At 42.5% G+C, this 122,579-nt stretch overlaps 4 protein-coding genes across 4 annotated transcripts; 1 reads left to right on the top strand and 3 right to left on the bottom strand.

Annotated features, from left to right (window-relative positions):
* Positions 1 to 6,195: 6,195 nt before the first annotated feature.
* Positions 6,196 to 31,367, top strand: prkg2 (protein kinase cGMP-dependent 2; the record flags this gene model as incomplete). The annotated part of the gene is made up of 18 exons (XM_084551396.1): positions 6,196 to 6,707; positions 9,952 to 10,118; positions 12,589 to 12,702; positions 14,796 to 14,901; positions 16,654 to 16,717; positions 21,345 to 21,422; positions 24,144 to 24,238; positions 24,513 to 24,581; positions 24,763 to 24,861; positions 25,595 to 25,745; positions 26,648 to 26,784; positions 27,497 to 27,586; positions 28,185 to 28,326; positions 28,534 to 28,697; positions 28,852 to 28,974; positions 30,059 to 30,121; positions 30,638 to 30,704; positions 31,152 to 31,367. The coding sequence occupies 18 exons, from the start codon at positions 6,196 to 6,198 to the stop codon at positions 31,245 to 31,247; spliced, it is 2,337 nt and encodes a 778-aa protein (XP_084407522.1). The 3' UTR covers positions 31,248 to 31,367.
* Positions 31,368 to 34,374: 3,007 nt separating this feature from the next.
* On the bottom strand, positions 34,375 to 42,184 carry bmp3 (bone morphogenetic protein 3). Its single transcript, XM_084552247.1, has 3 exons — positions 41,459 to 42,184; positions 39,329 to 40,257; positions 34,375 to 37,390 (listed from the first exon to the last, which is right to left on the bottom strand). Exons 1-3 carry the CDS (start codon positions 41,733 to 41,735, stop codon positions 37,199 to 37,201), a joined length of 1,398 nt encoding a protein of 465 aa, XP_084408373.1. The 5' UTR covers positions 41,736 to 42,184; the 3' UTR covers positions 34,375 to 37,198.
* Positions 42,185 to 44,936: 2,752 nt separating this feature from the next.
* Positions 44,937 to 106,833, bottom strand: cfap299 (cilia and flagella associated protein 299). Its single transcript, XM_084552288.1, has 6 exons — positions 106,514 to 106,833; positions 104,029 to 104,171; positions 92,643 to 92,733; positions 60,257 to 60,399; positions 49,337 to 49,466; positions 44,937 to 46,453 (listed from the first exon to the last, which is right to left on the bottom strand). The coding sequence occupies exons 1-6, from the start codon at positions 106,619 to 106,621 to the stop codon at positions 46,361 to 46,363; spliced, it is 708 nt and encodes a 235-aa protein (XP_084408414.1). The 5' UTR covers positions 106,622 to 106,833; the 3' UTR covers positions 44,937 to 46,360.
* Positions 106,834 to 111,385: 4,552 nt separating this feature from the next.
* fgf5 (fibroblast growth factor 5) lies at positions 111,386 to 120,911 on the bottom strand. The gene is made up of 3 exons (XM_084552138.1): positions 120,271 to 120,911; positions 117,422 to 117,525; positions 111,386 to 112,080 (listed from the first exon to the last, which is right to left on the bottom strand). Exons 1-3 carry the CDS (start codon positions 120,479 to 120,481, stop codon positions 111,706 to 111,708), a joined length of 690 nt encoding a protein of 229 aa, XP_084408264.1. The 5' UTR covers positions 120,482 to 120,911; the 3' UTR covers positions 111,386 to 111,705.
* Between the last annotated feature and the right edge of the window lie 1,668 nt (positions 120,912 to 122,579).

Raw genomic sequence — 122,579 nt, 5'->3', positions numbered from 1 at the left:
AATGTTGCTCTCAATATCACAAGAGGTAGGAAATAACTCTCAAAATAAAAGTATATGTACTTACTATTAAGTCAAGCTGCATGCTACAGGTCAGATTGTATAAAAGGATGAAACAATAACCTGTTGGAAAGGACACACTTGTGCTGGATATACATAAATGTAATATGTTGGATCGGGATAAGAAATTAATCATTTTGTAGAACGTCCCTGAAGATAAATCAGAGTTGCAATAACCTAATAAAACATGATGTGAGGGAAGCAGCCAGGAAACACAGAAGTAGCGTAGTCACAGTTTCAGCTGGTGTTAGAGGAAGAAAATTAAAAACAGATATTTGTCTCCACCTAGTGTCCAGATGAAGGTAATGCAACTACTGGCAATGAGCCCTCCTTCTGTTGATAACTCAACAGTAAAAAAAAAAAAAAAGAAAAAAAGTTAGGTAATAAAACGTTTAGTGTGATATGTACAGCTGTGAATGAATACTTTATGACAGTTAACAACTCATTCAAAATATCTATTAATACTGAGGTACCGCAGTATTTACTCAATAAAATAAGAAAGGCTTCCACCACATGATAGTAAAGATACAATATGACATCAAATATATTACATGTGGCATCTTAACATGGTATCTAAAGAAATACACGGGCCATGCAAATCACAGTAAACCAGTTTTTTAACCGAAAATAAAGTAAAGTGCTGTCCCTTCATAATTTCTGCATAAGAATGACTAAAACCATCAGCTGATTTTCACACAGGTCCTGTGAGTAGCGTTTATTTATTTGAGGAAAATTAGTCAATATTACCTATCTGTAAATTGCAAATGTAAGCGCATCTCTTGGATTACAAGTTAATTTCAAGGCCTTGGTCTTTTCACAAGTGTTCCCAGTTAATTTAATGAGACCCAGGTGTTTTTTTAAAAAAAATAAAAAAAACAGGGATTTGTCTCAGTCTGATCTTCACGTCACATGTTTGTAGAAGGATTTCAGAAAAAGAGTTAAGAGGACTGTTACTCTCCACAGGAGTGGTCCACCAACAAATATCATTCCAATAGCATGACGCATCATAGTCTGAGAGGTCACAAAGGAACCCAGGGTAACTTCTAAGCAGCTAAAGGCCTCTCACACATTGACTAATGTTAATGTTCATGAATCCACCATCAGGAGAACACTGAACAACCATGGTGTTCATGGCAGAGTGGTAAAGACAAAGACACTGTTCTCAAAAACAGAACATTTCTGTCCATCTGCAGTTTGATCAGCATCATGTGGACAAGCCAGAAGACTATTGGGACAATGTTTTGTAGACATTTGTTCCATTTTCTGTAACCGCTTGTCCTCTAGAGGGTTGCAGGGGGGACTGGAGCCTATCCCAGCTGTCACCAGGCGAGAGACGGGGTACACCCTGGACAGGTCGCCAGTCTATTGCAGGACTAACACAGAGAGACCGGGAAATTTGACCTACGACCAATTTAGAATCACCAATTAATCTAACGAGCATGTCTTTGGACGGTGGGAGGAAGCTGGAGTACCTGGAGAGAACCCACACAGACACAGGGAGAACATGCAAACTCCACACAGAAAGGCCCTAGTCGGCCCGATTTATTAGAACCAGGAACCCTCTTGCTGTGATGCTTCAGTGCTAACCACCACGCCACTGTGCTGCCCAAGGTAGAATTACCTGGTTTAAATAAGAGTTGTCATTTTTTGGAGAAAAAAAAAACAATGCAATCCATTACAGACTCATCCCATCCATTAAACCAAGGGGGTTGATGTCCTTGTTTGCTGCATGTGGGCTAGGGCGACTTGTCATCACTGATGGACCAATAAATTCTGAATTATACCAGTGAATTCTAAAAGAAAATGTCAGAACATCTGCATGTGAGCTGCATCACTAAGCAAGACGATGACGCCAAGAGCACATGTTGTTCTACACAAAAGAACGGATAAAGAAAAACAAAATGAAAGTTTGGGAACAGTCGAGTCAAAGTCCAGATCTTAATCCAGTAAAAATGTTGTGGAGGGACCTGAAGCAAGGAGTTCATGTGAGGAAACCCACCGACATCTCAGAATGAAGCGGTTCTCTACTAAGGAATGGATTAAATGCAGACGACTGATCAGCAGTTACCGGAAACGTTTAGCTGCCGATCCTCACAAATATGTTCAAATGATTAATTGTCTTGAATAAGTAAATGCACGGGTATAAATTAACAGTTTCATTTGTTTGATTAGGTTCTTGTTGTTTACTTTCGGGACTCGTGTGAACATCTGCTGATGTTTTGAGTCATTTTTATGCAGAAATTTTGAAAATTCTGAGGAGTGCAAAAACTTTTAAGCAGCGCAGTAAATTATTTCTCCTGACCTTCCTCTAATCTTAACTGTCTCTTGTGAATTACTTAACAGATGTATCCTTTCACTGGGTCTAAATCATGCATGGTAACATGGGTTACTGGAAGACATTTGTTCGTTTCAGTGGATATGGAGAACAAGTCCAGTTTTACCATAGGTTTTCAATAGTTATACTGATACTAAACAAACCTTAAAGGGGAGTTACAGTTTTTTACAACCTGGACCTTATTTCTGTCAAAAAAATATGATCGTTTACTCACCCATACAACTTTGGTGTCATTTGGAGTCGTTCGAAAGACATTTAGATCCAGCAGCGTATATCCATATAGTGGGAGTGACTGGGGCACCGAAACGCAGCTTCTAAATAAACCTACTAACCTCTGACCTGGATGATGTCATCTCTGAGCGCTAGTTTTTTGCAACATGGCTGAATATTTTTCCAGTTCTGAGGTTGTGGACGACGATTTTGTTTATGATGGACGTCCTTACCGTTTTGAGCCAGAGTATACGGATGAGGAGCTCGTTGAAAGGAGGATGCGGAGGCAGAGAGAGGAACAGCTGGCCAAAGAACAACAAACTGAATAGACAACAGGTAACTCCAGACTCAACGGGGAATAGCACTAGCATGTCATAACAAAATATTGGTGAAATGAACGAGTTTCGCGGCAGAAAATGTGTTATTTAGAGGCTGCGTTTCGGTGCCCCAGTCACTCCCATTATATAAGATAAGATAAGAGATAAGACGTGTTTATTAATCCTACGTATGGGAAGTCACAGTAGCATGGAGTTTAGCAAAAAAAAAAAAAAAAAAAAAAAAAAAAAAATATATATATATATATATATATATATATATATATATATACAGACAACAGTGACAACTTCAAATTTTGAAAAATATATACAAAAAACAAAAAGATTGATATACGCGGCGCTCTACTGGATCAAAATATCGTCCGATTGACACCAAAATTATATGGGTGAGTATACGATTGTATTTTATGTCAGAAATAAGGTCCGGGTTGTAAAAAACGGTAATTCCCCTTTAAACAAACAGACGAAACTGCAAACTACAAACAGAGAGGCCCCAGGTGGGCAGCTCCAAACATCCCTCCTGTGAGGCTACAGGGGTTAACAGCTGAGTCACTGTGCAGCGGAAATGCTCACTGGTACCAAGGTGAGGATGTGTTCTGCCAAAGTATCCCTGAGCAGCTTAATGAAGCCCCACCCAAGCACTTGGAGATTACAGAGCTGGCTGAATGAATTTATTGTGAACATTCAAATCTCATTCAGCATACTGTATGTCCTCACATAATTTGCCAGCCTCTCACATTCCTCTCAGGTTCAGTTTTGGGAGTCGGTGACCTGGATTGTTATTTTGCCGCAAATGAATCAGCTTTGGCCACCTGCCATTATTGTTCTGACCTCGTCAATGAAATCTGCCGCAGGCCAGGCTGCTCAGACCGGCACAGACAAACACGCTGGGAAAACCAATTAATCATGTCTGGATGTGTAGGACTGCAGCTCCGAGTCCAGACTTTAATTTGGCCAAAAGTAAAATGGACCACGTGCAGACCAAGAGGGGAAAGCGATCGGATTAAAAGTTGCACTGAGCAACTGAACCGTGCCGTACCATCTCTCTAGTGGGATTTTCTGAATCTTTTTACTTTATTTTGCCCTGATGTCACCTTTCTATTCAACGTTTTGCCCCATCGGCAGCAGAAAGATGTTTAAAAGATACAAGCTTAAAAGAATCTGCCTGTGCTAAACCACCTCTTGTATTTAATCTTGCGTCACCAAACTGTTTTCATATAAATGATATACATGGATCAGGCATAACATTATGACCACTGACGGGAGAAGAAGTGAATAACATTGACCATCTTGTGACAATTCAGTGTTCTGCTGGGAAACTTTTGGACCTGGCATTCATTGGTGTGGCTGTTACATAGACATGTAGCACCCACCTAGACCAGACCAGGCACCCCCACCCTATAGCAATGACACTCCTTGATGGCAGCAGCCATCCCCATGCAGCCTGAAACAGGCACACACACAAAAACGCTTTAGGAACAACTTAAAAAAACATGAACAACAGCACAAACTCACTAGATCCCAAACTGATCAAGTATCTGTGGGATGATCCACAGAGGCCCCTCCCCTCAAATTGCCCCCCACTGACAGCATTCTGTTGCCAGACACCACAGGACACCCTCAGAAGGCCAGAAGGCCCATGTCCATTCTCTGATGAGTCACAACTGTTTAATGTCATAATGTTATGCCTGATCGGTGTATAAAAATATAACTTTCGGGTGGCAGAACATGTTTGGTGACTCAGATCTGCAACACTAAAGATGAAAACTGGTAAAATGGGATAATATCAAGTATATAAGTATACATAAAACAAGTTTTAGGCCTCGCAACTTTCCGAGAGTTACTGAGACTTGGTTTTAGGGTGAAGGTCACTATTAGGTTACGGGTTGAATGAGAGTTATGTAGTTTGATGAGGCAGTTAGGGCAAGGCTAAGAGGCCAGGAAATGCATTATGTCAATGGAAAGTGGTTTCAGAAATAGAAACACGAGTTTGTGTGTGTGTGTGTGTGTGTGTGTGTGTGTGTGTGCGCGCATTTGTGGGAAGGAGGTCTAACTCGCGCACACATGCGCACTCCTTAAAGACAGCCTAATCCCAATGAAGGTTAAAAAGATATTCATTAACATTTTAATAATAGTTAAAAAAAAGTTAAATTATTCATTAGCAAAAACATTGGGGCTGACGTCACTCGCACCTGACCTGCCAATCATACGCGGTTGCCTCGCGCGCCACAACGCGCCACACGGACCGGGGGAGGAAGGAGAGAGAGCCAGAGAGAGAGAGGGAGACAGAAGGGGAGGAGAGAGGATGCGGCTCGCGTTTTAGGTGGACCGCTCCTCTGCTGATGCTCGAATGTGCAAACGGATTATTTTAAAATCGTCTTTTCTTTTGTTTTTTGTTTTTCTCTTCGCTGGCTCTGACAACTAATCAGGTAAGAGGCTGAGGACGTTTCCTCTGATCTGCACGGATTCATTGTTCACTGCCGCCTAAAGAGAAGAAGAATGACGAGGCATCGGAAGTTGCAGGTGCATGCTCCTCTTTAGGTGTTGGAAGTATTACCTCTTTAATTTAAAGTCAAAAATGACTCTTGCTCGTCAGTAGTTTATCTCCTCTGCAAGTATTGTGTGCCATCAAAACAAAAGGAAATAAAAACTAGGATTTTCTTTTTTTATGTAGCAGTTTTTTTCCCCCCAAATAGGTTGACAAATGATTTTGAATTTCAGGATAAAGTTCAGGAGAATAGGCTGATCTGACGCTGTCCCAGCTGGAATGTCATGAATGAAGACTACTGTATGTGTGAGTGGGCGACGGCCCCTCACAACAGAACCAGGATTGTTCTCCGACATTTTACCCCCCTCCATGTGGAAATAAACATGCCTTAGAAGTTTATTCTCACTTTGATTTCTTCTTGACGTCTCATTTCGAGCTCCCCGAGCAGCATTTTTCTCTCGCCGCTTCTTGTGTGAGCACATTGAGAGTGACTGTTCATGTAATGCAATACTTCCTGCCTTCTAAATAATAAATGGGCAGGACACACTCATTGACCATTATATACTGATTTGGTAGCACTCTCCTCTCTCTCTCTCTATCCATCTTTCTCCTCTCTCTTCTGTCTGTTTGAAATCCCCCTCACAGCTGACTCAAACAAACCTTTTTACTCTTTTTTTTTTTGAGCTAAATGTCACCGTACTGTCGGAGGAGCTTTGCAATCACTTCAGTAAACACAGACTCTGATTTCTCTCCTGTGTCCAGGTGATAAGATGGGGAACGGTTCAGTGAAATCAAAGCGCTACAAACACACCGACGGCTCCGCTTCCAATGGCCGGGCCCACAAAGATCACGTTTGCGGGTTCAAAAACTCGTCCCTGGATTCTCTCAGGGCCCGAGTGGAGGAGCTGGAGCGAGAGGGCAAGAGGAAGGATGAGGAGCTTTGCGCCAAGGAGCAGCAGATCAAAGGACTCCAGGAGCAGCTGGCCAAACAGACCAAAGTTCTCGCCGAGCTGAGCGACGAGCTGCAGAGCAAGTGCATCCAGCTCAACAAGCTGCAGGACGCGATGAGGAGCGGGGCCTCAGCGGGCCTGGCTTCCCGGCCCGCTTCTGTCAGGGCCGGCGGCAAGAGCAGCCCCAACCTCAGTGTTCGAATCAAAGAAACCCTGAACAGGAGGAAAGGTGCCAAAGCGGGGGTATCGGCCGAGCCAACATCCAGGACATACGACTCCAGCGGCCTGCCAAAGTTCTCCTTTGAGAAGGCTCGAGTGCCGAAAGACGCAAGGTGAGATGTTTGTCTTTTCGGGGAAAGTACAAAATATAAAATTTGTAGGTTCATGATACCCCGAGGCTCAGTCTGTCATGGCCCGGTGGATGAGATCTCAAAAGACGAAGGAGTGTGTGGTGAGTGGAAGGTGAGAAGGATAAGAACCAAAGGGTTTAGTGTTGATGACGTGCAGAATACCTGTTATGAAAACACTATTCAGTCCAAGATTTTACTGCCTGAACGGATCTACATCAGGTTTCCTTTTAGATTTAGATTGTTTTCTGGTTCAGAAGGGTCACCAAACCTACATGGATACATCTGCACGGGAGCTACTTCTTTCTCAATGGTTTCTCTAATGAAGGGAAACCTTAATGTCAAACAGTCATCATTTATACATTACTTTTCTTCCAACTTTGTCCAACTTCACTGACGAGGCCGGCAGATTCCAGCAGAACAAAGAAAGCTTGAAACCAGAAGAGTAGAAGAGTAGTTAAAGAAACACACCGACACCAGATGTTGATGAAGATGTGCAAGTGCAATCTTTGGGTGTCCACACATTTTTGGCCATGTGCAAGTTTTTTGGCTCCACCCCTTCCTATAAAATCATATAAAACTAAATTTCACATGTGTTAATTTATTGATTTATGCATATGTTACATTAAAGGAAACTCATCTCAGATGTTTTCTTGCAGGAATGTTAAGATACGAAGCCTCAAGAAATGACTTTAAGGCACTGATGGATTAATATCTGAATAATACCAGACAAAGCACATTTAAGTTAAAAAGAGTTCCTTAAGTTACTTGCTCACAGTAATAGGCGGTTTATGCGTCTGCGTCAATTTGACACCATAGCTACGCCGAAAGCCCGGACCCTACGCAGACCCTAACGCCGTAGCTGACAGAAATGTAACTACGCGTCATGGCGATGCAGACCACAAGAGCTGTGATTGATCCGCTTGGTAGTAGCGTGTTTCCTGCTTTAGTATTTCCGGCTGCTTCTCCATCTCTGCAATTTGCCAATAGATTGTTTTGGATAAATAAAGATGGAACACATAGAGGAAAGGTTAACTGAGGAGGTTCAAAAGGTACAAACATTTGAACGACTTGTCTTCGGAAAAAGTTTATTTCGGTCGGCGTCAATGGGACATTGACCGGGACGCAGTACCTTAAATGAGCCTTTAGCCACTGATGGTCACATTCGGAAATCACTAACCTGGTTTGAAAACCTGTGACACAATCTTTCTCTTGGATTAACAACCGCCAATGACAGTTTGTGAGGAATCGAAAGAGTACACATACATAATTATATTTGTGTTTGGTATGAAGTCTACCTTCAACACTCTTGCAGAGCAGTCCACACATGCTGCCCACGTCTCTTCAGTTGCTCTCCCCCGATCTGGCTTTTGTTCTTTTACAGATTAAATGAGAACAAACACAATAACTAAAATAAATAAATAACAGAGACGTGTTTTACATTTGCTTCTGAAAACTGCACAAACCCAACTTAAAGATTCCAAACGTGTGACCCCCCTAACCCCGTGACATGTGTGCACACTACTGGTTCAGTCAATCAAACAACTCAAAGGGTTATTTAATGAGGACGTCAAGCTTTGTTCGTTTTTTTTCCCAAACATGAAAGCCAAATTTGCCTTTTGTCATCTCAAGTGTTCTTCTGATTGTACAACTTCGGCACAGTGAATAAACGATAACACGCAGTCCTCATGTTTAAAACATGTGTTGCTAATAAGCCCAACATGGATTATATAATCACAACTAATGTAAATGAGGCAGTCTGGTACCCTCATGCACACTGCTGGCCCTTTGAAACATAACACTCATCTTCTGTGAATGGCGGTAGCGTGTTGCCCAGTAATGGCACAGCTCGGGAGGGAGAAGAAAACCATGTGGGCTGAAAAATAAAGGATCATCTGCTCTCGTTTTACGAAGCCCAAAGTGATAATTTATCGCCCTCGATAAGGTGGATAAACAGACCACCCACCACATCCACCGCGCTCTAATGATCTATAGTTGGCATTCGACTGTGGCTCTTAACCTTTTTTTGAGTTTACAGCTCCCCACGAAGGAAGTGATGTCTTCTTACGGCCTCTCGCTGCAGCTGTTAAAATGCACATCTGTGAACTTTGACAGCTCACGATGATTCTATGTCTTTTTTTGCCGTTTTGCTTGATTCACTGTCGGAACGGGGCCCCGAGGCTGCAGATAGTCGTCATTTTCACAGGAGACAAAATATGTATCATGCAGGCTAAAAATGTGGTGAATAATGTGGATGTGGGCGTTCTGGTGGCTTGGTAACGTAAGTGCACACAGTCAGTCAGTCAGTTGGTGGTACTGTCGAAGCACTTAAAAGTGTATACCATGGCAGAACAAAAGACCACTTAAAGGGGAACTACTGTTTTTTTTACAACCTGGACCTTATTTCTGGTTTAACATACGATTGTTTACTCACCCATATAACTTTTGTGTAATTTGTATTCCTTCGGGAGATATTTAGACCTGCGTATATCCATGTAGTGGGAGTGACTGGGGCACCGAAACGCAGCCTCTAAATAACGCATTATCTGCCGCAAAACTCGTTCATTTCACCAAATATTTTATTATCATACGCTAGTGCTATTCCCCGTTGAGTCCAGAGTTAGCTGTTATCATCATCCGGGGTCTGTAGATTGACCTACAGACCCTGGGCTGCGTTTCGGTGCCCCAGTCACTCCCACTATATAGATATACGCTGATTTAAATATCTCCTGATGGAATACAAGTGACACCAAAGTTATATGGGTGAGTAAACGATCGTATTTTATGCCAGAAATAAGGTCCAGGTTGTAAAAAACAGTAGTTCCCCTTTAAGGAAAACAATCAGAACAGCATTGGAGAAATACTACAGTGTAAGTATATTAAACATTTTACCCTCGTCAAAGGAAGGAAGGAAGATAAAATTGCTTTATCTGAATATCAATATACAAAGACAGTTGTCCATTAAATGTGGATCAATAAAAGTAGTTTTTTTTTTCTTGTGGTTCTCTGCTAATATTTTCTCTCTACTCTAAAAGAACTAAATCAAATATCTAAAGCATTTCCACATCATAAATCAAGTAGCGTGCCGTGTAATTTCTTTCCGTGATTCAGTAGACTAATTGTGCATTCTCATCCTCAGACAGAACAACACTCACTAGCGACGCCGTAAAAAAAAGAAAAAAAGAAAAGCCGTCTCGTTAACCTCTCCCTCTGTTCCTGTGTGTGACAGCGTAAAGAGGCTGCTGACAGACGCCCTGAACAAGAACCAGTACCTGAAGAGGCTGGAGCTGCAGCAGATCAAAGACATGGTGGAGTGCATGTACGAGCGCACCTACCAGCAGGGAGAGTACGTCATCAAGCAGGGGGAGCATGGGAACCATCTGTTTGTCCTGGCAGGTAGCTTCACTCCTGTTTGATCTTCGCCTCCCTAGTCAGGAATTCAATTTGGGGAAAAAAAAAACGTATGGAAAATGACTTTTTCTTTTTCACCGCCTGCAGCAGCTGAGATTACTTGAGATCATTCTTAATTCTTACACCTTCTAGCCGAACGTCGCACGACACATATTGTCCCACAAGAAGCAAAAGAGACATGCAAACCTATGTGTTATGAGGAAGCCGATATAAAACAAACAAACAGTTATTTACAGAACATCTAACATGAGTGCAGATGCAAACCTTGACTTGTAGTTTTCTCAGCCTTGTTTCAGTGAAATCTGTGTCTGTGCCTTTGAAACCTTTAGACTTAGACTTTAGACTTAAACTTTAGACTTTAAACTTAGACTTTAGACTTATACTTAGACTCACTTAGACTTAGACTTAGACTTTAGACCAGGGGTGTCAAACTGATCCGTGAAAGGGCCACTGTGGCTGCAGGTTTTCATTCCAACCATGCAGCACCCATGCAGTGGGGGTGGCTGGCAAGTTTTTGTTCCAATCAAGCAAGAGGACACCTGAATTGACTGTGTGAAGGCAGTTCAGTTGATTGATTGATCCAAGTCAGGTGTGCTGCTGCATGGTTGGAATGAAAATCTGCAGCCACAGTGGCCCTTTCACGGATCAGTTTGACATCTGTGCTTTAGACGTAGACTTGGATTTAGACTTTGACTTTAGACTTAGACTTTAGACTTAGACTTAGAGCAATTGCTTGGTCTCAGTTGCACATTAAAAAAGATAAATAAAATACTCTTGAAAACTGCTAGTAAAACAAATAATAAGTGTAAGACGGTTAAATAAAAATAAAAATAAAAGTAGAAGAAATATTAAATTGAATTAAATTAAATTAATACAACAGTAGCCCTGCGATAGGCTGGAGACCTGTCCAGAGTGTACCCCGCCTCTTGCCCGATGACAGCTGGGATAGGCTCCAGCACCCCCGCAACCCTTCACAGGACAAGCGGTTACAGAAAATGAATGAATAAATGAATAATGCAATAGTATCAGCAAAAATATATACACGATTTGCATATGTACAACTCTGCAAGAAATTGAAATAGAAGTAAATATACACTATTTAAACATAGGAAGTATAAATTAGGTGTAGGGTGGATCTATTTTCGGCTAATGTAGTTTACAGTGTCTATCTCTAAGATGCCTGTTTCATTCTCTTTAATGGAACTTGCTGAATGGCATTAAGCCTTTCAAACTGTGTCATAAGTGACATTGTCAGTCTGATGAATGTTAGCTCCGTCCACTGTCTTTACGAGAAACGTGCCAGTATGTGATTTTTATGGCGGTTACAGAGCGGATCCTCTGGCCTCAGTCCATCAAAGAACGTGCGCTTTACAAACTGCGTCACTTATACTTGGCTCTACTGTAAGTTAGCAGTAATTGAGGAAAGTTAATTAGCATCAGAATTTGGCAGAAACGTCACAGTCACCTGCTGTGGAGCAATTTGAGACGATTATTCGTGGTCTTATTGTGCTCTTTGACATTACTGGCTACTGCACAGCATCTCCCACCACAGGCCAATCAAATCAAAAGGCAAACAGCAGCTCTGCATCGAGCAAGCTTTCGACTGGCTCCACTCTGAAAGCTTTTAAACTAGTTTAAGAGGTTAACTAGCCTGTATTTGAAGAATGTGGATGTAAATTATTTTGTCTGGTGAATTGGATTCTTGGCAGCTATTAGTAGTATACATCCCAGCTTTTGGCAGGAGAGAAATTCAAAAATCTTGGTTAAACCTCTGTGAAACAAATGGAAAGAATAAAAGAGGGCGTCAGCTGCGATGTTCCTGTGAATCTATGACATGTTGTGCTGAATCCAACACAGCTTTCCCCATGATTAATGATTATTCACTAATGGAGCCCTTAAATACTCACACAGACGTCAGGGGCCACTGATTACAATCGCGCAAATAAAGTCTTTAGTCTGGAAATGTAATTTTAAAATCCATTTTTGAGTCACAGATGGAATAAAAGATAAAGGAAATGCATGCAATGTTTTGTGTTGTGCTAACAATAGACGGGTACAGATGGCAGGAGGGAGGAAAGGAAGATGGGAAAGCAACTTATCTTCATTGTCTTGTCTGATTTAAGAAGTTTGAAATGTATTGAAACTATTCTCATTTTCTTTTCTCATTTAGCTGTTATGGCCTCAGCCTGTAAATATTTTGTGCTACCTCCTGGAATTAATGTTGTTTCAGCCAACAGGAGAAATCATGAAAAGGAAGATGTAATGCTTTTACTCAACAGATGTTGATGATTACAACGAGCCATCTCGTTCTGTCTGAATGAATCAAATTAAATTTAAATGTCATTCAGTTCTTCTTGTGGCATGTGTCCATCTCTTGTGCTCTGTTTGTCTGTGACCTACATGTGGTTTAAAAAAAAAAAAAAACTGATTGATTGCCCTCATTTCATATCTACAGATGGGAAGCTGGACGTGTTTCAACATAACAAACTGCTCACATCGATAGCGGTGTGGACCACTTTTGGAGAATTAGCCATTCTGTACAACTGCACACGGACGGCATCCGTGCGAGGTAAACATTATTTTCATTTATACCGCAGAGACTAAACAGTTGAAATGTCATGTAAGACAGGTCTAATGCTGCCCCATATTTCTTCCCTTTACCAAACTGCTCCTTGCACATTCAAGTCAAGTGCAGTGCTGTCCCAAATGAATAATTTGCTAAGACTTTACACATGAGCTGCGCTTTGCACGGTGGCCGGTGGCATAGCTCTGAGGCAAAGTGCAGCAGAGGTTTACACTACCAGCATGTGTCGGGTACTGCAGCAGGAAAAAGGAACTTCAAATACCACAAACACCACAGTCGGTTCTATAATCGTGTTTTACACAAAAGAGGTCTTACTGGGGTTGAACAAGTTCAGATGTTTTAAAGTCCACTATTAAATGATGAAGTCAAGTCGATACTGACTGGTCTCTGATGACATCGCTAATAAAAACACAGCAGAAAGAAATGCTTTGCAACAGTGAAATCCATATTCTTGACCTGAATACATATGCTGAGAACAGACAGCTCATGTGCTACATACTGTGAGTTGCAGATAATGTATAGCCTGTATAAAAACAGGCAGCAACTCAGCACCATCAAAAGCAGCGTGATGGAAGATGGGATAGTTTGGCCAGTATTTCTCTGAAGTCTTCTCCGTGTACTGCAGCTAAAGGTCTAATAACTTTATCAAATAGTTGATGTGCAGCCTCCTTCTCTCTGTTACCACAGGACGTTTGGTGAAGTCGTTAACTGACTGCTGTCCAGAGGATCTGGACCGTTCCTCTACTAGCGCTAGCGTTAGCCTTTTCAGATGCATTGCAGTAGTACTTTAGTTGTATTTCAGGACTGACATGTCACGGTAGTATGGGCTTCATATTTAGTGAAGTATTCCCACACACTTGATGAACCGCTGCTAGTTTGCTGCAACGACCCACTGGACTCCTCACCTGTCTTCTTGGAGGCGTCCATATTGTTAGTGTCACATGATCAGTGACTAGTCGAAATGATGCTTAAAGCGTCATAATCTGCTCATAATTGTTTATGAGGGAAAATAAGACTTTTCAAAGCCACATGACTTGCACTTTCAGCTGTGGAAAGTCAACATTGCTTTACAGCAGATCCTGGAGGTTTGGTAGGAAACCAACGATTGAGAAGGATTTGGGTCCTGGAAACTTCGTTGTCAGTTGTAAGAACAGCTGTCACCCCTTTGGTTATGTGCTGAAAGGTCTAAAAAGAGTGTCACTGATCACATCTGGATCAGTTTCAATTGCCACACAATGTTTAGCTGCCTTTGCTAAATTGCACCTCCAGACAATTAACAGAATAATTTTGAAGGATTAGGTGAAGAATTCTATTGTCTTATGAACCTTCAACGCCCAAATCGTAATCTGACACTTCTCTGACCTTCACGTGAGCTTCACTTTTCAGAGCAGCAGCAGTGAGAGCAGGCCATTAGACTGAAGTAAACAAGCTTTTGCGTGGTTGTGTTGACAAAAGCTTAGCATGAAATCCACAGCTTTGCATTGTGATTGGTTTGTACCTCCTTGGCATTTAGGAAAGCGCATACCATGTTCTATGTGAGTGCTCTTTGTCTGCGTTTGTATATTTAACCAAGTAAATTGACCGGTGGTCCTTTAGGGGAGGGGCACTGAGCTGACCTCAATATTCAGGGTGAACTGGAAACACTGTGACAGTTTGACGAGTCTCTGAGTGGGTATTTCATGTTAACAGATGAAGCAGATAAAGGGAGAACTCCTTAGTTGCTACCGGTTTATGTCAAACCTTCACAGCTACTTCCTCCTTGGTGCCACCAGGGCAGTTTCCTTTGTCCCATTGTTATATTTCTATGAAAAGGGAAAAGGGGGGACTTTAACTAAACTAGAAAATGGGAACAGTAAGGGTTAGGAAGAAAAACAAAAAGAATGTCCATCATTTTATTGTCAATCACCATTAAAACCTTTCAGTCTACAAGTTTTTTCCTCTTTCTCAAGACACTTCGGTATTAAAAACAGCTGGCGACCTTTTTGAATGAACTAATCACGGGCACAGGTTAACACGCGTTTCATTGAAAGGTTAGAGTGTGTAGCTGTTTTGATGCATGTGGTATTTTGTTTTTGCAGCGGTGAACAAAGTGAGGACGTGGGCTCTGGACCGGGAAGTGTTCCAGAACATTATGAGGCGGACGGCCGAGACGCGACACGAGCAGTACCGCAACTTTCTACGAAGGTTAGCTCCAAGGCTTAGCCAATAAGCTAGCTTGTTACGGTTAAGATTAAACGGATGGTCACTTCGTGGGCCATGAATTAAACGGATAAAATTGTTGCACAGTCACAGTAGGAAATGGCAACCTGCTGGTGAACACTGGCAGTAGATGCTGGTTGGTAAAATATACTGATCAGCCACAACATTAAAACCCTTGACAGGAGAAGTAAATAACATTGACCATCCTGCGACAATTCAGTGTTCTGCTGGGAAACTTTTGGACCTGGCATTCATTGGTGTGGATGTAACTTAGACATGTAGCACCCACCTAGACCAGACCAGGCACCCCCACCCCATAGCAATGACACTCCATGATGGCTGCAGCCATCCCCAGCAGGATGCAGCCTGACACAGGCACAAAAACACTTTAGGAACAACTAAAAAAAAATATGAAGAACAGCACAAGGTGTTGACCTGGCCTCTAAATTCATCTGTAGGATGATCCACAGAGGCCCCTCCCCTCAACCCATAGGACCCAAAGGCCCCCCACTAACAACATTCTGTTACCAGACACCATAGGACACCCTCAGAAGGCCCATGTCCATTCTCTGATGAGTCACAACTATTTTGGAGGAGGGGCCTGCTACTTGGGTAGCAAGCGAGCAAGAGGGGGCCACAAGGAAGCGAACCTGTGACCCTTCGGTCCCAGGCTGCTTCTCTAACCATTACGCTCGCCACTATAGTTTGATGTTTGAGTACTGTCAGCCATAGAAACAAGATTTCAAGCTTTCACCCCTTTAAAGGTGCCTCAAGATACTTTGGACCACTAGGGGTCAGACAAACTCCCAAAAAAAATTATTATTGCTTGTGTGATCAGCCAGTCATATACTTACAGATCAAGCAGACACAAACTAACATGGCGTGTCATTCGAGTTTTGTTTATCTCTACTGGATGGACATAAGTAACCTGTCCTTTGTGTGGTCAAGTTTAGATGACCGACACCAACTCCTGAGAAGATTCATCATTAGATGTGGTGCTTTCTCCAGTAGCCATTTTTTTAATCAAGCTCTTTGCTATATCGTGCCTGTCTGAGATGTGAGCTAAGCTATTTTTATGCTATTTTGTGCCTACAGCATAGATCTGCACCCTATGTCGTAGCCTAATGCGCACCTCTACCCAGAAACGTTATTACATCGCCGTGACTGCAACAGCTGCGATTAGTCCAAAATGCATTTCCTTGTCCACGTCTCTCAGCGGCCGGACAAGCACAGACATTTCACGCTCCCTCAGCCTCCTTCACACCGTCCACTCAATCATCTTTTCTCTTTTATGCTTTGCAGTGAGTCCGGTCAATTAATTAGCTTCAACTTCAACAAAGAGCCACTCAGTTCCAGAGAAGCTCAATCTACCGTAGCCGACTAGTTGCCCTCAAGAGTTTTGGCTGCGTAATTAAATAACGATGCCGGCACGAGTGTAAATGGTTACTTCGTGGGCCACTTGCGTAGGCTACGATGCAAGCTCTGCGTAGATCTAACATAAAACATAAAAGCTAGCTAAAACAGACTTCTGCAGTTGGGTTACAGAGGCAGGTTTGACTATTTCTTGTCTCAAGTGCGTTAAAGGACTTATAGTATCTCATTTAAATGAACAGTGTTTCACTTTCTAAATCTGTTGTTTTTAGATTCTGTGACTCAGGAAGCCGAGTTCTGCTTGACAGATCGCTTTTATAACAACGTACAATGTAATGTCTGTGTTTTTTTCTTCTTCTCTGTCAGTGTTTCACTCTTGGCTAATCTACCAGAGGACAAGCTAAGCAAAATAGTGGACTGCCTCGAGGTGGTAAGTTTTTTTTTCACATTTGACTTTTCATTGTATTCCCGGAGTATTGCACAACCTTCTGGCAGCTGGTGGGAGCCCCGGTATTGCAGATAGCTGCTGTCAAAATATCATTACCATTTGGCCATATACCATTACTGCATGTCAGCACATTCGTTGTACCTCCAGTTGGCAAGACCTCACAAATTACCTTGTTGATGAACAGAACCGATATTATTCCTGTCATCGCTGGGTGCTGTATATTGTTACCATAATTATTTGACTAAGGCCCCAGAAAGTGTTTATTCAAGTGGGGGACGAGTGATTTCTTAAAGATGTGCGAGTGACAGGCTTTTGGTGCGAGACCACGCGAAAGAGTGTGTAGGAGCGAGCGCGTGCGTACTTGTGTATGCTGCGAAACACGCTGCAGACTGGCGCTCAGTCGATTCTTCCTCCATAAGCGTCATATTTCAACTGAGAAACAGAAAACGGAGCTGAGCTTGTCAGATCCGGGTAAAAAAAAAAATAAAAATGTCTTCCTCAGCATCTTTTCACAATGGAAAACTTCAAGGACGTTCCTAACTGTCATTAGTCGTCCTGCTCCCCCACTACAGGCGAGTTTTCCTTATTCAGTCTTTTCTGATGGAGCTTATTCTATTGCCTCTCGGGGGGGCGGGGGTTGGGGGGTGGGGGGCAGCTGTAACATAATAGCGGTGCAGATGTTCATTGAGAATCGGCCAGATAATATTGAAGCTTCTTGTCAAACAGTCAGGGAATGGAATTTGGTGTGTTTTGCATGTGTGTATGTGTGTGAAGGGGATCGGAATACATATTTCTGTTTTATTTTTTGGGGGCGGGTTCATTCACTCATGATTACTGGCATTCACGCAATATTTTGTGAAAGGGTGAAAGGCATCACACAAACTCGTAAACACGCAGAGAGAGATCTGCAGCCCGGAACCGGTGCTCTGAACTGAGAAGGTCAACTCAGCTAATTGAGGTATTTTGAAAGCTAGAATTGATTTTGAGCACGTTGAACTACTTCCCTGTCAGACTTAGCGTGTTCTGTGGAAACCTGGTTCAAGTAAACTTTAATTTACCTCTTGTCCTGCAAGCTGAAAAAGTTGGACCTCTATGTGATGCCTTCACTGACTCATGTGAGCGTTTTCTGGTTTCACATCTCTACACTTGAAATATGGTTCAGTTCATTTGATTCAGGCCATGCTGATGGTTAAAAGAAACCAAAGCTAACAGTGGGTTGAAGACGGGATGAGAAGCAGGAGTTTAAACAATTGGTCAAGCATAACATTATGACTACCTGCCTATTAATGTGTAGGTCTCCCATGTCCCTCCTGTAGGGGTTCAGTAGCAGTGGGATGTTATCTTGTCAGTTTTAGATGCTAGTCGACTAAATGGCTTCTACTCCGATCAGACACAACATTATGACCACCTTCTTAATATTGTGTAGGTCTCCCTTGTGCCTCCAAAACAGTTGTGACTCATCAGGGAATGGACATGGGCCTTCTGAGGGTGTCCTGTGGGGGCCTTTGGGTCCTATGGGTTGAGGGGAGGGGCCTCTGTGGATCATGCCACGGATACTTGATCAGTTTGGGATCTAGTGAATTTGGAGGCCAGGTCAACACCTTGTTCTGTTCCTCATGTTTTTTTTAGTTGTTCCTAAAGCGTTTTTGTGTGTGTACCTGTGTCAGTCTGCATCCTGCTGGGGATGGCGGCTGCCATCAAGGAGTGTCATTGCTATGGGGTGGGGGTGACTGGTCTGGTCTAGGTGGGTGCTACATGTATATAAGTAACATCCACGTGAATGAATGAATGCCAGGTCCAAAAGTTTTCCAGGAGAACACTGAATTGTCACAAGATGATCAATGTTATTCACTTCTTCTCCCGTCAGTGGTTTTTATGTTGTGGCTGATCGGTGTGTAGAGCTTGTTTAAGAGAATAATGCTGGTATTTGGCCACGCAATGGCCACAAATGCAATATGAACCATATTTATAATTGATATCTTGATATCTCATCGGCTTCTTGAAGGTGACATGGTGCTTTTAGAGACCTGCACAGGTAAGCCCGTCCACTCGGGGGCTGCTGAAGATTAGAAAGATCTCAAAAGTAGGTCCAGTCCCGTTTCAGCCTCTAGAAGCAGAGAGAGACGTGCAGTTTGAACATGTGCTGGGGCTGATCAATTGACAGTCAGCGAAAATAGGACAACTGCAGACAAGCCTAAAACACACACAGACACACACACACACCCACACTGACGGGAAAACCAAATTAGAGGAAGTCAGTGGTTTGGATAAGACAGACGGAGATGTACCATATGTGACTGCTGGGGGTCGCTGAGATATTTTGTGAAGAGACGTGCTTTTAAGGGTTTTAGTCAAGATTGTAAATATTAAGGATTCAAGCTTGATAGCCTGGTACAACAAACCTGAGACATCGCTCAAACGCCGTCCATCCCCTGCACAGCTACTGTATCATCCAGACAGTCCTTATAAACAAAACCTTGGCATCTTGTCTCCGCTGTCACGGACGGGTGTTAAACTAGGCTCTCCTGAAGCGTAAACGCGACGGAAACGAGCGCGGACGCTCAAGGAAAATGCCACTTGTGTCAAGAGTTTTGACAGTAAACACTGGGGAATGTTTACGCGTGGTTGCTCTGATTTGTTTGTTCACTTTCCAACAAAGTCTTGCCTGGTCAAACGGATTACACCCGCGGACAGTTGTCTCAGCTGCTGGAAGCTGGCATCCATCCCAGAGAACTTTTCATCCTGGTCACCTTCATTCGTTGCCGTTCTCCTACTTCTCTTAAAAGCGTTAAAACGGAAGGTGATCTGACAGCTCGCTGACTCAGCAGCCTGGTGTTAGTGCTGTGGTTGGGATGTTGTGTTAGGTCTGGTTTGGAGAATGAGGTGGATGAAGTGGGGGGGGGGGGGGGGGGGGGGGATCTGTCTCTGGAGGAGAGCTCAGTGGATTGAGAGAACACACTGTGCCTCAGTGTTTAATTCAAGAATGTTTCAAAGTGTCGTTCAGTTAAATGATAACAATGACTAAACACTGAAACAGTTTGATCTTATCTCTGCTCCAGATGTAGCGTCTGGGTGTGCAGATGTGCAAATGACAGGCCTTCTTACTAACACTGAGTACACATCGATCAGGCATAACATTATGACCACCTTCCTAATATTGTGTAGGTCTCCCTTGTGCCTCCAAAACAGTTGTGATTCATCAGAGAATGGACATGGGCCTTCTGAGGGTGTCCTGTGGTGTCTGGTAACAAAATGTTGTTAGTGGGGGGCGTTTGAGGGGAGGGTCCTCTGTGGATCATCCCACAGATACTTGATCAGTTTGGGATCTAGTGAATTTGGAGGCCAGGTCAACACCTTGTGCTGTTCTTCATGTTTTTTTTTTAGTTGTTCCTAAAGCGTTCTTGTGTGTGTGCCTGTGTCAGGCTGCATCCTGCTGGGGATGGCTGTATCCTGCTGGGGATGGCTGCTGCCATCAAGGAGTGTCATTGCTATGGGGTGGGGGTGCCTGGTCTGGTCTAGGTGGGTGCTACATGTCTAAGTAACATCCACACCAATGAATGCCAGGTCCAGAAGTTTCCCAGCAGAACACTGAATTGTCACAAGATGGTGAAGTTATTTACTTTTCCTGTCAGTGGTTATAATGTTATGCCTGATTGGTGTATATTGGCCATAGAGATGACCAGACCGGTCTAAATCAGCGTGCAAGGTATATTCATTGTGCTGGTAACCATAGCAACAGTGCAGATATGGTACCACTTAATGCTGACTGGTGAAACTAACTGCAAACCGACTTGATGACAAGAGTGAGAGCACACACCTGGGTGACCCGATTAAACTTTGCAGCTGTCTTCATTTCTGCCGTTTGAAACCCACTTATTAAACTGATTAACCGTGCTTTTGCAAGTAAGTGGAGACAAAAGTGATTTGTCGATGTGTTCCACAGAGTCAATCAAAAGACAATACTAACAATAAGATCACAAATTATCTTAGTGTCCGTGTGACGGCTGCTTTAGTCTTTACAATCTCTTTGGGGCGTCCCAGTAGCTGGTTGAGTGGGCGCCCAATTAACCGAGGCCATGGCACTCACTGCAGCGGTGTACGTTCGATTTCAGCCTGTGTCCTTTGCTGCGTGTTCCCTCCCCCGGTGCTTCCTTTCTGTCTGTACTAGCAACTATCAAAAAAAAAGCCTAAAAAGCCAAAAAATTTAAAATTTGTGTGTCAGCTGGACTTGACCGTTTACATTTGTTCTACATTTGTTGTTTCATGCCTTTATAATTTGAAAACTTGCATTAAACACCAGTATTGGCCACCATGGAAATCATCCGAATAGAGGGGCCTCATGACGGACATTAAAAACCTAATAATTAACGTTTACTGTTTAATCTATATTTAATCTTTCATTTATCCCACGGGTCCCTAAAATCCCCTCCTGACCCGACGGCACGCTGAGAGGCTCTGCATCATGACAGAGCGTCACTGATGGCTGAACTCGTGCCGCAGGGGACCGGCTATCGGGAATCAAACCGGCCGGGTCAATGGTTAAATCAATGTAATGCTTCAGTTCTGACTGTTGTTCTCCCCCATCCTCACACCCTCGCTTCCCCCCTAGGAGTACTATGACAAAGGAGAGTACGTCATCCGGGAGGGAGAGGAGGGCAGCACCTTTTACATCATCGCACAGGGGAAGGTAACACGTCTGACGTTTTGTAACAGGCAACACGAACGAGCTGCAAACACCCTCAATGATTCATGGTTATATTTCATATTTCCATTTTTTAACACATTAGTTATTTCTACATTATTTGACTAAACGATATTGTTGCTGTAAATGCAGTTTGGGAATATTGCTGTTACCAATACCAAGAAAAAAGAAGTATATTTTTAATAATTTTTGTACTTTTTCCTGTTAGTTTTTTTCATTTTCCGTTATCTGTTGTTAGTGTGTTTGACCAGGGGAGTCAAACATACGAAAGCCGGCCTGTCAGAGGGTTTAATCTGGCCTGAGGAGGAATTTACAAAGTGTGAAATTTACATAGAAGACATTAACTGCAATTTTATCTCCATGAAATCAGCACCTATTCCTAATTGCTCGCACTGTTTTAGTAAGAGTTGCGGACACAACACAACACTGAGATGCAGAGCCGAACGGCAGATGGCTAGTGTGTCTTAAAAAATTCACGTTGTTGAAAAAATTGTTCTGTAAAAGGATAGTTCATTAAATCATAATGAAAGCGTTTAAAGGAAGGCAACTGGACTTTCCAGGCTACTCGGATGAGACGTTTCACCACTCATCCGAGTAGCTTCTTCAGTTGTAGGGGACTGGATGGAAGTTTGAGGTTTAAGTAGGAAACTTCTACTGGAACTTGCCTTGTTTGAGTAAACAACCAGGTACTAACCTGTCGTTGAGGGGGGGAGGGGACTGTTTGTCATAGGCAAAGCGGACAGGGACAAACAGCCCCCCCCCCCCCCAACGACAGGTAAGTAACCGCTGAAGAAGCTACTCGGATGAGTGGTGAAACATCTTCTCAAAAAAACTCCACAAGTCCAGTTGCCTTCCTTTAAACACTTTTTTTGGACTATTCTGATGAAACTGGGCTGTATGTGGCCCCTGAACTAAAATGAGTCAACACCCCTGCTTTGGACCATCATGGGACATTCGAGGTCTTCACTGAAACCTGGATAGATGACATTTGTTTTGGGTTAGCAACCCTTAAATGGGGCATGATCTCAGTCATCTATTTAATGAACAGAACCAGCTGTAGTCAGGGAAGGAACTTTACTGCATGTGGGGAGTCGATCTTGTCAAACACAGTTGTTTACTGTTGTTTTTATCAGTTCACAAGCTGCTTTGCAGACATTTTCAGACTCCACTGCAGTGAGACTAATTAGGCCCAGAGATACAATCCGCCATCCTGTCTTCTGACAATTAAATAAATCTTCCAGTGCTACAGGGCAACTGATTACAGTGTTCTTCAGGATGCTGCCGAAGTCTTCGCAGTCAAAGCACCGGTCCCTCTGAGTTTTGTTTCCACAAATGTGAACAATACTGCTAATGTGTAAGCAAGTAAATCTCCAGCGCATCCGTAGGCCTTTGAGGAAAGAAATTTCAATCCTGTTATGTGTTGGACATGTCAGAATCGACAATAAAGCTGACTTTGACTTTGACTTGATCCCACAAAGAGATAAAGAGATAAATAATTAAATCAGTGACTATGTTTACATGCACGGTATCCTGTCAACCGGATTGAAATAATTGTGATCAGACCTTCTTAGTTAACTGTTTGCACGGATGCATGCAGCGTGTGCTCCATGAGGTGGAGCTTTGAATTTTAGTGAAATATAACTAAAGAAGAACAGAGACTTCTGAATTCAGTGCAAAAAACGAATTAATTTGATAGTTTCCTGTCCCGCCTGGAAACCATAAAATGCTTCTGTGTTTATATATCTTCGTATTGAACATATGATCAAACTGCATCTGATTATTATATTTATGTCCATGCACAAACACAGGAACTGATTCCTTGACTGAAATGCTTTGGATGATTTTACATCACGTTTTAGAAATTCCTATTAGACCCCAATGGATGCTGCGGTACACCTGAATCCTGCCCGAAAGATATTTTAAAATACAAGCAAGATAAATAATATTTTTTTTCAGTAACAGACCCGTTTCGGGCCAACAATATGTTGACCAAACTGTATGCAAGTCTGAGAGGTTATGACTCACTCACGTGTTTGTCAGGAAGCTGACACCGGGGAGCAAAGGCAGATGGAGAGGGGGGGCATAGCCATCCACAGGGGACTCTCAAAATGCCATTACGAGCCAATGCGAGAGAGCAGCTACCAAGCAAACCCAACCAGAGGAAGGGGGCTAATACAGGAAATGGCTCCCCCACCCCCCACCCCGTCCCTTGAACCCCTGACCAGGGTAGGAATAAACTCTGAGAGTGGCTGCCACCAGGAAAAACAAGGGAAGTGGAGGTCGCTGAGGTCAAACGGGACACTTAGCTAAAACACACTCCGGCCGTTAAGGCTCTGATGTCACTCGCTTCGGCGGGGCAGTTCCACAAGTGGCGATGTTTGACCTCAGCCAGGGTGGGCCGCTGCGTTTTATAGGATCACAAATTACGGAGAGGCTGCACAACAGCCAGCCAGGCTGCCGAGTGTTTTCAGGCTGCAGTTTAAAGACGTTACAAGCAGTAGTCTCTGATTAAAACCCTCTTATAAGTCATTCGTCTATTTTGACAAGCACAGTCAAGGAAACAGCAGTCCATCATGTTCCAATTACTAGAGTTTCTTAAAGTCTTTGCGTTGCATGTGAAAATATTCAGAGAATACGAGAAGCACCTGTAAAAGCTGAGCTGTAACGAGAAAGCAGTTTTAAAAATCCAAACACGGTGTCGTGCAGGTGAAGGTGACCCAGACCACCGACGCCCACAAGCTCCCGCAGATTATCAACACGCTGCAGAAGGGAGACTACTTTGGAGAAAAGGCACTCATAAGGTGAGAGCGCCAGAGATTAGTCTGCTAATGATAATAATTAAAATGTCAATTTAGCATCCGCACTGAAAACAATGAGAGGATTACCAAATAAATCTGGTGAATATACAGCCTCCACAATTTGCACAATGCAGATTTTAATAGAGTTTTATGCAGCAAACGTCTGTATTGCATTGTAAATAGAAAAAAAAATACTTTCTAATCCTAAAGTGATTATCAAAATACTTGTGTTAAGACATGTGCATGTAATCGCGTGCAATGAACGTCTCTGTTTCAGTGACGACGTCAGGTCAGCCAATATCATCGCCGATGAGAATGGGGTGGAGTGCCTTGTCATAGACAGAGAGTGAGTACTGTGACGTTTGAAGTGTTTCAGAGTTTTGTTTCTCTAAATTATTGTGCCGGAGGGAAAAAAAATAAAAAATCTCAGTTATGTAAACTTATCTCAGTGAAATCCGTCGAGGCTCTGAAGCCTCTGCCAACATTCCAGCGGTTCCCTTGTTGACGTGCGCCGGTTGTTTTTCCAGGACATTTGATCAGACGGTGGGCACCTTCAACGAGCTGCAGAAGTACCTGCAGGGTTACGTGGCAACACTCGATCGCGACGACAAGAAGAGGCATGCCAAGTAGGTGCAGTGTCGGATGCACAGTACATCGATCAGCCACAACATCAAAACCACTGACTTTAGGAGAAGTAAATAACATCGACCATCTTGTGACAATTCAGTGTTCTGCTGGGAAACTTTCAGACCTGGCATTCATTGGTGTGGATGCTACTTATACATGTAGCACCCACCTAGACCAGACCAGGCACCCCCACCCCATAGCAATGACACTCCTTGATAGCAGCAGCCGTCCCCAGCAGGATGCAGCCTGACACAGGCACACACACAAATACGCTTTAGGAACAACTAAAAAAAACATGAAGAACAGCACAAGGTGTTGACCTGGCCTCCAAATTCACTAGATCCCAAACTGATCCCTCCCCTCAACCCATTGGACCCAAAGATCCCCACTAGCAATATTCTGTTCCCAGACACCACAGGACACCCTTAGAAGGCCCGTGTCCATCCTCTGATGAGTCACAACTGTTTTGAAGGCACAAGGGAGGCCTACACAATATTAGGAAGGTGGTCATAATGTTATGCCTGATCGTTGTATGTAACAAAACCACTTTGAAAGTGTTGTTGGCAGAATAAAACAGACACAATCCTGATCTGACTGCCATGCATGAATCTTTAAATGTCTCATCCTCTGTGTCAGTGAACATCATTTTGATTTAAGCTTCAGCAACACACTCACATCTGTAATTCTGTCTTTCTCATCTGTTGGGTTCCTCCTGTCTGTGTTTCCGTCCAGGAAGTCGCTGTCGCGTCACCAGAGTCAGCCGCTGTCACCGGACGTCATCCAGCTGAGGGACATGGTGTCAATGTTCTCGTCATCCAGGCCCTTCGATCACCTGGAGGTCATCGCCACGCTCGGGGTCGGCGGGTTTGGACGAGTAGAGCTGGTGAGAATGAAACTGGTTGGAGAGCAAACTGTTATATAGACACCAGTAGCTCTGGACCATGAGCCTGGGACATCTAAATGGAATGCAGCCTTTACTTAAGGGCAGATTCATATTCAGATCTTTTTTTGAACGTCTCTTGCAATGCATTTCCGGGTAGTGTGTCCAAGTAGAGTTACCATCGCGCATGCGCAAATTGGACCGATAAAGATAACGCTTTCTTCGCGTCTTCCATCTTCATTGGTTGGTTTTGCTGCCTGTCACTACCGGATCAACTGCCCATTTGCCAAGCGCGACGGTAACGGTTCTTTTGGGGAGAATTTCACACTACTCACTGCGTTTAGATCTCATTTCTAAAGCAAAGTGCTTCTTGGCCACAGTCCAAACGTCAGTCAGCAGATCGTGGCTTTTTCTTCCAATCCTGAATCCATGAAACCACTGACCTGTAAGGATGGATGTGGCTCAGCTGGTTGAGTGAATTGTCCACGATCTACAGGGTTACATGGACAAGTGTCCTCACTTGCGACTGGTCAGCTTAAGGGTTCAGTTTCTTGCTTAAGGCTGGCCTCAAGCAGATGCGCCTACCTACATGGGTTCTGCTCAAGGTTTCCTCCTTTTATTGTCGCCTTAGTGCTTGCAAGTGGGGGTTTCAGGATCTGGGTTCTGCAAAGCGTGTTGAGACTATTTGTATTGTTTGATGATTGTATTCCATTAGCAGGGGTGCACAGTTGTGTGATGGTTAGCACTGATGCCTCACAGCAAGAAGGTTTTGTGTTTGAATCCGGCTTTGAGTAACAATACGTAGAAAAGCGCTGTATAAATACAATCCATTTACCATCCTTTACTTTGTCTTCAGTCAAAAAGCTCCATCTCGTGACATCCTCGCCTCTTATATCCATCTGCAGGTGAAGATGAAGGGCGAGGACATCACTTTTGCCCTGAAGGTCATCAAGAAGAAGCACGTCGTGGACAACAGGCAGGAGGAGCACATCCACTCAGAGAGGAAGATCCTCGCCGAGGCTCGCTCGCCTTTCGTCGTCAAGTCAGTCCTCCTGCTTCTCCTCCTCCACACCCGTTTTCATTTTCCTCACTAACACGACGAATCTCTGCTCCATTAGCGGTTGGAGGGAAACAGCGCAGCGCTTATTGGCTTGTGATGAGATCACAGTGGTGGCCTCGAGACGGTTACGTCTTCACAGCGGGGCAGAATGGCAGGGGGATATTGAGACATCCGCTAAGAAAATATAGTTATTTCTGATGAAATATGCAACAGGAGCTTTTTCTTTGTCTTTTGTGAGATTACGATGATCCAATTTCACAGTGTGCAATGGAACAGACTCAGATATTAAAGCCATTCTTCACTTTAAGAAATGCTCCTCCTGCTCATGCACCATGTGTACTCACCTTGTTTCTAATCTGTTTTCAAGACCGATGTAAGATGACACTGTGTATTGTGACAGTGTTGTGGAGCGGGTCACACAGGGGCCTTTGACAGTGGTATTGTATCTGTGCTTGGTCCTGGTTAATGGTCCTGGAAAATATTATCTGTTAATACAACCTTTCAAATTAAGATGTAATTTCTGCAGTCATTAGTCAGTAACAGCTGGAGTTGTTTTTATGGTGAATTAAAAGGTTTTATATTCATTCTCTCTCCGCTGCTTTTTGCAGTGTCTTATCGACGTACTGGGAAAATCAAAGATGACAAATGTTGAGTTAAATTAGATTTCAAGCAGATCTTTCTTCTTTTTCTCCAGACTGTATCGCACGTTCAAGGATAACAAATATGTGTACATGCTGCTGGAGGCCTGCCTGGGTGGAGAGATTTGGAGTCTGCTCAGAGACAGGTAAGAGAAAACCCCTCGCCACTGGCACTTTTGTTGATATCGATCAGCAACAACATTATGACTCATTGGTGTGGATGTTACTTAGACATGTAGCACCCACCTAGACCAGACCAGGCACCCCCATCCCATAGCAATGACACTCCTTGACACACAAAAACGGTTTAGGAACAGCTCAAAAAAACATGATGAACAGCACAAGGTGTTGACCTGGCCTCCAAATTCACTAGATCCCAAACTGGTTTAGTGTCTGCGGGATGATCCACAGAGGCCCCTCCCCTCAACCCATAGGACCCAAAGGCCTCCCACTAACAACATCCTGTTGCCAGACACCACAGGACACCCTCAGAAGGCCCATGTCCATTCTCTGATGAGTCACAGCTGTTTTGGAGTCACAAGGGAGACCTACACAATATTAGGAAGGTGGTCATAATGTTATGCCGGTGGCATATCTAATAAATTAAACAAATGTATGAGGTGGTTTCAGGTGCATTTGTGAGATTGAACAACTTGTTCTGCTCCTCTGCACCCTGACAGAATATCTGAACCTGCTCATCAGCTCATGAGCGAAAAGTTTCAGTTTGTCTTTTCTTGTCTTCAGGGGGAGTTTTGATGAGCCTACTGCCAAATTCTGCGTCGGCTGCGTCACAGAGGCTTTTGATTACCTCCACCGCAAAGGCGTCCTCTACAGAGACCTGAAGCCAGAGAATCTCATGCTGGATGCAGAGGGATACATCAAACTGGTGAGCACGCTGCCAGCTGCTGAACATATTCAGTCTTTCCTGAAAAGTTTTTATGGCAGACATACTCTGAATGCAAGATTCATACTTAAGCAGCTCAGTGTTAGTCAGTGCAAATACAGCCGTCAAAAAAGCTGCCTCCTCGAAGTTTGAGACGGTTTTAAAATTCAGGTTCCCCAGTGGATCAAGTGATAAACTCTGCCTGCCCAGGTTGACTTTGGTTTTGCCAAGAAGATCAGATGTGGCCAGAAGACTTGGACCTTCTGTGGCACACCAGAGTACGTGGCCCCAGAGATCATCCTCAACAAAGGTCACAACTTCAGCGTGGACTTCTGGTCTCTGGGCATCCTGGTATTTGAGCTTCTCACAGGCAGGTCAGTGCGTGTGTTCATCATGTGGGAGTTAAGTGTCTTTGTCATGCCTTAATTCTCCTGATCTGCGGTTTGTATGGTTTGCTCACTTGAATAGAGTGCACCCCCTCATGAAATATGAAATGAATTATCTGCCAGTTTATTCTTCCCCCCATAGCCCTCCATTCTCTGGAAGTGACCAGATGATGACCTACACTTTCATCTTGAAAGGCATTGAGAAGATGGACTTCCCCAAGAAGATCACCAAGAGACCAGAGGACCTCATACGCAAGCTATGCAGGTACAACTCGCTAGACTTATGTGCGGTTTATAATTCTGTGTCAATTTGACGCTGTAGTTGCGGCATCAAGCCCAGACCCCAACGCCGTAGCCTGCAATTGTAGCGCGCGCCTACCCAGAAATGTAACTACGCGTCACAGTAACGCAGACCACAAGAGCTGTGATTGGTCCGCTTGGTGTTAGCATATTTCCTCTTTAGTATTTCCGGCTGCTTCTCCATCTCCGCAATTTTCGAATTGATTGTCTTGGATCAGTAAAGACGGAACATATCGAGGAAAGGTTGATTGAGGAGGTTCGGGCGAAATTTCTGCGAAAGCTTCAGTCGCCATTGTTGAAGGTGAAGCAGGAAGTGGAAACAAAGTTTGCCGACTAGTGTTTGGCGAACTGGCTCGCATTGGCGTAGGTTTCGCCATCTATGTCCCACTGAGCTATAAACCACACTTTCGGGTTAACCTGCATTGGAATGTCTTCCATCTGTTAGGGTTAGGGTTGGTGGCCATTTTTATTTTGATAGGTGGTAGTAGTAGAGAGAGACAGGAAGTAATCGTTTAATAGAGAGGGGGGAGGGGGCAACACAAAACCCAAATGTCCAGTTATTTTGCATGAAGATGCCACCGTGTTGGCAACTCCTCTGAGCCAGAAGACACCCACTGATGGCTAACCTACACTCACCACTACCTACGTTCTTCTTCACGTTCTTCTTCTATTAGTGGTTGGCAAACAAGTCTGGAGGTGCACTGCAAGACAAACAAGTCCTGTTGCTGTTCTTTTAGATTATGCCACCTCCTTCTGCTGTGCCAGTAAGTGCCTCCTTCACTTACTGGCACAGCAAATTAAAAGGTAATGTTACATTAACCATAAAGTGTGCCATCAGGTGTGGTAGGACCAAAACTGTTTCACAAGTACGAACACATGACTGCAGTGTCAGACCTGATACCGATGCTAGCATTAGTGTTATAATAATAAATCCTCCAGTTTCCGTTTCTCTGAACAGATTTTGAAAGAAAGTCAGAAAGTATCAACGTCCAGTCTTTGGACAAAGGAAGCATGATTACAGAACTTTTCCACTCTGATCCACTTTACAGGCGGAATCCCTCAGAGCGACTGGGCAACCTTAAAAACGGAATAACCGATATCAAGAAGCACAGGTAAGAAGGAGCTCGTTCACGTTATTGTTGATCTCAGTGGGGAGATTAGCCTTGCAAATTAGCCCCGATTGAGCTCTATGGACGTGGGCGGGCGCGCGCGCGGTTTATGACCTCTGAAACTGGATAATCGCTGAATGCACCCTAGAAGCAGCGGGTTGCAAAACATATTCAAGATTCTTTACTTACTGCAGCCTTTTTTTAAAACTCCAGTTTGATTTTATTCCTTTATAAAGAAAGCACGAAGGCTAACAGTCAGATACAGTAAGCTACTACATGGGAGGGACGTCAGTTACAGCTTGCACAGATTATCATCCACGTTGATTTTCAATCTGAGGGGTCATACTTTTACACAGCGAGCCACTTTCCAGTGACAAAGATGTCGCTTTGATTTTCATTATTTAGATTTTGAACACGTGTCCACTTTGTGCTTGTTCTGGCAGATTCAAGCTAAAATGAAAAGACAAATTGACTTACGGCAAACATGCTGATTGTGTGCTCTCTGTGATGTGTCCGAAGGTGGTTCAATGGCTTCAACTGGGAGGGGCTGAAGGCCAGGACCTTACCATCTCCCCTGAAAAGAGAAGTATGTATTTAAGTAGTAGAAGTACTGCGCACGGGAGAAATTTGGGGGTTAGGTGTTTGCTCAAGGCCATGGGCAAGGTGGGAGGTGCACCTGGGACCCTCTGGTCCCAAGCTGCATCTCCAACCACTACTCCACTAAGGCTTCCCTGGCATTAAATCCAGATATTTCAACAAAACTTTTAACACTACGAGTTTAACCTTTATGCTGCATTTCCTGTGAATTAGTTTTCAGGCCGTAATGTGCCTCGTGCTTTTGCTGATCAGATATTGTGGGATTTACGATTAACACGTTTTTCGCATGTGTTAGCTAAGACGGCAGCTGCATCACTCGGAGCTAAACACAAACCACTTTATGATAGCAAAAAAGGAGCAAGACATGTGTTCCTGTATTGGTTTCCCAACGCTTCTTCCAAAACTAAGTCAGTGCTTCTTTTTCCCTCCACAACAGCTCACAGGGCCGACGGATCACAGTTACTTCGACACCTACCCTCCAGATGAGGACAGTCCTCCTGATGAGCTGTCTGGCTGGGACATGGACTTCTGAGAATTCCTGCACCCATGTTTCTTTTATTTTCCTGCCTGCTATTGCACACCCGGATGAACTCCTCTGACAGACAAAGGGGATCAGCTCAGTTTCAGTGCAGCAGCAGCAGCAGCAGCAGCAGCAGCAGCAGCAGCAGCAATCAGCAGGTTATATTTTATAAACTCTTTCGTGTGACTGTCAGAATGAAAGGCGGAGAATTCTCCTCCGAGTTTGACTGTGTTATGGAGTTAAGCAGCGTTATGTAACCGTCACTGCCCTCATGGTTAATTCAGCTGACTGGCACTCCACCTAATCTGAGTGCAGAGTCATGCTAACAGCGGTACAAGATGATGGCATTCAAGCTAAAACAGGCTCTCCACCCTCTGCTGCCGCTGACAAACGTTGCACCTGAGCGGCGCGGAGGACAAACGCTCGCCTCGGTTCATGGCAGCCGGCAGTGTTTGTGGGTGGGAAAGATACAGAGGGATCGAGCCCTTGTTGCTGCTGCAGCACAGCTGTGCAAAGCAAAGTAGCCGCACTGAAAACATCTGCGGACATTACTTTAGAGATGTTAAAAAAGAATTAGCCAAGCGCTAACCTGTTCCAAAAACACAAAACGTAATCGCTCCAAGATTCCTGAAGAGAACTTTTGAAAGGGAAGAAAAATGCTCCGCCAACAGCGGATTGAAACGACTTCAAAATGCAGCATTAGGCGCTTTTGTTATCCTTTAAAGATCGTTCAGTTATTGAACACAGCTTTAGCTTTGCAGGAATTACTCTGGAACCAACTGTGGTCCAGGAACGAGCTGGATCTCATGTGGAGCGAGGCTTTGAATCAGACCAGCGTCATGTCTGTGCATTCCTTAATCAGCGTAAGCTCGTTGTTAATACATGAATAATTCACAGATATTATATACAGATATTGTTTTTGAGACACTCTGCTCCGGCCTCTCAGACGACGGCCCCAGATGTGGTTTGTGGAAGTAAAAAAAATAAAAAATTGGTGGTGCAGCTGCAAACACTTTATTTCCTACAGCTGAGGGAATTAGTTTGTTTATAGCCCTAGAAGAATGAAGGTGTGAGGGGAGGAGGATGTGTGTGGAGATGGACCAACACAAACTTTGGAGGGAGACGGCCCTCGCCACGAAACATCTGCTCTGAGAAGAATCGAGCTCTCCATCAGCGTCCCGGAGCTGACACGCGTGAAAACACAAACGCCTCCCTCCGCCGAAAATGATAAAGTGTGAGCATCCTGCGGCGGGGGCTCCCGAGCTGGAGAAATATTTACCTTTTTGAAGCTGAGTCAACTCTGCGGTTCCCAGCTTCTTCTGGGGCAGCCGAGTCCCGCTCTCGTCCGAGGTGTCCGATGATGCGAGGGGGGACAAGACTGAGCAGAGAACCTTCAGAATTTACAGCAAGGGGATTTTTTTTTTTAAGGAGCTTCGGGTTAAAGATTACTCGCATTTTCATTTTTTTAAACACTTAAGGTAAATCCACCGTGTACCGTGTGTACACTGTATACTGGGAAGCACAAGCAGCAGAAATACACAGTTTATACAGTCCAAGCAACTGGTTCCTTTATGTAAACCTTAAGAAGACAGGGTGAGCGACTTTTGTAAATATCATATATACACTGTATGTGTACACTGACTGGTGAATGTGCGTGTCCAGTACCAACAGTATGTGATAATGTCCGTGTGCAGGAGCTGCAGGGCGACTACTGATACAGCTTAATGGTTTCGGGTTTTTCAATTTTCAGTCAAACTGTATTTTAATTGGGGCGTTTACATTTTGGGAGTTCTCACTGTGGCACTAAATTTACAAGAGCTACAAATAAAAATATGCCATTTTATGATGAGAGGTAAATAACATTGTGGACATTGTGTTGTTATTTTCATGAACAGTGTCTAAACTCTTCATACGAAGCTCCTACTGCCCTGTGATTCCTCCAAGCGGGCCAGCCACTAATGCATGACTGGATTTAAGCCTGCTGTTCAGAGTAACCTCTGACAATCCTGCCACCGGAACTTTAATGTTCTCCAAAAGCAGACACGCAACGAAAGCCTCAAAACTTATTCAGGTGTCACGTTGACGGAACTATTATCAAGACTTTATGCGCTGTGCATTGACTTTAACGTTGAGAGCAGAGGGGTTAAGGGTAACAGTGGTCCTCTGTGGCCTCCCTGACAAATGAAGGTGAAGATACACCGATCAGCCACAACATTAAAACCACTGACAGGTGAAGTAAATAGCATTGACCATCTTTTGAAAATTCAGCGTTCTGCTGGGAAACTTTTGGACCTGGCATTCATTCATTCATGTGGATGTTACTTAAACATGTATCACCCACCTAGACCAGACCAGGCACCCCCACCCCATAGCAATGACACTCCTTGATGGCAGCAGCCATCCCCAGCAGGATGCAGCCTGACACAGGCACACACACAAAAACGCTTTAGGAACGACTAAAAAAAAACATGAAGACATGTTCAAGGTGTTGACCTGGCCTCCAAATTCACTAGATCCCAAATGGATCAAGTATCTGTGGGATGATCCACAGAGGCCCCTCCCCTCAAACCATAGGACCCAAAGCCAGACACCACAGGACACCCTCAGAAGGCCCACGTCCATTCTCTGATGAGTCCCAACTTTTTTGGAGGCACAAGGGAGACCTACACGCGATATTAGGAAGATGGTTATAATGTTATGCCTGATCGGTGTATAAGCCATTTAGTCGGCTAGCACCTGAAACCGACAATATAACATCCCACTGCCACTGAACCCCTGCAGGGAGGACACATTTAAATAATCAAATTTAAACAAAAACAGAAAATGTAAAATCGTGTAAAAGTGATATTTGGGCATTACGTGTATTACGTGTATTTCTTTTTACTTTGACAACACACTGTACCCACAGTACTATCTCCAACTGCCTAAAAATACACACTGTACCTGTATATAAAATGTAAATAGGAGCTTTTTCTTTGGTGGGCAGTAAGTGAGGAGTTCTACTGTTCATAGAAGCCATTCTGTGTTTTGACCTTGTAAATAAAATGACCTAGTAAATAAATTTTGAGCATTTTCTTGTGTTGTTTTGTCCCCCCCCCCCCCTTCCAAAAACAAAAATACTTACTAGATCTAAGTCTTGAATACTTTTTATTCATTTCTTTGAATGCTTCGGGAGGAGGGTCAGAGCTCAGAGCGGGGGGAGACCTTCCGATAAGTTCACCACGCTGCTTTCACATCAGCAGTGACAATATGTCCATCACAGATATAAAGACCGTGGACAACCTCTGAGCTTCAGGTCCCCCTCTTCCCAGACCACACCTCTACAAGATATGCAACATACAGAAAATAAATAGATGCATGTTAAAGGTCTTTTTTTTTTTTCCATATACAAATATATTTTATGAAGCTTATTGTACAAGCGTTTCCTTTTTTTTTTTTTTTTACCTACAACATAATGACATTTACAAGGTAAGATGGAACAGTGAAGTTAAGCTCTGATATACGGTACTGTAACTAAAATGTACTGATTCATACTTGCACTCAAAAAAATAAAAGAAAATAATAAATTTAGAGTCTGAAATGCAAAAAATAAAATAAAAAATGCACTGAAAGCATCTCACCACCAGTCAACATTACACAACGCTGCACTGCGAGGAGGTGGCTCCATTCTATAGCATGCATTTCTAAAAAAAAAAAATCTGTCAAGGCACAAGATGAGGAAGCACAAACTGTAGAAAGTGTCAGTACAAAATATATAAAGTTCAACCATCTGCCTTTTAGGTCACTGGAATATGAAAATAGTAGTGAATGATCTGAGATATACATTTTTAGAATAAAATCCCACCAGCAATCATACTTTTTTTTGTACCATAAAAAATATTCTGAGCCTCTTTGCTTTGACTTGAGCTCAGTTCTCTGAATGAGTGACGTCCCGGGAATCAAATCAAACCCCACTTCTGTTTCAAAGAGGCATTAGATATGACATGAACACAGCATGCTGAGCTATATACAACCACAGTGTCCGTAAGAAGAGAGTCTGCCCCTATAATTAAATCTATTCGCTCTGAATAAATATTTGGTTTTGTGAACTGCGGCTGCAACGCACGACTAAACGCTCCTCCGGGGCGTGTCTGATGTCAAATCTATAAAGATATGTGAGCCTGCCAAACGAATCCCTGATCACGCAATGTACGCTGTGTGTTGTATTTTTGGTTTCCACTGCGGGAAGTTAATCGGAATTTCTATAAAGAGGAATCAGATGGCACAGCTTGCTTGTTTACCCGCAGACCGTGAAACCCATTTGGTGTAAGTAGTCGTTCCAGTTTTTTTCTTTGAGATGCTTAAGAACATTTGTGAGATCCAGACAAAAAAAAAAAAAATGATATGTAGTATAAGGATACATGAAGCGAAACTGATTCCAGACCAGCAGAGTATATTGATTCCTAAAAGCATTCTGTCAGTTTCTATTTTTTTTTTCTGTTCATAAATGTAATTCTATGTTTTAAATACAACACATAATTTCAAATGTTATGTAATGGAAACATTTTCTGAACTAATGAGTTAGCTCATATCAGGCTCTTTCAAACCCACAACTCTGTAGCATAGACTGTATATAAATATGGACTACGCATCCCCACTTCCTGGCATTGGCCAAACTGATGCTATTTTCTCGGGGATACAGGCGGCGCCACATTGCGATTTGTATTTTTTCCCAACTCTCACGGTCCTACGGGACTGCTTCACAAAGAGGTTGGCATAGCAACTTGTAGTCATCATGATGTCACATCCTGTTTCTACAGCGTCAAATAACTCAAATGAAACTTGAACACTTAACGTATGCAACAGTATTATATTAACTACCTAAAATGTGAACTTTAGTGTTTTAATTTGACCCAAGTCCCATCCACTAACATGGAGGGGGCGGAGCTTATGACCTATACTGCAGCCAGCCACCAGGGGGAGCTCTACTTGCTTTGGCTTCACTCTTGAGGACCAGTTCCGCCGTCCATCTTTATACAGTCTATGCTCTGTAGCAGTTTCTTGTTTTGAGGTTTCCTCTCAAAGCTTTAACATTTTCTTGGTGAAGCAAAAAGTCATAAACACGTCTCCTAAAACATCTCCCCGTTTCAACTGTTAACGAACCCCCCCCCCACAACAAGTAGCTTACTCTTCCGCGTATAAAATGTGGTTTACTGTACAACAATGGAGCGATGCAAAGGGATCTAAACACGAATAGGCCATCTACCAGTCTACGTCACAATTCTGGCTTTGGAATCTAATATAACCCTCTATAGCAGCCAAGCCAATAGTCATACAATAACTTTGCATATAGTGAATAACACAGTGATAGTACAGACATAAATACTTACACGTTAAGTAACAAAAACCATGCAAGTGCGAGCAGAGGTGACCTTGTGGTAGTGACCGAAGAAAAAACTTCGAGCTATGAAGGAGAGAAGGTTGAGAGTGCCCCCCCCTTTAAAGGCGTCAGTTCAAGCTGAGATCAATTTTTTTTTTTCCTGAAAAGTGAAAATCTTCCTTCGGTTTCTGTCTCTTTTATGCCCCCGGTTGGTGTTAGTGTATCTTGATAATGGAGTTTATGATTGCGTCCACTCTGCTATCACCCAACAGGTAACTGAGCAGCAATGATAAATACAGGTATGAACAGTGGCGGAGTGTTGAAGAACTTGACTTTCCATTCCCGTAATCTTCCACGAGGATAACTCACACGATCCATTTCTTCCCACGAACAGACCAGTCTCCTCTTCACCTGAAACAACAGGCGGTACTCTCCTCCAGTGCAAAAGGGAAGTTGCGTTCAATGGATGTCTGAATGTGAGTGAGTGTGTGAGACTGCAAGTGTTGTCGTTTTTTATTTATTCATTTATTTATTCGTGTGTTTCGTTTTGCTTCTCTGTGTGGGATGAGGTGCGTGTGGACAGGCATAGAGGGGGAAAAAGGAACTATCTACATGCGCAGGAATCTACAGTCATGTTGGGGTAGACTTTCAGCACCACGTTCTTGTCCTCGTCGAAGAAGAGGATGCTGAGGGAGGACATTTTCTCCGGGACGCAGCACGGCTCGGGGATGCCTGGGACGACGCCCACGGCCCGCACTATGCTCTGGATGGTGGCGTGGTTGGAGGGCTTCAGGGCCTAAAGCAAGGAAAACAAAAATGATCCCTTTAAATGATTTGATTTAAATGTTATATCAAAGAACGTGGCATGACTAAAATGAACTCTGACAGAGCAGAAAATGGATAGTCAAATAGTTTTCTTCTATCAAAGTTATTTGAAGGGGGGAAAGAAAATGAAAAGCACAACTGATACCCCTCAAAAATGTCCCAAGTGTTCAATAGTGATTTAACGCTACTGCAAAAAAGTGCAGTTCCTCAAATGGCCACTAGAGGCTGGCAATCCCCATAGACCTCCATGTTAAAATGTCCAACTTAACAGCAGCAATAAACATGTTTAAAGCCTGGTACAACTATGTTTGTGTCTGATTTCGCCGCTCATGACAACATTTTACCATAACTCGCCTGTTTAAATTATATCAAGGTTTACAATTATGCAGAATCGGTCTACATAGGAATCAGCTGCCTGTCCCCGCTCGACCTCTTTGACCATTTCCAAGCACTGCCAAGATGAAGACAGCCAGAGACACAACACCGCGCTTCAAAACCTCTCAAGAAAAACCTCCGTGGGAGATCTAACCCATCAATCATAAAATGTTGGCCTGATTAAATCTATACAGGATTATTCTTGTTATTCTAACAACTCTCGGTTAAGAGTCCTGGAGACCATCGTTCCCAGAGCTTCGTGTTCTTTCAGGTGACACGTCCCGCTAACATTAAGGGCTAATTCATCAACGGAGCATAAATTACACACATCGCACAATTAACAGAGTGTCGCTCAGCGCGTTCCGCGTCCAGCTGCAGCGCATCATCCGAGAGGCGGCCAGAGAGAGTTCAGCTGCTTCGCGTTTCAGCGGGATCCAACGAGCGACGGAGCTTTTCCCGCGCAACGCAAACAAACTAGGCAGAGCTATTTAGCGGCTTTCTAAAACTTTAACCTGACAAAAGGGGGAAACATCACAGAGCGGAAACCCTGCAGGAGAGGGAGGCGGTTGCCTGAAAGGCCTCAGGCCCCACTTCTGGGACTAATTACATCCGACTACAAAGACGGGCGACTCTGAGCTAATGAATTAAGTGGATGGAGCTTGTGCATTCCAGCCATGTTTAAAATACCTGTGATGTTATCTCGCCGCGACGAGAGCTGATGTTTAACATCATCAGGTGTGGCACGAGTTTATTTTTTTGTTTCGTGAAATGCGTAAAAACCTTTTTTTTCTTTTATTAATGTGTGACGTTGAGGTCAACCACCTGCTCCTGACTGTAGTTTAACTGTAGGTTCAGTACGGTAGGACTCCACTCTGGACTGAACCCTTTCATTGAATTATAGATGCAGCCCCGATGCATGCCTTCAAAGGCTTAACGATTTCTGGAAAAGATAAACGCACGAGAAGGAACGCGGAGCAGCGCGGCCGCTTTAACTAGTTTACCCTGTAGTTGAAGATTAAAGCAGATGGCATGTAACGCTTGGCATTATCATCTATAATACGAGACAGACGCACTTCAGGAAATTCTAATGTTAATGTTTCCCGGGGTAATGTGACACAGAGCGGTAACGGCAACTGTAAACAGGCGACTGATGGATGCACGGATAGTTTACGTAATGTGCAACATGCCGCACGAGAAAAAGCTCAGTTTTTAAACATGTGGATTGATGTATAGTCTTCTGTACGGTATGGGGTTTCACAACACAGGTCCTGGTGTTTGTTAGATGTGTGCTAGTGCATGGCTTAATATGCATAATGTATATTAATAGGATTTGGTGATAAATACTCGAGAGGGTAAATGGAAAACCCAGAACATCTGGCCGACATCTTTAGGATGTGAAAAAGAACAAAACTGGGTTATTAGACGTGTTAGATGGAGGCCTGTGGTGCAGTGTTGGCTTGGGATCCCTAAAAAGCAAAAAGGATGCCTAATTCTTTTGAAAAAAAACAAAACAATATGAGTCTCTGAGTCTCACCTTAGGCATGGGGAACTGGCAAGACCCTGAGCAGTAGAAGGCGTCAAATGATTTAGGTGATATAATCCATTCACTCCATCCAATGTCAGCAAAGTCCACTTTCAGGTATCTCCGAGCGCAGTTCCTGGGCTCGTTCCACTGCTTCTTCCGCGCCTTTTTAATTGTCTGCTCGTCGAACTGCAGCAGGGGCATCTTGTGCCGCTGGTTCTTGCGTGTTTTTTTACGCGGCCGCCGGGCCTGCTTGTTCTCGTAAGGCTCGTACGGGCTCGCCTCGTCCCACCCGGTCGTCTCGTAGGGATACTCGGGCCCGGGGAGCTCGTTGTTCTGCAAAGGGAGAAGAACGTTCACTGAGCGCTTCTGCCTGGGCTGAGGCCGTTCCCTTTCTGTGTTGTTCCGCTCTCGCAGTCCCAGTTTGTGGAAGCTGTGCGAAACGGAGCTCTCACCTCCCGCCGAGGAGTGGTGTCTCTGGAGAGTGGCGACCACACTTTCAGGCTCTGAAATGGCAGAGTCATTGGCGTAGACCAAGATGTAGGGCGAGCGGTCCGAGAGGAGCTTCTTCCACTGCTGGGGCCCCTGTGAGGCCACTTCAATCCCAATGAGCAGCTCGTCGTGGTGCTTGGCCTGGTTGACCACACGAGTTATATCCTTCCACTGCCAAGATATGAAGTCCCTGTAAAGGGTGGACACGTTTATCCGAAACTGCCCTAGAGTCCTCATCTTGTTGTCCACGGAGGCGAAACTCCAGATGACCATGTGGATGTGGCTGTGCCTCCGGGGGCCGTGGCGGGCGCAGCTTTTAGACCTGGAACAACCCTGGGTGCCGTTCTGGAGGTCTCCGATGTAATAATGAAGAGTGGCTGACAGAACGTCTTCTGATTTGGTGAGGGAGGTGAGGTTGAATATCTGCAGCTGTTTCTTGTTTATAGTACCTGCGTGTATAATGGGCAGAGTTATTTACAGAATCCAGCACAAATGGACATTCAAAAGCCGACCAGAATAACATGATAATGCATTTAACCTTTCTAGAGCCAATATTCACTCAGCCATGCAGACGATACTAGTTTTATTTGCTTAGATCATGAAATATATCCAATAAAAAGTCACGATGACGATTGTAAATTACTGACAAAGAACCTGTTTTTGGAAAGTTGTTGCTGTTGAACTTCTAAACATGTGTCTTTAAACATAATAAACCTCTCCATTGCATTACACCTAAGCAGAAACCTCAAAATATCTAAAGCTACAACTACCCATAGACATCTGGGTAGTGTGAAGATTAAAACGTAGTGTATTGGATTTGGGTGAAGTTGCCCTTTATATTGCACATATGCAGCTACCATGCGATAGGAGGCAGTATAATCTAAGGGAATGTGACCCTTGGCGAAGCTGGCCGTCTTTAACGGCGCCCACGGTAACACACACGTCGTGGCGAGTGAGTAATTCGGAGCTTATAAGAGTTATATTACTGTAAAGATAACTGGAGGGACGCAGTTATAAGAGCACTTCACGTGCAGGAACTTTAGGCTGCAGAGGTAAGTCTCCAGTTCAAGCTGCAGCACCGCAAGGCTGGGCAGCTGCCAGATGCTGGCTTGCAGGGAGAATCCACAGCCGTGACTATCTGACAGTAAAATCTGATAATATAAAAAAAAGTATATAGACTCGCCAAACGATGTTTAGTTTAGTTGTCTGCAGCGATCTGATGCGAATCTCTCTCAGTGGCACAAAGAAGGGGTAACAGGTTGATCACATTTCTACGACTGGATCAACAGGTGTATTTCAGTTTCAGCTCCGCAAAGCACCACATGAATAATACCAGATTTTGTTTTAATTTATTTTTTTTTTTTACCTAACTTCTCCTACTTTTTTCGTTTTTGAACCTACAACAACATCGTAAAGTTTTTAAATTATATTTTTAACCATTTACGCTTAAATTACGCACAAGTTCTACGGGCAGTGCTCAGCTTGATTTATCTGCAAATTTAAAAAAAATCCAACGAGCAAAGCAAAAGGTGACATAACAAGTAAAACTTTCCTTAATTCACACAACAACACATGCATGTAAGTGCTCTCTTCCACTACGGTGGAAGTAAGCCCAGGTGTTCTTAACATGCGTAAAACTTGGTTGCATACCCCAGTGCGCTTTAAAACTGCGAACAGTGTTGCCGTCCTTGAACGGGTATCCAGCACGGTTGTACTTCGCGTAAAGCATCTGCATGTGCTCTGTCATTGTATCCTGTAAAACCAGGTCCTGGTCTTCCTTCGTCGCGTACTTTTTATCCAGTGAGTGCGTAAAATCCACCTTTCGTCTCTCGGGGAAATTGTCCGTTTTTAGCATCGCGCAGTATCCAACGCACAGATAACTCCATCCGTAGAGGAGCACGACCACAAACCGCGGGTAGAGTGCCATGCTTTCAGCCAAAGGAAAGGTATCAATAGAAAAAAAACAATGACAGTTATAAAAACCTAGCACGGCTCCAAAAGAGTTGCCTATCTCCAAAAAGACGTACCATCACCTGGAGAGTCCTCTGTACGAAAGTGATACCATCGCTTTTGGCACCAGTCACAGCAAGAAAGGTGCCTTATCCAAAGGGGTCTCACTGCTTTTTGATAAGTTTCAGGTCTAAGTGAGCAACAGTAAATGAAAAGCAGCGCGCGTAATAAAGCAGATGAAGGAGACCTGATCTGCTAAAACACCGACGCTCTGAGATGATTTCAGGACCAGCAGTCAACCGTCCCCCCGTCTCAGCTTTCATTGAAGGTAGAGCATGTTGTGCTTGGTATTATAGGGCTTGTGGGACCAGCTGGGTATTCCTCTTACACACGTACACACACTCAGAGAGAGAGAGAGAGAGGGAGAGAGAGAGGGAGAGAGAGAGAGAGAGAGAGAGAGATTCCTGTTCCGAATACTTTTACGCAAATTCAGCCTGGGGGACAAATGCTCTCCTTATCAAGTGCTGAGAGGAATGTTTTATAGTTTGATTCGAGATGAGATTAAAAAAAACATTTTTTTATTAAAGAACATTCCTCCGATTTATTGAACTGATTTCAATTCCTAAACTGATGCCACAAAGCAGTCGCTCCGTACGTAATTTCTACTCCGCAGAGCTGTGCGTCTGGGCCGCGCTGCTGAATGAAGCGGCTTATTGTCGGCATTAAGGGCTTTCTTCCCTATTTAGTTTAGTTCAATGGAGTTAAGCACACACATCCTGTGCCATCGCGGTCCGATCCGGATGCTGTACTGTCCACCCGCCCTCCCCCATCCCCCCTCTCCCCTCTCCCAAACAGCCCGTCAGGCGGAGTTTAAACACCCCACCCAGTCGCCCTCCACCCCCCGCCATTGGGCTCCTCTTTCAGGGGCACTCGGGAGGAAATGATTAGGGCATTTCCCCGCCCTTGGACATCTGATGGCAATAATATTAGCATGCCATGTCCTTCACATAGCAGTCAACAGGCTGGACCGATTTAACCCCTTGAGAGGAGATGAGCAGGGCAGCAGCAACATAAGCAACAGCAGAATAAAGTCAGCAGCAGGTCAAATGCACTTTTTTTAACACCTGCAAATAAGAGATCTCACAGAGCCAAAGCCATGGGATCTATTACAATGCATCAGTTAAAAAACAAAACAAAATTAAGTCAGACAAGCTTCCAAACCAGGAGATTACATTGTCAAATTGCAGGGCGTGGAAAGGTTTATGCATCTAAGGGCTCCTGATACTCCTCAGTAAGACATTATAAGTCAATTGAATATTTAAGAAGGGAAATTAGAACTCAGTGCAGTTACCAAATACAGGAATGACAGGTGGGATACGCCCTATACCTTCACGAATTACTGCGTCATATGCCTAACACCACTCAGCCATAACTTTAAAACCACTGAGAAGAGAAGTAAATAACATTGACCATCTTGTGATAAGCCAGTGTTCGGCAGGGAAACTTTTGGACCTGGCATGTAGACATGTAGCACCCACCTAGACCAGACCATGACACTCCTTAATGGCAGCAGCCATCCCCTGCAGGATGCAGCCTGAAACAGGCACACACACAGAAATGCTTTAGGAACAACTAAAAAAAAAAAAGATGAAGAACAGCACAAGGTGTTGACCTGGCCTCCAAATTCACTAGATCCCAAACTGATCAAGTATCTGTGGGATGATCCACAGAGGCCCCTCCTCTCATTCTGTTGCCAGACGCCACAGGACACCCTCAGAAGGCCCATGTCCATCCTCTGATGAGTCACAACTGTTCTGGAGGCAACAAGGGAGACCTGCACAATATTAGGAAGGTGGTCATAATGTTATGCCTGATCGTTGTACATCAGACTGAGGTGAAAACCGAGGGGTGTCTCTGCTCTCCGAAGCCTGAATTAGTCCGAATCCACCTCTTTACCTCAAGTTGTGTGTATTAGGGGCAAGTCAGGCCTCAAGCTAATAAAACCACGCTTCAGTTAAAACCCCAACAGCTTAAAAGGCCAATAAAAGGAATGAAGGAGGATATAAGCATTTAACTTAGACTTTACTGTGAAATCATTACTATTTACAGACGTATGATTTATCCGAGTGAGGTTCCAGTAACTTCGTTTCGTGGCACGGCCTTCCAGAGAGGTAAAGCAAGCAGCGCAGTTCGTGAACGACGCACTAGCTTCCACAGTCAACATTTTTTTGTCATGTGTACATCTGCTGCTTTGATTGGTAGGTATCCGTAACTTCCATTACCGTCACCTGGCCACATGTTGAGGGAGAGCTCATAGATGGGGACAGGTGTGAGTTCTCGCTTCCAGCACGCTGAACAAAAACAAAGCAGGGGAGATAGTTAGGTAGTCCTGTAGATATTTTGTTGATTGCACCAGCCTCCACCCTGCCTGTATTGTTTTGGAAAGAGGTCAAAGGAGAAGCATCCCCACCACAGTAGCTACTGCCAGATCTAAATGTGTTCTTGCTCCTCATTAGTCCATGTTAGTTTTGTTGAGACAACAGAAAAAGATAAAAAGAGCAGAGACGGTAAAAATAGACCTAGACAGTAAAAAATAAATAAATAAATTAAGAGGACAGAAAAAGAGAAAACACTCCAGTCACCCCTTCACACATTTCACCAACTTCGTTCATCAACATCAAATTTATATCTTCTTGAAATAAATGAAAAGGAAATAATCGCGCTGCCTTACAGAACCAAAATTCCCATCGGCACACAGGCCTCTATCAGGCCTCTGCTCTGCTTTCAAAGTTGGTTGAGCGGCATTTGATAATTTTAGTGTTGTACTAACTTGTTTGAACTTTGTGACTTTCAAGGATAAAGGAGGATGGATGCAGAGGAAATGAACACAATGTCACCTCAAATGTTTGGGAACTACGCTTGTTTTATTTCTCATGATTCAGTTCAGTTCAGATTAGTTTCATTCATATAGCATCAATAGCAACACAGATTGTCTCAAGACGCTTTACAGAACCCAGAGCCTGAAACTCCTAGAGCAAACACTAAGGCGACGGCGGCAGGGAGAGGAGAAAGAAATAGAAAGGTGATACCACGATCATATAAAAAGATAAATGTTAAGCTAAAAAAAAAACCCAAAAACAACAACATTTAACATGTTAATTATCTATTAGATGACTTAGGCTAGATGTTTCCCTATGATCCCAGTCTTTACGATAAGCTAAGCTAAGCTAAGCTAAGCTATATTTGCACTACAATAGAAACATATCCTGTAATTCAGAGAAAGAAGATAAGGATATTTCACAACATCATAATAAAATAATATTATAAATTAAATGCGGTGCTGAGCTGAGATCGAAAGTGTCTAGAGCACAGGTGTCAAACCTACAGCCCGCGGGTCAAAAGCGGCCCGCCAGAGGGTCTAATGTGGCCCGTGGAATGAATTCGCCAAGTGCAAAAATTACATCAAAGATATTAACTGCAACTTTTCCAGTAAAAGTGACTGCTGTTTCATGGGTTCACACAGATTTAGTGAGAGTTGTGGACATTTAACACAACACTCAGACCTAGACCTATACAGAAATTGCACTTCTTTTCCCTATGAAATGTCTGGTTGTTCATTACTTGTGTTGTAATAGAGCAGTTCATATAACTTTAAACACTTTCATAATGAACTTCTTTGCACTAAAACAAAGGGAAACATTTGGAGTTGTCACTATTTATAGGTTAATACGCTATTGTGTTACTGCTCCGGCCCAAACTGGGTTGTATGAACTAAAATGAGTTAGACACCCATGGTCTAGAGGAAACATCTGTTAACTAAGAGATACAGATGTTACCTGTGAGACACTGTTTCTTCCCACGTGATTCAACAACAAAATAATTGAAAATGAAAACCCAGATATTAAAAGGGAGCAAGCTGCTAGGGGTCTTCTCGACCGCCTGAATAATTTATGTTGAGTATTTATTTGTGGACTTGTCTTCCATTAAGAGCTTCACCGGTGACTAATATGTAAATGATGAAGCACTTTGATGTCTTGGAGAGCTTGCCTTGCATCTGGGAACATGCGGAATGTTTTAAGCCCATTACCCAATCTTCCAGTCCGATTGGAGCTACCGCAGCCTGGGGGAGGACATAAAAGCAGCCTCCGTCCTCTTTCAAAGCTCTTACGCCTTTAATTTGTTTAGACAAACAGCGCAAAACATGCCAGAGCCCCAACGTTGGGACAAGCTCGGGGTCCCTCGGCAGGTTCTTCTAAAAACTTTTAAAAAAAGACCAATGGCTGGGGGAATGCAAAAAAATATATAAATATTCAACTTGTTCTTAACTACATGGAATGAAGAAGAATTTAAGGCCAAAGCTCAGGACATTTGCGTGGAAACTTACAAGCCGTCACACTAGTCCGTCCACTTCTTCCTCTGGGAATCCTCAGTTTACAGTCATTTTATTCACTGTAGCACCTCCACCCAGATGGCATGCATGATATGAGGGGAACAGCTTGCAAATGATGGAGCAACTACAGCAGCTCAGTCAAATTAGAGGCTTTCAGTGGCTCTCTCAATATGTGCCATATGTATGCACGTGTTGGCAACGGCCTCTGAAGCTTAGACTGTCCTGATGTTGTGGTCGTAGATGACAGCGTGGGCGTAGAGGTCCGACTGCAGGAATGTCCTGTTGGAGTCCTCACCGGGACCAGACTGAAACCCAGAGCAGAGTTGGAGCAGTTGGTAGAACTTATTTAGACAGTGCTGCCTTCACAGGAGTAAAGCAGAAAAACGTCAAGACGCGTCGTACTGTTTTTTTTTGCTTTGTTCCAAATCTGCCTTCTAGCTAAAAGGAGCTAAAAGCTACACAGAATCACGATTGTCGCTCTCTTAGGAGCCACAAATGTCACATCTCCTACTGCACAGAATCACTAGATCCAGTGTTACTCTTACACCTCTGATCGGTCTTCTTATTTCAAATGTCACAGCTGCCGTAGAGAGGGTGTGTTAGCAATTACACGAGCCAACAGATATCCTGAACACATCTCTTTTTAATAGCAGGTCCATTAAAGTGCAGCATAATTTGACAGTAACTGTTCACTTTTTCCGAGATGTTGCGCGTTACTCTGACTGTCAAAGCTGACACGGCACCACCGCTAAGATGTGAAGCCACTGCCAGCTGGGAGCATTTATTTAAGGCTAAGTGTGTCAAAAGCTTCTGGTGGGAGTGGATCCATAGCCAGCCATTACACTCAATTTACACTTTTACCTCAAACACACTTGTGGGTGTCCTAATAAGTGAGGCAGTCTTCCTTTTTGCGAGTTCAAAAGAGTGTCAGCAGAAATAGACCCATAAAAGTGACTTCATAGACATGTTAAGGGGAAATGGGAAATGCTGGTTAATGATGAGCAAACCAAAATGTGCCATAAACGCTCACGTCATCTAATTAACTTAGTCTGTTCTGCAAATCTCAATTTCAAGAGCTTTTTTTTAAAAAAAATAAAAACTTTTTACTCGGCCAAGCCAATCAAGCCTTTGTCAAAACTGAAATATGACAACTCCTCCACCCCCAACCCACTTTCTGGCTAGGATGTAAAAAGTGGTCATGGCATGACAAAGGGAGGAAAACAAATAAACCGCCCGAAATGAGTTGATGCGAGATTGGATTTTGGAAGGTTATCCTGTGGATCTGTGACCGCACGAGCAGCCCGAGCTCACGGTGGGTTAAAAAGCCGGACGGTTCTGCGCTGCTCCGTGCCTGAGCCAATTTGGGCTGAGCTGAGCTGGGTTCTGGGCACAAGGGTGGTTTGCTGTGTCTGGCTTCCAATGCCTTCGCTTGTGTTTTTAATAGACAGCCTGGTCGGGGCGGTGCTCGACCACAGCTAGAACACTGTGCTGCCATTTTGGCGCTTGGCCTCAAAAACGCAGTCCCCACAGCCCTGTCTGCAATTTCAAAATAGTTCAGCCCCACCAACTACTTCCCTACCACCCCCCACCCTCCTCCCCCCAGCGAAGAGGGGAAACTGGAGAGAGAAAAAACATTGCTGTCAGTCGTTATTCTTCATGGCCCGCTGTCAGACTGTGAGTGTGGAGGAAGCACCTGTCTCGACCCCTTGATCCTCCATTCTTCCTGCAGGTGGAAAGCAAATATTTTTTCCCTCCCACTGATTTCTTTATCTCTCTCTCTCTCAGTCTGTCCACCTACTTCTAAGTCTTCTTCGTAGTGTAGTGTTCCACTGACATAACTCATGTCTGTCTAGTAAGGTTGATAGAGAGGTGAATAGCTGAAGATATAATAATATTGCAACTATTCCAAGATGTTTAAATTTGATGGATAAAGCTGGAGATAGTGGGAGAAAGCAAGGCCATGAAATGTAACACCATTAATATCATACAGGGCTCACATTTTATTTGTCATGGAACAGCAGTGTCTCATTCAGGCCTTAAAACTAAGCAAGATAAAGGCTGTTACATACTCCGCGAGAAGTGAGAAGTTTGTTCTCACACCTAGGATAGCCGTCATTTGGGAGTTCTCGCAGCTGGCTCTCATTTTTCAGAACTTGTGTGTTGTCCAGAAACTACTGTGTTGGGCATTGGAAATTAGCAGTAGGCGTGGTTATTAACAAAAAAAAAAGCGGAAATGCTAGCGGCCACTCTGAACTCTGTGAGCTTCCAGATGCTAATATTCACAGTGTGACTGCTAATCTCTCCTGGGTAGAGATTGGCATACTGCATGTGGGTGCATGCTGAATGAATGGCGCGATCCGACGGACACGGTCACCAAAATGACTGGCCATAGACAGTATAAAGATAGACAGCGGAACTACTCCTCAAAAGTGAAGCCAATGCAAGTAGAGCTCCCCCTGGTGGCTGGCTGCAGTATAGGTCATAAGCTCCACCTCCTCCATGTTAGTGGATGGGACTTGCGCCAAACTAAAACACCAAACTACACATCACTTTTTAAATTTTTTTTTTAAGGATGGTTCCCGTCGTTTAAGGTAGTTAACATAATGTTGATGCATGTTCAAGTGTGCGACTACCAGTTGCCATGCCAACCGCTTCGTAAAGCATCCCGTGGGACTGTGAGAGTTGAAAAAACAAATAAAAAAATAAGTACAGGGTATAATCCAACATTTCTTTGTAACTGGGGGAAGTAGAGCAGAGCGTAGTATTAATTAATCGAAAACGTGAGTGAGTAAGAAGGAAGTGTGGGCGGGGCTTCAATATCGTGGCTCTGTGTGGTTCCACTCTTGGATCATACTGCGATGGCGCTGCCCGTATCCCCAGGCGTCAGTTTGGCAAATGCAAGTAAGTGGGGACGCATTGTCCTATTTATATACAGTCTATGCGACTGGCCAACATCCGAAAATAATAAGAAATATCTCACACAACGTTTAGTGCATGTGAGGTATGCTGCAGTGGGATGGCAGTACGAGGACTTCCCTGCAGTTGAGTCTCTTGTGAAGTATAAATGACCTCACCAGAACTAACTTTGTTCTTGTTCTCGTAGCCCTAGGAGCGAGAACAAATTTCTTGCTTCTCGGGGAGTATGTAACAAGCTTAAGAGGAACCACAACAACAACAACAAAACTTACCAACGGGTCCACATTCAGAATCTTTTTGTCCCTCTTGTTCCTGAAGAGAAGGCCGTTAGGATCATCATAAATCACCTCAAAGTTAGGACTGGAGTTGGACGTGGACACCTGCGTCTTCCAGTTGTAGTAGCTGCAGAAAAAGGGAAACGGTTCCTGTTAGATGACTGGAATTAGGTCATTCTCGAAGCTTGTAAACTAAGGTGCTTTAAAAACGGTGGGAGGCTACCGCTGCAGTGGTTTTTCCTCAAGGCAAGCCTCAGAGGAAAAATTAAAAAAAAAAAGTTGCCATCTTTTACTTGCGGAAAAAAAAAAAAAAGCCTGCACCTGTACGCATAGTGGAAAGAAGACACATTCTGGTCTTGCTGCTTCCACCACCACCACCAGCCTTGATGGAACAGCTGACATCATGTTTGAAACTACAGAGGTGCTGCTGCCAACCGCTCACCATCTGCAAGCCTCTGCAGTGATGGTAATCATTTATGGGAGCAAATATGTTTGGGGAAGCTTTTCTTGGAGTATGGCAAGGTAGTTGTAGCGAGCAGAAGCTTTGCGTTTCGCCGACTGCGCTGCCCGGCCTTTTTTGGTTTCTTTTCTTTTTTTAGGCACGCAGAAATATATTGCTTAAACGCATTTGTAATTCATGTGTTTCAATGAAAGGATGTGACCCGTAGCACTCGGGGGAGGGTGGGGCAGTGCTGTGACTTGGTTAGTTTTTTTTTTTTTTTGACTAAAAATAGATGAAAATAGATCAGCTTGAGATGGGATGCTATGTGAACCGGGAAAAATAATATGTATCGCCTTTTCTTCTTTCTCTAGCCCTCTGTTGTGTCCAAAGCTCTCACACAATCACAGAGAGAGGCTGAACTTCACAAGACACTACTGTTGCTTGGATTTCTTTTTGGAGTTGATGGCTGACACTCGATCAGTAATGTGTCTTAGTTTGTGTGTTCGCACTTTGAATAAAAGCAAAGATTGATATTTGGAGCGTTATCTCTTGCGTGACTTTTTCCTTTACGGACTCACACAGCGGGAGACTTTAAACCAGCAAAAAAACTGAGGTCATGCATGTTTCAGAGAGGACAGAAAACTTCACGGATTAAAGACTATCACACAGCCATCATTGTTGTATCAATACGCAACTGCAAGCTGCAAAAGAACTTTGCCTTGCAGAAAAGAAAAGAAAGCAACCTGCAGAGGGATGTTATCTTTCGAAAGACACAGAGTATTTAAAAGTCTGTTTTCAATTTGACTCCGGGGCACTGTTTTGGAGTTTGCCGACACAGGCATTAAAGTAAAGCTGTGACTAATAAGCAAGTGAAACCAAAGAGTGGTTTGAATTCCAAAATAAACGACTGATTAATTTACAGCGTCCGATTGGATCCCGCTCTGCTTATAGGTTTTCTGTTGTTTCTGACGCAGCGGAGCAAATGTGTGGAACTCTTTGACAGAGTGAAAGGGGAGGGAAAAAAATGCTTGGACCCGTGGGTTAAAACAATTTGTTTAGCGTGTGTATCAGTTTCAGGATGGGATTTATTGGTGTTTTAAATATTAAGCAGCTCATGTCGTTTGTTTGGAGTAAAGTGCGGAGACATGGGAGATCAGAGATTCCTTAGCCGCAAAACTGGCAGATGATCTCTCTTTGCTGACGTGAAATACAAGGCAGGTTGGCATTTGAAGACTAGTCATTATGGCAGGGTTGAGTGCTGCATTGTTCTCATGTCAAGTTCAGATTCGGCACAGCCTTTCAGACGAGAAAACAAGAAAAAAACAAAGACACGAGTCTTAAAAATGGTTTAACTATAAAAAAAAAAAAATAGTCTGACGTCCAGTGCCTGGTCAGTTAGGGATTAATCAGATAACATTTGATTAATTTGAATTAATTTATAACATATTTGTGTACACAAATTGTTCCAATTTGTTCTGAAATGGGATGTGCACTCTGCACACACAACTTATTTAGAAATGCAATGTAGTATTCTTCTTACAGAATGGTAATAAAAGTTGTTAGGAAAACGGCACACGATGCAAACCAACAAAAACCAACAGACCCTCATTGTTCGTTAGTTTGATTGTTGTTATTGCAAGTAATACCTGCAATATGTGTCGTGTGAAGCTGCAGTGCATTTTCCGCGTTTCTCATCGTTAGCCGATCACATCACTAGCAACACAACTCCACATGTCGCACTCTGAGTAACTGAATGTTGCTTTAGTGGGACTTTGGCTGTTCCCCAATAGCAGTTTGTGATCCAACAACTAAGTTGGACCTCAGGGAGGAGGCTAAGCATAAATCTGAGAAGAGGTACATAGTGTTGAGAAGTGGAATGGGCTAAAGCTGCGGCATCCAGGCTGTAAATGTCAGACTATAACATAGTGGAGTGCTGCCAGCATTCTGCAGGTAATATGTCACTTGCTTGGATGCTCTACTGGAGCTGGTACGTGAGTAACAGTAGATCTGAAGTATTAAACAATTTGCATAATGGAAAATACATTTCAAAACCTTTACACCTGCATTGCAGGACAACTAAAAATATTTTGGCCGTTGGGCTGCAGTCAAGATGTTTTCTCCAAGGAATCTCTAGTGGCACATAAAACCTATTCACAGATACCTATTTGAATTTGAGCCATAAAAATATTTTCTGCCTGCAACATATTAAACATGCTTGCTGCAAATTACAAGCAAACACACTGTATAGTACAAGTAATTTAAAAACATACCTATGTGGCCTTTCCAAACCCCACTGACCCCCACTCTGCAATTTTGGGAAATGTAAATACAGAATAGCTAAGGCCAGGTATTCTAGCCAATAACTTGCAGTATACTTTCCTGGTCTGACTGCGTGTCATATTCCCAAAGACCTTCTTCCAGAATAAAGGGTGATGATGCCTTCAGGCTAGTTCTGGGGGTTTCAGGGCGGATGTTGTACAGCGTCTTGAGACAATTTGCATTGTTACTGATGCTATATAAATAAAATTGAACTGAACTGGTTCATCTCCATGTCAGTCTCCAAAGGCTTGCACCAAGATTAAAAAATGTGACACGGAGACCTTGGTCCAACTTCTTTTTGTAGACCAAAAACGTAGATGAAAAATAAATTTATTCGCGAATTAACTATTTATACCTTGGGCCACAAGTGTATCCTTCTCTCACATGACTTAAAATATGTATGAAATATGTAACATATGTAAAATAAAACACAGTGGTAGCACCTGGTCTAAATTTGACTTAAGACTCGACTTGGACGAGACACTCGACTTGGTCTCGTCTCAAATGACTGACTTTAGGCTTTGATTACCTGAAGCTTACAGTATGTCGTACTCGATTGATTCAACTGACTTGACTACGATTCTATGCATATCTTGCACTTCTGGAAAGGTGACACTGGATATGATCTGACATCTCAGCTGCGCGTCAACCATCTCTGCGTCGACCACCTTCCTGTCCAGGAAACATATACTACCCTGGACGCCTCCAAGCAGTTCAAGCTGTGGGAAATACACTGATGCATAAAATTATATGGTATGATTGAATGAGAAGTCTGGCATTTGTTTTGAGTTGCCAACAGAGCCGAGTGAAGCAAGTTCGAAATAGATTGCTGCAATGCCCCAATTATGAAACACAAATTGAGGTTTTTCCTTTAAAACGATGGAAAATTACATTGTCTGAGACTTCCTGTCAGACATAAGCATCCTTCTTCTCTTTGTGAATTAGATCTGACAGTGATTCAGTGACTATTTATACCAAGATGCCATACAACAATTAACATATTTTGGTCAACCACTTTTATTCCATGGTGAACCGCTTAACTTTTCGAGAGAAATGGGACAGATGTGAGATATTTTAACACAGAACATGAAAAAGTTGACGGAAAAAGCTATAAAAAAAAAAAAATCTCTTTGAATCAGTGCCGAGAATTTTGTTCATACATTGCTTGGATGTGTTTATTGCCCCCACCTCCCGAACGGTCCCATGTGAAGTGTCACCAGGGCAACTGACTGCACGGTCGGTGCACATTTGGTCACAAAGAAAGCTCCAGCAGCTGGATGGCACCACACCCAGACATATGGACCAGTAAAAGTGTGAGAACCTGGATTTGGTGGAAACAATGACGGGGCTCTCGGCACCCGTTCCTGGTTCCCTATGCATTTACCATGGCCGTTTGACACGTGCACTACGTCCTTTCACTTTCCATAGTTACCGTGCTTAGCTCCATTGTCATCTCCAGGCGGTCATTTTCCAGGGTAATGTCAACAGTCTCATTATAGGGCTCAGAGGAGCTGGACTCCAAGCGGTGGATGATATATATCATAAAAGAGCGAAAACCCAGCATGTGTATTCGTTCATATATCTGTTTTTCTTTAGTGGCTACACAATACAGTCTGGAGTTATTGTTTCCAGAGTGAATCACCAATGCTTCTTACACAGTGAGGCACAGTTTAGTGAGTAGAAATTACGGATAATTCTTCTGGGGGCGTCTAACTCAACAACAAGTCATAGGTGGGCCATGCCCAGCTGACAACCCCATTAAAAAGTCTATTTAACCACCCACCTACACACTCCCATTTTTTTTTTTTAATCGCTATTTTACATTTCATCTGGGAATTTATTAATGTATTTTAGAGATATTGTCTTTAAGGAAGCCAAATGTGAGCTTATGTTGTCACTTTTGTCGAATGTGAAATGGAAAAAATTGTATTCAAACTAATAGATAACAATTATTATATATACCGTATATTACGTATGGTATGCTGAGAGCATGTACATTGCTGCTACAACAGTCAAATGTCCTAGTTTGGGATTAATAAAGTATCTATCTATCTATCTATCTATCTATATTAATTTATAAGTATAAATAATTAATCTAGGCAGGCAGTTAAAATTTATATTCTTATATACAATGTATACACTAGTGTATTCATTCTTTTCTAAACGGTTTGGTGCACTTCCTCATTTTGTTCTTCACTTTTGATTTCCAGGAAAAAAAAAAAAAGAAGAAAACTGCAGCAATTTTTATTACTAGTCAATCATTTCACCAATTTAATTGAGCAAGACAGAAACAAATCCTTTCCTCTCTGGCTGCATGATAAACTAAATGCTGCTGTATCTTGGCGGAAAGAATTTAAGAGTCAAACCCCGACCGGGCTAATACGTTTGCTCATGTTTAAAAACGATCGCTAATTGGAACTTTTCGTTCTGGTATAATGACACATTCATGAGCAACTACAGCCCTCCTTTGCAATTCCATAAATAGTTTCAGATCGTAATTACTTGGACGTGACGTGGAAAATGAGGCAGGAGGTCTGTGACCATGGTACTGCTGGTGGAACACTAAAGGAATCTATCAAACACAATCCAAACATATCAGCACAGAGAACAAACAGTGCGATTGGATTTAACCCTGATGATTCAGCCAATGCAGTATGTGCGTGCCATGTGTGAAGATCAACAGAGATGACATGGAATGTTCCAGCTTACCAGCAAATATTTAGCAAGCTGGCAAACTCCACGGTGATAGAATGTCCCACCACCGACCACTTTTGCAGCTTGGACACAATGCTTAAGACCCGGCCGCCGAATCACCTTCGGAGCTGGAACAGTTTCTCTTTTGTATTAAAAGTTAATAAAACGGGACAGCAGTGCAAATATTTTCACAGCAGAAAATGAAGCCAGACACACAGGTGCACGGCAGAGGCTGAGCGTGGAGGCAACATGGTTTTGGCTCCAGAAGACGCATGCGCTATATTTCCTGCTGAGCTGATCCTTCAAATTCAATGTTTCAGTCTGTCGCCAAATCCGCACAGAGTAGGCTGACAGCACAAGAACTATTTATAATATCCAGCATTTAAAAAAAAAAGTTGAGTAACAAATACAGTATATTGCATTTGTATTTACAATGAAAATTAGCACACTTTCTCTGTCACTTGAACATCGTAAAGTAGAAATGAGCAGTAAATCAATTAGGACTCTCATATAGTGAGTTGTTGCCCAGCCTCCTAAAGGTCTTGAGTAAACAGAGGCACTGGAAAGAGGGAGAGATAAAGAGAGGAAGGAGGGGAACAGCCAGAGTGCATAAACAGATGGTCACTTTACTGGTGAACATTAAATAGACATCAGAGATGCTGTAGGCACATCTGGAGTGGCAGGAAGCTGGCTACACAGAGCTGCAGATTATTGGGTTAATTAGACAAAGGTCAGGATCCTTGTGTGTGTGTGTGTGTGTAGTCGGAAGCTCAGAAAGTTAGCCTTTAAACACGTCTACTTCTCTTCTCGCCGTCCCTTTGCCGTAGCAGTGTCACGTTTTGGTTTTATCTGCGTAAAGGCTTAATCTAAAGTTTGCACGAAGTTACAGCAACTAATGCACATGTGTATCTGATGGTGAGTCTACTGTTGATAGTCTAACATAGCTGCTCATTGATAGTCGTCCAGTCACCTTTCTCATTATCAATTTACATAAGAGTTTGCCTAGAAAACTATTCTCTTATTTCAATTTTATACGAAAACTATTGTTACTGTGTGTACTTATGTGCTGTTTGCTGGATGAAAAATGTCTGCATATTCAAACGGGACAATTATGTTTCCCTTGGAGTTCAGATGCTTACAACATATGCATTTATAAATTGTGTTTATAGGATTCACCCATCCAGTGTGCCTGCTAAAATAAATCTAGGTGAATTTTTGCCCCTTACTCCTGCTATACAGTCGATGAGAAAAGATCTGGAGGTGACAAAGAATGTACTGTAAAAGGAAATATTTCAAAATCTTGGTGCACTGTATCTGTGGCTGTACTGGAATTCACTGATATTGCTATGAATTGATTTACACTGTCTACAAAACAAGCCATATTTCGTATTTTCGCAACTAACATAAACCGATCAGGCGTAACAATATGTCCTAATATTGTGCAGGTCTCCCTTGTGCCTCCAAAACAGTTGTGACTCATCAGAGAATGGACATGGGCCTTCTGAGGGTGTCCTGTGGTGTCTGGCAACACAATGTTGTTAGTGGGGGGGCCTTTGAGGGGCGGGGCCTCTGTGGATCATCCCACAGATACTTGATCAGTTTGGGATTTAGTGAATTTGGACACCTTGTGCTGTTTTTTGAGTCGTTCCTAAACCGTTTTTTGTCTGTCAGTGGTTTTAATGTTGTGGCTGACTGATGTATAAATAGTAATGGTTAAATAATTTGCAAAGTGATGCACATAAAACCGAGCCGTAATCTAATTTAGAAGTTAAAGGAAGAAGGTTTGATGCGTTTAGTGTTCAGTATCCAGTAGTTTCGTGCATTTGCAAAGGACTATGACACCTGTTACATGAAGCTGGAAACATTTGTTGGCAGCATCACAGTGCTGTGGCAGAGACGTGCTTTATTCTTTTCTTTTCTCCAAATACCTTCAACCAATTCACTTTCCTTCAAATGTTTTAAAGTCACGCATTTTGCTCCAAGAAGATTCTCAGTTACATCTATATTTTCCTCGCCTCTTCAGGCTGTGTACGTGAACCTATCCACCCCTCCTTGCTGGAGGTGGGAGGTGGAGGCCAGAGCTGGCGCTGGTGTCGCTGCTTTGTGCTCTCTGTGGTTGTAGAGGAGGAGGAGGGAGAGGATTCAAGAGTCCTGCGGTGGGAGGTTTAGTGCACTGAGTGGGCAGCAGCTCCAGCATCTGCTCCCTCTTAGCAGCAACCACACTGGGTGTTATTGTTCCCGACAGAGATGAAAAAAAAAAAAAAATGGATGGGGTGGGGTGGTGGGGTGAGAGAGGTGGAGGATGACATGGGGGGGGAGAGAATGGGAGAGGTGGGAACGCGTGGAAAAGTTGAAAATAAAGACAGGGAGATGTGTAAATCTGATGAAGTCGAGTTTTAGTGGATGATAAATGAGGCTGAGAGGGGGAGTGTGAAGTCAGATGTCAGATGGAGGGAGGGCAGGGAGGGCAGGGAGACCTGTGGCGGGGAGGAGGGGGGGTATGGGGGGTGGGGGGGCTCATAAAAGCATCATTAGGGAGTAGGTTGTACCTCCAGGCATGCTCGCCCAATGACTCACACCTACAGCTTGTTAGGGCTACCACTCACCAGAGGGGAGGCCACGCTCAAGGTCACAAGCAGGGTTGTGTGTCAGAGCACATGGTGAGAAATAGATAAATAAAACAACACGGCGTCGCATGCCTGACACTTTGGTTTCAGCGGAAGGGCAAAACCACGTCTAAAAATAAAACGCCAACCGTCATTCTTTTAAGTGCTGCAACAAAAACTGTTTTCTATAAGTCTGTCATGTCCTGTTTTAAAGACGAATGTGAACACGCTGCTTATAAAAGTGCATCTGAAAGTCAATGTCAGTGGATCGAGTTTCCACCCTGATTATGTAGAATGACATCCACGCTCAGCTACTCTGACACTGACACATTTTTTTGTTATGTCAAATCTTCTTTTCATCATCTTTTTTATAACCTCTGCAACATATTTTCCTAGTTTTGGCACACACTGTTTAACTCTTTAACACCTTAGCCTCAAAATGTCCACCTGGACTTCTTTTTGCTTATTTTGACTAGCACTTATTTACAATGTACCGCATGTTATAAGAGTGTAATAACCTCCCAGGAGAGGCGCAAGTGAAATTACCGTAATGGCACTATGTTGGCTATAAAGCGCAACGTCTCAGCTTTCGCAAACCGCCGACCGTGACGTGATTACGGTAATCCGAAGGGCGCTTCCGCAATCGTGTCACTGCCGACACACTAGCTTTTAAAGGGTTAGATGAGATGGTTTGGACATGTTCAGAGGAGGGATACGGTATATTGGTATAATATAATAATATATTGGTCTAAGAATGCTGAGGTTAGAGCTGCCAGGCAGGAGGTCTAGAGGAAGACCAAAGAGGAGGTGTATGGATGTAGTGAAGGAGGACATTGTTGGAAGGTAGTTGGTGTGACTAAAGAGGATACAAGAGGATAGGGCAAGATGGAAGCAGATGATTCGTTGTGGCTACCCCTGAAGGGAAAAGATGATGAAGAAGAAGTGTTAGGGTTAGGGTTAACCCTAACACTTATTTGGAGGTGAAAAGTAAGCCCAGAGTTAGAGTTTAATGGGCAAAGTATCCACTGAAATCTGGATTGGCGTTCCTAGAACTTCTACAGAGCCACTGAAAAAGCTGAGAACAGTCGGTTCTGCAAAACCGTTAAAAGCAGTAATTTTTCATTTCACAAAAAGTCGAACTGGGGATTTGTTCAAAACCTCTGTGATTGTAATGTTCGCTCTGATGCCCTGTGTTGTAAAGTGTGCCGAATGATGCAGCCCTCTTGGCAGAGTTCACACAAATAAGCTGGAAGTTTATGTCAAACCTAATAACAGTAATGAAACTAACAAAATAAAACCCACATCCTGTAAAAAATCATAAGTCTAGCTCAGGACATTGGAAACCATGTTCTGTTACTGAGGTTATACAGGCTGTTCGCCTTTTGGCTGAACTCTCAACAAAACCATGTAACACACACTCTCATTCTCACACCTGTCCAGTTGTGTTTGTCCTCATGGGATTTCTCGCAGATATCTGAAATGTTGGTAAGATGTTACTTTGCACGACTACGTGGAATTGGGGAATGGTTTTGGCTCTGGTAATTTGCTGACAGCTTTCTATGTACACAGGTCTCCTGATAGACCGAGAACTATAAAGATGTCATTTGCCCCTCTGAAGGATACAAGGTAAGATTTTTAGCTTACACCTGCAAGGTCAGCAGTTCATTTGTGGCTTGTCCTGGAACTGTGTGACTGGCACTGGGCCTGTAGTTGTCCAATATACAGTCCCTGAATATGGGAGATTTACGGCAATTTAAAACTTTGGTTTAAATTTTTAAAGCAGTAAGTATTTATCAGTAACATTAACTATCCTGTGGCTGTCCAGGTAAAAACCGACAAGTCAGTCCTGAAATACAACAAGAGTACTACTGCAATGCACACTCATCTGAAAGTATCCGCTAACGCTAGCAGAGGAACGGTCCAAATCCTCAGGACAGCAGTCAATAACAACGTCACCAAATGCCCTGCGGTAACAGAGAGAAGGAGGCTGCGTAATCAACAATTTGCTATTAAATGCTATTGGTGGTGCTGAGTTGCTGCCTGTTTTTATACAGGCTATACATATCTGCAGCACACAATAAGTAGCACATGAGCTGTCTGTTCTCAGCATATGTATTCAGGTCAAGAATATAGATTTCATTGTGGCAAAGCGACTAGCGACGTCATCAGCGACTAGTGTGTGTCGACTTGACTTTCATCACATAACAGTCGACTTCAAAGCATCTGAAGTCGTGCAACCCCTGATGTGCATGGGAATTTCCAAAACAAAGCCAAATTTTCTCGAATATGTTTCACCACTCTTGACACTTCTCCAGTGGCCGTTGTTTTAGATATACCATGCCCTGAATGACTAAGAATCTATAGAGACCTTTTGAATGGGAATGCTCATTCTACAGGAGAGCAATCTAGCAGGTTGAAGCTGAGGTACACCAAAGAAAACCAATAGCCGATTTAGCCAATAACCACCTGAAAGCTAGCCAATCTACTTATCAATGTGTCAATTCTTAAGGCCAATCTCAAATGACATACTCATTGTATAATAAAATCAAATCAAATCAAACTCTCCTGGTTTAAGTCTACTTAAATTGTGACTTTAATCATGCACGTTGGCAGCACTACTTTACAAGTTTTTATTTATTCTACGTCTATGTTGTGGTCCAAACAGGTAGTACTATACATGATAACTATAGCGGCCCTTTGCACAGCTCTCTCCAAGCCTATACTGGTGTCTCACGAACGACTGAATGTTTAATCCCGGATAATAAGATTTCCTTACCCTTCGAAACTTGTTAAATCCCACTCGAGTCCAGGCCTCCCCAAACCAACGTGGACATGCTACAATGGAAGGAGACTTACCATAAATCCGGGCGTCCTGGCAGGAGTCTCTTCTTTCCGTTGAAATATGGTTCAAAATCTTGGGACTTGAGTCTGTGGGCGTAGTCTATATAGCCAGACACTTCCTGTCCAAGAGTATTATGATCCCTTATGAAAATGACCGACTGCGAAAAAAAAAAAAAAAGAGAGAGAGAGAGAAGGAAACCCTCTGTGTAAATAATCATAGCCATCAAGTCTCTCTGGAGTAAAAAAGCCAGTAAGGCCAATGTCACTTGTGGAAAGTGGACAGATAGAAGGGGATCTGTTACAAATCCTCCCACTTTGAAATACCAAGACTCGTGTTGTACTTTGAATCAAGTTCAAATCAGAAACGACTCCAACTTATGTCATCTTGCTATGGCCGGAGTTCACCGAGGTGGGCTGTCTACAGAATATCCTGCTCAGATAAGTGCGTGGGACGTCACTGAATTATTCAACGTAGAGTAACTTAAGTCTAGTTCCGTTCCATCAAGCCAACAGTTGGGGCAATAATGTAGCTTGACATGAAAGGTGTGAGTACTAACACTGGGAGTTGTATGTATAGATAAGGACCTTTTTTAAAAATCCAATGGATGAAACTTAGTAATTTATATATTATTTCATTTTGTCCATACACATCCTTTATTGCTCTATAGAAATAGCCCACAAGAAAGCCAGCCATGTATTTCAAGTGGTATTTTCCTCTCCTTCTGCAATTTGAATACTTTTTACTTATTTTTCCATGTCTGTTCCAAACTTTCTTATCCACACGAAAGGTCTAAGGGCAGAGAGTGTGATACGCTGCACAGATTTATTTTAAAGCAAGCAGTGAGTTCTGAAAAAGAGAATGTAGTGAAATGACAAACCTTGATGATTAAAGTCTTTGGACAGAAACAATTAAAAACCTACCAAACAGGGAGAAATCAGTTAGGAACAATCACGAGTTAGATTGAGATAGATGGATGTGTTCCCTTGATTCTGCTCCAAGTGGAGAGGTGAAGGCTAAACATTAAATGTAAAGGCACTGGATGTGCATGTGTTACAAAGACATTTTATAATTTAATTTGCAAAAAACTAAAGTAGATTTCTGCTTTGAATATGATAGAAAAAGGCTCTAACTCGTGGCCTAAGATGACATCTGCACTTATCAGAAAATGCTGATGTCTGATTATAAGACAGTGAGTAAGAAGAGAAAAGGTCTGTATTCTCCGACGCCGACAAAACACATATATCTAAGGACACTTCCCATCAAAGACCAAGTCTTTGAAGTGAGTTCAAACCGCACACAACCTGGGGGGAAAAAAATGGATGACAAACGGTTGTGTCACCGCATTCAGACAAAGCAAATGAAAGACAAGTTGTCCAAACCCCCTCAGGTGACAGTGGAACATGAAATGATCTTTTCATGTCGATTTGATGGTTTAGATAACACATGATGACAATGGGCGGAAGGACTCCAAATAGAGGACACACTCAGGTGTGAAGAGGTTGTTTTGTCTGCGCTCACAGAGACAAAACAGGAGGTTCTCTTTCATTCTCCTCTGCCTCATCTCTACGACGGAGGACTCCCTTTGTGTCGGACTTGTCTTGTTTACTCTGAGCATGAATGAGTCCCACTTGTCGGCTTACAGTAACACAGTAAGAAGATCCTTGCGGAATACCTCAGCTAGCGATATCACATTTGTATAACTGTCAGGACACGGGCCATCTGTGGATCCCTTTACTAAAAAGGCACGAGATAACTAGCGCTCCAGAGCTCAGAAGAAAAGAGGGTTCTTTTCTCTCTGTCTCTCAAACGTTTAAAACAGATGCTATCAGGTTCACAGCTGGCTGGAGGCCTGGGCCATATACCCTATCTGCTGGCTTCTGGCCTCCAGCAGCCAGCATTGAAAAGTCATCATGAGGTGGACCCAGCAAGAAAAAAAAAAAAAAAGAAGAAGGTGAGTACCATTTGAGCTAAAACAAAAAAAAATAAAAAATCATAACAGATAAACATTTTAATTGAGCTTCTTGACATATTTAGATTTTATTTTGAAGTGAATTGTCTCCAATGACAGTGACAATTATAACAAGGTAAAATGGATTTATGTGATTTAGGAAGGCTTTATACTGCATATATGGATCTCTGTTATATTTCTTTACTTTAAAAAAAAAAGTTTTCTGTCATTAGCATGTGGGCCAGGGTTCATTTCACTCGCAGCGAGCGTGGGGAGCAGAACAAACGAGTCAGACTCTATTATTTGCTGCAAACAAGCAACATGAGTTTCCAGCCTCCCTGGTGGAAGGAGCCGAGGGACCTCCACCTTACACCATGGAAAACAAGTGGACGCCTTACGTCACCTGCCAGCAATTACCAAGAACAGGTGCTGTGACCTCACAGGGCAGCGAGAGAGAGGCCCCACTTTATGGCAAACATCAGTCTCTCAATGCCTGAGAAGCTGAGCGCTGCTCAGGCTCTTTGTGACACTATCTGCTATGTATTGTGCCCCTTTGAAAATCTACAGTTTTTTAAATGTTTACCAAGTTGAAATTTAACCAGCAATCACCAGTAGAAGTTTACACACATTAATAAAGAACATTAGATTAGGAGTATCCTTTAACAGTGATCCACACAACATAACTTAAAATCAAAATGAATATGAACAGGTTTGTAAGCTCAGAATCGAACAAAACCTAAACATAGATGACAACTGTAATTAGTGAGGTGTGTGAAAACTGTGGAGGTATCCCCCTGGCTCTTGACACGCAGATGTGAATTACTCCACAAACCTTTGGCTAATCTTTCAAAGCCCGACGGCTGAAAGAGGGGGGGATTTACAAATTTAAGGCAAACAGAAGCTGACAGCGGGCCGACACTTACTGTGCTCCTCCTTTGTGCTCTGACAATGTCCTACAGGTGGGGACACAATGGCTGGACCACCTGACATCCTGTGGCAGGAGTGTATGTTGGAATTTGTGGACTGGACACCAAGACTTGGTACTGAGTGTATTCTTGTTTCTCATCATTAGTCAATATTGTTCAGACATGTACAAAATAAACTTTGAAAATAAAATTCAACTCATAGACACTACTCTGTAATACACTGCCTGGCCAAAAAAAAAAAAAGGTCACACACGCTAATATTTCGTTGGACTGCCTTGCTGTGGCATTGTTTCAATAAGCTTCTTCAATGTCACCAGATTTATTTCCATCCAGTGTTGCATTAATTTTTCACCGAGATCTTGTATTGATGATGGAAGAGTCTGACCACTGCACAAAGCCTTCTCCAGCACATGCCAAAGATTCTCAATAGGGTTAAGGTCTGGACTCTGTGGTGGCCAATCCATGTGTGAAAATGATGTCTCATGCTCCCTGAACCACTCTTTCACAATCTGAGCCCCATGAATCCTGGCATTGTCATCTTGGTATATGCCCGTGAACATCAGGGAAGAAACAATCCATTGATGGAATAACCTGGTCATTCAGTATATTCAGGTAGTCAGCTGACCTCATTCTTTGGACACATAATGTTGCTGAACCTAGACCTGAGCAACTGCAGCAACCCCAGATCATAACACTGCCCCCACAGGTTTGCTGTTGTTTTTCTTCCATTTTATTTCACCAAACGTTTAAGTGATCGCCGATCACGATCAATCAGGATTTTTTTCCAACCACATTTCTTCCTCGAAGATGATGGTTCTCCACTATCCTTCCAGTTTTTAATAATACCTTGTCTTTAGAAGCTTTATAGAACCCAACCCTTGAAATATGGGGGAACTATCTGCTTGAGGCCGGTTGGTTGGGGAGGCAAAAAAATGGGGAGAAAATGTCAATCGTCCTTTAACGTACATTGAATATGAAAATCTTAATTAAATATTTCAATCTATTGACACAAATAAACCTAAATCATTTGCTTCAACAGCTCATCAATAATCTATAAATGAGGGCAACTGTACAGAAATCAATAAACATTAGTTTCAGCTTCTGGGAACGTTGCCTTGATTAATAGTGTTCTTGATAAAAAAATACGTTTTGAATTAAAGATAGATAGATAGATAGATAGATAGATAGATAGATAGATACTTTATTAATCCCAAGGGAAATTCAACCCTAGAGATACTGTATTTATTTTTGAAATTTGATAAAATTTTATTACTCTTATCAACATGTTAGAGACCTCTGAGAACAATCTGGTCTCATCTGCGTGCTTCATGTTGACAGTAAATGCAGAAAAACTTCTTGTCAAGAGAACAATTTCGCAGTTCTAAATATTTCATCCAAATATAATTTGCAGTAACGCATTATTACCTTCTTAATTTTCACGGCCCCAGTTACAACACAACCAAAGGGAATGTTTGATCTGTATGTTGCATAGAGTCCCTCATAAATGAAATCGGATAAATCAACCTGAACACAACACTGACTGGTTGCACCTCCCGTACACACAGCATGACCCCACCAACCTATCTGCTGGCCTCATGGTCCCCTCGTCCACCATCCCCAACCAACTCTGCCTCCCCCCAGACCCTGGGAACAATCCTGCAGTGTCAGGGAGCTGTGCAGGTGTCTTGCGGTGTCAGCTGCCATACTGTTTATTATTGGTGGGCTGCGCTTTAGGAGGAATCCCAGGCCATCACTAACAACTGTGTAAATTTGTTGGGGTAAGGAAAACATGGCCTGTACTACGGGAATGTTTTTAGGTGGGAGCCCTTTTTCTGGCAGGCATTCCTTGAGAACTGTGTGTGTGTGTGTGTGTGTGTGTGTGTGTGTGTGTGTGTGTGTGTTTTTCAGAGAGTTTGGGGAGAGGTTCATGAGTACGATGAGGAGGGGTCATTGCTTATTTGACTTGGAAGTGACTTCACACAGCCAGCTTGCGTAATAGATGCAACGGTAGAAACCATATGTGCTGAGGTGTGTTGCATCCTTGGGGATCTACCCGAATTACACATCCTGCAGGATATGCGGTCCAGAGCCAGAGATCACTTACTGAAGGGTTTGTAGGCAATGAACCAGGTCACTGCAGTCACTCACCTAGTCACAGCTAAATGCAGTGAATTTGGGTTCTTGTTATTTTATTGTGTCACACTAGATGCATTTACATGGAGCGGTCGGGATATGAACGGTTTAAAGGCCCAAATAAGAACGCTCCACATAATCACCTCATACTAAAAAATTACTTAACTGATTAAAATTTCGATAGGCTACATGGCGCTTTTCATTTTTGTCTGGCTGTGTTCTTTGTGTGCATACCATCATCTTGATGTAAACGCGTGGGGATGTTTCTCTACTTTCTAAAAATGGCATTTTCCAACATGGACTAGTCTTCTGCAGAGAGTTTCTGCTGTACAAAATTAGGAAATAGTGTATGACATCCCGTTTGCGTACTAAATTTACTGTGTCACTCCATTGGGAACTGATCATGCTCGGCAAAGATCTGCTGGCCCAATCAAATCGTTTGGCGGACTTTGTACAGTGATGGACAGAAGAGTAACAGCGACACAGCCGTACACATCATCTGATCACCGTGGTCTTAAATTTGTCAAAATTGTTCTGATTGGTTGCAGGACTATCCAATCGCATGCAAAGCAATTTTCTTTCTCTGCATCGGTTGAAACGTGTCATGATCCCCATTGAGTGCGGTTATGCCAGGCTACTTAGCACCAGGGCTTATGCCAATGAGAGACCACTGCATAAACCAGATCAATAGCTTTCATAATTCTATTTGATTTTATTTTACAGCAAATTACCAATTACTGATGGTCTAATGTCCATGGTTATACACCAAAAAACAACTAATAACTGTGAGTTATGTAACGGAACAGAACACGAATATCTGCCAAATTTCTTGACACAATTTAGTATTTAAGAAGCTGTTAAGCTTAAAAGGAAAGGAAAAAAGAAGAATTTACCTAGCTGATCCAAATACGTTATAAAAAAAGGAAACTAGACTTGTAAAGTTTCTTGAAGACATTTCATCCAAGTAGCATCTTCAGTTCTAAAGGACTGGTGGGGAGTTGGGGAGGCTCCAGTCTCAAGGTGACAAGGTATCTGGTTGAGTTTTTCACATTCTCAGTACGTACTTCCAAAACATAAAGGCAATTTTCTGCCTATTGTTACTCAAAGTGCTTTACAGTCACAATGACTAATCTATTCTATCTAATCTATCTATTTGCTCTGGGGGTTCAGTGTCTTCCTCACCGCAGCAAGAGGTCCATTGGGGATCGACCTGCTAACTCTGGTTTGTGGACATCTGCCCTACCTACTGAGCCACAGCCATCCGCTTACTGTTTGATGTGCGATGTGTTGGATTGCCTCTTAGATGCAAGAGCAGCATTTGTGATCTCCTCGTACAGCGCTGTGAGTCACCACGATCTGTTTGAACACCCTTTAACATAACAACCCACATAGGCCGCTGATAGACTGCAGCCATCATCCCCAGACTCGCCTTGACTGTCTCCTGGCAAATGTTGCTGCTTTAGGGTCCAAGATCAAATGTACCGGTCTTTATCAACAAAACTAAAGACCATAGTGTTTCTTTAATTTATTCTAAATGTTGTCATTTCTGTCACTTTGCCATCATGTCACCTTACCACTCAAATAAAATCTTTTCAATTGCTACAACTCCTTGTTGTGATTGTTTTGTTGATTGTGTGTGAAAGCAATAAGGATGGAAATAATCAAAAGACATTTCTTTTCCTTTCGTTTATAATTACAGGGTGTGTCACCAGACAGATGTCTTGGCACCGGATACAAAAATGCCCCAGTTAACTGCTCAAAAGGACTTCTCGCTCTACACTGTGCTTTAATGTTAAACTGTATCTCTTAAAGCCATGCACCAAGGCTGCGCAGGCAGCACAAAAAGGTGCAAATAAACCCTTTCTCTTATTTTATGAAATGCACTGGATGATTTTATCTTAGTATATAGTCCCACTTCCCACAGCTTAGCGTCGTTTCTCTTCATTCTAGAGACATAGGTTGTAACGGCGTGTGTCTGTGTGGCTCTGCACATGTTAAATAAAGGGTGTGCTAGTGCAGGCACTATGTTTTTTGGAGTAGAAGACCACAAGAGTTTTCTAAACTATATAGCATGACGGAACGCCAAATTGTGACTTAAAACAGGACATGTTACGTAAAGGCCAAATTAGGTCACTCGTCGTTAATAGCATTTTTTGAGAAAGGTGCATGTGGCTGTTTACCCCATGCATTCATGAACGCTGCATGGGTGTTTGTGCAAGAGACGGTATAAATAAAAACTGAGGCAGGTGTCCTCCTATTGAGCTTTCTAAACACCCAATGGTCGACTGCTACGCCCAGTGAGGTTAGCCATGAGGGCAGAACAACTGTGGCCAAATACCAGAGGGGAAGCAGCTCAGTCAATCAGCAAGGACGGCAAGGCAGCTAGCTCAACCCTTAGCTGCGTTGGTCTCTGACTTTTTTGGAGAACCCGCCAGTAAAGCCATAACCACAAAATAAGTGGCTTGAACCCACACACTTCAAATTACAGGGCACTCAAAATCAGAAAATGCTATCCTGCTTTTCGCAATTGATGTTTTAGAAATTCTATTAAAACCTCCTTAGTTTGGCCCACGATGCAGCTCGGCTGTTTTGCCTCTGGCTGCATCAGTTCAGAACGGTTCACATTGGTCGAACGAATTGTGCTTTGTTTGGAGAATTTTTCATCGTCCTCACAAACACCAGGTCACAGCACTGCGGGGTATACATGGGTGCAAGAAAATATTTTGAGCAGCGGCAGCAGCAGCAGCACAGGTTCTGATCTGGAAGTTATGGTTGTCTTTGGAAGACATGTCAGATGTGCCAATTAAACTGTAGAGCTCACTGGGAAAGAGTAACAGAGTCACACCATGGGCCTAGTGTAGTCCTGCCAAGGCAACTTCCTGCTGCAGAATAAAGCAGTGATGGGAACATGAAAACATTTTCTAACTCTTTGACCATCTTAACAGCTAATGTTGACAAAGAGTGTTAAGTCAAACAGTCAAATAGCCCTTCACCCATCACTTTTTCGTTCAACTATGGAATATTAACACAAACTAAAAGAAGACAGAAAAGCAGAAGGAAATGATGACAAAACTAGGAAGGTCCTTTTGCAAGATTTGCACTGCTAGACCATCTGCTGTACAGCACAATACACCTCAGGTATGAGCTAGGTTACAAAAAGGACGCTTAGACCTGCAACAACTCTCACTTCAACTTCAACTCCTCTTATAATATCCAAATACCACTGCAATAAAAACACAACTATAAACTATTGGAATTGCTCTACAACCCTTAAAAGAAGACAGTTAACCGTTAGAAATCCTTGGCAGGTGGAAGACATTTTCTTGGTCTGTGCAACTGCAGCTGATAAAGGTCTTCCCCGTATGGAGAATAAGCTGTCAGCCTGACAGGTGGCATCACTTACAGTGCTTGGTGCACAGCCCTGTAACAGAAAAGGGGTAACGTTTCTGCTCCTAGAAGAGAAGAAAAAATAAAAAATCCTGCCCCTGCAGTAAATTAGTCACATGCCTGAATTCAGAGGGAAATTACGGGTTGAGAATAGCAGGCGGGTCTGGCACATGTGGTCACAACACAAATCAGTCAAACGCCATCTCAGCTACGGATTTCAGACACCAAAGTGACCAAGCAACCAAGCAAGGCATATCTTTTCCCTCCCCTCCACTCCTACGACCATTTTCCACATTCCACTGGCTTTTAAATTACCAGTGGGAAGAATACAAGTTTAGCTTAAAATATAATGTGAAAGTAGTGCAACGAAGTTGCATGTACGCTGGTTTGCAAAAGTTTGCGAAAGCTTGTTAAAAAAAAAAGAAGAAGAAGGAAAGGGACTATGGTGTCACTAATTCCGTGGGCAGTTTTGTTGCATTTCCTGTCTTGTCTAGAGTGTTTTATTTCAGTGTGCACGTCTCAGGACCAAACGTGGTTGGGCTGACTGGCATGCTGTGGTTGCAACTGACCTATAACATAAAAAAAAAAAAAAAAATGGTGGCAGGATATTAGATAGAAATGGAATATTTGTCTTAAGCCATCTTAGCTAGAGTGACCCAACCTAAGGACTTTTTTTTTAATGTGATGTTGAACAACAGCATGATTTAATATCTCATTTGTTAATACTTCCAGGTTGGTAAATTGTTCCTCTTATACGGCAATAGTGACTTTTGCTTGCTAGGGTTAGGGTTAGACACCATAAGCACTTCATCTAATCAACCACTTGTTGATGGTGTAATTGTGCATAAGAATTAACTGTAAGACTGAACTAATCTCTTTATATCCTCATTAGCTATCAATATTAGCATTATTAGACTAGGAGCTATAATTATCTCTACTTTGCCTTCTAACATACTTTTTTTGATTAGAACAAGTCAACAAGTCTATTCAAATCTTCTTTCAAATCTTCTTTCAAGTCAGGCTCCTACACCACGTATCCATCTTAGATGCAGATTTATGAAATTCCTCCAGGACTGTACAAACTAAAAGTCTTTCTTGTTCCTGTATTCTTGGCTTCTTTGGGAGAATGGTATTATTCTGAGACCCCTCCCTACTAAAACAAGTCCTTTCTCAGCCTGTATGAAAAACTGGAAGGTACAAACTGTGGTACACCGCCACTGACACAACACTAGATCTGGTATGGATCAAATATACTGTAATCAGCGAGGATATAGTTCAACACTTGCTGCATGATAGCTGTGTAACTTTTGTTCAGAAGATTCTTGTTATATTTTGTTTTTATATGATATAACGAGCAGAACTATGGAGCGTTAAAGTTATTAAATACTATCCTAGATCTTGTAAGAGCTACCAAGTAAGTAAATTAAAAGTTTTCTACTTGACTTATTAAGTCTACATAGAGTAAATAAATTATAATCATAACACTTTAGTATGTTCAGTGACAGGTAGGCACTCAAAAATACAAAAGATGAACACACCTAAACATTAAAATTCTCACTCCCAGACATTTGCTTGTGCAGGTGTGTGAAACAGCGTGTGAGATTTGTAAAGCAAGCACTTATCAAACTCTGAGTGGTTGAGAATTAGTTCCTGAATGTCTGATATAAAAGTCTTGAGGTTTTCTCGTCTCTGTTTCCCACCGGACGGCTGCTCCGAACACAAGCTGCTGTGTTTTCTTGGGGTAACAAAGGCGAGACCTTCAGGTGTGACCGTAGCTTTGTTAGGGATTTTATTTCGCATACGGCTGTGTGAACACGGGGCTTGCAAACAAGTGGGGTAGGCGCCGGGTCATCTGCGACAACTGATTCAGCAAAAAAAAAAAAAAAAAAAAGATTGTTTTTATGGAAAGTGAAACGCTACAAAACTAACACAATAAAGTGAGCGTCGTCTATCGCTTCACTTGGCTGCCTAAAATAATAATTTCCAACACAGGTCTACGGAAGGGAGTTTTTCAAATGCAATATCAAAGGAGCATTCAGAAGTGAAAACATGGTTGTCCTGAGGATTACACTTTACACATGGACTATGATTATCATATTACTCCTGTATGTACTTGTCCTATCTTAATCCTCATCTTAATAAAGTAGCTTCTGCCTAACAATGTGTGAAACACGTGATGTAAACCACAGTTTTCAGTGTCAAAACCATGTTCTTTACATACCCAGCCATTCCCTCCGACTTACTTCCTATGACGTCTGAGCGTTTTAAGGATGTGTCACACACACTGTTTCTCCAAAACATATCTCAAGGGTGAATGCTTGTGACTGACGATTTTAAATTGACCGTATGAGGTTACACAGTGGTGACTCAGCCTGCTGCATTGCTTTCATCTGCTAATAAAAAATTTCCCACTCAATGCAGCTTTGTATTAAAAGTGTTTACCAAAAGCTAGCTAGCTTTTATCATGAAATAGTCACAGCAAATGAAATGTTTGCCAATGAGTATAGCACTTGCTGCAGCCAATCATCAATAATGCGAAACAAGACAATGGGCATCTTTGGCATTATTTTTGCAGCACGTTAGTTTGAAGTGTTACAGGGAGCAATGCAACAAGAAGGAGCAGCCGTGGAGAGCTATTACATGAAGAGCTGCGTGCCTCCAATTTCTTAGCCAAGTAACTCCTTCCACTGCTTTTCTGTTCACGGGCTTATACTGTTTGCAGCATAAAATCAGATCACAGTTGCTCACAAAATGACATAAAAAAGCCATAATGTGTGGAGTCCAATGATTTTAAATCTCTGTGGCCGTGACTAGCTTCCCATTTTTGTCCCCACACTGCACAGAGGAACAGCTCACTCAAAAATACAAAGATTTCGTGTGCATTTAGACTTGAGAATTTGTGTACACGCTACATGCTTTAGGTTAGAATTTACTGTGTGTGTTATATGCAGTTGAGTCATAGCTACAAACCACATTTGGTTGAGGAACCTCATTGGTTGCATCTGCAAAACTGACATAACTCAAAGATGACAGGCAATGAAAAATGCTTAATTGACCCATACAAAAATCTCGCAAGCCATTCGACTGGTAACAGAAAGAAATCCACAATGGTGGGTCTCATTGTCACCTTGGTTACAATGTGGGTTCAACTTATTGTACAGAGTAACATGCAGAGCTGCTAAGCAAAAATTACACAGTGCCCTTAGTTCTAAAGTGGGCACGAACAAGGCTGCCACAAACAACTTTATTTTTGAGTGCACTCCCTTCCTGTTATTTGAGACGGATGTTTTAACAGATTTTTGAGTGCAGGCAAATACATGGTACATTGGTCAGCTGCATCTGCAGCTTAACAGATACAGCAGTGCCTTGGCTCACAAAGTTACTACTTTAAGCAGAGACGCTGGCTATAGTAACCACATCACAATGATCCAGCAATAGTAAACACATTCCAATCTTTCTCTCCAACACTTTCTACATTTTAAAGAGCAGGGATAACTGGTGTCTGAAGATTTACTTCTTATAGGATTCAGCTTTTGCTACGTGGATGTTCAAACTTAATGAACAGCTGTTGCTCTTCTAACATCTGAGGGAATTTTTTTTGTGTGTTAGTTTACAGCACGGTGCTCTTTGGATACAATAGACAATAGACAAAGTTGTTGTCTGATTTAATGGCACCAACAAACCATTTCTTAGCAGAATGATACCAACAGAGAGATGGAAACCTTTGCGTTAGGGTAAGTATGTTGCTTTGAGATAAGGCACTCAACCCACTTCATCATATATCCTAGTGGCATATCCAGGAACTGGACAACATTCTGGGTTCCTTACTCTGTAACTAAAATCGACTCGAGTTTCACAAAGCGACATATTTATACGCTTTTGTTGAACTTTTGCCAGATGTAGTGGATTATTTGTCTTATTGTATTGTTATTGTCCACATTTTTGTACACAGTTGTGGCATGAAATGGCGTCAGTCCATCCAATCCATACTTCTATTATCTAACAATTTATCCTGTAGAAGGTTGTGGGGGCTGGAGCGAGAGGGAGAGTTCACCCTGGACAGGTCTCCAGTCTGTGAGTAAACCTACATGAACGGAACATAGGTTGTGTTGGAGAACAAGCCAAATAGGCACAACTCTAATTCTGTTAATGAACATGGTTGAAAACGATACAAGCGCCATAGTACAGGTAAAATATGTCTTCATGATCAACAATTGCTGAGGGTTTATTTCTGACAGACTTTGTATCCATTTGGACCGAATGCTGCTGCTGCTGCTGCAGTATTTTTAAAGGCCACAAAACTCAAAACCATGACCAACCACATAAAGCTGTAAAAATTACTGAACCTCAAAGTCATTTCCTCAACATCTTGCATCTTCAGATACAGGAAGCCACGTGGTAAATACGTAGCAAGGTCCATCTTGATACTGTTTGCCACAACCCAAACACCAAGCTTCAGATTCAGATTCACATATGAGGCTGCAATTTAGTTCTAACCAAAAATCTGAAAAAAAAAAAATTTTCAAGGACAAGGCTGTCATAATTCTACATGTGGAGAGAGGGACAGACTATTGTGGAAATTCAGAATGATAAAGTAAGCAATGTTACTCCAGTACAAACAATCTCTACAGCACATACTTCTTGTGCCCTCGTTTCATGTTTTAGCCTAAACTGTCAATCCTTTGACAAAAAACAGACTTCAAAGTCTCTGGGTGGGACACAGTTTCCTCCTGAAATGTTTGGAGATTAGTCTGATCTTAGTAAGTCTACCAAAACATGATTTGCAGACATGAAACAATTACTTTCCGGTTCAAAGCAAGTATGCCATGCATTATTACAAATCGCCTTCCGAGACATTTCAACATTTTACGTCTCCTGAATCCCCCTTTGAAAATGCAACGTTTGTGGTGTGTCTCTGTCACAGCAGGCTTCTCTTTGAGGGTTTGAAGTGAACAACCACTTTTCTAATTGTCAGCTCTTGCTCCCACTGCACATTAATCTGGGCAGTGCAACCAGGGATTAGCTCCAAACAGAGGGGAAGTCCCTGCCTGTTGATCTCACGTGAACCACAAATACACGCGAAGAGGCACACACGACTGAATGTTGCCTAGCATGTGCATGCAAGCCCATGCGGCATGCAAACAGACAGCATATACACGTGTGAGTGTAAACACACGCATTATTGAGACCAGTCCGTGAGCTAATGAGAGCCAGCTTTACTAACCGCTCGCTGCATCTGACATGATGGAGCCCCACTGTATTAAGTCTGTTAACATTTAAGAATATAACCAAGGAACCACCAGTGAGCTGAAGGCGGCAGGGTGGCCTTGTGGTTACAGCAACCACCTTGTAACTAAAAGGTCACAGGCGTGATGCCTGCAATGGCTCCTATGCCCATCAAATTAAACTGAGGCCAAAATCTTAACAGAACGGCAAACATGCAAATGATATGCTTCAGGATTTGGCCACATACTATATAACACAAATTAACTCTTAAACTTTAGTGATAAGCTCTTCTGCTCATCATTTTATAAGTCACTGATTGTAAGTCAAACTAGCTTCACTTCTTAATAAATATCTGTACTACAGGCAAACGCATCAACACCAACATGATGGGTGAAAGTATGCCAGCGTGTAGGCACAGCTTGGAGTTAGTTTGAATGGGTCCTGGTCTGGCTGCAATGAAATCGGTTGGGTCCAGATTGACCTAGCTTTGGCTTGGACAGGAAGGAATCTGACTGGATCAGGCTTGAGCAGTTAAAGTGTATTAAAGTGTAGTGTACCTCCCCGTGTTCTTGCACACAGCTGTACTCATACTTAAAAACCTCTAAAAGCCATAATCATTATATCAATGGATACTGAGGTACAAGCATAATAATAGATTTTTCATTGTTACCTCTCGTTTTCTTTGGATGGAGCCCTCCCCCATGTCTGAGATATGTTTACTTTCCTAATAAATTATAAACTTTTTTGTGTAGTGTATTATTCCGCAGCAGATGTGAACGTCTCAGTTAGCGTTGACTTAGGATGATTACACTACATAAAAATGCACTGAGAAAGGATGATTGAGACCAAAGTTCCGCTGCCCCTCTTTATATAAGATTACTATAATTTTTGTCTGTTTTGAAAGTCATAAGATGGCTTTTCACCGCTACACGCAATATAAAATATCTCGCCCAGTCCAGATTCAAATAAAAACTCTTGCACCTTGAACTTTTGCAGCTGTATAAAGAATGGCGTACACATGAATTGGAAGTAATACACACCGCTCTAATAGCCCTCCTCATTGCACCTGATGAGTTGTTCCATGATTATCATTCACCCTGCTTAAAATAACTTATAAAGCAGGTGGTGCATTATCAGAGTCTTATATTTGTGGACACATTCCCGGGCAGACAAAGCCACAGATGAAAGGGAAAGTGTACATAGCACAATCAGTTCTTAAGACACACAAATGAATGCTGGGGCACAGGTTGGGCAGAGTTTAAAGAACATGTTTGCACTAAATTCAATTACTTTTGTTCAGCTGAATGTGTTTGTTAAAGGCACATTCCTACAGAGCATTATTAGTTGACTTGGAAAGCAGTACACGAGCCGATGCAACCCGGAAGCCCAGAGGAACTGGGTCAGTTTTCTTAAGGCGCATACGACATTTGCAAACTTCAAATGGGACGATTTGCAGACATGCCCTGTAATTAAGTCCAATTTAGTTTTAGACCAAGTATTTGAAGAAGCAAATGAGGTGACACTCTGACCAAAGTTAACTTACAAACGTTAATAGTCATGGGGGACAGCGCAGAAAACTCTCAATTATAACTCCATCCATCTTCCATCTAAAAAATTGTGGTACGATTTTATTGGTGGCTAAATGCAGATAATAATTTAGGTGGTCAAGAACTAACAAATGAAAGACCTGCAGGAGATTGATTTCCAGTTTGGTAATTAAAGGTTGAGCAGACAGAAATAAACACTGCAAAGGAAGGTTATGATTAGGCCTTTGAAGATGTAGATAGCCTTCAGGACAGAGGAAGCTGTGTTCCTCCATTCAATATGAGCTCCACATATTGTCCTCTCAAGAGCTCATTGGGTCATTGTGTACGGATGAGAATACACCAAAATGGTGTTGCAGGTGCAAAGACTCCAAATAAAACCCCAACTTCAATAACTACAGACAAGAAATTCTCATAAGAGTAATATTTGTTTTTTCAGTAAAACTGTGACCCCTTCCTGATCTGCCATGTCTAAGGTCAGGATATGGTTATGGTTTTACATGCACACTTTGTCAAAGCTAAGAAAGGACACAGAACGTGCAGTCTGATATGGTTAAATGAAGCAAACACTAGTAAGAGACACTTGTGGCCCATCCATCTACCCTGAGCTCCTTCCCAAGAGGAAGAGGAAACATGACTTTTCGGCGTCATTTGGTTGCACTGTTAGCAAGTTGTATTTATGAGAAACTACAGCATTGCTGGAGACTGTTATCTATCTTTCAATCTGTCATTGCGTGCAAAAAATTTACAGTTGAAATCCGCTGCAATTTGCAAGACAACGCATAAAACAGTATCGAATGACATAAAAAAAAAAGAATTCTGTTGCTGTTTGTAGAAATGTTTTATTCAGTGTTGAACTGCAGCAATGCATCAAGCTGAGGCAAAAACAATGTGTTATTTTTGGAAGTGAAATTCTGAAAGTTGCGGTGGATGTTTGGGAGGAAGAAAGCGGGTGACGTCAACGCACAGTATTATGTGTCCTTTCTCCGACCGACAGTCAATGTTGTTTTTTTAACCACGACCACAATCTTGTCCTAAGTTTAATGAAGTGGTTTTAGTTGTCTAAACCTTAACTGCAGAGGCAGAGCACAAAACATCCATGTGTCACTTTTGGAATAGTCATACGGGTCGTTTTTGGAAAGGACTGACAACTTGATTTGCTGTTAGTGTAAGTGAATTGTTCTAACCTTTCGACACTTTTTGTTGTTACGTTTCTCAACAAAAAAATATAAATATAGCAATGAAAAGTTGTTTCACTAGCTTGCCACAGAGTACCATCAATAGACTAACAAGCCAAACATGTGTCCTGGTAGCAAAGACACAATATCCCAAAGCCTTGGTTTCAGCTAATCTGAAAGTATGCTGAGTGTCCTTATGTCGGGAACAATGGGGGTGTGCGGTGGGAAGAGGAGGAAATCTTACACATACCAAGCTGACCACGCAAAATTAACTGAAGTGTGTTTTTAAGAGTGGGAGGGACCCAAAATAAATCTTGAAAGACCTGACTATCATGCTCCTTGTCCGACTCTTATTCAAGTTTAGCCACACACACAACTAGAGGTTAATTCTTTTGACCTGTGACAAACTCTTTCCACGTTATTAGGCATTTCTTGCGTTGACAGAAGCTTTCAGAGCCTGTTCGTTACAGACCAAACATGTCAGAGAAAGCACCAAGAATGCCAACCATGTCAATGAGGCAGCAGCCTCCAGTTTAGTGGTCGAGATGAGTGAACCGTTCACAGGACAGTAACAATCAGTGGTAATCTCTTTTCAATTGTTCTCTATAGAGTTAAAATCAAACCAGGAACCGTGATTGTGTTATTGTCTCAGTTGCGACGGAAAGGCATAGGATATTATCCAAATTGTGACCTGACATATTTTTGTAATGCACAGAGTTTGACAAACTAAGTCGGCACAAACCTAATTTTTAACATTTACCCCAATATTTCTGAGATTAGTTACTTTCAAATTATAAATATTATGTCATATAGATGTGTGACAAGTGGTGCTTTTAGAAGATTATTACACATAATATCAAAATATGAGAATTTTGCTCTTAAAGTTTAAGAAAAGATATTTTGATAGTACAAAATACAATTGCATTAAAATAACCAAAGCCCCCTCAGTTATAATCATTTTTAGTAGTAGTTTTTCTAGTAGTTGTATTAATAGCTATGAAACTAGCTATGAAACTCCCACTCATTCTACAATTGTAGTGATCTGATACCTGGCACGGAACGCAGTACACTTAACACTTAAACACTTAAAAGGTGCCCTTGAGCGTTTGTCATTCACTGGCCCCGTTCAGATCCCTTCCAGCTCCTTTGCAGGGTTTTAAACTGCCGATCTTCTGGTCAATGGTAAGCGCACCACTGACTTTTAGTCTACATCTGCAGTTATGGCTCTGCACTTTTTTGTGTGTGTGTGTAATCTGTGTTTGTTTAGAGAAGCTCTTATTAGTTGTGTTTTCTCTGGATGAAGATTAAAAATGTTACACACCTGGATGAACTCACTCACTTAACCCAGGCTTTGGTTCCAGCAAAAAACACTGTCAGGCTCTCATAATCTAAACCAGTCAATGTTTGGAAATTCATATATATATAGTATATAACATAGAACTAAAATGAAACGTATCAGAATAATGGACATTTGAACATGTATCAGCATTATATTAACTACCTAAAATGACAAAAGCCATCTTTTAAAAGAAAAATCATTTGACGTGCACTTTAGTGTTTTAGTTTGGCCCATGCACCATCCATTAACATGGAAAGGGAGGCGCTTATGAGCTATATCGCAGCCGGCCACCAGGGGGCGCTACACATGCTTCGACTTCACTTTTGAGGAGCTGTCATGGCGTCCATTTTTTTTACAGTCTACGGGCAAAAATCTATTGCAAACAGGCCGACTCTAGACCCCCCAAAATTTGGTGGGCCGGCTTCCAGGCTAGCAGTAACAGAAGTCATAAATAAGTAAAGTGTGTTGAGCTGACAAAGCTAATGATTATGGGGTCAAGTGCCACACCTCGAGCAAACAGCTCACACCTGTGGACCACAAGGGATGGCTGTACTAAAGTAACCGCAACACTGTGACACAAAACAGAACAGCTCCATTCCTAGAAACCAGAAAGCTATTTCATACGCCATTACTGTATATTTCTCTTTGTGAGTTCTTACTTTAGCATCAGTTTGTGATCAGCTGGCCTTGAAGGGGGAAAAGGAGGTGAGCTGAACTTGTGGAACAATGTGGACTAAGTAGCAGCTCAGTGTGTCATGGGAAAGAAAACATGCCCCCCGTGGCTTGCCTGTTTACTGGTAACCTTTCAAAGGTTACCGTCTCGCTTTAATGCCAACATCACAGACTGGTCTGGCCCCCAGCTAGTCGCAAACAGGAAGTCCCTACTAATCCTGGCCTTCCCTAATGACGCAGAGGAATTCTCAATATTCCCATTGTCTTCCAGCCTGCGCCTCCTTTAAGTCTTCAACCGCATCGTTTTGCTTTAAAAAAAAAAAAAGTTCAAGATCTACAATCTGGGGCAATTAAGATCTCTAAAATTCATGCTCTCTGTTTAGGGTGATGATTTCAAATAACCTGGACAGAACTGTGTTGCATTTTCTGTTCTTTTTCAGCTTCTAATCCACTGTCAGCTGTGCAGCTCATGCTAAATCTTTCTGGTTTCTCCAAATAAATTGCTTCCACTTTCACTAAAACAGATTTCCAGTAGCCAGGAAGTCTCTATTTGTCCCACACTTAATGTTTCCTTTCAGCAGCAACATGTGCATAGTCATTGTTAAATTTAAATACATACTCATTAAGATCAATAATAATATGTCTGCACAGACAAAGAGTTGTGCCACTGCCTGTTGTGTTCTGAATGCTGATGCACAGATTAAAGTGGAGTCTGTCATGGGTATAGTCCAGTCCAGCTCAGCTCCTATCAGCATTATTCCAAAGCACTCAGGCATGGTATCTGCCAAGAGGCCTGCTGCAGGGTTTGGCCTCATCACCAGGAACACATCCAAGTCAAATATTGTTGCCCTTGCACATTGTGGGGCAGCACCCTGTCACAGCTCCTCTTTAACCAGGAGGTGATGTTTATGACAGCACTTGGAAAATTAATGGCACAGTTTCCGTGAAGAGGAAGAAGAAGAAGAAGAAAAAAAGAAAGAAAAAGAAAACGTGGGAGGTACGACATACCACTCACACACTTTGGATATTAGGAGCGAAGGTGGGGCCAGGGTTTCGGAGGTTTTTCTTTCTCTTCATCTCAACTTGACCAATGTGTTATCAGCAGCAGAGATATGTCCGACACTGTGTTCCAAAAAAGTAGGATCAAAGTAGATGACATAAGCCAGCACAGCCTTCAGAGGAAGAAGATAAATGTACAGAGCAAAGTCTTTATCAAAGGCTTGCCTGTTTTAAGATCCTGATTAAAGCTTGGAGAGCTCCCCTTCCCCCCCCCATCCCAGTGGAAATAGGTGTTCAAACATGATTCTGTTTTAGTTGGCCGGCAGCACCGCTGAGAAGCTCCCCCTTTGGGCTTGCCATGAGACTCTTGCAATCGCCGGCTGTCACATCGCAGCACAAGGAATTCACAGTGTTTTTACGGTGTTTTTCAAAGCATGAAATGCACTTCAGCACGGCCCTGCAAGAGGAAAAGAATAATAGAGTCTGTGATTTTGTTTGATCTCAGCTTTCTGTGGCTGTGAAATAACTAAAAACGGGGCTTGTGGTTTAAGACAACATTGTCCAAAGCAATAAAGAGCAACGCTACATGTCTGACAGTGCAAACATGTTTGTCTTTTCCTGGTCTCTGCTGGCTGATATTTTCTGCTAAGACAAGATGAGCAGATTTTGTGTTGTTTTTGTGTCATGGGGGATAAGATAAATTACGGGGATATCCATATTACAACCAGGCCACCTCTGTAACATCAGCTAAGCCAGACAGCTGCAGGAAATGCACTGCTGATAAATAAAGTTAAGCTTGTAAAGGCGTATATATTGAAAAAAGCACAGTGAGAGAGAAGGATGGGAAGCGAATACAATCCCTGAGTTAAATACTTGGGAAATCTGGCTGTGGTTTGGAGGTTTATCTACCGTACCAGCCACTTTGGTAGGTAAGTAAAGAAAACAGTTGAAGCAGCAGGTGAGTTCTGGCCAGCCACTGTGGAAACTGTGGTCAAATGGTTAGTTTGGATATGTGAGTGTGTTATGTGGAGTGGAGACAAAAAAATGTGCTGCAGTAAGCTCCTGCAATAAACAGCATAATTTAGTAATTTGTTAAACTGGTGGTTTCTGTGTCGGACTCAGAATCAAAGGACGGCACTGGTGTGGCATATTTTCTCGGTTTTTCTAAAGATAAGTAAGAGTTTCTTTGGGCAGATGTTCTTTTTTTCATTAGTTCAGTTTCATGCTAATGCTAAAGTCCTCCCTCTAATTATTCCAACCAAAACAATGTCACTGCGGCTAGAAAATGCATCACTTGCTATTTGAAAATTCTTCCCGAGAAAGTATTTTCTTTCAGTGTTTAGAACAACATGTAGACAAAAAAGTAGATGTAGATGTAAATGTAGACCCAACCCCCAAGGTTTTATTTTTCTAAAATCCATCCATTACTGACCATTAATGTATCCAAGGTTTGAACAAGCCATTCTGTAAATTACTGCTGGAGACGCATACCACGCTGCATCGCAACATCCTCCCCTTATCTCTTCCCAAGTTTCCTGTCAGTCTGCTTATCTGGATAAAGGCTGAGATGAAAAAAAAAAAAAAACCTGGAAAACAAGATATTGGGCTGAAAGAAAAACAGAAAACAAAATGACCTAGGTAAAAGAAATCTGTCAATGCGAAGCGATTTTAATCGTCTCAGAAAAAGCACAATAGAGTTTAGTTCTCCAAAGCAGTCGCACATTCTCAGTTGCACTAAATTAGAGAATATACTGTGAGTACAAAAAGAATCCAAAGTCCATAACAATGTATATAAGAAACAGTGCTTCAAGAGAGGACTAACAGACAACATCAGGCCACAATATGGCCACAATAATGTAATGTCTCCGATTTGTCAGTGTTTCCCATACAACATCAAGGCAACGTCCGTTTCCATTAATCTGACACAAGAAGGTTTGTTGCACAGAACCATCTGACCAGTTGTCCTTTTAAGAAAAGGGCACGCACATTCAAATACTGCTCGGCAGATGTTTATTAATGTTTATCAGCTCAATGAATCATGGCAGGTAGTAAGAGAGCGCCAACGAGCAAACGCAAGCCAAGAAGTCGGTTTAGCTGGCTATGCTGTTAGCATGTGGACAGATAAGTATTTCTGCCTTCATAAGGAAAATTCTCACATTGAAGATAGACGTCAAACCTAAAAACACGCCTGTAGCTGCCAAAAGTACATCGTATGATTCTCGTTGATCAAACGCCTGTGGCTGGCCACACAGATAACCAAATCACGGTAAGCTGCAGCAGCTTTTTAGGCTTTTTACGAGAACATGCTAACATTACTAGTGTATGGTAACTCTTACTTTTGAGCAGAATGTCAAAAGTAAAAGGGCCTGCTGGGACTTTGAATCATCTAAGTCACTTCGTCATTTCACCAACTAGTCATTCACTGTGTTCAGGAGAGGTTATTTTGACCCAGAACCTTGATCTTCTCAAAGTAATAGGTGGTTTAGACTTCAGCGTCAAATTGATGCAGATGCTACATCGGCAGTGCAGAGCATACGCAGACCCTAGCGCCATAGCTGACGTGCACCTCCCTAGAAATTGCGATTGCTGTGATTGGTCCGCTTGGAAGTAGCGTGTTTCCGCTTCAGTATTTCCAGCTACTTCTCCATCTCCACAATTTTTGAATTGATTGTTTTGGATGAACAAAGATGGAACACATCGAGGAACGCTCAACTGAGGAGGCTCGGAGATACAAACAGTTGCATGACTTCGGCGGAAGTTGGCTCGCAGTGGTGTTGGCTCAGTGTGTAAGTTACGGCGACTATGTCCCACAGTACTCTAAAAGAGCCTTAATACAGCTTTTGCAGGTTTGGTCATTTTGAATGTGACAGCCTATAACGTGAAGTCAAGACAACTCCTGCAGAGTTCAGTTTAGCCATACTGTGGCCTGAATATTTTTCTTTGACATATCAAGGTCACAGACATCTTCCTGTCGTAGATGTTTATCATAATCTTATTATTCTTGGCATGTTCTGACTCCAACTCCTGTATCCATGCATTAGGAAGACATTTGTTAAGGAGTGCAGAACATCTGTTTTAAAACGTTTCTAGACTGCACCTAGAGGAATGTGCACCTGCCATGTGTAGGAAGCGTTTCTTAGACTCCTTAGGTGCAAAATCATCACTTTGTGTAGCACATCCTGTAATAAACCTGCTACGCACTAAAATACCTTTAAATCAACAGTGGCACAAAAAAAAAAAACATGAAATGTTTACCCCTCACCCATTCACAGCCTCACATACTCAGATAACAAAATATATGGTTTTATTGTGGTTGTCAGAGCAGCCATGACGTTGTGCCTTTTAAATTTCCTCTGCATCCCATATTACATCATCCCTTTGGTTTGTCCACCAAAACAGTGATTAGACTCATCCAATATGTGTCTAGACACCTCTCCTTCCTTGCCTCCCGAGAGTGAGTGGAAGCCCGTCGCTACAAAGCCTTTAACTAAAAAGGAAAAGGAGATGGCACAAACTTACAGCTAATCTGCAGATAATTGGCCAAATTTAAATAGGATAGATTCAAATAAATCAATGAAACTGCAATTGATTTTTTTTTGTCTGCAGCTTTTCAAAGTCAGCTGCTTGAAATAATGTGAGCTTCCAGCCTATAGGAATGCATGAAACTGGGCTCCTCACATCCTAGTATATTCTTGAAGAATGTGCTGCAGCTCCACTTAGCCTGCTACTATGGTTTCCTCTTTCCCGGAGTGTAAAAACAATTGCTTTGGGTGTAAACTCCCATACACTTAGCCATGCAAAAGTATATTATTTCAGCACTACCTAGGTTCTCTACTCTAGGTTATCATTTTAACTAACAGGATGGCCCTGCAAGCAGTCAAGGAATCCACTTAGGGTCAAAACATTAATTCCCAAACTGGGAATTAAGGTAATTCTTATCCGTCCTTAGCAACATATGGAGCACATTCTTCAGAATCTTCTTTGTTTTATCACTACACACTGGACTGCTTTGGCTGTGTATTATTTCACCTGAGTAAATACTGGCCGGCATCTCTCCTACTTAGAGCAGTGCACATGTCTTCCAGAAGCGTCCAGGGCAGGTTCCAGCTCCTGCACCTTCTCCCCTGGTCTTTGGCCCATTAAAAGTTTCTCTAAAGAGTTATTTCAGGAGTTTGTGTCTTTGATACATACAGTATCCTGGAGAAACCAGCTGCTGCTGACGGACAGTTTCTCATCAGGTCGATGGCGGCGTGTTTCTCCGTTCCCTTCTCGCAATGCCTCTGAAATGCCGATGGTGTGAGCTCACAGTTTAACTTTCAAGCTTCTAAAATCTAGACAGGCCAAATTCTCCACATATTTTCATGTCATTGCGATACATATTAACACATGTATGAGGTTCTTGCCAGAGAAAAATGCAGATGGTTAGATTCTATTAACAAACACTCTGGATTTTAAATCACCTGCATTTTAGCTACCTCTTCTGTTATACAGATGTTCATTTATTTTATCTAAGTGCTGGTGTTGGCACCAGCATTAGACAGGTGTCAAGAAAACGATGCCAGCGATATAGTTTTGTTTTATTATCTAATGAAGAACAAAGAAAAGCCACGAATGAATTACAAAAGGCCTTACCCAGTGTTGGTACAATAAGAATGAATACATACTAATTAGTGCAGCTCTTGAAAAGGGAATCCAAACCTGTCAAGTTGAGGATTTATTTGTCACTTAAGACTGCCATATTTCACCTATAGGTGTTGAAACTGATAAAAGTATTTGCTTTAATGACCTTTGTTGGAAGGCAAACAAGAGTGAACATGTGGACGCCCATATTTGTCAGAACGGCAATATGTAACCTATTTATCTTGCTCAAGATTGTGCGCTCTAAAGAGTTGTTTGTGATGCATTTTGAATGCTTCAGGATGACCACGTACGAGTTTAATAGTGCGGCTAGGTGGCTCAGGTGGTAAAAGGAGTACAAACTTGTGCCCGGTGGCAGGCCAGCACCCTGCATGGCATCTCTGATGCATTTAATGCGAGGCTTCCTCTGATGCAAAGTAGACAGCTTAAGATGATTCCCCATCTTCCCAGTGGCAAATCAAGCTGACGGGTGTTTTAATGATGACAGCCCACAGACCAAATGTGTCCCCGAAGTATCTGAAAAGTCCACTAAGCTCAGTGAGTTAAAAAAATATATATATCCCCAGAGATTAGATTAAGTATATCCATTTTCAATTGCTCTGAAAACGGTCCAGGCGCCACATTTTTGGAGCGATGTCTCTAGACAATAGCAGCTGTTCACAGGAAGGAGGGGGGGGAGCAGAAGAAATCATTATAGCGGGGCTCATTCAGGCTTTCAGTGGCAAAACAGAAGGCCGAGCAGTGCCACTTTCTCCGCTGGATAGATCCTATGTGATGCGTGATTTAATGTGCAAACAAACTTTTTATCCACCCTGAAACTGCTTCCAAATGGCCCACAGCATGTTCTCACTGGCTTTGGCTTTTGTAACTTAACCAACCAATTATTCTTTCATTCAAGAAAATATTGCATGTCAAAAGCGCGGCTATTGATTGCAGCTGCATCTGTTGGAAGAAACCCTGTCTAAATAATTCAGTTATGTATGATTCAGGCGGCTGTCTATTATTATCTTTTGCCATTTATTAAGAGGCCTAAAAAATCGATTGTGTATAGCGCAGAGGCGGTTTGACCTTTCTTTTTCCTCATTCCATTCCATGTCCCTCAGTGGCCGATATGGCGCACTGAGAGACGGGCCGCAGCTGCCATGTTGGCTGTGCAAACTAACATAACACATAATGCTTTGGCTATCCATTTTCTTTTTATAGTCTGAGACACTAGCCATTAAATCCATGTCTTGTAATCAGCCAAGAGTAATATTTCATAGCTGATGTTGGGTTTTTTTTCACAAGACCTGCAAGTCTGAGAAATTGCAGCCCAAGTATTACAGTTCGGAGCTGTGAAAAACAAAGTAGCTGCATGAATTATGAGCAAAAGCGGTTAACTTAAAGGTATATCATGTGGGGATTTTGGTGTGCGTATCAGGTGCAATCAAGTTGTGGAACTAAAAAGAAAAAGAAAACAGATGCCGATTGCGTGACTCTCAAATATCACAGTGGTCGCCTTCTCCAGACAAAAAGTCCTTTTTGTCCACTTGATAGATGGTTGCAAACTGCCGAGGCCTTATCCCCACCTCTCCACAACACTGTGACACCATTCAAGTCAAGGTCATATGATAGGCCTGCAAGAATCCTTTCTTTCTAAAAAGCTGTCCACCTTGGTCCTGCTGCTTTGAAATCAAACTTGCCATTGTTATTTTTACTGCCCATGACAGGGACAAAGGCACTGGGCAGCGGGGACACACACATGGCTTGAAATGCAATAGGGCTGGGAATTCCTCTTTAATTTCAATGCTATACTTGATCTCTGGGCTGCATGACTGACCACCTTATTATCTATAGCGACAGAAGCTTATCAATACAGAACTCGCTGGGTCCACAGACCAAAGACAAACACTTCCTTTATGCAGGATGTCCCCTCTGGGCATGAGACACGCTGCACAGGCCAACCAGCTAAATTCCACAACTGAAAGGGTGGGAGACTGAAAATCATTTCTAAGCAGTTAAATTAGTCCAACGTGATAGATTTTCTTTTGAACAAATTGAACAATTTGACTCGTCCATGATTGTTGTATTTATTTAACTAAACATCCATGCTGAACCAAATGAACATGCAACAAGTTGACTAAACAGCTAACTGAAAAATACTGTTGTACAATTTAAAAAGAATATATTTATTTAGCAAATTATTCATTCAAACCAAGCCTAAGCCATGTAAATGTATTAGGAAAATATGTTTAAAATACAGTCTAATCTGCATTAAGTAATGTTTTGACGTACAATGATGTACAAAAAAATGCAAACATCATAAAAATATCTTTGGTAACTACTTGTATTTCTAACTGAAAAACAGGCAGAGAGCAATTTCCTACACACAAAGCCATAGGATGGCAGAAAAGGGCCTTCTTCAACAGGACTAGGTTGTAAATCTCACTACTTGATGCCACACAGCAGTGCTACCACTCAACCATCTTGTGAAGAACTGTTACTGTATTATCATTTGACTGAACTTTTCAGGCTTTAAACTCGGCAGTCTTTTAATTAGGAACACCTCCATGCCTGCTCACATTAAACATCAGACTGAGCAAAAAGGTGATCTCACTATCTTTGACCGTGGTATGACTGACTGTGATATACTCAAGCAGGCTAGTCAGAGTACATGCTAACAATTTTCCGTTTTAATGAAAAGCTTCTCACAGTATCAGACCTGAATGAGTCTCCTGAGATACCTGATCAGCAGTCAGCTGACCCAATTTTCTGAACCAATGAATTGAGCACCCAACTTCTTCTAAGCTTTGTTGTCCACTAGGTTAGACAGATAAAAGGTTTTCTACAACCGCTGACACAAGAAACTGACTTGTATGATAGCCCTGCTGCTGGGACATATCCTATCCTTTGATAGCAAACATACAGACTCTCACTTTGCCCAGTGCATTGTTTTAAACAATCGAAAGATGACTTTTCTGATAAATACATATTTATTTGCGATTTAGGAGGGATAAATGTTAACCATCAGGCTACATTATATTTAAAAAAAAAAAAAACAACCAAATTTGTTCATATTTACATCGGGCCTTTATGTAGTCCCTAGGTTCAACCACCGTCTGAAATAAGCCGTTTTAGCTCCTATCTTTTCAAGGCCTCACCCTTAACAGCACACTTGTGAGCATCGCTTGATCTAAATGCAAACTGTAAACCGTTTGAAACCCTGCGACTTGTTCACAGACTCCTGCTTGAAATAGGCCCATAAGGCCGTCATAATAAAGTTAACAAGTTTTACTGCATAGGTCTGAGGATCAGTGTAACTGAAGCTGGAACACAGCATCAATGTAAGATTTCCTTACCGCCTAATGAAAGACTTCTGTGGATATCCCTTTAGAACATTTAGAAAACCATTACCTGCACTAGGATTGATGCTAAAAATGGGACGAATCGGCTAAATACCAATAACATTTAGACAAACTTCTTTTGCACATTTTGGATTACCATAGTTAGGTCACGGTTTGCGCTATCGGAAAAATTCCAACCGTTTCTGAAAGCTGAGACATTGCGCTTTACAGCTAATATGGTGTCATCACGGTAATTATAAATAACTGCCAGATATTGAAAGTTCCACGTATTCTGGAAAAATGGACAAAAGCACTTAGTCGCAGGGCATTTTCTGACCCTTTTAAAGTCAAAATAAGCAAAAACATCCAGACAGACATTTTGAGGCTTCAGGTGTTAAAGGGTTAGTTTGGTATGCTGCATGTGTACACTGCTATATGGCTAGCATGCCCTTACACTGTGTTTGTCACAGGATGTGTAGCTGCTATCCTTAATCTGGAATATTGGGTTCTTTAAGTTTGCAAAATACTTTTCTAAATAAATTTCTCATTCTGGATTGGTAATGCCAACTTCATAAATCTGTGCCACAGTAGACAGATCAACTGGCATGATCATATACAGTATATGGCATGATCTGTATACTGTATATATGTATGCATGTATTTTATTTTTACTGCCAGTGCTTTGTGTATAGCTGATTTATAACTGTGTCTTTAAATTAGCTCACCATAGTGAGGTGTTGCAATTTCAAAGTGACACCATCAGGGCCTCTCAGCATGCAACTGAAAACAAACAGGGACCAGGGTGGGTGGTGGCAGCACACCTTCAGTTTCAGATGTGAACCTCCCAACAATGGACACCCTCAGGCATCCTGAGCAGGTGTGACCTGGATTTGATAAAAAAACTTAACTTCTTACCCAGTGCAAATAAAGACGAAGCTGCCCAGGTGCAGCTTTTGTTTGTGTGTGACTTTTGGCAGTGAAGCAGCTTTCGCAACATGCCCTAGGAAGTAAAAGCACAATAAAGGCAAGGCACTGAAAGCTTTATTGAATGCTCATCTGATCAGATAGATAGGGGAGGGCGCATTCTACACACCAAAACCTGACTGCTAATAATAGAAAACCGGAGGGAAAATGCGCCAAGATCAATATTTTGACTGATAAATAGACTCCTTTCTTTAGTATTCATTTGTCTCTATTTTCAAGAAAAGGGAAACAGGAGGGGCGGAGGGATCGCACACAAAGGGAAGATGAGTTCCGTTCATCAAGAGTTATGTCTGCTATCAATCTTTTGTGAAGCCATGGGGGTAGAACGGAGACAGACAGTATAACCTGACAAGTGCATTAACTGACAGGTGTAATTTCAACCTGGCTTGAAAGGCTGGGTCTGACATGAAAGGAGGACAAAGGAGTGACCCCTCTGATGAATGACAGGGCAGATGACAATGGATATATCATCCATTTAAAGGAAAGGCAATAACTCAGCTCTAAGTATTTTCTTTTCCCCGTCCATTGTTGCGGATAAAATGGAGTCTTTTTGTATGTCCTCACAGCCCTTCACAGCAACGATGATACTCTTTATGATGAATCAAGTTGGCGATACTTGAGACACTGTTAGCAAACACTGGGTGAGTTACTTGAATGATAAAGACAGTAGAACTTTAAAATCAAATTAGGCAAACACTTGAGTTAAACACCTATTTATTGTATATAGTGGACCGAGAGGTTGGACTGGCTGAGGCCTATTAACATGCTTGGTGGATCTGTTAAAGCATGCATGATAACATAAATCGAATTCCTAAAATAACAATAATGCGCAAACATTAAAAAAATAATGGGAAAAGTGAAAGCATGTGAAGGACAAAGACTGCTTTGCATTAGAGTGCAGTAAAAATGTGGAATGTGTTAGCGGGACTGATCCTCAGGTTGGAGGAGTGTTGCAGTTCGGAGCTTAAGCCTTGTGTTCAATAGGCCTTCGGAAAGCTCACGCTGAACAGTGTGAGCGATACTTTACGACGCCGGGTGGTCTTCCTATTGAACCTTATCGAAGATAAACACGGGTAATTTGACACTTTCATAAAGAGGATTTTAGGTGAAACAGAGAGCAGAGGAGGGAAATCCAAACCATGTCCAACTTTTTCATCCTGCATAACTGTTTACAATTTTTTGCAGATGTTAGTACAAAAATACACCCATGTGTATATTTACCACCCCCAGCGCACAATAGCAAATTACAATTAAGATATTAAACTGTGCACATACAGCGCAATGTGAATGTGAAGTACGAACGAAACAAGGTACGTCACATGTTACTACACATCCACACGTGTGCAAATGTTGTCTGGAATACATCTGTGTAATGTAAATATACCAATGGGGTCAAGCCTCGTCAAACTGTATTAAGATTACCTGTTACGTAAACAGTTTCAAAGAGAAGAAGTATTAAGCGCACAAATGTGGGTTCAATTTGAAACAGAATGGGGCTCAAAGGAAAATAAACATCTTCCCGATCCAATTTTTACAGCAAAGGAAGCTCTTAAGAGATGAAAAATGAGAAGAGGTGGGAAAAGATCATGTCAGCGAAACAAGGTCAGCGATGCATAACGGGATATTTTGCTTGTATTTTCCTCTCTTTTCTACATACAATAACAGATATATTACATTTCTGTGAAGCGTCTTTAAAAGAAAAAAAAGCTGCATTTGTAGCTTTCAAATGGCTCCAGTTATGACGGGCTGAAAGAAAGATGGGTGGGGGCTTTTTGCATGGAAGTGTTTTCACAGCGAGCATTCAGAGGGAAAACCTTTGGTCTTACAAATTCAACTCCCCTCAATGCACTTTGTGTAATCTCATAATTAAAGCCCACAGGGGCAGGTAAATGGAGGTCAAATAAAACTCCTTTTTGAACTCCAGCATCTTGGAAGTGAATCGTTTAAAGTCCATCAACACTTCCTGTGAAACAATTCAAAACCCGAAATGGTTCACATTCCATCCATGACAAACTATAGGTACAGTCAGAGTTTGCTTATAAATAAAAACCACATCCTTGGGCTCACCAAACGGCTACGGTTAGAGTCTACACAAAAGATAGACGTAGCTACAAAGGCATGACCCGCTGGTTTGTGCATTGTTTTTTTTTTTGGTTTATTTAAGCCATTGATTTCCATATTTGGATGGATGAGAGGGAGGAGCGACCAGCGGATCTGCCTGAGAACAATAAGACAAAGACTTGTCAATCAAGTCAGCCACGCCAACATACCTCCACTTTAAGCCTTACAATATACTTAATTATGTAATTATTTGGAACTGGCAACTTGCAACAACTTGCTGTGGCATTGCACTGTAAAGGGATAGTCCTTTCCTTGTTCTTTTTTTAGGTTATATAAGACACTAATCCATAGTCAGTGTATTACCCACTTAGGAGGGTGGTCAACACACGCCCAGTTTAGAGAAGCAGACAGGCAAATCAGTATGGAAGCCATGCAATGAACTGCTGTGGATGGAGTCAGCAGGAAAACATATTTTCGTCAACTAAGTTTAAGTATACATACACCGATCAGCCACAACATTAAAACCACTAACAGCAGAAGTGAATAACATTGAGCATCTTGTGACAATTCATTGTTCTGCTGGGAAACTTTTGGACCTGGCATTCATCCGTGTGGATGTTACTTAGACATGTAGCACCCACCTAGACCAGACCAGGTACCCCCACCCCATATCAATGACACTCCTTGATGACAGCAGTCATCCCCAGCAGGATGCAGCCTGACACAGGCACACACGCAAAAACAGTTTAGGAACAATTAAAAAAAAACATGAAGAACAGCACAAGGTGTTGACCTGGCCTCCAAATTCACTAGATCCCAAACAGATCAAGTATCCGTGGGATGATCCACAGAGGCACCTCCCCTCAACCAATAGGATCCAAAGGCCCCCCCACTAACAACATCCTGTTGTCAGACACCACAGGACACCCTCAGAAGGCCCATTTTCATTCTCTGATGAATCACAACTGAGGCAGGAGGGAGACCTACACAATATTAGGAAGGTGGTCATAATGTTATGCCTGATCACCATATGTTGTGATAATCAGAGCAGACACACATGATCTGATGAATTACTAATTAATCTACATAGTCTACATAATCTTTTGCAAATGTGATAAATACTGTCATACGGTCATAATGTTATGCCTGATCAGTGTTTATTTAGAATATTATCATTGCTCTACTGTGTCCTCAAACAGCCCATTCCAGCGAGGGACCAAAGCAAGTTTATGGCTCTCTTCAAAGCGACCACCGTAGTCCGTAGGCGAAAACAGTAATTTTATCCTGCACAGGAGGTGCCGGTCTACTGCTTCCTCCATTTGTTATCTTGTTTGTGTTCTTGTGTGAGGGATAACAAACAAAATAGCTTTTCTCTGGCAATTTCTGTCTCTAAGAAGTGTGGACTTTCTTTATAGACACAGCTCTCAGAGGAGATCAGCAAGGACTGGACAGTTAGGAGCAACAACCCTATTTTCCCACTGTCAAGGAACGCCTTGATGAGACTGCTTCACGCCTATAAACCAAATGTAGAGTATATGGGCAAACCCTCATCTTTTTAAACTGTTTCCCATTTTTAAGAAGCATTAAAAAGGTGTGCCAACAAAACTGCCCAACAGTATTCAGAGTCTACTATTGCAAAGTTCTTAGACTACATCAGCAATTATTGCCTGAGAGAAATGCTGCATGTGAGGTAAACTATATCTAAGTGGCACTGCTCTACGATCCACAATAACTTTTTTGCCCACCAGAAAAGTGATCCCCACTTTTGTCGCATGCAACTTCCACTCTTACATCTCTTGTAGGCGATGAGCCCACCTACAAGTAACGACCCTGGAAGTTCAACAATCAATATACATGTATATAAACTGACCCTTACGATGAGGGGTAGTCCGCTGGCTCTCATGCTATTTGGGGAGGGACTGGGGGTCATTTCCACTCAACCTGACACAGTATAGATCTTGTTCCCATCCTAATGGAATAGCAGAAATATTTGAGGGGAATCCCATTACGTAGCAATTGGAGTGCTGTAATAATGTACTCACAGTCATTTTCCCACTGCGGTTGGCCTCCTCTCGCTCTGCCAGGGCTTTCAGGAAGTTATCTTTGAGTTCTTTTCCTGCACTTGCCAGTGTCCTGGAAAAGACAACACTCAAACGGTTTGAAATGTTTCTCTTAACATGAAAAAAAGGATCACATGAAGCCTTAAAGGTTCTTTATGGACACTTTTCAGGCCTTAACATACTGTAGCTACAGGGTACTCTGGCCACTCTCTGCTCTAACATGAGCAGCTAATAAAATATCGAATTGAATTAAAATGAATTGAGTTAAAAATTAGCTGGGTAGAAGAGAAGAGAGATACTTCGACTTTCCAAGACTGCATGATTAAGGTAGGCTCAAGTCAGCATCTACTTGTATGTCAGTGCACAGGACTTTGCCAAAGCTGTCAAGCTCTGAGAACTACTCAGATACACTCCACTGAACAGGAATGATCACTGATGCTGTTGGTCTAAGTGTTTTTACCCTGAAACAAAAATCTGTGTCAGAATGTCACAGCTGCCTTATTTAATTTCAGTATGCAAAGTATGCAAAATCAGAGTTAAACGACTTTATGTGATACTGCTGCAGCTCTTTGCATGTAGATCGGCCTGTTTCCACTGAAAAGTGGTTTTGGCGCACACTTATGTATTCACACCTGAAAAAACATTGGCACTAATATTCGAACAGTTAACAGTAAAGCACGAGCAACAGAACTCTGGCAGGCGTCCAGAATCGACTCTGCAAAACATTCATCAGACTCACAGCAAGTTAACATCTTAAAGGCAGTAAACAGGTCATTGGTAACTTCTCAGCTGTGGTAGAAGAATTCAGAGAAACGAAAGGAAAGTGTGGAAAAGCCATTCATTAAATTAAAGGTAGAGTATTGGGGACTTCAGCTTCCTTAAACTATATTATGCACTGAAATATTTAGCTTTTACATGTTTCCCCTGGGTGGCCCATATCACAGAATTTCTACAAGTAGGTTCTCTCCTTTTTCAGCATTTTTAACCTTAATTAAGTCAAGTTCAACTTTATATTTATTTAGTTTCATCTTTGTACAACTCTTCATCTGATGAAGCACTAGCACACTTGTAGAGGACGCCTATTCCTGACCTATTTGCCATTACCGCCTCACAGTTGCATACCAGTCAAGCTGCAGTTTAATTCATGTCTGTCCAGACTCGTATAATATACAGCAAGTAGTGAAGAATTATGTTGTAGCAGAACATTACGACGCCATGGTGAAGTCAACCTCTGACCTTTCAAGTATAAAATCCAATGACCTTATAATTTTTCCTATCGGATTTTTGTATGAATTTTTGAGCAATGCAGTGTTAGTCCTATTGAATGTTTGTGCCAAATTTGAAGAAAGACTGAATAAAGACATTCTTGAGACATCAGACTGACAATAATGGGAAGATCAGGCAGACAGAAGGTCACCCCAAAAGCGTATCAACTCTGGCCTGCATTTTGGGTATCCCTTGTAATTCTAGTTTTCATTCAAAAATATTTGGGTTTTAGACCCAATACCAAAACTCAATCTCAAAATTTCAGAAATGAACACTGTTATACAGAATCTACATTTTAACTGCAACTTTTTATACACGAACGTACAAAAAGAAAAGAGTGATGATCACTTGAATAAGGAAATACCTCATTGAAGAAAAGGCAAGTGAAATTTTTAAGTAAGCAGATATTCAATAGGCTTCTGCTCTTTACCCGATACTGTTGTGGGGTTCAATATTTAAGCCTTCTGAGGCATTTTGAAAGAGAGAGTAATAATCCCAAACCTCCCTGCAAGCACCTGTGTTTGCTGTAAATCTGTTTCATCTTGAATCAAGGCCTGTCTATTTACAGTACCAATAGCAGACAAGTTCAGTTATATTCTACATTAATGGCTCAGCAAATACGCTTTCCATTCCCAAAGCCCTTTGAAAAACCTCAACAGCAACAACCAGTGCGGAAAAACTGCCAATTTCTGCTCTTTGCCTAGCTTAACATTACAGCAAAAAAGAGCAGGATCTAAATGTCTAAATTTACTAGAATTTGGGAAAGGATTGTAATTTACACTGGTCTTTTGGCCCGTGCCCCATAATGGAAGTCTAAGAGGAATCACACAGTGGTAAAAGTGCAGCGACAGCACATATTTGGAGGCTAGAACCTCACTTCATCTTCTGAGTGAGTGAAGGATTGCTGCTGGGTCATGGGGGCCGAGGCCCCAAAGTAAACACAGGTGTTGAGGAGGCAAGTGACTGGGGTTACCCCGTCCAGTAGCTAAAGCAACACACACAGTCACGGAGAGTGAATAATACTTCAGTAAAACAAATGGACTTTTCCCGTCAATTAACAAATTTCTTATCAAGCCTCATTTAGGAGGGATAACAAGAAGTTCACTATTAAATTAAGGTTATTAGCGGCTAATGACGAGGTATTAAGCCAAATGTGATCTACCCTAGTCTCTTGTTTTTGGACTGTGGTCAGGCAGGTGGGTTGCGAGGCTAGTAGAAAAGTGAGGAGGGACTTGAACAGTCATCAGCTGGCTTTCCGAAGAAAAAAAAAATGATCCGTCTATGAGCATCTGTTATACAGATATGAAATTATTTTTACAAAGTAAATGTGCTGTTGTTCCAGTTAAAACAGGGAAACACTGCAAATCATCATAAATCTAATCTAAGAAGCTCGGCGAGAGTGTCTGTGTATCTGTTTTTTTGGAGACTTACACATCACATCTGATATTATTTTAGCTCTTGTCGGGATGATTGCAAAAGTGATCCATCATAATATGTGTTCGCGTGTATTTGGATTTATTGTTTTGCGGGAGCTCCCCACAGTGGCACCGAGCCAACGAAATGGTCTCATTCAAATTAGATGCACATTAGAGATAAGACATGAATGATTGGACACGTAAATGATGTGAGTTCTAATGCTTCACTTTGACTCTAGTCTGAAACGTATGCGTCATTCTTTTAAAAATCATTTCTTACAACAAATTGCACTTGCAGATACTACAACAGAAGTCATTTTTCAAAGTCCATATGGTTTTGTTTCAGACAACATAAACTATTTTCATCATAGCATTTGAAGAGTAACGTTAACACAACTAGCGACCTTAGTGCAGCGGTAGTAAGAAAAATATATTCTCAAAGCTAACACACTGTAACATTAGCTACTAAAAGTATCTCCTAACAGCCACACCCACCAGATGCTGCATTTCAACATTCAGGAACAGCTGCAACAACATCTGCCCTCATTTCTGAAGTCGTTTCACAACACAAACTGATAGAACAACCAGAAGCTGAACTAAAAAGCATGCAATGCACCACGGTGGTCAAGAAACTTCCAGTCGCTGTGTTACAGACGAGAGTTTATGAAACTCTTTGTGCACTTCTGCTTGGGCTTGAGCAGCTTTTACTGTATGGTGACTCGCTTCCAAGTGTGTTTACGCACGTATAAACACACAGCTACAGCGCATAATAAAACTCAGAGGATTACCCTAGCATAAGCGCGTTATCTACACATGTAACCATATCAGGTGTGTTTTGAATTTCACGTTTTCATATGTCTAATGTGAATTAAACATAAATAATAAACTAATAATTTGCATAAAGCTCCCTGAAAAGGTGTGCTATGTATAGCTAGTTGTTTATTCTAAAAGGTTCCTGTTGTACATGTATTTACATAGTTCTCAACATGTCCCCATCGGTCACCTCTAAAGTCCCTGTTTAAACTTATTAAACTTATTATTAACACGGTCCAGTCAACTCTTAAGTACGCGAGTCCACACCTAGCACTAAAACGTGCCTCCGCCACAAGACTTTTGATTAACTAGCTGTGCTCCTATCGCACTTATCTGCTCCGTGTGCAGATAACACGTAGGCTACATTGTTTGCGGCACAGTAGAATGCACTGTGCAAACAGCCGCTGTCTCCAATGGATCGCCGCTGTTTGTTTGTTGACTCTGCGGCATGGCAATGTGACTCTCATTATGATTGCAGCTTTTAAAATAATTATTATATTGTTACTGATTGGACTTATTACTAAGGCATGACATGTCGTTGTTAATTCTTGTTGCAATTTATTTTATAGTTTGGTTGCAAAGATAAAATATTTGAAAAGGCTCTCATTACTAATACAGACAAGACTGTTGGTTTTGCCTTTTCTTGCATCATTTATAATAGTGGTTGTGTTGATTTTCTCAATGAATGAGGTAAAAGTTTGCTCATACGTCAGCTGAACTAAAAGAATGTGGTCACAAGTGGCCCCCTGAATGTGTTCTGAGTGATCCGATCTCTCCGATCTCCTCATTGCGTCTTTAGCGTGTTCCCACTTGTACTTTGACAAGATCGCTTATGATCCGACTACTCCGGACACATGTTAATACCCGGTTTGAACGAGGCCTATCAAGTGGCTATGACCTACAGCAGTTGACCAACAGAAATTGTTTAGACAGCTGAGAGAGGGACCGGAGCGGTGTACCTGCAGGGAATGGGTAAAAAAATTAAATATACATTCCCCCAAGGCCCCAAGTTCAGTGCAATTTCATCATGCTTGACAAACAAACTTAATCTTTACCAAGTTGTGTCCTCTTTCACGTGTGTGGAAATTTGCTGCAGCCCGGCATAATTAATGGAATGTCATTAAAAGTTCTTTAAAGAGGGGGGGCCACGGCATTCCTCCACAATTTGTAGCCTTTGTTTTGCAAATAAATATTCAACAACGGGGCAATTATGTTTTTACTTCATAACCGGTAACAGATGTGGCACTTTTTTGAAACATTTTTTGATTTTCTCCTTGCGACAGATTAACAGATCGAAACTTTCATTAGCCTTCAGCGTTCGGCAGTAGGCCGCAGCAGATGGGAACTTTCAATAATGCGGTGATTTCTTAAGAAACAACGCACACTGCAGCAGAATATTTTTCCTCAGAGCGCTTGGGAAAATGAATCTCATGAAAAATATTATTTTGGGCTGCTGAACGTCAAGGGAAATTCCGCACAGCATGACAATTTACTTTATTTTGGGCTTTTTATAAAATCCTCTGTCACCTCTGATTACAATGAGCTGCATGTATCAGTTACACATGTGCTACACGTGATATTCTACCTGAGTTTTCTTTGTGTACCGTGGCTACCTTGGCTTTTGGGGATTGTGGGGGTTCCACGTTGCACATCGCCTACTCAAGAATTGCATGTTTTTCATTGCGGATCAAAGGAATCATTGTCATCTTGTTCACGCTGGGCTCGGATAAAGGCAAAATGTATTGTATTCCATTTTGGAAACATGCAGCGTAAACCACCTGCCTTCAGTGATGTGCAATAAATACGTAGAGAGAACGTGAATTAAGATTGTAACGATCCTGATTCATGTTTTAAAGTAAAATCAGATTTGGACAGAGCCACAGGAAACTACAAAGTCTCGAAAAAGAAAATCTGTTCCGGTGTAACTCCTAAAATGAGCGAACCAGCTCGCATCCACTGTCGGTCTTGCACATGTCAGCACTGTGGTTTCTTCCTCTTCAGTTTATTAGCTTATATTGTAATCCAAAGCAACACATGTGAAATCATTTAAAAGTTTTGTGTTTTTTTTTTCAATCCATTTTAAACGCTGATTAGTGAAGAATTTCCTTAGCAACAACATTCTTACAGGTCTATTTCTTATTTCTGGTGATATACTGGTGCAGCTATTCAGGAGTTCCTTTGTCCAAAATGTCATGAGCAGTGCTTACACGCCAAAATAAATTAAAGCCGTTATTAGAGACATAGTTCCCAAAGACAATTTAATCTATCATGAGCATCTTCCACCTGCAACACAGAGAAGTACCTAAATGAAGAGGACAGTACAGTCTTATAGCTGTGTAATGTGGAAACCCTTCTTCCCCCCATCATTAAGGGCAATAAGCTAAAGTGTCTGGATATGGGTAGAAGCTAGACAGTCTCTATAATATCAAACATCCAAGAGTGCATATTCAACAGCTTAAACATACCTACACCATCCCTAAGTATCCCTACAACATTGCTTTCTTTTGCCGCAGAGCAGACACGTCACTATACATGCTACAACCGTAATTCTTCAGTTTTCATTAGCAAAGGGGGGCAATGTTCTGGAAGCAGCTTCTCATCCTTAGCTGCGGCTATCTGAAGGACATTTGCGTGGAAGGAACATCCGGTTGTGTACTGGACCGGATTCAGTGTCAACAGAGACCTGTTAATAAAAAAGAACTCAGACCTGGGACATAAATATTTGATCAATACTTCCCTAAATGAAAAAGAGTTTATCTCACCTTGTGAGTTTGGGAGACAATATTTAGAATTTAACCATGATGCTGAAAACTAAAACAGGGATGTTTGACATGTTCAAGGAAGGGACCATGTGAACGACCCCCTTCACAACTTTGTGACTTTTTGAGATTTTTCGAAAAGGCTTAAATCTATCTATCTAACACATGAGTTCCATTTGAAGGCAGCAGAAAAGAATTCAAGAATTCAAGTTTGACTGCAGCAGTTTAACTTACTTCCAAAGTAAAATACATGGTAATGCAAGCTGTACATGCACGCAAAACACAGGTAACGACACTAAACAAATCTTGCTTCAAATTTCCAGAAGCATCTATCGAGCAGACCCTGTCCCTGACTCCAAAACAGTCGTAATATTTTTTGGCGTCTTACATGTATCCTGTGTTTCTCTAATCATATCACAAGTAGAAACATCCGGGTCAAATGACAGCTTGTTATATATTATCTATTGCACCAGCTGGCTATAAACTATTTTGATCTGTGTGTTGCACGGTGGGATGTGGTGGCAAGCGTGCGCGTCTCTGGACAGCACTTACAGGGGAGAGTTCCAAATTTACAAACCCGTCCAAAATCACAAAGTGCAAGGAAGGCAATTGGCTTGACAGCACATGTAATGGAGACTGCAAAACCTCGTCGCCCAAGGGCCTTCACCAAAGTAGCAGTCGTGGAGAGTGGTGGGGATTTGGCTGGCTAAAAATGAGCCTGGGATCAGCTTTGCGAGGCTTCCCATGTCAGTCACATCCACAATCTTATTTTTGCTAAGCATCTGGAGGTTGGGCCCGCAGTGAAATCTATTCACTGTGCGTGTTCGCGCACCGGTTTTACTTGGCACTGCAAGTGATAGCTCACTTTTAATATAGAGTAGCGAGTCAGAGAGCGAAGAATTCTTGAGGCAGACTGTAAAAACTGAGCAGCACAATGGACAATGAGCATGGCTGTGGTTTGGACTGTGGGGAGATCGTGGGGAGCCTGATGGAAACCTCGCAGGACTGCCGTGAGCACGCGAGGTCAGGACATATGCTGACTTGGACTTCTGGGCCTGAGCCAGAGTGAGAGCAGAGAGGAAACGGAGGCCTCATGTCTGCTCAGCAGTGCTCCTCTGCTCCTCTTGTTTGTCTCACACTTTCTACCAAATGTTACTTTGACCTGAGATAAAACGCAAGACATGTCTACTCTCAAATATAGACAGATTTTGTGTCTATATTACTACACACGGAACAGAAGACAATGTCCAACATCTGGCAGGCTGAGAATTGATTTAGATTATTTAATAAAAGGACAAGTTTGTCCACTAAACACACTAAATACTACTAACAAATCCAGTTGTTTTACCACCTTGAAACTGGATCCTAAATTGAACCCAGCTATCAGAACCCAATACCCCTGAGTACCCACTCGGCCTCCCCCTAACCAAACAACTGACTAAGCATCCCATTCATCCAAGTTTCCTTTTTCAATCACGTATTGAATTTCACTTATGACTGATGAGAGCACCAGGTCTTTTGTTTGGTCTTTTTGTGATGTGCTGGCAAAGCTTCCCCTCCTTTCACAGCCAAGCTGTCAAGACGAGCCTGTTGTCCTTAAAAATGAGACAGGGCAAAAACAGGGCAACATCTGATTAGCATTCACCGCACTATCTCCACTCCCTTGGTATTTTATTACCACAGGTGCAGGGGCATTCATTGATCAGATGCACGCTATAGACAGGGTTAGCCCTTAATTGAAAACAGCTCTATTTATACACCTGCAGGCACTAAAGGTCTCCAAGAGAGCACAGGGAGGTTGAAAAGAAGAGAAAGGAAAAGGGGGGAAAAAAACACAGAGCAGTGACAGAACAGTGAAAAAATACATGCCTTGGGAGACATAGGTTAAGGCTGAAGGCATTCTCAAAACAGCATGGCTGCCCAGTGCCACCAGAGGATAAGTATGCAGGTGCTTTTTCTTTAGAGAAGAACATGTGTTTGAAACTAAGATTAGAACTGAGCAGGGCCACAAATAAAAGCTATTCCGAACATCATTTATTCATTTTCTTTCTTTCTTTTTTTCTTGACGGCGCAGCTGGATGTTTTTCTTCGCTAGCTGAATAACAACTACATTTAGTTTGTTTACCGTGCTGCGTCCAGCTTTTGTTGCCAGACTAGTTTTCCAGAACATTGTACTGATTGTGCTCGGCCACATCGCAGGTGGTACTTTGCATCTCGGGGCCCGTGTTTTCACAATGCGACCGTAACAGGGAGGTCAGGGGGTCAGCGCGGTGGAAGTCCAATCAGAAAACCACAGAGGAAAGAGCAATCTGCATTGAGACAGAGAGGGGGACGCAGCTCAGACTTGCCACTTCTGATGAGAAAAGTCTGTTCATTCTGCGCAGGTTTTTATTTTTTTAAATTTTTTTTTTGTCTTGTCAAGGTCTTTTGCAAGATGTCAAACGTCCATGTGGGAAAGCAGTGTAAGCTGCTAATTCGTTCAAAGGGCATACACGAAAAAAAAAAAACTATGCTGGCTTATAGGTTGTCGGCTTTGGAGCAATAATCCCAACAGCAGGTGTAATGTATGAAAATTCTTGCGAGAAAACCTCAAAGACGGCAGACGTCTCAGGTGATTTATTTAAGGATTAAATTTGATACGAAAAATTAACATTAATTTGCCATAAGCTATCATTTACCTAGACCAGGATCACGTCCAATGTAAAGTGTTTTCTTTTTGAAATGGCATGATAGCGCTTTTAATTACCTTGGAGAGGATTAAAAAAACACCAGCTGAGGCCGGGCCAGCTCAGAAAAACAGACTGCAGAAGGTAAGAGTGATGTCTTTCCCAGCAATGGCTAATTAAAGAAAGAAAGAAAGAAAGAAAGAAAGAAAGAGCTTTTGTACACTGCAACTGTGGCTCGGTAGGTCGAGTGGGGTGTCCACCAACCAGAGGATTAGCAGTTCAATCCCCGGTACATGGACCACATACCGAAGTGTCCTTGAGCAAGACACTGAACCCAAGGTACAGCAGGTCTGTTATTTTCTTTTTACTAATAAATCCAGTTGTGATTTTGTAATGTTTCTAATGGTAAAGTAATGCTCTACACTTCTGAGGACTGAACACGCACCCCTGTAATATTTTAGGGTAGAGCAATTAGGAAATCTTCATACAGTGGTCTAGACATTACATCTCAATGTGTCATACTGAAACAGAATTAAACTAAATGTTATGGTCACAGAGAAACCTGGTTACAGCTGAAGTGCTCTACAAAAAGCAAGCTACAAGTTTTTTAATAGCAACTTTCAACTATCTACAAAAAAGACTGTCATATTGTTAATGTAATGCATCTGATTCTGCATTACAAAAACTACTGGGAGCTTAAAAACAGGATCACAGCCTTTGAAACCGGCCACACGGATGTAGATCTTGGAAATGGAGCGGACTACTGTGTATAAATCAGCCCAGTATTCCCGTACAACATTTTTTTTTATTATTTTTTTTTTTTTCTGGATCCTGTTGAGACAAGATAAAAGGCTTTGTGGCCTAATATCACTGTAACTGCAGGTGTGGAGGCTCCCATTTCACCAGTGTCACTGATGTTCACAGACTTTTTGAAAGTGGGGGGGGGGGGGGGGGGGGGGGGGCTGAGACATCTGCACGTTTGGATAAGCATCTGAGGATTCAATCAAATTCAACACCTAGCAGGTAAATGTTTGAATACTCCAAACCTGTGTGTGTGTGTGTGTGTGTTTGTGTGTGTCTGTGTGTGTGTGTGGTTAATGGTCTTATTTGTCGGTTCTGGCTTGTCATCAAAGGAGATACCACAAGCACACGGCTTTATCCAGAATGAGAATAGTATGTGTGCGATCACTTTTCCTGAGGAGGGGCAGTTTGTAGTTTTGTCATTGGGCTTGTTTATGTCAACATATTTCATTTGAAATCAGACAAATGGGCAGGCCTTGTACAAATAAAATTCTTGTTCGCACACGACACGGAGATGATGAACTGTTCCCATTCATCCGGTCTTCTGTGAAATTCATTCATAAAAGGAAATAATAAGCTGCTCAAATACCAGCCATAAGAAAATCTCAAAAAGAAAGACACTGTTCATTGTGTTGCTCGGGGTCACCAAAGGTGCTCGCTGACTCACTGATTGATGGGATGGATGATGCTCAGAATGATCATCAGCAGCCGAGGCCTTGTCCAACGTCGGGATGGTGTTTGGCTAAATTTTCCCCGCGAATGTATTTAATTAGACACTGAACACAACACAAAGGCATCTGTGTGTTTTACACGTGAAGAGCAGCTACACTGACCTATCACAGAGAGAAAACAGATGGAAGTCATTTCTGTCTGTTGGTTTTATACTGGAGCTTAAAGTAACCGTGTGTTTGCAGAGACAACAGCTTTGCAGTCGAACCGTGACGTATCCGTTTCCAAAGTTTATACTTTCAGAAAGTTTTTGTCCATCAAAACGAATACCAGCACAACTTCAGCGCTGACGCTCCAACACACGGCTATTGTGGGACTTAAACGTTCACTTCCCGTCCTAATACTCAAGTCGTGGTGCGACTTTTTGCTCGAGACAGGCGACGTGAGACAATATCTCAGTCGGCCTTCGTCGCTGGAAATTTCTTGAGGTCGCTTTGGTGCGTCTGTACCTTTAACCACAGCAGCCAGATGTCAGGATCAACTACAGCAACAGACATGGAGAAGTGTTTGCTCAACAGCAGTCTAACCGGTGATCAGAGTCCACCGGCTCAACAGTTAATTCTCATTATTCACCTTTGCAGATGTGAAATACAGAAACCTAATAGAATGGCTTAACATATGAGACATGGTTTGGAATGGAAACAGCACAGAGACTGATTCACAGGGAGCTCAACCACAGAAAAGAAATCAAGGCACATGACTGAGGATTACTCACCTGACGTATTATTTGTTCAAACTAAATGAGAAGTCGATATAATTACTATAGAACTGCAGAGAGATAAACCTGCCCTCCTCGCCGCAGTGACCACAATCAGACTTTAAACTAATTTATTAAAATTGGATTTAGTCAATGTGCATGTTAGTCATGCAGACAACACCTTGCAGAGTGTATGGTGGTTGGCGAGAGAGGTTAACTCACACTGGCCGGCTCCTGTTGTAGAATGTGTTGCTCTTTGCAGCCTCTGCAGCTTGCGCAGCTGCCTTCCCCTCCTCAAATTCCTTCCTGCTCAGGACCCTGCCCTTGTGGCCGTTCTCCACCAGCATACGGGCAAACTTCCTGCTCTGCGAGATACAAGAAAAGGAGAGGAGTCAGGCATGGCCTGCAAGTCAGGGCTGGACACTGTCAGACAGATGTTGTCAGTCGTGGGACCTCTTTGGCCACTTAGCTCAGCAATCACCACTTGTCAGCAAGATTTAGAATTTATTTGCCACGCTGGTGTGTAAATTGAAGATATTATTTCACTATCTAAGCTACAGACACGAAGACCTGCTTGTCAACACAAAGATCTTTAGTTTCACGGGTTCAGTGGGATTTCACGCCTATTCATAGATCCATTCATGCTAAACTTTAAGTGTGTAAGTGCGAACACGCACATGTGTCTGCAGGGACAGTTAGATGCATTATTCTAATCACCCTTTGCCGACCCGCCGCCATTAAAGCCAAGCCATAAAGTCATCATCTAAAAACCAAATCTTGCTGTCAAATCCCGTGGCTTGTCAGATCAAAGCTCCTGCCACATGTCCTCTTACACCAAATCCCAGCAGCCGGGGCCTGCGTCCGCACCCGAGAGGAAAAGTTATATTTTCCTTCAACTTTGATGTGGCTCACCAGAAATGAGTCTCAGACATTTGCTGGTCCTAAAATTGGCTTGAGAATCATTGTATTCATTTTTACAGCCCGCTGAATAAGTCTATTTGAATGTCCTGCTACTTAAAGTCAACACAACAGGACCAGGACTAATATGCCACTCATGCCACTTCTTTTTTTTTTTCCCTTTACTTCTTTTTGAGTTTATCTGCATATTTGTGACAAGCCTAAGTAAGATAATGTGTGAAGAATAGGCTTATAATTAGCCGATTTATCAGAGCTCTATAGCCTTACGAGCATGACTGCACGGGTTAGATAACCTGGGTTGACTGGGTTGTGTCACAACACAAGGGTGACTGAGGCTGACTGTGATTGACTGCAGCTGATTATCAGGTCAGATATGATTTGTTCTCTGTGTGGACACAGGTGTTCAAACAAAGTGGCCACTGCAGCGGTTATATATATTATTAGCAAGTGTGCCATCTGCTGGATAGAAGCTAGAGTGCTCTTTACGTGTGAGCAGGTTCATTTTTAACCAGCGTGGAACCGTTTGTGTGACAAAATACGCCGATCAGGCACAACATTAAAACCACTGACAGGAGAAGTAAATAACATTGACCATCTTGTGACAAAGAAATATTCCGCTGGGAAAAGTTTGGACCTGGCATTCATTCATGTGGATGTTACTTAGACATGTAGCACCCACCTAGACCAGACCAGGCACCCCCACCCCATAGCAATGACACTCCTTGATGGCAGCAGCCATCCCCAGCAGGATGCAGCCTGACACAGGTACACACACAAAAACAGCTTAGGAACAACTACGAAAAAACAGCACAAGGTGTTTACTAGATCCCACACTGATCAAGTGTCTGTGAGGATGATCCAGAGGACCGTCCCCTTAACCCCAAAGACCCCCCACTAACAACATTCTGTTGTCAGACATCACAGGACACCCTCAGAAGGCCCATGTCCATTCTCTGATGAGTAGGAGGCACAAGGGAGACCTACACCATATTAGGAAGGTGGTCATAATGTTATGCCTGATAGGTGTATATGCTCACATCAAATGTTTAGACAGACAGACAGAAAGACAGACAAATAGATAGACAGATAGATAGATAGATAGATAGATAGATAGATCATTTAAACTCCTGTGTGTGACTACCACCTAGTGTCCAAACACAGACACTGCACCAACAAAACTTATCTTTGTTGACAGAGATAATAAGTTTTGTTGACTGAGTTTGACGAGTGTGAATGAAAAACTCTAAACAATGAAAAGGACAAGTAAAAAATCTTAACGGGGAACTGACTTGGGCAAAGCAGACAATAAAAACGTATAAATAAAGCTGATAAATACGGGAGACTTCATTCAAGATGCTGTTAGGCCATAGAGATATATTGCGGTCACCTCGTGGGCATGAAATGTACACCTCGTAAAACGCAAATTAAACCCATTTAACTATTTTAAGGTAAACACTCTGCTTACTAGACAGCTAAAATAAAACTCAGCGAATAAAATCAGTTTGATAAGCCTCATTACCAGATCAACGCTAGCTAGCTAGCTGCTGTCTTTAAAGCAACAAATCTGAACAAAGCAATGCTGAACTGTTAACAATACAGGCTTAGATTGTTGGCCGAATTGAAGAAGGGTCCGTGGTGATTTTGAAAAAGTGGAAAGTAATGTTTTAACAACGTGAACCTTTGCGGATTAGCACAGATAACTTTGCACTGGTAGTTCAGTCACCAAACGAATCAACGTTGTGTGGGGAAAGTGTGGCTGAAGTCAAAAGTCTGTACAAGAGCGACTCACTTTTAAGTAGAACATATCCATCGGGGTGACTTTAGAGTCCAGATAATCCTCGTAGACATTAAACTGCGATAGAGGATCGTGGAGACGACCGACGGTGCTGTGCTGCATCTTCTCGTTCTGTGTTGCCAGAGGGCTGCTATAGCAACCGTCGTACCTGTGTGACGACACCGGAAGCGGAAGTGCCCCCGAACGCAACAGCACAGGAACACTAGACCCCAGTAGGGGTTCAAATTAAGAGAAGTAAATGTTGTTTTCCAGGACAATTGAAATTCCTGCATTTTGTTTAAAAAAAGGTATAATGACAACAAGCCTGCACCCAGTAAACCATATGATCTTTTTTTTTTCTTGTATTTTGTATTTACTTTATGTTTACCTTTTTTTCTATGATGTGTGTGCATTGTCCTTTCAACTTTATGCTGCTCCAACACTGCAAATTTCCCCACTGTGGGATAAATAAAGGATTATCTTATCTTATCTTATCTTATCTTATCTTGGTGCATATCAGTATGGACGTATATTAGACAAAGAGCTTCAGGGCCTACCTGTGCACAAGAACCCTTCATTACATATCCTTTCTGCTCCTTGTTCATATGTTCAAAATGTGGTTCATATGTTGCAATAAAAGTGGGAAACAAAAGCTGTGGTTGCTTGTTAATTGGTACTGGTTTAAGCTCTTGTCATTGGCTTTGGATCTTTTAAAACATCTACTGCATGTTTATTAGGAGCCCAGGGCCTCTGACTCACCTATGACTTCACATTTGTTGTTACACACTCTCTGCCTCCTGCGGTGCAAACTCCTTTGTTATACTGTACTGTGGAAATATTTTTTTTTTTTGCATCCACTAGTGCTGTGTACACTCAGAGGAGTTTGGGGGTTAAGTGCTTGCTCAAGACATGTCAGCCATGGATGCGGGAGGGATACAAACTTTTGACCTTTCAGTCTCTTCTCGTACCACTACTCCACAGGAACATGCATCAGTTTCTTTTTAATCAAGGTTGTGACAGCTCAGGTTTATCTTAATCCAAATGTTTTTTTTTTTTGTTTGTTTGTTTTTTTGGTTTTTTGAGGATTTAAAGTAAAATGTGGGCTTACAGTGGTTCCTCCCGCGAAAAGGCACATATTGTGAATCAATCATTTCACTTAGTTTAAATGTAACATGACAGGTGGAGATATCACTTATTAACCTTATCTGAACTTAAGTTACACTTCACAACGAGCTTAAATCATAAATAATGTAGAAGATGACAAAAGGCCCTAAATCCTGACAAGTCTGTGGGATTTGGCACCTTTACTAACTATAGAATACAAACAAAAACAAAAAGACGTTCAGAACGTTCAGAAGAAATATTGTTGGTTCCATTTACAGAAAGACTGTGTTCTTTAATTTTGTCATGCAGCATGAGTTTTTATTGCTCCACAATGATGTCTCTCACAGCTCTGTACCTGACTGCAGTAGGCAGATGTCTGGCTGAGTTGGTAGTCCGACTGGTAGAGATGTAACTTGGTTAATGAGGGAGCCAGCTGCTCTTTGGAGATCAGCTTTACATAAAGACGGACGTGCAAGCTTTGTCTCACTTCTGAGGTCAACATGGTTTACTTTTCTAGAAATAAACCCCCCACTTAATTATTGAAGAGCATTATGAAATATGAATGCGTAACTTCTGTTGTTCTTATTCTGTGTTGGGCAATAGTTTTCATGGTGATTCTTCTTTCTTGCAGGCTTTCTCTTTGCTCTTGGAGCCCCAGACATCTTCTCATTTTGAATGTCGGTATTTTAGATGGCTACCATTACAAATGTCACAGAGTCTCTTGGTTGACTTCTAACTCTTTTCTCTTGATTTACTGTTAAATTATGCATTAATATGTCACGGTGGAACGTTCAAACAGTTTTACCAGAAGACGTATATGTGTCCTCAAGATTGCCTCTATAAGACGATCTTTGGAAATTAGGGGACATGTTTATGCTTTACATAATCCTTATTAAAAGCTGCACAAAACATAGAAATTTTATGTGTCACTGAAAGTCACGACTGGGGCTTCACTAATTTAATTTCACATCACCTGTTTTTAACTATGTCAATGGGAAATGTTCAAATATTCAGTTTTCCTTTAGTTTTTTTTGCACACACCATTGTTACTAATAATTAAGTTGTTTCTAATTAAACATTTTCAGTCTGAAAATTACTATAATACAGGCTACAGGCATGTTTATCCCTCACATTTAATCAGTTTGTCTCAGCGTTCTGACTAATAATATTACTAAATGTAATATCAATCTGCCTCTCACACAAAAATATAAAAGAGCAAACAAAACAAAAGACATTAGGCTCATTTAATTGTTACGTCACTCGGTAAGCAGAGGAAGCCGTGGATAAAACATGGAGGACTAGCCAACTATTGTTTCTCTCTGTATTGGTTGAAAAGCGCCCCATATTGACAACCAAATGATGTGTTGCCAGACTCATATTTCAGAATTGAGTTGCCAGGCTAAAATAGGCCACATTTTGTCTTGTTCAATACAAAAATTGACACCCACACGATCTAGATATTGTTGGTCTGTCTGTGGTCCTGTCTGTGGTCCTGAAGGGCACCTACAGAGTGTTCTAATGTCACTTTTCCCAGTTTCAAGTTTGAGAGCAACCTCCAGTATGGTGACTTGCCAAAGACAGATTTCAGAAAGCATACGTGTAATTAATATCCTGCCCTCTGACCTCTGACCTCATCGTGGACACGAGGTAAAAGATGCAATCTCTTTCTGTGACATAGCAAAACAGATCCCACTCATGCTCACGAAAAGGGAGGACGTTTGTGGCTGATCGGCTCTCCCGGCCCGTTTTGGGCTAAAGCAAAAACTGCCGTGACCTCAGAGGATTTGGAGAACGTCAGCCAACACGGACCTGTCAGCACGCGCACACACCTGTCTTTCATTAGTCGGCCGCCGTGATCCCCGGACCCTTTCTGTGACAGACTGGTGACCTCCCTGGGATTTCACTGAGACATACTATACTCATATATTTATCCTTTATGACCTCCAGCGCGATTAAGCATTCATTCAAATAAGAAAGTACATAGAGGTCTATGTTGATGAGTATGCAGATCAGTGTAATCATGCTGCATTGTCAGTAATGTTATACGCAACATGGTATACATGGCATACTGTACATGAATATCCACTGATATTTTTATTCTCAGATAGTCTTATCAAACAAAATAAAAAATAAAGTCTTCTTCATACATACAGTATGTTTTATTTAAAAAAAAAAAATCATCTGGTACAAAAAATATTTCTTTGGGATGTGTCTGAGGAGCACACAACAAGATGACAACACAGACAAAAAAAAAAAAAAAAACGGTTTATGCAGTCAACTGAAAATATAAAGGCCAGCTGAAAGATAAAGATAAAGATAAGAGAAGCATTTTTCCACAAGTTTAATTTTTCCCTGTAGAAATAAAAAACTGTTGTGTACATGAGGCTCAAGATGGAGATTGGCAAGGCCGTTTTCGATGATTAAAAAGCACATTTAGATCATCATGCAGCCTTTGTGCACACATGTGCTCTGTTTGTTATCCAGATGCTTCTAAGATCAGAAGCTATATCATTATATTACACTACTTTCTCTAAATCTGGTTGGGGCCAACGCAACGCCTTGGCTACACCATGGCCTTACCATTATTCCACTTGCAGATTATTAGCACAGTCAATCAGTTGCTTGTGTTACAGTTGGTCTGTATTTCAAAATATACTTCAAGTGCACCACAATATTCTTGAAACTCATGAGAAAATGCTCCTAAAAAGTTTACAGAAAGATTTTTTAATGGTTTGTGCTTGCTACAGGTCAATGGGTTTGACACTGGAGTATGTTCAAATTAAAGGCTGAATGCTTCTCAAAACTTTTACACCAAGCTTGGGGGGTGGGGGGTCAAACAATTAAAATAAAAGGCGAGATTTAGTCCATAGACGAGGCTCTCAGACAGGTCAGCTCTGTGTTCTTTCACAACCAAACCACGTCCCCTTCCCCTGAGACGTCCCCAAGTTCCTGCGAGGCCATTCCACGGCTGTTTGCCATCCGATACACCTTCGGCTTGAACGCTCCCCAAAACAAGCACTGCTCTTTCCGGGCATCTTTATCCCTGCGGCGGCGGCGGCAGTGTGTGTGTGTGTGCACACTCCTCCTGGGCGGAATGCCGTGAGGTCGTGACTCTGGATTTTTTTTTTTGGTGGGGGGGGACAGCCGGTCGCTAAAATGATAGTTTTGATGGACAGTTTTCTCCTTGATCCCTCACAGCTGTCCGGGAGGAGGAGGGAGACTCTGGAGAACGGGCCCACGTTTTCTTGTTGATTATCACAAATCCGGTGTTGGGAGAGGGGGACAGTTGGTCGGGGTGTGTGTTTAGGCAGGAGACTTGTCTGAATCGCTTTCCGTGAGGGAGAGAGCATTTCGTGTCTGAAAACGGGCTGAAAACATGCTTTACACTCAAATTTATCACAGCATTTTGATTTAAACAACAGCGAGAGCAGGCGTGTTTGAGAATTTTTTTCAATGTTTAAAGCTGAAATCCATAACCTGTGTTAGTCATCTGCATGGAAGAGTGTTGTGAGATGTTTAATGGACAAACTTGGTCCATTAATGGCAATAGATAGCAATAAAATAAAGCGATTTGGGTTTTAAATTTAAATAGATTAACTAAAATGATCATGCAACTTGACTCAGATTGCACTTTCAGCTGCCTTTCTTGCACAATGCACATAAAAAAAAGAAGCATTAACAAGAGGTATGTTATTGTGAGTAAAAGAAAGCCCCTTTTCCTAGTGAACCCGTGCCCCGTAATTATTTTCGTTCAGTCCCTCACCACAGACCACTGTCGGCATCATCAGATAGAGAGCATCTTCCATATAAGTAGCAAGACAGCAGAACAATGTGAATAACCTTTTCCACTTTTAATGTCAACTACTCCCCTTAAAAAAAATTATAGATTTCCGCTTTTACAGCGTCATGTTCACAAATGACTACATAAAAGAGAACGGAGCCTCAACACACGTGGAAAGACAACTCCCAGCTATGAAAAGCTCAATAGTTGTACCTGGCAGCCCTTTGAGTTTTTTTTTTAATTTTTACACACGCTTCATAAATACCCGGAATGCTTTGAATGCAATAAATGACCACGATCTCCATGTCCAACGTCCATAAACCTATCCGAACCTGTACTTGGGCCAGTACTTGACTTGCGTGCGCCTAGGTGCCGTCCCTGCCCGGACGTTAGCCGTCACCGGGGGAGATTTGTTGGCCGCCGGGGGCAGCGGGCTCTTCCTCCTCTCTTTGCTCCTGTCCGTGATGGTGAAACCCCGCTCGCCGCCGTCGTGCAGGCTGACCCTGGGCAAAAAGTGGGTGGAGACGTGCTGGGATTTGACCCGCGGGCTGGAACCCATTTTGGCTTTCCCCCTCTTGTTGAGGGCCACAAACCAGTCGCGACCAGTCCTGTGGTTCCTGTGGATTACCGAGGCGTAAGTGTTGTAGCTGTTCTCCTGGAAGCGTTCCCTGAACTTGCAGTCGTCTGAGAACCATTCCTGCAAAAGAAAGAACGGGTGAGGCGTTAGCAAGGCTGCCTTCGTATCACGGCTTTAGAATTCAGCCTGCAAAGTCGGTCAGTGGGGCTATGAAATTTGATTAACGAACCTTTAATATCGCTAGATTTGTAATCTGTTCTATGTTTCATTTAAGAATGCATCACACTTGATATGTCTAAGTGCAAACAAGGCTCAGCTGAGGAACCTAACCCAATTTGTCTTGATACTTTCTGGTAAGGTACACTCCCACCATCAAGCAACAGTGTGACCCCTAGTGGACGAATAAGGAATATCAGTTATTGAAAAATTGCATTCCGCGCCTTCTATGTTCTTTTTTCATCCCGATGGCCAGATTGGACCTTCTGGTGGGCCGCATTGGGCCCGCAGGCCATACGTTTGACACCCCTGGTCTAGATTAATAATTTCTGCATATTACAGTGTAAAAGTAGTGCAGTCTAAGCCTGTTTGTTCCCATTGGCAGTGAGATGTGAGGCATCTGCAGAGAGGATCCCTTAGTTCCTTTAGGAAATGCTAATCTTGGCATCATCTGTGACTTTTCTTGTCACAGAGATGCCTCGACTGACAGCAGCGCAGACTCCTTTGTACTGGTCAGAAACTCACCATTGCTTCTGCACTAAACTCATCCAAGAAGAACTTGAAATGAAACAACACAGGCAGGTCTCCGATCATCTTGATTGTCGACTTTAACAGCAGTAAACTGATCAGTAGGGTTGCTGCATTTCAGTTATGAGTTATTTTCGAAGGCATCTTCAAAGTGGAATCATTTCAAAAAAGTGTATTCAATAAACGTGATGTGCACGGATCAGCCACAACATTAAAACCACTGACAGGAGAAGTAAATAACATTGACCATCTTGTGACAACAAATGTCATATGTCATATCTACTGTTAAGATGTTTCCAACGTGGCAGTTTCTTTTTGTGAATAATGGGCAGGGGAGACAGGCGGACATTGCTCTGCATGACCTACAACATCAGCCATAACATTAAAACCACTGACACACCACCGTGGTGGAGGCTCATCACAGGTGGGGATGAGTCTGCGTACCGGGACGAAGTGGAGCGGCTGACAGAGTGGTGCACCGAGAACAACCTCATCCTGAACACCACCAAGACGAAGGAGATCGTCCTAGATATTAGGAGGAGGAAAGTGGCCACTCAGCCACTGTTCATTGGAGGGGAGTGTGTGGAGAGGGTCCCCACCTTCCGGTTATTGGGCGTGGACATCGAGGACGACCTGACCTGGAGCACCAACAGACTGAGGAATGGCTTCTATGCGAGAGCCATAATCGCACTGAACAACTCAAACAATAAAGAAATAAAGTGAATAATTCCCATAGTAATGTGCAATACATGTGTGCAATAACTGCATATGTGCAACTTATAGTAACTTCATATGTGTAATGTGCAATAAGTTCTCTCAAACAAGTGCAATAACTTCATGTTGCAATAACAGTTGTTATGTCATGCCAGTGTCCATAGTCTTATAGTTTTGTACATATTCTTTTTTATTCTAGTTTCCCTTACATTCCTTACCTTATTTTTTTTTTTTTATTATTATTATTTTTTACTGCACCTAAAAGGGGACCTCAGGCCACCTTAATTTTGTTGTACCACAATGACAAATAAAGACATTCTGTTCTATTCTATTCTATTCTGACAGGAGAAGTAAATAACATTTACCATCTTGTGACAATTTAATGTTCTGCTGGGAAACTTTTGGACCTGGCATTCGTTCGTGTGGATGTTACTTAGACATGTACCACCCACCTAGACCAGACCAGACACCCCGTAGCAATGACACTCCTTGATGGCAGCAGCCATCCCCAGTTGGATGCAGCCTGACACAGGCACACACACAAAAACACTTTAGGAACAACTTTGAAGAACAGGACAAGGTGTTGACCTGGCCTCCAAATTCACTAGATCCCAAACTGATCAAGTACCCGTGGGCCTCGAAGCCCCCCCCCCCCCCACTAACAATATCTGTTACCAGACACCACAGGACACCCTCAGAAGACGCATGTCCATTCTCTGATGAGCCACAACTGAATGCATTTTCGCATCATTGCTTTATAATTGACCACTAGTTTGTCTACCAGACATTAACCAGAATACTACCTTTCCCAGTGAAGATACCCAGACATAAATAACTCTATTCTAGTAAAATGATTTGGGTCATAGGTTGGACCAAACCTACCAAACCAAAGTAAAATGTCCCCAAAATCCCAAACCCTTGACCAAACTGTATGGGACAAACACGGGCATTGTGCATTACATTTCAGAAACAGAGATGAAGAAATTCCCTGCAATGTTCCCGTTTTGTGACTAAAAATATCTCGGGTGGGAAACTTTGACATGTACCCAGGGATGCCTGCTTTCATGCCGCAAGACGACTTTCTTGTATAACCTCCTGCCATTCTGAAATAAAACAAACTGTTCTGCTTTGCTGAAGAGTGCAGCATAGCAGAAAATGATGCCATTACAGCGTTTGGTAAACATGCCAGTCACAGGAGAGCGCACTGCGGCCGAAACCGGAGCGGGACGGACATTTAAGTTATTCAAAGTGACTGTTCCCCTCTAGCTGTTGTTTTTTTGTTTTGTTTTTTATTGATGATTAGAAAATTGTACAGAACTCCAGAGCCGCTGCTATGGGTGGATTGAAACGATTTAACGGAAGGTTACGTTTGAGCAACATACCGGCTCCGGTACCAGTCAGGGAATCAGGCGTTTGGAAACAAATCCAGTGGAGCATGTACGAATGCGCGCACACACAAGCAAGGCATACCAGGACGAAGCTTTGGCCCCCGCCGTGCTTCATAGGATTTAATAGCTGCAACCAGATTCCGCAGAACTTATTGTCAAAATCATAATGCTTGTACAGCTGTTTGACCCGGCTCTTGCCCGGCTGGATTGGTCACACTCTTTTAAAGGGACTTTTCCCATGATCCTCAGGCTCAATACTTCTCTTACAAATCATATTTCTTCACAACCCTGTCTGTTTTAGTTTACTGCTACAGCGGATAAATATTTTATTGATTAAAAATTGCCAAATTACTGAGATCTGTTATAGAGTTAAGACCACTCTGTAACCCTATTGTATTGTCTCCCTGTCAACCGTGCAACTGTTTATAAAGCTAAAAATAAAATGTATCACACATTTTTAGCATGGGCAGGAATCCATGGGCAGTAGATGAGGCATAACATTATGACCACCTTCCTAATATTGTGTAGATCTCCCTTGTCCTCCAAAACAGTTGTGACTCATCAGAGAATGGACATGATCCTTCTGAGGGCGTCCTGTGGTGTCTGGCAACAGACTGTTGTTAGTGGGGGGCGTTTGGGTTCTATGGGTTGAGGGGAGGGGTCTCTATTGTGGATCATCCCGCAGGTACTTGATCAGTTTGGGAGCTAGTGAATTTGGAGGCCAGGTCAGTCGAAGTTGAGCCTGCATCCTGCCCGGGATGGGGGCTGCTGCCATCAAGGAGTGTCACCCCCACCGTGAGGCCTGAGCCCGTCTGAAGCCGCCGAGGTTTACCCCAAACTATCAAGGCGGTCAAAAAGCACAGTGCAGCTGTAACCACAGATTGGAGTTTTCGTTATGCAAATATTTCTCTGAGGCAGAAGTGCTACGGAGGCTTCAAAAGTAAGCTCCGATTGCAAGAGAGCACAAGCCTGTCAGAGTGCGAGGGAGGTCTAATGTATATTTAAACTGAACCGCACATAAGAGAAATATAAACGTGCTGAAACGTCACCACATCTTTATATTAACGGTGCGGCCCGGACATGAAACTGTGAACGGCTTTGCATCTAAAGGGCATCTTCAGCCTGATTCCCTGACCGACGCGCAGACACAACACGACCAGAGACAAACAACCGGCGATCGACCTTTGAGTTGGCAGAGAAAGTTTGGACGTGGAAAGCTGGACGTTCGTTTTTGACATTTCGAGAGAGAGGAGAGAACCGACTGCAAACATGCAAACAAATGATGCAGTCTTTTGTCAGAGGGAACACCCAGCAGTGTGACGCCACACCTCTGCAGCTTGGCTCACTTTGACCTCGAGCATGTTTGTACTTTTCCCTCTGTGCTCCCATAAGGTGGAAGGGCTAGTGACTACATATCAGCTGGTGGACAGCCCACAGTCACGTCAATACATTTCTCACAAGCTGTGGCGAATGCCTCTTCACTCCCTGCTGGCATGACTTCACGAAACAATAATAACGGAGCCGGGGGGGGGACATAAATCGCCAGCGCGCGGCGCAACTCGCCGAGACTCTCCAGCCGTCTGATTGTTGCTTGCACAGCTGATTGTTTACTCAACATATTGATTTTCTCTTTGTGGATTACTCCTCTGTATATTATCAGACGTCCCAGACAGGACTTAATCTGCTCTTCCCATTAGCACATGCTAATAGGGAGCCGACTCTATCTATTCGGCTGCCAAGGCTCCCACAGATGACTCGCCTGCGCGGCTGACTGCCGGCTGGGCGGCTGGCCGGCCTGCCCGCTTAAGGCGGCGAAGCCAAGCTGCTGTGGGTAGATTTGGGCTTACTGTATGTTTGGGGGTGGGGCGGGGGGTTTGAAAGTCTTCGAAACTGTGGCTAAAGCTTGCATCAGTGTGCCATGACACGCCGATGGAAGATTTGAGGAGTTTTTTCATGCAGTACAGATGCAAAACCGCACAAACCATTAAATAAAACAAACTTAGCTGCAACGGGCGAGGTGACACCCATTTCCTGGTGGCATAAAATGCAGACAGAGGCTTCATATCAGCAGAAAAGAAGCAAAATAAATTCTAATGCCAAGATTGAAAGCTTGCAGGAAGTGCCAGAACACAGTGGTTGGTCAAAATGAAATGATGTATTTTTTTAAGAAGGGAAGCGATATGTTCAAACGGAAGCATTTTTAACTGTGGTATGCGTGTTTTTTATGATAAATTTGTTGCTTTGGTTCAGTCTTAGAGCTCTCATTAACACTTTTTTCCAGCAGTTGCAGTCAGCGTTAGGGTTAGGGTACACATACGTCTTAGGAGTGCATGGAGACTGAACCAAAGAGCAATGAACTAATGAAACTAAAGCAGTACGATAATCTTGAGTTGTCTTGAGTGTGGAATGAGACAACAGTCTCCTAACTTATTAGTCATAACTTTAGAAAGCGGGAACATGTGTGTGTCAGATTGATTCTGGTGTATTTGTATAAATTTACAACAATCACACATAATTAAACATATTAGGAACAGTTTGACTGGACAACAACTTTCCAGTCAACACGTTTTTAATCATTTATTAGTTTTGTTTTTTTAACTCTGTAGGGTACTTACAGTGGCGTGGAGTCGTCCTCTTTTATTCATGGCCAGGAATCTGTTACTGTAGACCCCTTTGATACCAATGACCCCCTGAGAAACTGCAAAAAGCTCCAGGACACCTAGGAGGACAAACAACATGTTCTGATGATTGATGGCTGACACGGTACGTTCTAACTTTATACTTCAGCAGCCCGGATTACAGGCTTGACATTAGTGTCAGGTCTGTTGCTGCACCTTTGACAGTAATCTCACCTTTGGTCCAGTACATGGACAACAGGCCGTTTACACTGATCAGCCATAACATTAAAACCACTGACAGGAGAAGAGTTCTTGTGACAAGCCATCGTTGTGCTGGGAAACTTTTGCACCTGGCATTCATTGGTGTGGATGTTACTTAGACATGTAGCACCCACCTAGACCAGACCAGACACCCCCACCCCATAGCAATGACTCTCCATGATGGCAGCCCCCATCCCCAGGAGGATGCAGCCTCAACTCAAAAAACATGAAAAGCAGCACAAGGTGTTGACCTGGCCTCCAATTTCACTAGATCCCAAACTGATCAAGTATCTGTGGGATGATCCACAGAGGCCCCTCCCCTCAATCCATAGGACCCAAAGCCAGACACCACAGGACACCCTCAGAAGGCCCATGTCCATTCTCTGATGAGTCACAACTGTTTTGGAGGCACAAGGGAGACCTACACAATATTAGGAAGCTGGTCATAATGTTATGCCTGATGGCCGTATATGTTTATTGTCCATTCCTGCATACTGTATCTCCACAATGAATGCTTTTTTTTTTGTGGGCTTTTCAGGAAGCTATTCCATTGTTTAAGTTGAACACGGCAGTTCGCTTTTAATCATAAATGAAAGCACGTGCAGCGGCCGTAACGAGAGGGCTGAGGGGCAGATGAGGGAGGATCACAGGAGTTCACAGAGAAACACCTCCAGATTGGACTGCAGACCGGCTGGTTCAAATGAAACACAATAAGTGAATGACCTCACTCGGGGACCGCTGCCAGCGTTCCTGGCCTGTTTAGCAGCCAACGCGTAATTGCACCGGACAGAATTTTACAAATCCTTCGACAAATTAGTTTCGTGATTAGCGAAGTTAAGTGTTAGTTTAACGGCAGGCGCCGTTAGAAGCTAGAAAAGTAAAAGCCCCGCTTAAAGAGATGTGACATGTGTTAGCATCCCGTGAATATGACGCATCCAGAGAAACTATTTTGTAGAATAACTATTACCAAGATGGATGAGAATGTAGCACGTTCAGGTTGGAGACAATGCTAACCCTAAGTCATTAGTGCAGAATAGCATGTTCTGGGTTCATGGGACCCAAATGAAATGCAGGTTATGGTCCTCGTAATCATGTATAAAGTTGTTTTGCCTGCAGGATAACAACACACTGATCTAAGGAAGACGCTCTGGCAAATGTGTGGTATTGGATAAAGAATTAAATCTAATAAAAGCATGACTGAAGTACGAAGAAAAAGCAAAACATCCAGATTTCAGCGGCCCTCACTTCCTGGCTGCTCCACCGTCGACACTTAAATAAAACAAAAAGACACCATAAAATACTTCACTACGTTGTATCCACACTTTGTAACTGCATACTTAAAATGCAACTCAAAAACTAAAGTTTTCCAGCTCAGTTCTGCCTTCAGTTCCAGTAAATTGCTTTTTTTTTTATCTATAGAGACAGTAAAGGAATCTTCATATTACAAATCTAAGACATCCAGTCTGCTGCCCTGTCATGCAGGATCCACAACCACATGGCTGTCGCGCCGAAAACCCCGTGTAACCCGACAACTCTTCTGAGGGGAAGCCTGAAATGGAGGCACAAGTGCACTTACACGGTGAGCTTTGGCCGCTTTAGTCGGCGGATGAGTGAATGAGAGGTCTTGCGCCGCAGTGTGACTGATGGCTTGAGCATTCCGGCCTGAATGTCTACATTTAATGCACCCATGAAGGCACGCGCTGACACTTTCAAAGGACTGGATGTCATATTCGGTTGAAATATCAGGAAGGGGAAATGTCATTTTTCAGCCTCTTTCTTATTCACGTGTCATATCTGAAAAGGAGATTTATTTTGCATTCCACACAGAAACACACACAGGACTACACAAACACCAAACATTTGCATCCCTGTCTACATCTCAACCCATTCCTACCTAAACCTAATGTTTTTTTTATTTTCAGTGTTTATGCACAAGAACTAAAATAAGTTTTATTTCAATTTGGATCACTGATACTTGACATCTGCCTCAAAAAGTCCACAACTTTTTAACTCCAAAATTCAATTTTTCTTTAATCAAGCACAACTTAAATATCATCTTATGCTCTTCTTCATTTTCTGGTCTATTTGAAGTCAAGTCACTGAATTTGCAGGTTATATGAAAACAAACATTTACAAGGTTCCTTAACCAAACAGCGGGGTATTTCTTGCCGTGTATTGAGTAGCATTGTTGTGATTTCAGTCATGCTGATTTGCAATCCAACACATCCTGTTGTCTCACTGCTGCACCTGTTACTTCCACAAATAGTCTACCTGCCAACAAGAGACACAAACAAGGCTCGCGGAGCAGATGCCTGCTCAGATATTTCACAGGGTCAGGCAGCCTAAGTTTAGGAACGCGGTGCTCGCTCCCTTCCTGCGAAAATCATCATTGTCATAACCTGCGAGGGATGCCGATCAAAAACGGATGCTGCAGAGAGAATAGGGATCAATCAGATCGAATGCATGGGGTCTAGATCCGAGTGCGCATTCTCAGCGGGACGCGTTGAATTCATCTGCGCATCAGACGTTTATTATTTAGTAGCTAGGCTGCACAGCGCACAGTGAAACTGTAGTGAATTACTTACTCAACTGGTTGGGCTCATGGCTGCCGTTGACTCTGCCGTCGGGATGAATCTGGAGATGGAAGCCGATGCCAACCCTACAGTAGAGTCTGCAAGTCCTGCGTCCCGAACTGATTCCCTTCTCCAGGAGTTGGCTCTCCACAGAGACGTGCTCTGTCCCGGCGGCGGCGCAAATCAAGTAAGCGAAGGTCAGAAGGTAAAGAGGGACATTCATTCTTCCAGAAAGGAAACACTTGCTAGACCACTTCTAGCATTTTTGTGTCGCTCCTGAGGTCTGGGCACCAGAAACCCTGCGCACACACGCGTGCAGCGCTCCTGGGCATTACCCCGGCTGCAGTAGCTGGAGTAGTTCTGCTGGCACGGGGATATTTATAACGCCAATGATCTCACTACTCGATGCATGCCTGAGCTCTAAAGGACGCTCTTTCGTCCAGATTTCGCATTCCTGCTCAGCACCGACCCACAGCAGCAAGGCGCTAAGGAAACGCGACGGGCACCGCACCTTTCCCACGGAATCGTCCGCGCCAGGACGCACTAAGCGCGGCATTTTACGCACGGGGAAACAACATTTTAGCAGATCGTGGGCGCGATTGATTCAGACTCGAAAAGGAAAAGAAAAACGTGTGACGCCGCTTCTTTCCATGCATGCACTATAAGAAGACAGACAAAGATCCTCAGGTGGTGCAGCAGAGTTTGAACACTATGGCTCAGACGGCCGTATTTATAGGCTTTAGCCACCTTATCATCCGATACGTCCACACGCTTGCAGGACACGCGTCTGTCAAGCTGACTGTATCACACTGTATATTCCGAGCAGTGTGCACTGGCATAGGAGACACTGTGGGTTAATTATCTGTGGATTTCTGAACAAAATGAAATGGTGGAAATAACATAAGGGGACGAATTTAAACGCACAGTTCTTTCATCCTTAATAATTTTACTGGAGTTAATCTTTTTTCCAATAAGACACCCCCTTATGTTACCAGATAGATATCTACACATCCTGTCAGAGCAATACGACTAGTTATGATGGCACCTTTTGCAATGCAGGTCTCAGGAAGAGACCTGTGATCTGTGAAAATGTCCCAGAGCAAAAACACCGAAAGCCCTAGATAAGAACCTCACTTATCAGTAACCAATAACAAAGATAAACCATATCAGAACCATTGTACCTTTATTTCCAACATTACATATGCAATGCCGTGCGCTGAAAGCCAACCTGACACATTTAAATGAACCTAACAGCCCAAGTGTGCACAACCTTTTATTTCCGGGTATGTGGTTGTGTCCAGAATCAAACTCCAATCGAGCTCGTGTGAAATATCGCAGGCCTGTGTTCATCTGAAGTGACTCTGATTAACTGTTTATATCCAGAGGATTTTCATGTCCACTCTACACAATTTCACGATGCGGTGGTCAGATCAGCCCAGTCATCTATTCAGCATTGCTATACGTTGTTGACAATAGGAATTATCAGGTCACAATCGCTGCACTTTCCAAAAATGCAATGCATAGCTAATAAGAGAAAGCTCAATAGTTCAGGCTGGCTTACCGTCACACTGGTGTTATCAGTAACAGATGTGCTTTTCCTATACTATGCAAGACAGAAAACTGAAAAACTGAATCAAAGGACTGATAGGTGAGTTTGAATAATATCACTCCAAATTTAGAAGTTTATACTGGGACAGACGGAGAGGCGTGCAATAGCTTATCCTTCAGCTCTTTCTGCTTTCTATTGGATGCCTTTGTGTGGTCTGAAGACGAGTACAAGTTTTTTTTAAAGTGCACCTTTGTCATCATTCCTCATGTTGCAGTGCAACACTGTGAGAGATGGGGAACCGAATCTATAGGTCACCGAGACACCAATCAGTCAAAGTTAGTCTTTTCAGTGTGGACTTTAGGATTCCCCTTACAGCTTTCTTTCTTAAGTGCATCTAAAAAACAAAAAACAAAACAAGATAATAGGTTGGTTAAAACCATTGCTGGTTGGATTGTCTGCCTTCCTCACAAGTCAGAAATGAGGTTATATAGGCTGCTTGTCAGTCCGGCACCAAACAACCAAAGTTCCAACAAATGTCTTTTAAAAAAACATCCATCTGAAGCTGTATACTTTGACTCTTAGTCATCATAGCACGTGTTCGCCGTTAAGCTTATTAATTTTCTATCTTCACACGCATTCATTGTAATCCCATCCCTCATTGTTTTCAGGGGCCCCGCTATGTCTGAATTTGATTACCTCGCGCCCCGGCTGTGGATTACAGCCTGTATTGGGCTCTAATTGTCTCTGGCACACAGAGCCGAGGCCGGGCCCA

This window comes from Chelon labrosus (assembly GCF_963514085.1).
Source record: "Chelon labrosus genome assembly, chromosome: 9".
Taxonomy (NCBI): domain Eukaryota; kingdom Metazoa; phylum Chordata; class Actinopteri; order Mugiliformes; family Mugilidae; genus Chelon; species Chelon labrosus.
This window is presented reverse-complemented; position numbering and strand designations above follow the sequence as displayed.

Coding starts and splice junctions, on each gene's coding strand:
- cfap299 (XM_084552288.1), bottom strand. CDS start 106,621: ATGCAGCACAGCACCGTCGGTCGTCTCCACGATCCTCTATCGCAGTTT. Junction 92,734..104,028: donor TACAACAGGAGCCGGCCAGT/GTGAGTTAACCT, acceptor TGTCTTTTCCAG/GACACTGGCAAGTGCAGGAA. Junction 60,400..92,642: donor ACCGCAGTGGGAAAATGACT/GTGAGTACATTA, acceptor TTTTTTTCGCAG/TCGGTCATTTTCATAAGGGA.
- fgf5 (XM_084552138.1), bottom strand. CDS start 120,481: ATGAATGTCCCTCTTTACCTTCTGACCTTCGCTTACTTGATTTGCGCC. Junction 117,526..120,270: donor CCATGAGCCCAACCAGTTGA/GTAAGTAATTCA, acceptor TTGTCCTCCTAG/GTGTCCTGGAGCTTTTTGCA. Junction 112,081..117,421: donor GAGGACGACTCCACGCCACT/GTAAGTACCCTA, acceptor TTTCTTTTGCAG/GAATGGTTCTCAGACGACTG.
- bmp3 (XM_084552247.1), bottom strand. CDS start 41,735: ATGGCACTCTACCCGCGGTTTGTGGTCGTGCTCCTCTACGGATGGAGT. Junction 40,258..41,458: donor CAGTTTTAAAGCGCACTGGG/GTATGCAACCAA, acceptor TTATACACGCAG/GTACTATAAACAAGAAACAG. Junction 37,391..39,328: donor GCCAGTTCCCCATGCCTAAG/GTGAGACTCAGA, acceptor TCCTTGCTTTAG/GCCCTGAAGCCCTCCAACCA.